This window comes from Cinclus cinclus, chromosome 1 (genome assembly GCF_963662255.1).
Source record: "Cinclus cinclus chromosome 1, bCinCin1.1, whole genome shotgun sequence".
Classification (NCBI taxonomy): Eukaryota; Metazoa; Chordata; class Aves; order Passeriformes; family Cinclidae; genus Cinclus; species Cinclus cinclus.
In genome coordinates, this window is record NC_085046.1 from 6,605,289 (window position 1) to 6,749,467 (window position 144,179).

The window sequence follows — 144,179 nt, forward strand, 5'->3', positions numbered from 1 at the left end:
TTAAGAAAAGCAGTTCTGAGTGTCATGTGGATGGAACTGGCTGACAGCACAAGTCATGGTGAGCTTAAGCCCTTACTTAAGTAGAGATAGTGAAAACATTCTAGAAATAAATGATGTGTCTCACATTCCACTTGTGTTTCAGTCTATTTTGATTTCCACCAAATAGGCCCAAGGCTAAAAAGAAGAAAACTTACTTATTCTTGGGAGATAACAGGAAAAAAACCCCAACCCCATTGTGATTAAAGGACTTGGAGGGACACAGTGACAGGCATGTGAAAAGATTGACCTAACATTTGATCAAACATTTCTAATATGTTAGAAAACGTATTCCTTCTGAACACTGATGCTGATATGCCCTTGGGACACATAGCAGGGATCAGACTTGAATATAAATGTGTGCTGGAAAGGTTGTTCAGGGGAAAGCTGTGCATGGTGAGTACCTCCCATGCAGATCATAGCAGCTGCTGGGGGCAATCTGCTGTAGATAATATTAATATATCCCCATACCACAGTCTTATATAGACCTATATCTCCACCAGTATTTTATATTCCTCCACTTACAAAGAGAAGGGGAAGAAGTGTTGGAGGACTGGGTGTTATCTTTGTCAGATACCAAGTGTTTGACCAGCTTCCAGTGGCTGGTTATGCTCCCAGTGGGTATTTTTTAAGCATAATTGATTCCCCCCATAGATAGAGCATGTCTGAGTATGAAGAAAGCCTTGAATATTGTTTAAATTATACAGGTAGAGCAGGATCAGTCTGAGCACTTGAGCTCTTCCTCCCAGAGAGAGGAACCATTTTATCTCACTTTGTTTCCTTTTTCAGTCAATTAACAGAAAGGAACAATTTAGAGGGTGATGTATGTGATTGCTTAGCCATCAGCTTTAGAGTGAGATAATTCATCATACAGATTCTCTTGACTGGGCATGGAGACAAAGGTTGAGTCATGTTTAAGTGAATGTGAGCCAGACCTTACAGAATAATTTCTGTCCCGACTCTTCTTCCTGCTATGCATTTTTTCTTGCCATCTCAAGGGCAGTAGTTAATGCAGTACAGAACAGTGTCAGACTAGGAAAACAAGCAGCAAACCCAGCAGTGCTAAGGCATTACCTTCAATAAAAAATTGGCAAGCAAGCCTGAGGAACAAGACTGTGTGAAAGATACCCATCATACTGAATTTTGGAGGCAGCACTGGAGCATAGCTGCCTTGGAAAAAATAAAATATATATACTTCAGATTTTAGATTTGGGTTGAAAAGTCAACATACGTATCTGCCTCGAAGTAGTGGCTTCAGTTTGCTATGTTCACCTCTGGAAAATTGTTGCTCATCCAACTGTGAATATGACAGAGAGCCAGGCTCCCCCAAGGGAAGCTCAGGAACAGGCAGTTTCAGTGGATAAAATATATAATTGGTACACACACACACACACACACACACACACACACACACACACACACACTGGGCAAAGGCATGCTGGGGACACCCACTCCTGAGTGATGGCAAGTAAATCAGAAATAATATCCTAGGCCAAGTGACTGCAGCTCTGGAGGTTGTTGTGATATGGTTATATGGACAGAAGGTGAAAGTGAATGGCCTCCAGATGCAAGGACATTTAGGGAGGTGCCTGGGGTCAATGAGATAACACCTGAAATGGAGAGGCAGCACTCCAAAGGCCCAGAGGGATACAAACAGCAGGTGGCACTAACAGGTACCATGGAGATGGGATCTGTGTGGTTGGAGGGGGATTAGACTAGGTTTTGTGGCTATTTGATGCTTTTGTGGCTGTTTCATGAGAAAGGTGTCTCTGACATGGAAGAAGCTAGAAGAGAATGGCCTATGCCCTGGTGAGACTGCAAACAGATCAAGTGGAGGATAACAGAGCTAAAAACCCACTTGCAGAAGGAACCCTGACTGGTTGCAGCAGCTGGACTGGGAGTGAGGTGTTACTGATGCAGAGGTGCCTGTGCTTGCCCAGGGAGAGCCACAAGAAGGCTCAAAAAGGAGAAGAGCACAAGTGGGAGGTGACTGAGTCTCAGGCTGACCCAGCTGCCTCGATGGCTACCCTTGGGGAGTGACAGTCTTTACTCATTTCCGTGGGACGTTTCCTTTCCTTCATTCTTATCTACTTTGGCTTGTCGCAGCAGGGAAGTCTGGAAAAGACAAGAGTATAAACCCAAAATCTAGAACTTAGTTTCCCATACTGATGAAATATTAGTCAAATGTTACTTGATCCGTCCCATCTAGTGTGGCTGTTGGAGAGCCACAGGGGTGGTACACTGCCCAGGGGCCCTCCCAGGACAAAGCAGAAATTGAATTAACCCTTTTCATATCCAGCCCTGACCACAACTCCAGCCAGCACATCCCAGCAGGGACATTATGTCCTATTCTGGTGGAGCCAATGAGTGAAGCCTCTCATCCCTTGCCAGTACTGTTGAGTCCATGTTAGACACCCCATGCTTCTCCAGGCTCTTTCACAGCAGAGGTCCAAGGAACCACAGCTGATGCCTTGCTTTTGTCACTCTCTGCGATACCTGAACAATCTAGAGAAAAAACAACAAAAATTACCTGCATGTGAGGTAAATTCCAAAGATCACTGTGTGCTGGGAAGCACCATAGAAGGGCCTGAAAGTGGAGGGGAGTAGGCTGCCTTCATACAGACTCATCAGGTTCACAGCAGACCCTTGTGCCCACAATGAGTTGTGTTCAGCACATAAAACCAGATATCAAATTCATGTGAATTCAATAGGCTAAGCTATAAAATTCTTAATATGATATTGAGGTGTTACTCTGATGTAATAGGCCATTTAGAAAAAAATGGATATAGATTTTCTGTCTTTTACCTGATCCATTTCCTTTCTCACAAAGGAGCAGCTAAGGAGAAAAGTGCTGTGCTCTTGTTTCATAACCATTCCCCTGATGCTTATGGTGATGCTTTAATGGAGATGCTTTGAATCATTTGCTTTATATTGCTGTTACCTGTTATTTTCATATCCGCTTTCCATTACAGTTAAGCCAAGTACCCATTTAGAATTCTTACCCAAGGCCACGAGCAAACAATAGCAAGATATTTAGTATTACTAAAAATCTTCAGGAACTTAGTGTGTCCATAAACTGCACAAATATTTCTGTGAACTAAATGAGTCTGCACACATGGCTGGGATTTGTGCTCAGAGCTGTAGTGTTGTAGTTGTGCAGGGTTCTTGGCATCTGTGCTCCAGGAGTGGGAAATTTGTTATAAAATGCTTCATTGCAAAAAGCTTGAGCACTTTTTTTACTCAAAAGATGGAGTGCATGTTGCATATCCTTTCCTGGCACCTTGTCTGCAGGGAGGTTGGGCTCACAGCAACCACAAGAAGAGGCAAATCCCTTGATGAAGCAGTACAACTCCTGGATTTGACTGTCAATCCCTAATACCAGCGTCACAGCAGAGGAGTGATGGGGCTGCTTCTAGAGTTAATTGCAATTTCCTAAATTAAGATAGTCTGTAAAACATTTTTGGGTTTACCCAAACATATATATATTAAAAGCAAGAACAATAGATATCTGTCATATTCAAAAACATTTTGCTTAAAGCAAATAAAATTCTCTAAACCTCTCTGTCTCTCCCTATCACACATGGTCTCCCCCTGCCAACCTAGAGTTTGAAGGCAGCAAAACATTTTGCATTTTCCGTTTTCTGAATACATCATCGTTCACTGTGAAGTCATCTCATACCTTAGAGTTTGCTAAGCCTTTGAAATATTACAAAAACCACAAACAGCAAACAAGAGCAGCTGCCAAGCAACACATACTTCACTGAAAGCTTTAAATAAAATTTGTTTTTTCCCATTTTGTCTTACAGATCCATTGAATTTATTTGTTCCTTTCTGGTTGCTGTGTAATTCAGGGGGTTTAGGATTTGGGAGAAGAAAGGGTTCCATTTGAGTCATTTAATTAAATCCTTATTTTTTCAGCTTCTGGTAGTGATGCCTACAATAATTTAATTCTTCAGACATGCCGTTGTGGGTATATGTGTAACACATTGTCACTTACCTGCCTCTTACAATCCAGGGGTGTCAGGAGTGGGGGCCTGGACAATAATGGGAAGCTATACAACATTATTTTGTCCAGAATATTGTACAAAACAAGGGACAAGTTTAATATCAGCCACTCTGAGGGCAGAATTTGTCCTCTGGGTGCTGTGGAAATGAATAGGTCGCATTCCCTGGTTTATCAGAATGCACCTCTTCACTTACCCTAAATTGGGTCCTGAATGCAGGCCTCTTCCCAAAGTTAGAGAAGAGAAAGTTGGACACAGCCAAATGCAACATGAGCAAGGCAAGGGAACTAATGATTTGTAAAATCTGTGTTTAGTAAATAACAATGAAAAATTAAGGGACTGTCAAAAAGATTTGGTTCTAAAGACTGGTAAAAAGAGTTGGTCCTAAAATATTTATATTTATATTTCCTTTATATTCTGCTAATTAATACCTAATCATGCTTAGTATTCATTATGCATCTTGTGGTTTTTCTACTACCTTAACTGTTACTTCAGTGAGACAAACCTAGTAGTTGACTGATTTTGTAGTGGTGTCATTAAAACATAAATCATACTGACCCGGTGTTTAACACTTTTTTGTTTTCAATCCCTTTTGAAAACCTTTTCTGAAGCATTGGGACATGACTTAGTAGAGATGAGGGATTAATCTCTCTTTATTGTTCTTGCTTTAATGAGATTGTATAAAAGGACAAATAAAAATAAAAAAATTGAAACACATTATAGTGCTAACATACATTCCACCCCTCATCCCCCAAATTAAAAAAAAAAAAATCCAAAAAAGAAAAGTTCAAAAGAAACTATTCTCATCATAATTGTTGGTGAAATTACAGTGGCCTGGAGCCACCCTGTTTCCTGTATAGTAGGAAAACTTCTGGGTTCATGAGATAAAAATCCTAGTTTCCTTAGCTGTGCCCAGTGAGGATCACAATGTACTTGCTCCCTAATCACTCCTAAAAAGATTTTTTCAGTTTTATCCTTCAGATATTCCTGAATGGCACAGCCTGGATTTCAGAGTATCCTCCAACAGTTTTGTTTCCACTAAAATTTCCCCTTGAATGGGGAAATGTGCCTTTCTCCTGAGCAGGCTGCAGATGGCTCCATATCTCAAACTGAGCACCAATTTATGCCATGTTGAGAACAGATCTTTCCTTGGAAGGGTTTGGAGCCAGTGGCAGCTCTGGATTCCCCTGGGACATCCTTGCTCCTCTGACCTGTGATGGAGAGTGTGCTTGGATGGGTCGTACTCCCTCTGACTGAATGCTTTCCTTGTTGCAACTCCTAAGGAGTTAAAAGTTAAAGGATTGTAAAAGAAGAGAGGGGGATAACATGCAAAGGAACCAGTCAAAGTACTCTTAAATTCTTTAAAAACTGAGGGTAAGCAAGACCATGAAACTGCAGGAGAGTAAATACTGATGTTTTAAAGGGCAAATAGTATGAGTAGGGTAATTACAGTTCTTTCAGTAGGACATTGATTCCAGAGAAGATAATGGAATAGTCAATGTGGGATTTGATTGATACAGGATTAAAAAACAATAATGTAATTAATGCTAATCTACCTAAGATTATTAGCAGTAGATCTTGCCAAACCAAAGTAGATACCTTGATAGCTTTACAAACTATGCTGATAAGGAGAATAATGTCCCTTTGATGGACTTAGGCTTTGCTAAAAATTTGTCCCACACAGAAAAGTAGAAAATCGACATGGATGCATTGAATTGATTAAAAGCTGCTAATGGGAAGAATTCAAAACATTCTTCTAAATTAGAGATCATTACTGGACAGGTGGCCTGCTAGTAAAAACTGCTATTTAACAGTTCTGTCAATGCTTTGAATAAAATCCTGTCTGATAAAGCAAGGTGATGACAGCAATATTGAGGGAGCAAGAAATAATGAGAGGAGACAGAGGAGGTGATGGAGATGGAATGATCTGCATTGATCAGCAAACTGAGCTTGGCCAAGCAATGTGCCTTTTGCAACAGGAAATACAAAGTTGTAAACTGAACAAAGAACAAAGGAATGGGTCCTGGACAGAGGCTGTTGGTTCCCTGGAAGGTCTGGCCAAGATGGATGGAGCTGACTCACTGCAGACTCCTTGACTGGGGCTCTCACCAGTGGAGAGGTTTCTTAGATTGTCAGCTAGGGGATCATTCAACCAGTTTTGTGAGGTTTGAACATTCTAAATTCAGCAGGCTGTTTTTGTTTTATCACGTGTCTATACATAACTAAAGTCTTCATTTAGCGACTTACCCAGGACCATTTCTTCCATTAAACATATGCTTAAATAGTGTGCTGAACTGGGGACCTTCGCCACAAGATACTCTTCCATTATCTTGTGGTAGTTTTTTTCCTTTGGTTTCATAAACTCATTTGGATGCAGTGGTTTTCTGTGGTTTAATTTACTTTCTCTGTGTTATTATTGTCTCCAAACTGTGTATATTTACAAAAGGAATTAAATGAGTACTATTCATTTTACAGCCTGTAATGGCCCTTTTGGAGGGAAGCCATTATGTAGATACTTAGAACATATATTTTTTCGCATTAGAGAGCTCTCATGACATAAATACAAGAAAACAAATATCAGGCTCAGTCCTGGGAACAGTTTATCACAAAACAGACTTTATTTCCAAGAACAGCTCTGTAAAAAAGCTGAACTCTTCATTCAGCTGGGAGCGTCTCCTGGTTTTTCCCAATTAAAGCACAAGTTTTGTTGTAGATGTCTGGGTAAAATTGTCATTACAAAAATTAATGATCTTATTTGTGAGTAATTGCATGCACAGAAATCACAACCAGTTTCAAGAGGGCTGTTCCTATTGCCCCAAGTTTCAGCTCAGTTAAATGAAGGAGACTTAAAAACCCTTTTATGTTGCATAGTCAGTACAAAAAACTTAAGGTGAAGCTGAATCTAGACCAGAGTAATGAATCTTGTATTAAAAAGGTGAAAGAGTATTTCTGGTAATAGGGGAAAGGAGAGGAGAGGAAGAGGGGCAGCCACAGGAAACAACAGAGGGTGAGAAATACATGAGCTTGCTAGTTGTGGGTGACTTTCTTCACTGCCTTGTGCCAGGGACAGTGGTGACTTCTTTCAAATTTTGTTTGGGGATGGTATTATCCCTCTTTTGTCCAAATGTGTCTGCTTCAGCCTGGATGAAATTGTTATTCAAAACATGACTGAACTAGAGAAGTTTTGTGGAATGAATATTGTATCTTCTGCCTACAGTCAGTTTTGAAAATAAATGGTGTGTACTTAAATGCAATTGGTCTACCACAGCTGAAGCCAAAGAGTCTTGTATTAAACATAAAAATTGTCTGAATGCATTGACCTTAACAGGGCAGCAATGATTTTTCCCAACTGAGAATCTCTCTCTGCATGTTTATTTATTTCCTTTGTTTTCCTTCTCTTCCTCACTGCTCCTATACTGTGATTCTCTTGTCCCTCCCTGTTCCTTCTGCATACAGAAAAACATATACATCTAGACTTGATTCTCATTCACTCTCTTTTTAAATTTTGCTATGAAGTTTGAGGCTGATTTCTGAACAGAGCCAGAAGTGCTTCAGTTTTTAAGCTTAAGAAATATTTTTCTCTCTACATGCTGATCAAATATAGCAATTTCAAAGGGATAAAGTCAGGTTGCGACTAGCCAGGCTCAAAGATTATTTATTGACAACATATTGATGCTTAAAATCTCAGTTGTTTTATTCTGGTCATTGTTGTTTTATGGACACAGGAAAATGGTTTTATTCTGCTTTGTATGTCCTAGACAATCAGCCCAATTTTCTTTGAAAGCATCTCTTGCCAGAATGCGTCCCTCTGATACAAAGCCTGGTGCTTTGATAATATGCTGAACTCATAGTTTGCTATGAAAGACCTTGAATAAATTGCTTCAGAATTTATATTCAACATCTTTATCAACTATGGAACTGATACTTCTTGGAGAACAAATTTAAAAATATTTATTTTTTACCTTTTCCAATTGAGAACAACTGAGAATGATTCAGTGGATAAAAATGTCACGTTAGCCATGGTAAATATTTCTTTGCAGTCATAGTGCTGGGAAGTTGTAGCCTTCTGTATTTTGAGCAAAAGACTGAAATCCACAACTAAAAGATTGTGGGTCAGATTTGTGCTTTTGCCCTTCTTCTGAAAAAACTGCCAGCACAAATACAAAGTAATAAAATTTGGAAAATCTTCATTTTGTACCTGTTTCTCATTACATTCAGAGGTCCAAGGCCATAAGCAGCAGAGAGTGGAGAGTGGAACAGGGATCAAGGGTGATGAAATAAAAGGGATAGGAGAGCCAAGGGGTCTGGACTGGGTGGGATCCAGTGGTGGGATAACTGAGATGATTATTTGTGAGGAAAAGCAGGCAGAACCTATTGCAGTGTGCTTGTCAGCTTGCAACCCATTTTGCAGAGAATCAATAATCTCAGAAAACAATTGCCAAATCTAATAGTGAAGTGGGCACCTTAACTGCATTTGATGCTGATTCCATATAGGTTCATAACTGTTGATTCAAGTAATGCAAAACTCTGACGAGGTCCGTTCACAGGCAAGATTTTAGCTGACGTCCAAATACATTGTTCTTAGCAAGCAGAAAGGTAAAAAGGTAGCCAGGAGACTGACGATTTCAGAAAACACAAATCAGGGAAACTCTTCGCTAAAACTGAAATAAAGATGTCATAGCAGAAAGCAGTAGAAAGAGTGAGTGAAAGGGAAGAGCCTTTCTGTCACAATGACAGGAGGCCAGAAGTCAGAGAGAAGCAGTAATATTTTAATCACTGCTCCTTATTCCAAGGCTAACAAGTATTTGATGATCATTGACAGACCTCTAAAGTTTCCACATGTTATGTGGACCCAGATTATTGCTAAATATTTCTTTCAATGGTGCCATTCATTCAAGACTTCTTTGCTTCATGCCCTTCCAGAATGGGGAAAGCAAGGAGATCCAAACTTTGCCAACCCAGGCTAGTCGCAGGCAAGCTGCCATCTTGGAGATGGGAAACAGACCAGAAAATCTAAAGTCTTAAGGGTTTTGTCTTCTTCTACCTGTTTCACCTTCACTTAAATACTTGTATAAAATAGATGTAGTCCCCCATGCTTGTAGCTGTTTCTGGGTTTCTCTTTGCAATTAGCACTGACACCTCCATTTCCTTCATGGCCAGACAGACCTGAATTTGGGTGATCAAATAAATAACAAATTCAACAAGTTAACAGGGGAAATGGTGTTTTTGCTGTCTCCTACAGCTTTCAAATAAAGACTGGGTGCTTTTGTGCATCTCCACAAACACTTAATTTCAGTAACTGTTGATCATCTGCCTGGGAAAGGCCTTCAAGCCTCCCAAATTCATCTCCTGCATATATTTCACTTAGCTTGGAAATGAAAGAAGGGATCCCTAAAATGCAGGGATTGGGCTGTGGATTTAACAGGCAAACACAAGGAATGGATAAACCTAAAGTGAAGGCTTGGCATGATCTTTGTTAAATTATCACCCTTTTTGTTTTGTTTGTGAAATCCATGCTTGGATTGTGGTTGCTCTATTGTGCTTTATAGGGTAAAAGGGTTCCTGGCATTTACAAATGCCTGATGGAAAATCAGTATTTACTGTTTATGTTCATGAGACTGGGATGTTGGAACCAACCTGCAGCCAGAAGCGTGCCCTCAGCTGAGGAATTTTGGAAAGCTTTGACAGAAAGAGTGGAGTACCTTTTATAACAACTTCTGGGGAAGCACCCAATCCCTGAGCAATAATAAGAAATGTTCTGCTGTTTTGTTTTTGTTTTCTTTAATGTATGCACTGCAAATTAGAACAGCCTTCAGAATTTTAGGGAAAACAGTAATTAAGAGGTAACCATCCCACATCTGTAGGATGGCTCACTGACAACATTTGCTCTAATTGACCCATTCAGGAGAGTTATGTTGGTCGTGTGAACATAATCGACCCACAGCAGATTATTATTTCTGTCACAGTGCTTCTCTGCAGATGTGATAGAAAGTAACTTAGGCAGGAGTTTACGGGCTTCAGAGAATCTCATCAGCCTTGAGCAGTACAAATACTTTTATGTTACTGAGATAAACATGAAATACAACATTCATAAATACCAGGCCCTTGGGCTCAGAACACCTAATGAATGTGGAATGTGTTTCTTATATTATAGTAGATGTGAGGGAATGCTACATAGTAGCTGAAAATAGAGTACTATTCATGAAATACCCTTCGTACAAATGTTTATTTATGTTTATCTTTAATTAATACATTGCAATAACATCTGTTTATATAAAATTAGGAAAATTATTGACTCAAATGCAAGTTATTTGAACAATCATAATTCTCTGACTGACAGCTTGCTGGAAACATTTGCATTTTATACCTGTATCATGACAAGTCTGGCAAATTGTATCTTACTATCCCATTAATATTTAGCAAAACATCAAATAATGTCCTTGCTGGAAGATATTTTTTATTTTTGTTGTCTATTATATAGAAACCAAACCCAAAATTAAGTGAGATGTCACTCAGTTTACCATGAAAACAGTTTACCTATAAAAAATGAGCTGTAAATGAAATGTACTGAGGAGATTAATTGAATAATATCTCTTAGTCTCTAATTAAGTCCTTTCTGAAATATTGGCATGCATATAATCCTGCATTTACGGTGGTGGTGGGGAAATACCTTCAGTGTTCCACTACTAACAGATTTTACAGAAGTGGTGATTGGGCAACAGTTCCTCAAATCCTGATTGTATTCTCTTCCTATCCACCATTAATACATTGCCTGGAGTTTTTTGTATTTAAATTAAAAATTAAAATGCATCATATGCAGACTGTAAAGTAAGCTGGTATATGAATAATTTAAACTGCATTATACACCACTGCAGAAACTGATTAAATTCATTTCTGAAAAGAAAATTATTTAAAAAATTGCACCCTTTTATCCATAGAGTTGTGGTTTCCTGTGTTTATTTCAAAGAGGTTGCCTGGTTTTGGTGACAAATACACTTTTTTACTCTTGTAGCCAGGACAACTGTGCAGCAAAAGGAAACAAACTGTGCATTTGATTCTTTGTGTGTGTTTGCATCAAAGCCTCTTTCTTTACTCCAAGAATTTGTTCCTGTGCAAAGACATTGAAGCCAATGTTTTCTGTTTTTATTTTATTTTTAAAAATGCTCCTGGGAGCAGTTAAGGCTGAAAAAACTTCTGTAATTTCTACAAAATTAGTTTAAGCTTTGACATCAGACCTTGCACACACCAAATAATCTACAAGATGGAATTTCATAGAAAATAATGTCTTTATGGAGGTGTCATGGATACACCTGATATTTTGCCACTGGCAAAAGGTTTAGGCACCAAATATTGATGTGAGATGTGAACTATGAAAAAATCCAAGGAGGAAAGGGTGAGGAAAAACAGGAAGGGAGAAAGGGAAGGGAGGTAGACTGAAGGCAAGGTACATCATTTTGAACAGGTGTACCTTTAGGCTTGGAAGGAAGAAACTGGCAGCCTTTGCATTTGCCTGCATATGAGATAAACACGACACTGCACATCCAGGCCTCCTGTCTCACCTTTTCTCAATCCTCCTCAGGCTCCAAGGAATCAACCAAACCCATCCTGGGCCATGTGTGTTGCAGGTGTTTTGGGATGAGGGATGTTTAGCTATGAGAAATGAGCTCTTGGCCAGAGTACAGGGCATGATGAAGAGCCTGGTCAGTGCCAGTCTTGCCCAGATGCAGCCCCTGGCACCCCTTGACCTGTGAAGGTCACCCAGACTGTGGTCAGGCACCATCACCTTCAGCCCCAAAATGCATCCTAAGAGAGCATGTGTGAACCTCCATGGGTGGCACCTCTGCACACCAACAGCTGGCTTAGCCAGATCTGTGATGAGCAGGCATGCAGCATGGAAAGACAAACAGAAACTCTGGGATGTTGGTCTTCAAAATCTCCAGCATTATTTTTGAAGGATTCAATTTCTCTCGGATCTTATTTGATTCCCTCACCAGACTGATACTTAAATTTATCTGGACTCCAGAATATCATACTCATTCTTGAGAGGACTGTTTTACTTCTGTGGAGATTGAGGCTTCTGCAGAAGGATCTGTTGAAGTGTAAAGACTTCATTTAAGTCTGCAGAATGGCCTGTGACTGCATCAACTACACACTTCACTGTATTTTGCTTTTCTTTTGTCTCCTTCAGGAGAATGCGCTTGACTGCAGTAGTCCCATGTGAAAATGACTCAGTTCCTGAGTCCATTTCATTTGGAAACCACTGAGAAGCATCAAACAGAGAATCTCACATTGGCATTAATGCAAAATCACTTTTAAGAGCAGAAGTTGACATTACCAGGTGCCGACTGATGCTGTGTAAGAACCACTGACAAGGGCTATTTGTGGAGACTGTTCAGCATATTAACAGTGTAGAGAGCAAGAAAAAGGGTTGACTTGTTTTTATTAAGTTATTTAGCATAAAAACATCACTTTTGCTTCTCAAATATGGACTTATTCCTCTTGTTGCTTCTTAACTGGAATGAATTAGGGCAAATTTATCTATGGTGCAATTTTGACTTGAATTAAGATAAAAGCCACTTTTAATCAGCTCTCTTTAGCTTCTCAGCCATTTCTTATCTCTTATTGAGCACAGAATCCACTCTGTCATTTTTGATTTTGTATCAACAATTGTGAAGACTGGTTGCCTCTCTCCTCCCTGACAGGCAGATATTTGATCAGAATAGATTTAGGATGGCCAGACTCTTTCAAAAGAAGAAAGCAAAGATTTAGAAATTTTTTTAGTGCTTAAACTGGTCCCTGGAGGGTCTTTTTGCATGTGAGCAGAGTTCTGTTTTTTAGACAAAATCCTAATTTTTCAGTACGTTTTCTATTTCCATGTGAGTTCAATGTCTTGGCTGATAAAGTGACAGAATTCTGGAAATGTTTCTCTAGAGACAGTTGAGAACATTCACAGTTCATCCTTCAGAACACCCAACAGAAGACCCATTTTTCAAGAATGAAACAGAGAAAGAATCAGTCCAGCCAACAGCTACTTTAAAAAAACAAGCAAACAAAAATCAAAACAAAATTAGGCAAAGAGAACTCACAAAAAAGGGGGGAAAAGCATCTTATCAGCTTCGAGCTGTTAGATATTCCATCTAGTTCTTAATAAATGGAACATTTCTGATTTTGATGTACAGTATTTCAACTCTGTGATCCCTAAGATGTTACTTTAGGAGCCTGTTTTGTTCTTGACAGGTTTTCAATGCATTTGGAACAGGCTCTGAAAGTTGGAGGACTTAATTTAGACAGAGAACTACAAAGAGCCTGGGCTGGAGATGTGCAGAAATAAGCACTGTCTGATTTTCAGTCTGTGGTCCCCTGGAGGGAAGATGAGGGGAGAAGGCTAAGAGGGAATCTGCTTACTTCTTAGGGACCCTGAAGGAGAAATAAGGAAAAAAAAACCATGTTCAAGCTAACTTACTATCCAGGGGTTCCTGCCTCTGTGGAAATGCCTGAAGGTCTGCTGGAACAGCACCGCATTTCCAGACCTTGCTATGAATTTGCTTGCTTCCAAGGGATGTTGAGTGAACAATGTGTAACAAATAATTTATTTGACCTGTTTGGGTTTTTTTCTTCTTTTAATCCCTCTATATATTAATCACAGTTTTTAAACTGTGCCTCTGGGTGTGTTTGTAAAATAAGGGCCCCAGTGCTCACCTACTACAGAAGGGTCTGAATGTAGCTGGGTGAATTCTTCTGTGTCTGATTGAGCAGCCCAATGCTGCAGGGTCTTGGAAAATTGAATGAACTTCAGTGTGGAAGAGGCCAAGTGGGATTTTCTTCAGAGCCTCACTCCAGGTCTGAAAGGCTTTTGAGAATGTTACAGTGAGCTCTGTGAGTGTAGATCCAGCTTGTACAGACTGAAGGCTCTATGCAAATATTTAGAGCAGCTCCATTTGCTGGGCTTTGTTCATTCATTGTTTGAAGTCCTTTTGAATGATTAAAGGTGTTACCAGAATGTGTGATGAATTAATAAGGAATGTACCTAATTTTAAGTGTTTTTAATACTCTGCACATGAACATCTTTATATAACACATCTTTATACAAAACAAAACAAAACAAAACAAAACAAAACAAAACAAAACAATACAACCAAACCCAAAACAATGAATCATGCTCTGTAGACAGGCACATGCATAAAGACTGCATATTATTGTCAAGTAATATGGAAAGTGTCCCAAGGTTTTCTTCTGTATCTCATATAAATAGGACTCCTGGGCTACTTGTCATGGGATAATAATTATCATGGCCCATGTATTGTCTGCTTCACTTATTGACAACTTGTGCATAAGTATATTTGAATAAGCAGAGCTCTTCCTGATGGGAAACCTATGGTAGGAGGCTTACATTCTAGATCCTAATGGTGGGTTAGTCAGGATAATCCCAGAGGTCTTTGATCTGGGATAGTTCATCACCCAATTAGGACGTCCTCCACTGTGCGTGAGTGCAGTGGTGAAGAACCACAGAACTGTTTGGGTTTGAAGGAACCTCTGGAGATCATCCAGTCCAACCCCCCTGCCAAGACAGTAACCTGCAACAGGTGGCACAGGAACTCAACCATGTGTGTTTGGAATGTCTCCAGAGAGACTCCATGACTTCCCTGGGCAGCTGTTCCAGTGCTCTGCTGCCCTCAACATGAGGAATTTCTTTGTATTGAGGTGGAATTTATTGTGTTGTATTTTGTGGCCATTGCTTCTCGTCTTGTTGCTGGGCACAGCGGAAAGGGGTCTGGCACCATTCTGTGACACCACCTTAGTGATATTTACGTGTATTGATGAGATCCCCTCTCAGTCTTGTCTTCTCTGTACTAGCCAGGCCCAGCTCCCGCAATGTTTCCTTATAACAGAGATGCTCCAGACCCTTTATCATCTTCGTGACCTTCTGCTGGACCCTGTCCAAGTACCCCTTTGTCTCTCTTGTGCTGAGGAGCCCAGAAATGGACAGAGCATTCCAGATGTGGTATCACCAGGGCAGAGTAGAGGGGCAGGATCATGTCCCTTGACCTGCTGACCACACTCTTCATGAAGACCCCAGGATACCATTGGCCCTCCAGACCATCACCAGCCTGTCGCTCACCAAGGCTCCCAGGTCCTTCTCAGAAGAGCAGCTCTCTAGCAGGTAGGAAGACACAGTCTCATAGCTAATGTTAGTTACCTTTCAAAGCCTTCCTTCTGGAATAAAACCATGAACAATAAATGTACAGTTTTCCACTTACAGCTAGTTTTATGCAAAAGAGACTTCCATAGCATCAGCCCTCAAAAAAACTATACCAGAAATTTCAGAGGTTTTTTCTGAGAGTTTTGATAAACTTTGGGCCTGACTAAACTGGCTACATCATGATAACAATCCCTCTGAGAGTACTTTTTATTTTAACCATAGACAAATCAAGGGCTATAATTTTAAAAAGCATGCAAGTACACATTGTTTTTGGGTCTGGCTTTATTCCTTCTGTTGGATATAGGCCTGTGTGCTTCTTGGCTCTTATCTGAGCTATTGACAGCTACCAGGCAAAGATTGCACTTGGCTGACGGATTGATTTATTAACAGAAATGACAGAGGTCTGCATTTAGTCTTATATGTCTCAAGTTTAACTTCTCTTGACAATCACTCAACTTTTTTTTTCCTCACTGTGTAAGTGAGCCAGTTCTAGTCATTATGTCTATCTCTTTGAGGGAAAATGTTGCAGATTGGTCTCTGTGAAGGAAATCCTGCTATTATTTTCACTGGGGGAAAAGAAGTCCTGCAAATATAACATGATTTATCTGGGAGAGATATGATGAGGATGCTATTTTTAATGATAGCTCAGCTAAAATATAATGTGCTCTCAGAGGTTAGCATTTGAGAATCAGAATCTCAGAAAGACAGAAAAAGGGCAACATGAAAAATTGATCACAGGAGTGCCTAATCTCCACAGAAGGCACCTTCAAAGGGGAACACCTATCATGCTTTCAAAGGGAGCCTTACCACCTGAAAAGGCATTTATCAGAGACAGGAAACAAGACGACTGTAAAACCTGCAGTCCAGAACTGGAAACTTCAGTAACAGGTTCCATGTTTTGTTGCAAACTTGCAGTTTTGGCTGTATTCACTGACAGCTCTGGGTAAATTTATACTATGAGTGAATCTGGGTTTGTTTCAGGTGTCACTGAAGACTAGACAGTGGCAGTAAGAGAATTTTCTTGATTTCTGGATCTTGAAATATTCTCCCCAATTCACAAATCTTTAGAGAAGTCCTGGTCTTAGCCCTGATGCTTGGAAGGGTCTTTGAGAGGGAAGTATTGCTCTTTCTCTTTCGTGGAATACTTGGAAGTACTAAAGTGGCTTACTTTTTACATGAAAACTATGCCCACTGAAATCCATAAAAGTAGAAAGCACTTCAGAACCTCAGAAAAAAAATAGTGTTCTGTTATTCACATATTATAAGTCTACTTTAATTTTACTGCAATAAAAATGTTAAATTAAAATATGGACTATACCTCAGATTTCATTCCAAAGCTAAAGTCACCCAAGTCTATGTGTCTCAAGTATTGCTAAATTCCACTGACCCAAGTTGTCCAAGTTTTTTGGTTCAAGCTTGAATGTTTAATCTTTAAAACTCACTTAGATTTTCCTCTCTGAGCACATCAGCAGTTGTGCCAGTCTGGGCCATAAAACTTCCTGGATTTTATAGCACTGCTGCTACATGTGCTGCGAGGTCTCCTGGAGATGTATCTGTGTGGGATTCTAAAGGCTGTTATCAATAATGTTCTGGAGCTTGCTGTGAGCACAGTTGGTTACTTACGCTTGTACACTCATTCTATTTTTTTTCTGTGTGTTTGGTTTGGACTGGTATAACAACATTTGCTGATTCTGGTGATTTTTTTGTGTCAGGCTGAAGATGCTGGAACTTGGGTGTATTTCATGAATATCTGAGACTCTTGTATTACAGAGAGATCAACACTACCTCAGCAAACACCCCAGGGATTCATATCTCTATGCAGAGGACAAGTGCTTTCTCGAGCCATGCTCACATTCTGACAACTAATAGAATTAATGTTTTTGCTTTGCACACCATTTCCAGCATAACTAATGCAGCACATGACAGTGACCTATAACTTGTTCATTTATCAAAACCTGAACTGCACAATTTTTTGGTGTTTTCTATATGGCTGGATAAATGCCTTGATCCAAACACCACTGGAGTCAGTGAGAAGATTGTGTTAATGTTGCTGGGATTTAGGCTGAACTCATAGATGTTAGGGATTTTTGGAGGGCAGATAATTTTGTATGGCCTTTTGAAATCCATCCTTTTAGAGAGATATCCTACATAGAGTGTGTGCTAGAGGATTAACAGTACAAATCATCACAACTCATTAGGACCATCATACAGAGATTCATAAACTTCTGTAGGATTTGCTCAGCAGACCTCATTATTTTATAGTTTTTAGATTCTTGTTGGCCAGTTTCTAACACCTGTACGGGACATTTAAAAATCCTGTGAAGCTAATGTATTCCATTCAGTCCCTGGCAGTCTGCATCCTGCTGAGAATACAAATGGTTTGCAGTTGTGCCTGTGCCTCTTCCTCACTGCCGTGTCAGGAAGTGAATGCAGATGGACTCATTTGTTGACAAGCAACAGCATGGTTTTAATAAAAATTGCAGCTATGACACCAATTTCCTTTTGTATAGCAATCCAAATTTGTTGAATATTTACAAAAGGCTGAATTCACCTCAAGGACAGTGCAGAACTAAATCTAGCACAGCTACAGAGAAAACAGGAGCAAGGATACACGACTCTTACCTTTTATTTTTTGGTGCGAAGCCTGCAGACCAATTCAGATCTTCATACAAGAGGCAGAATCTTTGAAATCCCAGAACTTCTCATTGTCAAAGTTGGTGCCTTTTTTTTTTGTGGTCCCATTCCATTTCTAGAGTTGTTTAGAGGGAAAACCCTCATTGTGAGTGACTGACTTCTCTAGCCAGTGTAGCACCCAAAAAGCCATAGAAACATGGAATGCTGTGAACCAAAGTCAGGAAAATCACTGAAGCTTCTCAAAATCAACCAGGCAGATGACCAAGGGGCTGGGGCGAGGTGACAGCAAACCAGGTCTCCAAATCTACAGGGCAGTCAACCCTCTAATACATCCAGGAAGAACTTTTTTATTCCAACAAATTGATAAGGTCAAATATCTATTTATTCATACATATGGCATTGATCTCTGACTGATTAGACACCGGTTTTCTTCTTCACCTGTGTCTCAGAGTAAGATCAGTTTTGGACCTCAGTCTAGTGTTAGACTCATCCTTCTGGGAGAGTAGTTTCAGACTGATGGAAATTTGTCTTATTTCATAGATTCTCAAAGGATTATATTTTTATTCCACCATTGCTTAACTATTTATTCTTCCAGCCTCCTTTACTGCATCTAATTTTTCAACTTTATGTGCTTCATTCTAATCTATAGTGACTTCCTCATGTGCATCACTTACAGCAAGAATGAAGTTTTATAATTTTAAACTGTAAGGAAATTAGAGAAAAACATAGTGAGAAGAAGAAAGAAGCGTCTGGCTCATCTCAGAAGACTCTAAAAAATCTGAGACAACCCTGGCTCATTTTTGAAAGTGAGTGGTTTACACATTTTGGAATTAGAGGACAGCAATGCCAGCAAACAGGAGCCACCTCTCCAGGCTTCCACCTGTAAATCCTAATGTGAAACCCTGTAATACCAAATTGGAGAGAAGAACGACCAGTCTTAATCCTTTCTAACAAGGTAGAGAAGAAAAATGTTTTGCACTTTAAATTTGTTGCTTTCAGCCTGTTAACTGAACAGAGAAATATAGGGTTATTTAAGCAGCATTTTCATTTTACAAATGACTAGACTATGTGTTCATTTCCCCAGAAAGAAAAATGAGATGCTTTCTTCTTTTTTTTAATCCTTTGGAGAAAAGATGTGTATGTATGTTGCAGGAAACTTGTTGCCTGTTATTGTAACAGAGGAGAAAGTAGAAATGAGAAGAAAGAATAGTTTCATCCAAAGGTCAGAATTGGAATGACACAAAATTGCTAGAAATTTTTCATTAATTAGTTCAGACTGGATTGCTCCAATCCACAAAACTATCTCTCAGGTAGCTGGGTAAGGGCAAAACAAGCTGTCAACTCTCGAAGCAGAGCTCAGTAGGCTGGCAAGACAAACTGCATGAGTGTGTGACTGCATTGGGAGCTCTGCAGCAGGGCCTGCAGCTGGTGGCATCTGCACAGATATTCCTGGGAAGGACCTTCTGCCTGGCAAGGGACAGCCTGCAGCAAGATGTGCCTGCTGACACAGATTGTTGAACTCCTTCCCCTGGTCACTTGTGGTACCAAGCTGCTGCTCCTGTCATTGCGACTGTGAAAGGTGGTGTGGAGGCCTGGCTTGTCTGCAAATTTCCTTTTCCTGCACACAGTACTCATCAAACACACCTGGGGCCAGCTGAGGTGTCCAAAGATCTCCCACCCAAACACTGTCACTGCAGGAGGCAAAACATCTATAGGTCCTGTGTCTTGTCTGCCAGATTCATGTCCCAGATGCTCAAGGGCATCTTGCAAGTACATTTAGAAAACTAATTATGGCCCCATACAGAGGTTTGTCTGAATAAATCTAGATATCTACAACACAGGCATCTCTATGAGCTACTCAATATGTCCATTTACTACAACATGACTAAATCAATTGATATTTAGTCAGTGTAAGTCACTGGTATCTATGGTGCAATTTAGCTCATTTTGAAGCAGACACCTAAAATTAGTCAAGTGGCTCTCACCCTAAAAGTGCCAGTTTCTCTCCATTGACTATAATGTGAGCCTGACATGAGATATTCTGATTTAACCCTTCATTTTTTCAGAGGTTAAAGATTAAGTGAGCTCAATTACTTTCCAGTTATATTGGTCATGAGCAAACCTTGATGAAGCCTCCCCAAATCCAAGAGTTTCTGGCTGGAAGGAGGAGAGGTAAAGCTTTAGTAACTTATGAAGCAGGGTTTTGTCTGAATGATAGAGTCAGCTCAACCAGCCCCAGAGATGGTTGGCATTTCAGTGACTCAGTGCTTAGCTTAGCTCAGGCCAACTGCAAATGTGAACCCCAAAACAGCCCCTGTCACTGTCCACTTAAACTACCATGGCTCAGGTGCCATTGTCCAGCTTAGAAATCAGAGTGAAGAGAATTATTTACTAAATTGTACAGGGCCATTATTTTGTGCCTTATTAACATTTGTGGTATTTGCAGTATTTAAACACTCTGCAATATTTTTCCCCTTAGGTTATCAGTGCTTGCTTGCAGCCCAGAGGAGAACAACTCTGTGGGCAGTGCTGTTGCATGTTTTCACCAGCTTATCTGAGGACAGAATTAACTGATACAAGCAATTATGAGACTTACAAGATTCATCATTGACCTCCTTTGACTATATGAGATAAATGGATATGATGTCACTAAACTGCCCTCTGATTATCCTTTAAGATCACAGACTCTCTTGCAGGTAACACTTGGGATGTCATGCAGGAATATAAATATAAAATTTATTGATGGCATATTGATTTCATACAGTGATTCAAAGCATTTGTCTTAGCTATACTTATTACTTATCATAACTGCAGGGACGGCAGCAGATTCGAATTCTTCTCACTAACAGAAAACATTGTTCAGGTTTCTCTGAAGAGAGATACAAATTGTTTGGTAATAGTATTTTGCATAATCACCTGTTTAAATAATTACCGACATACTCCTCCTGCTGATGTTCTATAATAAACCTAATGATTTCTGAAAACATTGTATAGCCTTCTCTAACTGGTGCAGACATGTCAAGGTTTTCTGCTCTAGCAGTCAGTAAGGGGAAGAAATTGTGCTTAGTATGTGTAGGACTTTTTGCTCCAGTGCCAAAGCCAAATGTTCTGCCAAACATCTTGCTCATGTGCAGTGTTTTCTGCACATATCCAGCTGTCACTGCCCTGTGTCACAGAGCATGTGGGTTGCTTCTTAGATTAGGAAGAGAGCAAAGAATTTTGACTTTGGGATAAGTTTAGTTGTTAATCTCCTAAGTTTTCTATTTTCCTTTTCTTTTTTTTTTCTCTTTTTTTCCCCCAGATAGAGTAAATATGGTTACTTGAATTTATGACACCTATGTAGCCTTTTCCTACTGGGAAATTGACTCCTCAATAGGGTTGAATGTATGCTTAAGTAAATAGCCATGTGAAATGCAAAGCGTGTTGTGATTTTATTTTGCCATTCCTTTCAAAATGAAAGAAAGTTTGCAAAATGCATTTCAGTTGAACACTTTTTTTTCCCCCTTTAAATATGGTAAATAGCATCAGGGTAAATAGCACCAGGGTATTTTACTCTGATGCAAGCCGGTAAGTTTTTACAATGCCATACTGAATGCTTATGGTAGACAAGGATGGTGGCAATGCCATCCCATGTGTCTTCAACAGCATCAAGCCATGGCTCCAGATATAACATCTTGTGGTGGCAGTGGCATTTCCCTCACTGGCTCTGCTTGCTTGTGCTCCCCTTTACTGGTACTTGCCCTTTAAACTGAACAAAGATAAGATAATTTAATTGTCTGTCTCAGTTTGGTGGAAGTGAGGTCATTATTTTAACTGTCTAATATTTTCCTGCGTCAGCATCATTATTTTTCCAATAATGTCCTTATCTTCTCCTGTCCTTTCAAATTCCTGAGGAGATCATGGGTCCTTTGTAGAGTGAACCTTTAAATATATTAAAATTAAAACCCACAGTTACAATGAGCCAGGATTCATACTTAAATCTCAAGGGCTTCCAAATGTCAGTGACAACATGGGAGTTGTGCATGGAACTGAGCTGAAAATTCTCATGAAATGTGCCTGTCAAAAAACACCGATTTTCACTTATTCCAGGCAGTTCACTTGAAATTCTCATTCCCTGAAATTAATATTTAAAAAGTTAGTCATTACTTCAGTTTCTGGGAGGATTTGTTACACCGCTGAGTGCAATTATCATTCCCAACCTGTTGTGAAACAAAGTACTTAATGCTAAAAGCAGCAGGGATGCTGGGCGTCAGGGGCTCTCTGTTAAAAGCATGTTGGTCTGTTCACACTGGAGTTAATGCAGCCTGCTTTCCTCCAGGTTATATCTTGTGGTTGGCTGTCTAGTGTCTAATGAAGTGTGTTCATGTTGCATCTTTTAGTACTTTACAAGCTCTCTTTGTCAGCCAATTTTCATGAAACATCTCTGTGATTTCTGCTTATGTTGAATTTGGTTCTGTTATAGCAGGGCTGTCACAGAGTTTTTCTGGTGTGCACACACACATACAGAAAAGAGCTGCTTAACACCCACAACCTTAGAAAAAGAGTTTAAGATGTCTTGGCTGCAAATAATGAGGCTAATTCTGAATTTGCTTGTGGGCTTTGCTTGTGAGGAAATCACTGTTGCAAGTTCTGCATTCACTGGTTGTTACACAAGTCTATGCCTCAGCCTTCCAGTGACCTTCCTGCAAAAGAAGCTTGACTTGGGATTGTTTGCATCAGCAACGTGTTATGGCCATGAATGCTATCAAAAAAGAATATACTGGTTTGGAGGATTTCTTTTGTCAAATGAATGCCAGTGGATAGCACTTTTTTAATTTGTTACCTAAATTGGTGATTGCAATGAAATTATAGCTAGTGGCAGAAACAGATGATGGTTGTGTCAGAATATTTGAGGTTTTAATGAGGCAGAATTTTGATACCTGACCCTACATCCAGTAGCTTGTCATCTAGTTGTGAGCAGAATAATTAGCAGTGATAAGGACTCGTTAAAAAGGTAATTCTCTTTCAACAGGAACTGCTGTCTGAAGCTCAGCCTTTGGGCTATCAAAGCTCTGAGTGGCACACGAGGGATGGCAAGGAGCTGGCAGTCAGTGTGCAGCTCAGGAGGCTGGGATGGAGCAGAATGCTTTGTAATGTCACCCTCTATTTACAAAAAAACCACATTGGATAGAAGTTAGAGGAATGCCCTTTTGTAAGAACTGCAATAGGACTTATGACTCCCAACCCTTTTAACAAAAGAAAATATGAGAAGATCCACAATATCTGATGAGATAGATGAGGACAGACCTCATAGCAGGGATAAAGGCAGCAAATTGGATCTAAAATGAATCAGAGAGGAAAAGCCTTTAGAACAACAATGACTCCAGGAACATCAGGGCTGAAGAGGATTTTGGAGATAGGAAGAAAAAGGAAATCCTTTGTGCCTTTTAAGGACAATGTCTTCACAACTTTTGTGCCCTTTGGGCTTGTGAAGGGGTGATTGGGCTGACTAGCAGAAGAGACAAGGCTGTGGAAGTTTGCTGGCTTCAGTGTGTCTGGGAGAAGGATCAACTTCACTTTTTGCCCTCCCATTGAGCTACTTGATGAGAGACTCACAGCTAAATGCCCTGAAATGCAGTTAAGACCAAGTATGGGAGTTTTTGAGGCTGGGAATTCATCTTCCTCCTTGGCTGGATGGGACTCCTTGGAGAGAGGAGACTGTCACTTGAAAAGAGGGCATGGTCTCTTCCCCACAGTAGCAAGTGGGTAACTCAGGACAAAGCTCATGGTCTCAATATGGCTGGTTACTGCAATTAGAATATTCATTTTGTGATTATTTGCATGCACTAATAAAAGCAGCCAGAGGGGTGGGTGTAGATAACAATTTGATATCTGTGAGATGTGTAATCAGCTTTCTCCTCTCCAGTGTGTATTAAAGTTGGTGAAAAGACAGCAGTTTCTTATCTTTGATATTCAGTTCAGTGCTCTGGAATCACTGCCCTCCTGCCTTTGCAGCATCCAGGCCTCAGAACATCGTAGAAGACATTGCCCAGCTCAGGTTTTGGGCATAGTTCTCTGACCTTGCTCAACTTGGTTTAGAGACTGTTAAAAATTATCTGTTGTGGGAGTTTTCTTCTGATCACTCTTTCCCTTTGTAAACCTCATTTAAGGACCTGCTTTTACTCTGCTTGCCACTATGTCCATAGAAAGCTTGGAGGTTTTATTGAGAAGATAATGGAGGAGAAGATTTGGAGTTTTTAGATACTTTTCTATTAAAAATATCAAATTTCTTAAACCCACATTCACAATAGGCATGGAGAAAGACCCCAAAATTATTATACTATTATTACAGTATGCATTTTTTGTATTCATGTAATTTTACTTTATTAGCAATTAAGAGAATGGCTTTTTAGTAATTCTCTAGGAAAATTCTCTTCTGAGCTCATGCAGTTATGTTATTTCCTTCTATCTTTATCTGGGAAGATTTTTGATGCAGCTCATTTAGGGAGGAAAAGGTTGGTGCACCCCTGCACTCTGCTTTGGGGGCTTTCCTGAACCTTGGAGTCACAGGGCCTCTTCTGCTCTGTTTACTGCTTTTACATCCCTTTTTATACCCTTCCAGGGCATGTGCAGCAAACTGGAGGTGCCCAGAAACAAGGAGGACAGAACTTAATTTAAATTTCCTTGTGTGCTGGATTATCCTACCTGAGACTGCTCAATGCATTTAATTTCTGTTGTTTTAACTATTTTGCAGTTAAGGTTGAGCAGTAAAGATGTAATCCCCCTCTCTGTCTACTCTTGTGGTACTGCAAAGCATATTTCAAGGCACTTTTTTGTGTTCTGCCTTAAGAATACAGCACTGTCCAGGGGTGAATGGTTCCTCTAGCTCTATTAATGTTAAATGAGGCTTTTCATAAATCATGACTAAGTTTTCTGTGTTACATTATGCCAGAAATTATTTTCTAAATGCTCAGTGAAACCAAAGTAGCACACAAGGATTGACATTTAAGTTGCATACCTACCTAAAACTATTTTACACACTCCATTAAAATGTTGAAGATAATTTAAACATAATAAATCATATTAATGCCATTAAGTAGAAAGGAAGAATATTTTCAGTGCTGAAAAATGTTTATATGTCAGCTTAATCAAATATTAGAGCAAACAGAAAAGTCTGAGGTCTAATTTTCAAATGTTGCTTGGTCACGTTTGAAAAGGGTAAATAACCCTGCATCTGTCTGCCTTTCTAAACAAAAAGGTTGTTAGCTACCAGGGATCAGTAGAAGATTTATATGTCTCTTTTTGTCTTTCATCTGCCTAAAGCAAATAAAATTCATGCTGCACCTATAATGATCGAAGTAATAAGGGAAATGGTAATCAAGCAGAATTAAACACTAAAATTGTCTAGCAATAAATTACTTTAAGTGAATGCTTAAACCGCATAATCATTTTACTGGAAGATTGGAAAATCTCATCAGGCACTGCAGATAGATGGAGAGCTAAGGATTGTTCTTTCCCATGAGTACAGTCCCTGCTGATGAAAATGTTCCTCCACTTGTTGCTGTGACTTGTACCCCTCATTCTGCAAGGCTCAATCCTTGTTTAAGTCTTTACACTTGAAGGCTCATCATGTTCATTCCACTTTGGGACTGATGTCTGCACAGCCTTTTCCTCTCAGTTCAATCACTGGGTTTAGAAAAATTGGTGTAACTGTCCTGGTTCCTCTGTGAAGGAAAGGCAGAACAGAGATGAGTGTTGGGGAGTTTACAGGTTTTATTTTCTTGGTCTCAATTGAAAAACCTCTCCAAGGGGCAAGGCTGGAGGGTACCTGTAAGGGTGAGTGAGTCAGAACCACTGGGTTGAATGGGGGAAAGCTGTGCCTTGGTTTTCCTTAGTTCTTTACAATCATTTGCACACTCATCAGTTACTATAGGAGGGCTCCACAGCTTTTCAGCAGGAGGTGCCGGAGAATCACAACTTGATGCCCTTTTGTGTCTTCAGACTGCAAATAGGACAGGAGTGAGTCGTAGTTAAACCTCTCTGGGTCATTTTGGCTTCTGCCAGTCTGGTGCAAGACAAGGCTTAGCACTGAGGTGTGAGATGAACAGAGAACTTCTGCAAAACTTGAGTGCCTCTGTCCTCCCTGCTGTGACTGCCACTGTAGGAGCTCATTTTAGTGAAGGAGAGCAGTGTGACCTCAGAAGAAAACCAGTCATTGGTAGTTGCTATCAGCAGAAGTGTTTTCAGTCCTGAGTGTTAATGTTCTCAGCTGACATGTGGCTGAAGCTTTTCTGCTCCCTGTTCTTTGTGTTGTCCTTTTCTGAAAGCACTGAAGAGCCATCCCTGACAGAAAACTGCTCAGGACCACACAGCTGATTTGGCCTGCCCTTTCCTCATGGTAGCTGAACGTCTCAGAGGGAAAGATGTTAATTGGCAATATCCAATTCCTGTTATATCCATGTGGATTCACTGGACAAAGCTTGCAGCAGAGGCAGGACTCCTCTGAATCCTAAATTATGGCTGACCCAGAAACCTGTTGTCATCTGAGACATCTCTGCTCATTTCAGCATTCACCTGCAGCTGCCAGACACTGAGGAAGCCAGAAGCAGGACCTCAGTGTGCCAGACAACAGCATCCACATGTGAACAGGCTCTAATAAAACATGGGACAAGGTTTTTTTCAAGAGCATTGGCTCCAAGAGGGAGGTTCATACGTATTCCAGAGTTTCCAGACTGTGACAATGCACCTGCTCCCATGGCACCATCCTTGGCTGTGCAGTTGGGAGTGTGCTTCTCTGTTTCCAAGGAGTCGATTACTGTTTGAAAAAGTTCCATGGCCTTATAAAGAAATGCTTCAATTGGGTGAAATCTCTCTGACCCTCTGTTATTTTTGTACGTGCCAGCTTTCCCTGTGTGAGTGAGTCCTTCCTCCCCTCATTCAGAGGCTTAACAAAAGTCATTAAAATTGCCACAAAGCTGTCTGTGAGAAATTCCTGTGTGTGAAAGAAAACAGACAGAAGAGTGTTGGAAGGATTGTTCAGTTTCTAAAAACTCTTTTCATTTTTCTGATCTCCTTGTCCTCTTCAATCATGTGCAGCAGAAATAAGCATTTAAATAATAAGACATTTTGTAAAATTACTTTTCCCTTGCCCTTGTTTTATATTACATGAATATATCCATTTCCCCTGCATAAACAAACAAGATTAATTATTCTTGGATGTTTGAGAATATTTCTGCCTCTTATCATCAAGCACACTCAAATGATTAAGAGGAATAATAAAAACAGCATTTCATGTTGAATAAAATGTCTTTTATTTGGTCATTAATGTACTGTGGTCCTTATGTACTAACACCCTAAGCAATTAAATTCTCATGAGGTAGATTAGCCTTTGAAAGCTAATCAGAAACCCAACAGAAGCACATTTGAAGGGGTTCATGTTTCAGGAACTGGCTGAAGGATGGATGTTCAGAGGTAGTTTTGAATGCTGGCTGCTCATAGCAGAAAATGGTTTGTGTCATCAGAAGTGAGTGTGAATCCATTTTCCTGTCTTATGAAAAATGTTGAAGCTTTAAGGAGTTCTTTGTGCCAAACCCATGTGCATTGGAGACCTATCAAAATGAGTGTGTTTGCTTATTTATCTTTCCTGAGAAATGAGGAAGGGGAGGTCGAGGAACAGAGCAGTCTTGGGAGAGCAAAGAGTTTGGCAGTCAAGTTGCTCTCCTGAACTCTCTGTGGGTGCTCTGCTTGTTAGGAGGGAAAGGGCTCTTTCCATCTCCCCTCACTGCCTATTACTACTCTGAGTAGCAGCTGCACACGAGCACATGTGGGAAGAGAGTGATTTGTGTCTCCCTCCTCTACTCAGATACAGATTGAAGATCTTGATTTCTCATCTTCTCCAACAAAAATGAACAGGTTTTGAGGGAAAAAAAAAAGACCAAAGTGTTTTGTTGATTCATCAGTTCTTTACAAGGAATATCTTGCTGAACATTTTCCAATCAATTAACTCTCCTGTTTTATGCACCCAGCTCAGCCCCTAAATTTTCTTCTCTCTGCCAGAAGAGATTGGCCTGCTGTGGAGCAAAGATAAAAGTACTTCTCTGCTTCTTGAGACAAAGTGAGGAGAGATTGAAGCACAAGGAGCAGCGCTTTGTTAAATTGGGATGAATCTTGAGCATGCACTTGGTGTGTTGAGAGAGTGACCACACAGGGAGGCAGAGGACAGAAGTTCAAGTCTTCTGGAGCTGGGACCAGTTAGCTTAGTCTTTATCAGCACCATTCCTGCCTATTCTGCTATACAAACAGGAGGACAACCACGCTGTCAGCAATGGCAGGAAATCAAGATAAGGTAGAATCTTCTCTCCCTCTCCAGACCACCCCCTGGCTCCACAGCTTGGAGTTTTGAGTCTTTGTTCAGAGGGTGAACTTTCTTGGCAGCAAAGTATCTTTTCTGAGTTGGATTAGCTGTGAGAGAAGGTGCAAGCAAGTTGACACATGGCTGAGCAATGAACTGCGCTGAAAAGGACCACAGTGACCATTTGGGAAGTGTAACATTAAATAGACAAATTTCTACTGTTGTGAGAAAGCTCAGTGGGTGTCCACATAGTTTGGGACCATCACCCCAGTCAGGCAGGGATGAAAACATGGTGGTTTTTTTTTATTTCTACACTTTTTTCTTTTGTCTTACCCTCCACATTCAGTATTTTAATGTTTCTGGAAACCTGAACTAAAGAACTCACCAGTGGATGCTGCTGACTGCAGTGTCCCAGTGGTACTCTACAGCTCACTTTGATACATTCAGAGCTCAAAACACCTTTGCACTTTGTCAAACTCCTACTGGACTTGGTCTAAGCAACAAAGTTGATGTCTTTCTCTTCTTTTAATTTAGTTCTGTCTCTCTCTTTTGGCTTATGGCTATGGGAAATGTTTTATTTGAGTTCATCTTCAATTCAACCCCCATTGATAAACACTACATATGTCATAAATTTACCAAAGAAAACTTATTCTGTCATCAAAAGCATTCACTCAAGTCAGACCTGCTTGGATAGGTGGATGAGGGGAGCATTACCTGACTTCAGAAGGGTTGTTCTGGCAAGTGTCACGGAATTGAATTTAAAATGTCAGATACTTGCTCCCGTTACAGCTCCTGCTGGGCACCAAAGCCTGTTGAAAAGCCCTAAAAGACAGCTGGAAAAGGGAGTATTGAGGCAAATGTCACTGTGTTTTAATTGACTGGTCTGAGCAAGGAAAGCCACAAAATACTGAGAGGCCAAGTCCTTGCCCTCGGGTAGTTGGCTTCAGGAGAACTTGCAGGTGCCTTCAAAGTGCACGTTGTGCATCCCTGTTGTCTGGGAGGATAAGAGCCTAATGCAGCTGGTGAAGTTCAGCTTTGAGTTTGAGAGGTGTAGATCTGTGCTGAGCTCCACAGGTCAGGGGTTCAAACCTTGCTAACGACTTTTGAAGAAGCAAATTTCACACGTCTATGTCAGAAAGCAGCCCCAGAAGTTTAACACCAGTGAGTTCTCAGTAATCTATTGAAAAGCAATGATATGAAGAAATGAAGCTCTTTGCCTTTGAAAATGCAATCTCCACACCCTGCTGTACCTGAAAATGTGCTTTAGCAGTGGTAAAATTGTCATGTTGCCACCAACATGCATTGGACAGATCTGCTCACAGCAGATAGGGCTCATTTGGCAAAATGCAGTAATGGTAGATATTCTCAGCATTCAAAAGACTTCAGCTGAGCTAGAGTTGAGACAACCCACCAGGGAAGGCTGCTCTTATTTTCTTAGGCATTGCTCTGCTCACACATGTTCATGATTTTCTCTTAAGAAAAGTAGAGAGTGTAGGGAGGTGACTTTCTTTGTGTGGGGAGGCGACTTTCTCCGCAGGGAGAAAACAGGGGAGTGAATACATATCTCAGGTGTGAGGATGTGTTCTTAGAGAGCTAAAGCCATAGCCATGGGCACGTAGAACAGGTCAAAACATATTAACTTGTCTTTCAATCAAAGAACTGTGAAAGCTTCTGGGAAAAAAATCCCTCAGGTATCACCTGAGCTAGTGTTACAATGGCTTTTATATATAACTAAGTAAGAATAAGGCCAGTGTGCAGTGATTTCTTATTGCTCTCATGTTGAGCTTTTGGTCAATTCCACATATAGGAAAAAAAAGTGCATTTGAGCTTTATTTCTAGTAATGATTTTGGGAAGGATTTTTTAATATCTTACAGGGCATCAATAGCTGCCAGAGGATGAGAAATATCAGCATAGATGCACCTTCCCAGGACCTGGGCCATGTGTAGCATGTTGTGATGTTTATTGGCAAAGACAGACAAAATGGGAAAGGGCAGCATCAGCCAAGGGAATTTGGCAGCAGATTGAAAGGTCTTTAGCAATTTAGAGAGAAGATATGAATACCTCTTCCTTGTGAGTGAGGAAATCCTACTCTACTGTAAATCCTCTGGCACGATGCTGAAAGAAGCAACTGCTGTACCTCAAGGCACAGTCCTTTAAAGAATGAAAAAATGGTCCTGGTCTGCTGAGATTTAGTTTAAATAAAGTTCCAGTTTGGGCTGGTGAAGGTTCCAGCCACTTTTCTCCTTTGCCCTGCTCCCACCTGTTTCTCACACTCCCAGGTGTGCATCTGCTTGTGACAACACTCAGGACAGGAAGAGAATAGCTCAGCTTTCATGTGGTGGCAGAGGATTAAAACAGAAACAAAACCTGAGTGGGTTGGTATATTTTTTTGTGTTGTGAGGCGCACCAGGCAACAAAAAGAAATGAAAGAAAAATCCATTTCTGTCCCTGGAGATTCAGCAGAATAAAGAGACAAGGTATGAGAGGAAAAGAATGCCTGGAGAGGTGAAAGATTGGCCCAAGGTCACAGAGCCAGGGCAGAGTTTGCTAAGGAGTCAAAGCTTTCCCAGATGCAGTCTATGGTTTGTCTGTTTGTTGGATGTTCTTAAGAGGTCATTTTCAAAGCTGAGTTAGCAGCTGTAATTGCACTCCAGTCATGTTTATTACTTTCTGATAGTTTATTCAGGCAGCTTCATAGGTACAGCACTTTATGGACAGGCAGGTGTCTGCTCTGAGGAGCTCAGTTTAGGCTGCACTTAGCACTGCATGGTAATGGCAGACAATAAAGCAAAGCAGACAGGTGGGAGGGCTGTAACACTGAATGTGCTGATATATCAAAGAAAGGTAATGAAATCTATGTGGGTAGATCATCCTTCATCTGTAAAACACGTTCTCAGTAAGAGGGAATTACATTTAAATGTAGCTTTGCCTTCCTAATGGTTTTTTGGACATTGCCCCTTCTCTCCTGTCTGTGTTGTTATGACCACTAGATTTTCCCTTGGATCTCAAGTTTAGTGTGGAAAAGAAAAGAAGAAGGTTTCAGTAATATTTAAGGATAAAAAAACAACCCATGAATTAAAAGATTTTTTTTTTTTTTTGCCTAGCATCAGCTTTCAAAAAGGTAGATAAGGCCGGACCTGGAAGAAAAGGAGTTCTGGGCAGTGAGAATATATGGATGGAAAATACAGTGCTAAACGTGAGGTTATAGTGAACAAAAGGACATTCATGTTCTTGGATGTTCTAGAGTATCACTGTCCTGCAATTAGAAAAGTCAGGAGGGGGAAATTGCATTCACAGCAGTAAGTCTATGAATGTGTGTTATGACTGTTGGAGAATAGTACTGTACTTGAGAGAAAAAAAAAACCTGCAGGAACAGTGATAAAGACAATTAAACATTAATAATCTGATTGTAATTGTACCAAAAGTCTTTGAATCGCTGTGAATGCAAGGAAAAATCAGAGACATGGAGGTGCAAACTAAAAAACAATGCAGGTTTATCAAAGGGACAGCATGTCACACTGCTTGATACCTTTCTCTTGTAAAGACATTTTATCCATAGGATTTATCTTGTACAAAAACAAAACAAAACAAAACCAAAACCAAACAAACACAAAATCCCCCCCAACAAAAAACCCAAAAAAACAAAAAAACCCAAAATTTGAGAAAGTTTCATGTGGGAAACTGCAAGTAAAAGCAGAAAACACGAGGACCAGTGCAAGAACTGTACAGTGAAAGAAAGGAATCTGTATTAGTTGGTAGGAGCTATGTCAATTGGGAAATTACCAACAGTTTTTTTCAATAATTCTTGCAAGATCACTTAATACACAAATAAAGGAGAAATGGTGAGGAAAGACAAATATCTTCCTTCATAAGGTGACTGGCAGCCACCATGGATATGAAAGATAAATACCTTGGTAAGTTGCCCTGGCTCAAGCACATCCAGTAGAGGTGGGTAAGAAATCACTGTGTAGGCATTGGTCAGGCATTAGGAATTGTAACATATTTCTATATAAAATGGAAATATGAAATTCTGGCCATCTATATTCAAGTGAGAGGAATAACAAGGAAGTAGAAAAGTAGAACGAGTAGGAACGAGAAGGTGTCCTTTGTGAAAAAAAGAAATCAAGAGTGAAAATTCTACAGCCTGGTAAAAGAAAGATAAGCAGGTGTATGGGAACCACCAATAAATAAATCTGTGATTGATGAGCAAATGTACAGGATGGAAACTCAGGAGAGAGAGAGAGAAAGAAGAGAAGAGAAGAGAAGAGAAGAGAAGAGAAGAGAAGAGAAGAGAAGAGAAGAGAAGAGAAGAGAAGAGAAGAGAAGAGAAGAGAAGAGAAGAGAAGAGAAGAGAAGAGAAGAGAAGAGAAGAGAGATTAATAGAGATGGAGGAACAGAAATACACAGACTAGCTGGGGATACTCTAGTTAGAAATTTCTAACCATCAGAGGAGCAAGGCTCTGGATGGGGTCAGGATACAAACCCAGATTATTTTGAAGATGGCACATACTTTGCCTGCAACAGACAGTGTGCAAACACAATGACCTGGGAAATCGCTTCTTGCCCTGCACTCCTCTGTGTTAAAGAGGAATGGGTGATGGAACTAATCTCCATATGAATTCTTATTCACTGTCCTCAGCTCAGAGGATTTTTTGGCTCTCGTGGCATATTTGAACACGGGCTGACTGAGTTTTGAAATAATCTGAAAATCTTTCTCCCCAGCCCTGAAAGCATGACATCCATCAGGGAGTACATCCCTGAGCATCCTAGCCTCCAAGGATATGTCCCAAAGAGCTGAGTGTCAGTGGGAGAAGACAATGAATCACTGAGACATGAAGGCAGGTATGTTGTTGTGAGACATGCTCTGGTTTATGTGCCTGCTGTGGGGGGGAGGAGGTGTTCAAAGTAGAGAAAATAATCTGTGGGACGAACACTGCTTTTATGATTACTAAAATCTTCACACTCCATCAATTCTAAGACCTGCGGTCTTTAATCGAATATCTGAGTCTTACAAACAACTTGCTACCATAACTCACTAAACCTTCATGACTTTGGGTCAGAAATGCAGCCCTGGTGATTAGAATTCAATAGATCTCCACCTCTTTACACCACACTTGGGTCTGGCCATGCAACCATCCTGGTGGCCTTTGGCTTGGACTGTGTATTAATTTAGGTATAGCATTTATGTCTGCAGTTCAGCAAAGTTATTGGTTATCTGAATAATGTCATATAAAAGGGAAATACAGTTTCATTTAGAGATCTACAGGGATAATTCAGTGTTCCAAAAAGCTCCTTGGCAGATATGTAAGTTAAAGGTTACTTTCTTCCTCAGCTTAATAACGGAGCTCTCCTTGATGCATCTGTCTTAGTAAGAAAATAAAAAATGTCAAAATCTAATTTAGCAACTGCCCACATAGTACCGGGATATTTATAAGCAAATGATATCTGAATTATTTCAGCCTTTAGTAAATCTATAACTGTCACTTACAGAAGTAGACACTGAGGCTTTTCCTTCTGTGAGCTGGTATCAGTGGGCCATTCAAATCCTCCTCCATCACCCCCTAACAACTGGGCTTCAGAGATCTCACTACATAGGGAACTACTAAGGATGGTCAAAGCCAGGTTCATGATTTTAATTTATATTTGTTTTATGCAGTGTTTCAGAGCATATTTACAGATGTATCCTAAGATTTTCCTAGTTAAAAAAAGATTATCATCTTGTGGAAACAGGTCTGTCCCTTCTGTGACATGCAAAAAGCTGCCAGGTCAGTCTGAACCCTATCCCACCTAGCTTAGACCTTAACTGGTCTTCTTGGATTGTCCCACAAGAAAAGCAAGAGTGAAGATTTACTTGTTTAAGGCAATGACTCTGAAGGTATCGAGACTAAATAAGCCAAGCCTTACTTTCAGTGATTGTCTTAAATTGTGCTGCCAGTAGTGTCACAACCTTCACTTGGAAGAATGCAAACAATACTTTCTGCTTACCTGGAAGTAACACCTAGGGAGGAGCAGTGCTTCAGAAGCAGAAGTAGCAGCCGCTGGAAGTGAGCAATTGTTTCTTATTCTGGCACTGAATACTTGTAAACTTTGTCCTTGTTTTGAATTCTGATATGAACAGTTTGTACAAAAAAAGAGCCATAGAATCATAGGAAGGCTTGAGTTGGAGGGGACCTTAACAACACCTCTCTGCCTTGAGCAGGGAGACCCTCCACTATCCCAGGTCATTCCAATCCCTATCCAACCTGTCCTTGGATACTTCCAGGGATGGGGCAGCTACAGCTTCTCCAGGCAACATGTTCCAGTGTCTCACCACACACTTTATTAAAGAATTTCCTCTTAATTTCTAATCAATATCTTGTCTCTTTTCATTTTAAACCTTTCCCCCTTGTCCTATCACTGTCTGCCCATGTAAAAAGTTGCTCTCCCTCTTTTTACCATCATCCGTATGAAAGTCTTAGAAGAGTTAGAGAGACATTTGGTAATTAACAGAATTTTTTACATGAAGATGGGAAAATATAAAAAGAAAAAAGACAGGACTTCTTTGCCACTGATAATCATTACCCAAGAAAAAAACATAACTTCTGGAATAATGAGTTCTATTTATTAGCATCTGGGCTTCTACACCACCATTTTTTGTCAGTATGCTTACCTTGCTAGCCAATGTGATGAGGTTGTTTTCCTCATCACTTTGGTGTCCAGGCAAAAAGCTCTAGTTTATCATCACTGCCATTCTACTGATAGAATTTATTTGAAGATTGAATAGTTGGAGGATAAGAGCTGAGACACAGATTCTTAAGGGACATCACTTGTCCTCACTCACAGTCTTACTGAGGACAATATCAGTTTGTCCATTTTCTGTGTTCAAGCATCAAAACCTTGAGGTAGGAGCCTACAGAGAATGTGAATCTCCTGATCACTTATCAGGGTTCTGCACTGTGTCCCTTCCCGTCATATCCATGTCTGCCCAGATCTCTGAAAATCACTTGCTTCAGTGGCTCTCTGGAGTCAGGTGTTTGATTTGTGCTGGTCTCTTGCCTCCTTTCTGGCCCAGTTTCAGGGACTGAAAGAAATGATAACAAAAACTACCCTATATCCTTAGCCTAAAAAAATCTTTAAAATAACCCAACCCACTGCTAGAGTCAGAATAAAAGGCAACAGAGATCTCCAGCTCAAATAAAAGTTTGTTCTTATTATAACTTAACCATTGTGCTTAAAAAATAATTTGTGACTTTAATTTGTAAGGCTGTCTACAATAAAAAAAAATATTACTCAATTTCCTCAATTTTCATATTAGTTGTTGTGACATAGTTGCATTTGTATGATTTAACTCACCATTGATAGAAAAAGGAATAATTTGCTCTTAGTTCAAAAGAATACTACGTGATACTACAGAACAAACCCCTAAAACTTCATTAGATGTTGCCCTTTTTTTTTTTTCCTTTAAAGCAGGTTTCTATGTTTCAGGCATAGTATATGTTTTTTTTAACCACTTTGCCTAAAAGTTGGGATTGGTTAGAGTGCCGCAAAACACAATTATTTAAAGATATTTTCATTATCCTAAATTAATAACATGCTAATTTATTATGGAGAACAGCTTTCTACTTTCAGGAAAATGAGGATGGAAACATAGTGCTCCTTCCTGCCTGTGGCATTTCCATCCCTTCCTGGGATGTGAATTCCTCTGGGTCGCTATAAAACTACATTTCTACAGTCTTTTGCTTCTCTGCTTAAAACTGAGTTTCAGACCAGATCCCAGGAAACTCTGAACATTTTATATTCCTGTTGAATAGGACATGCACAGTGAGAGTCTTAACACCTACTCAGGTCAGGTACCTCTTTGATTCTGCCACAAAAGAGGGAAGCTGTGAGCTTCAGTTCCCACAGAGTTATTCAGTGTTTATCTCCAAAGGGGTACGACATTTGGAGTGTAGTAACAAGCGTTTATCCTCATAAGCAGACAAAGCTAAATGCAAATTTCACGGCAATGAAAATAGAGAATTTCCATTTCATGCTTGGAAGAAGGAGCAGGCTTTGTATGACCTGATCCCAATTACAGACACTTCCTGAACTGATAGATTTGATCTGATCCAAACTAGCTGCTGCTGCCCTTGAGTGCCTGCAGACCTTGCTCTCTGTTTCTGTATTTCTTTCTTGAAATTTGATCTTCTGTCCATCCCTGTATCCCAGCACTGACTCCATTTTAGTGCTTAATGAAGTTCTTTCTTCCGTCCCATGTGGGTGCATTTAGAAGCCCTCATCACTAGTTTAAACTCCTACCTTTGACCACTCCAACCTCTCCAAATTCTCATATCTTCCAATCTACAGTATCAACCCCTCCATTGACCATCCCATGTCAAAGTACTTCCCATGGGGAACAGCCCTGCTGGCTGGTAGGCTGTAGAAAAGACAAAACTGATTGATATATTTTTTTGTTGGGACCATTTCACTGGGCTCAGCACAAGCTGCTCTCCTCACTGATGCAGCTGTTCTGTGACACCATCAGGGCTGATCTGTGCAGGGCCGGGGGAGGTTGTGGGTTTGCCCCTTTGGTTTTGGTGACTAATTTTTTCCCCAGATAAAATCTTATCTTCCCTTTTCCTTTCTGCCAGCAGGTACTCACATCCTGAATCTGTTGGCTGGGGCAGGTCCCAGATGGTACAGGGCAGATACCCAAGGGAATATAGGAAGTCTCTGATAGAGCAGGAAATCAACCCTCCATCAAAATGACAAGATTTTTTCTTATTCTTTAAACTCAGAGTCCAGGCAAAATGCCAGGCCCCATGACTGCTGCGGAGAGGAAAAGAAGGGACTCTTTGATGATTTCATATAGGTGTTACTGTCCTTAGGGCAGAGAGAAAGTCTGGGGCTGTCACACAGGGTTGGATACAAGTGACCCTCCAAATCTGCAGCTGTAAAGCCTTGGGGCCCCTCATCCTCTGACAAGGACAGAGAGTTGCTGTATGGAGCAGTGAGGAGCTTACTATCAATGATGTGCACCAAAGCGTGGGATTGAAGCTTTCCCAGCCCCGGATACCAGTCATGAAAATATGGCAAATCCAATCTCAGTTTTCTCACGTTTTCAGCAATGGGTGAGGTGTGGAAACTTCCTCCAAAACTGCACCAGATTCTCCTAACCATGGGTTTGGGATAAGGGGGAGTGGAGGAAGGGTCTGTCCTGCCCAGAGTGGCTCATGTAGAGCAGTGTGAAACTCTTCCCACACTCTCCTAAACCTCTGCCTCCCCTTCAGGCAGGACAATACCACAGCCTTCCATCAAACACGTCTCAAAGCAGCCAGGAGTGCAGCTGGGTCCTCTCACTGCAATGCATCTGTTCCCACTAAGTGTGAGGTGCTGTCTTGAAAACCATTCCTCTCTTAATAAATTATTGATGAAGCTTCTCCCTGACAGATTGCAAAGCCACGGAGCCTTGGGCAATTCTGCTCCTCCCCCAGAATGTTCTAACACTTGTATTTATCTGAAGAACATATGCTTGTTGTTCCTGATGATTTTGCAGCTTTTTGAGTTGCTGTCTTCTTCAGGAACACAAATACTTTGGCTTCCTGCAGACAGGAGGATCACCTTCCCGTCTTCTACACTCAACTTTTCAGTGTTTTTGGAATCTAATAGGAAAATATTCTACTGGGGATGTGACTGGACTGCTTACTGATGGATTATGAAGTTTTAACTTTGGACTGACTGTTGTTATTGGTATAAATGCTCAACAAAGAAGCAAGTTAGCACAAAACTCTATTTTGTATTTTGTGAGTTTCTGTACAGCTTCACATCTGAGGAGCCAAAGAACTTTGGATTGTTCATGTTTTATAAAAACAGGAGGCTCTCAGAACAGTAGGAAAACATTATTTCAATTGAGTTTTCAAAAATACAGACTCATATTGACCACCTCAGAGTCATCATGGCAGACATGAACTTCTTGTCAGTGTGCCTGGGAGGTCTTGTCTGCCCTGAGTCATCCTTGTGTACCTCAGACCACTAAAAACTTAAGGCAGAGCCATATCTGCTGGAAACTGAGTTCCCCAGGCATGCTCTGACTCCAGTAAGTTCCCTTGAGGGTATGTTAACAGCCAAAACCCGGCTTATCTCAGAGTAGCCTTTAAACAGCAACAGAAAATATATTTTACTGTGGGTAAAGCCACATGCAGTCATTGCTGTCCCAGCCACAAGCAAGGTTGAGCTGGGCTCAGGGTTCTCTTCACAGTGCTTGAGCTACATAGGTGAGCTTGGGGCAGGTAGGTCTGCTGGGGTCATGCCCATGCACAGGTCATTTTTAAATGCCCGTTTTTAAAGGGCTTTGCTGTGTGCTGGAAGTTGGATTGCAGCCTTTAGAAAGTGGGTTAGCCATCAAACTTCACTTTCTTCCCTACTTCCCTCAAGTCATCTTTCTAAAACTCGACACCCTTTTACTGCACCAAAAATATTTAAAAATATTCCCTTTTAAGTCAGCAGAATCTCCTGCTATTTCCATATTTAACTTCATCATTATTTTTATCTGCTCTGTTTTGTGCTTCTAGAATCCGGTAGAACTTTTTTCTTCTCTTTGAAAGCTGCAAATTCTGTCTGCTTTTGTGTTGGCTGCACTGGCTTAATAGAGAGGGGTCCTTTAAATTCCCCAAGGAAAGGGAGTATAGAAAGGAGGAGGGGTGGTAAAAAGCAGGTAGAGTTTGGAGGTTGGACAGCTCTTTTCAGCACTGTTTATGAGTGGTTATATATGTTCTCATTGGAAGCATTCAGATCTGTGTCTGTCAGTCCCTTCATGGTAAGAGCTTGAACTTATAGGGTTCTAATTTTTTAAATTTGACATTTCTTTAATTTCCTAAGCCATTAGTTATCATACCTTGATGACCTTGTTTCCATGTACCAGAGACAAATACAAGCTGATTTTCCTTCAGTACCTTTGTCCCAGTGTGCCAGTCCTTGGTTTAGGATATGAAGTACATGTAAGGCTGTTGTTTCCACTCTACTTTTCACTATTACTAGTACAGACTTTCAAGCAAAGGACATAAATACTAAAAAAAAAAAAAAAAAAAAAAAAAATTGGCTTCTTCTATCTGACTTGGTAGTCTGGTTAATTCTTGATCTGTGGGTAAAACTTAAGGGTACAAACTATTAACCTCATTTTGTTTTTACACATCTCTTGCTGCCTGAGACCTGCATTTAAAACATTCATCCATTGTGGAAAGCAGGTAAGAAAAGCATTGACTGCTGGCTAAAATGGATATTTCTAACCATCAGATAAAATGAATCTCCCTATGAGATTTCTACATCTTCATCAAAGCTATGTCCAGTTCACCCTCCTTAATCCTAAATTGCAACCATTTTCTAAACACTTGGGGAAGATGGATAATACTGTAAAGAAACTACCTGGAGTGTCCCAGGGTAACATCTGTGGCAGTAATTCACTTCCTGGTGAAATAATCCCACCTCTCATCTCTCAAAGGTTAGTTTTCAGTGACAGGATCTTTTAAAGCCTTCTGTCAAGGTTAGGAGTTTTTAGAGGTGTTACACTCTAGTTGAGATCTCTATATACAACTTTTTTACATCACCAGTGAATGTTTTTTAAGTCACTACTGAAATGATCATGTGAAGGGCAATGGCAGATTGGAACCACAGATGCCCCTGTTAGAGATAGAGCAAAACACTTTAACTAACCGTGAACACGGTTTCTGGGTCCTGATTTTGGCAACAAGAGGCTTATTTCTGAAACTTGTGTTGTAAGATTAATCTGAAGTAAATCTGCCATCCCAAGCATCTCAAAATAAGATATTTTCTCATTTATTAGACAGAGTATGGAGAAGAGTTTCCAAACTTTCTGGACCACAGGAAGGTGTCAGCCCCAGGTGTACCTCACTCATGGTGAAAGGTTTGCAGAGGCAGCAGGGACGTGGTGTCCAGGACCTGTGGGCCCTACAAACAATAACTGGGGAATCACTGTGGCTGGGCCTCATGGACATGAGCTGAACAAACTGAATACAAGAAAACATTGAATGACAGTCATGGCCAAGATTTTGCAGCTTGAAACACAGGTGTTTCATTCCAGGAACTTTTTCAAAACTGATAGAGTGATTTCACTGCTGGCTTTGTGCCTCAACATCCTGAAATTTGGTATGTTAAACTGTGGGATAGGATGGAAGACAAGGGGCAAGAGTGACCCATGCTGGCACGACACACAGCACAGGACAGCACTGGGGAGAGATGCCAGCTATGCTCTGGCAGCAGGAAAGCTGCTCAGGCTGAGGTTCAGCTGACCTATCTTATATTCCCACAAGAATTATTAACTCAGATCGTAACAGACCTGCACCATTTCTTATTTCTGCTACTACCTTGGTCAAGCTCAGGGCCTGAGGGGCCACTTGGTGGGCAGCACTTGAGGGGCTTTTGAGGATGATGCCCTTGAAGCTCATGCTCCTGTCTGGTGGGTATGAGTGTTATTTAGAAAGGATGAAATAAAGATTTCTAGAAACTTCTTAATTCACACAAAAACAGTACCACTGTGTGTTTAATTTACACACCGAGCTCTGGAACAACCAGTTACAAAAAAAAATTTGGTTGGTTCTGGGTCATCAAGTCCAGACACCTTTCACATTTTTCAACATTGTAAATCCTGTTCATAATCTGACAAACTCTATTTTGAGATAATCTAGAATGCCTTTCCTCCATTTCAGCAAGGCATTCAAAATCCTCACTCTTCTCACAGAAACTGCCATATGATTCTCAGCCCAAATTTACTGACAGCTAAGTCCTTGTTCCAGCATTTCTATTAATAGTCCTCCCTCTAGGGTTTATACCAAATCCATCACCTCACATCTTATTTTTTAAACCAAACAAGTTAAACATAAGATAAATGACTTTAGAGTGAGAGGAGATCAGACTTATTGTCTCATAGAATTGCACAGCAAGTCTTAAGCACCTCTTACAAATAATCTTTTTTGTTCTAGAGCGCAGAGGACTGAAGTTATGTAGTGAAGTATTAAAGACAAGGATTTGTTTATTCTTGTGGGAAAATACCTGCCATGCAGTGCCATTACTGGAAATATCACATCTGAAAAGTTCCTGGCTCACAGTGATTATTTTCATGCTGAATTCTCTCTTCCCCCCAGCCATGCTATTTTTACTGTGGGACTATTCCCAGCCCAGAAATCTTTTCATAGTTCCTGCTCTTGGGGTTGGATCTTATGTGCTGGGTTTTTTCCCCAGCATTCTGGGCTAGGTTTTTTTTCACTACCCTGGTTATACTGAGATCCCTGGGTATACTGAGATCCCCGGACCTGGCTTTTACCTGGGATGTGACTTTAATCTACCTGTGCTCTATTACTCCGATTACCTGGGCTTTACAAGCAATCCTGCCTCTTCTTATTAAAAGAAGAAACATAATGCTTATTTAATATTTTATTTAGAACTTTAATCCGCTCTTAATACATATTGGCTTTGTCCCTTTTCTTCTTCTTCCTTTTAGTATGTAGACACCTTTCACCAGAAATAATTCAGTTTGACTGCTGGGGTTTCTCATCCTGTTGACAGCATTACCAGGTTGAATGTTTTGCTGATGGTTCTGAGATTATGGTCCTAACATATTTTTCTTGTTCATGTTGGGTTACAGGAGTCATTGGCTAAAAAGTGAATAAACAAGAACTCTTTACCTGTAAGCAGAACTTAATTGGTAGTGGAATAATTTAGAGATAATATCACAGTGTCCTTCTGGCATGGAATGCACCATCACTTTCATGCTCATTGATCCTGTTTAATTCCTATGGCCTGCAGACTTCCACCAGACCTCTGGAGCCCACCATGCACAGGTCACGGTATCTGACACGTGCATTTCATTTAACATCCCTCACAAAGTGGCTGTTTCTCATTTCCCTGACTCCCACCTTCTGTAACACCAGGCACAATGTGGTGGGTGGACAGGATATATTAATCAGGTGTCTCAATTTTGTGAGCATTAAAACCGTTCAAAGTATTTTCATCTAACTCTAGCTAATACCTTTTTTCTTGGGTTTTTTTTTGGTGATTAATGAAAAGAAGTAGGGTGAAATTAAATACCTCTAAAATGTTTTGTCATTTCCCCCCCTATGTTCCAACTCTGCTTTGCACTGACTGACAAATGAGATACATATGAAATTAAAATCACCAATGAATAACGCATTTCTCCAAGAGAGCGTGTAAAGCCAGGAAGATTGTCTTTCCCATTTATGAATTTAAAGCATGAATAATTTAGCAATGTACTGGCACACTAAATATTTATTTGTGGTGCTGCTCTGAGCAGAAAAGATTTAAAAAGGCACAGAAGACAAACTTGACTTTGACCATGAAGATATAAATAGGAGATTTACATGCTGACTTAAGAGGTTTAGGAACATGTACCTCAGCTGCAATTGGATTTATGGTACTAAATCCACGTATTTCTTCCAGAAATGTCCTCTAACATCCTCTGTGGTTCGTAGATATTGCCTTGGTTTGTCAGGATGTGCCTTCTACTTCTGGCCCTTTTTGAACACAATATGTCCTAATACTCTGGAATCAGCACTTCAGCTGCACTGGTTTTAATTATAAATACACTTCATGCAATTAAAGATTAAATCCCCCGTCCCTGACTAGCTTTTCTGTAAGTGGGCTAACAATCAGAGCACTTGTTTTGCTGTGTGCAAGGCAAATGATGAAAATCATGATTGGCCCTCCCTGGAATCAGCCTCTGGAGGGAATGTGGGGGTGGAAAGAGAGGATAGCAGAGTCTGTTTGCTGTAAATAGAGAGGAAGGAATCTGGGGATGTGTTTTCTGCTGTCCAGTTTCCAAAGATGAAAAGCAAACAACACTTAAAACCCCTCAGGCAACTCAGTGTCTCTGTTCTCTCTCTCTGTTCTCAGCTGTCACCATTTGAAATGATTCTTAGGGTCCTACATCTCTGAGTTACTGTTCTGAATCAATTTACAGCAAGGCATGAAGGGACAGGATGGAGTGGACAAAATGTGCAGACACAGACCAGCTTTTAGGTACTTGGCTTTGTAGTTCATACACCATGATTTTAAGAAGGAAGCTGCATGTATTTTTAGCTGGACACAAACAGCACAGGTAAAGCTGTAAAGAGAGATGATATTTTAAATAGGGAAGCAGAAGATGACTGAGCATCCCAGTATTTGCATTTTGAGACATATTAGAAGTATCTTTTCAAAATCCCTTCTTCATATTTTTAATTTTTGCAGTTTCTTTTCTTTTCTTTTTTTTTTTTTTAATTTTTTTAACAAGCCAATCATACTGTTTTCCTCTGCAGAGTGGTAAGATGAACATTGCATTTTCAAGCTGGTAAATGAGCTGAAATGCTACATTTAAAACCGCTTACTGCCAAATCTCCCACATAGGAGAAATACCTTGTGAGCCTAATAGTCTGCCCAGAGCAGAGTCTGGGCAACTCAGGCTTCAAATGCAGCTCCTTCCCAGGAGAGGCACAAAAAATGTGAAGTGTCAATGAGATGGCTTTCTGAAAGAAGACTGCCAGCTAAATGTTGGGTTGTGCACGCAGAAGGCATTGTCTGAATTTCTCAGGTCTGTGGCGCAGCAGATGGTTGGAGTCAGACTGGATAATAACAGTGGTCTGTTGAGGTTGCATAAGCCATAAATGGCAAGAAGATAGGAATGCATGTTTGTGCTAACCTTGTAAAAACCTCTTTGAAAACATCAGTAGCACTACAAAATCAGGCAAACAGAGGCTAAGGAAAACCAGAATTTGGGGAAGACTACTAATTTATGCACAGCCACTGTGATTGCCTTTTAATGGGGTAATTAATGATACACATTTCTTTGTGATGTGAGGGTTCAGTGGGAAAAAGAACTCTCTTCTGGCCCGTCCTGACCAAGCCAGTGGGACACCTGAGTCACAGGACTGCTTGGAAACCCTGTCTTTGGGTTTGGGAACCTTGGGAGCACAGATTTGGGCATAGGGCTTCCCTGTCACAGTGGGGTACAGAGCAGAATCTCCACACCATCAGAGAGAACAGATTTAAGCTTTCTTCTTGAATTCCTGTTCCAGCTGGTAATACTCTGAGCTTCATCCCTGCAGACAGGCTTATGGTAACACTCAACCCTGCAGTGCCCCAGCCCATCAGTGGACCAGACCTCAATCCTCAGGTCCCAGCTGGAAAACAGAGGCAGGAGCATTTTCTTGTTGAACAGGAATTGCTGTGAGCCAGGGGAGGACATTACTGGCAGATTGCAACTTGCTCAGACAGCAGGTTAAATAAATGGAAAATGTCTCCTACTAGCCTGTCAGCTCCTCCACTGATTTTCTCCAGAGCAGAGACTGGTAATTATAGCACTGCACTTCAAATTAAATGGCGAGTTTGTCCAATAAAGCGTAAGTTAATTAATTTTTTCTTATTCTTACAAATAAGATTTGTACTGAACTTGTGTTCAAAGGCCTTAGTCTTAAGTGTTTTCTAGTCTCATTGTTTTGTTTTAGCTACAACTAAACCCACCTCACACTGAAACTTGTATCATCCACTGGCCAAATGTGTAAAAGCTGGATTTTTTTCCCCGCTTTGCCTATTTGTAGGTGGCCACATATCAGAAATAAGAACCATGGCCTGAGTTTACTATTCTGAGTATAAATTTTTCCTGCTTTAATTCCTGATTTATTCTTGACAAGACTTCAAGCCCATTAATTATTTGACACAATGAGTAATTTCTTCTTCACTCCATAACTCTGTATATTTTAATTTCTTTCCCCCTTTTTTTTAAAAAAGCAAACAGTCATTTGTTTTGACCATTTGGAGCAAGCAATCAGTCTCCTGGGAGCTTGAGACAGTGCTTATCCTTCACCTTTCATCTGTAGCTAAAAACAAGAGTCTGCCATGACCCGCTCAGCAGCACAGCAGAGTTCACAGTGGCACAGTTTTCCATCCTCCTGCCCTGAAGTCTTGTTACTTCCTGCACAGTCATCTCTTCAGCTGGATGAGCTAAAGGCACTTTCCTCAGCGTAACATTGCATTAGCTGGATGTTATTTATGGATTTCCTTGGCAAGGGATGCTGTGGCACACACCAGGGGTTTGAGCAGCCAGGCTTGTGGCAGCTCCTGGAGGGGTGGGGTTATGCAGGGTGACAGTGATCTTTTGGGGGAAGAAATATTGGCAACACCATCTCCCTAGGACCCACCTCCTCCCACTTCCAGCTGTGACTTTTCTCTGTCCCCTCTAATGGCAGCAATAGCCTGGCCCAAGTGATATCTGTAGGATTAAGATAGGAAATGCATCCAACTCTGTGTTTCCCCTTGTGTGCTCAGCCTGGCAGTTTCCTGTGCTATAGACAATGCTGAGAAGTCCAGCCCTTAGCTACTCCTGGTTTTACCTATTTATCTGTGCTTTCCAAACTCCAGGTCTCACAGGTAGGCTCAGGAATGTCCCTCTTGTAGGACATTCTATTTTGTCAGACTCTGGATCTGGTCTCCAATACGTGCCCAGTAAGGAAGGAGAATTGAGATGATTAATACCTAAATATACATGGAGAAGTCAGGCTTTACAATGCTCTGCTCCTGGTGAAAGATCATTTCCTTTGAGAAAAAGAATCACCTTTGTGCATTTTGTATATATCAGTCTTTCTTAAGGGCAAGCTGGATGACTATAAACATATGGAAAATTAATATATGCAGTGTTGGGTGAAGATTCAGTCAGAGTGAATTCAAATGTGAATGTAAACAACAGAAGATCAATTCCTGAGCCACTTAGACAAAATATGGAACTACTCCTGCCCACATAGATAAATGTATTTTTCCCTTATTTTACACTGATAAAACTGTATTGCAAATGATTTATCTACATCAGACACATAACTTTTTTTTTTCCTGTGGAGGGAGAGAAGTGGTTAATATGCAGCTTTTTATGGCTTCCTGGGATTAAAAATGAGGAGAATGCTCTAAACTTGTTAGTGAAAGATGAACAAGTGACAAAGATGTAAGAGAAACCCACAGCCTACAAGTGCTTTTCATCAAATACTGCCCAATCAATAAAATGCTAAACAAATTTAGACAGCTGGGGTAAAAATAACACATACAAGATCGCTTTGGAAATTGAATTAAAAATAAAGATTAAGATTTATTTTGGGATTAAATGGTTTAATCCTTCTTCGTGTTGGATTTTTTTTAATTGCAGGCGGTTTATGAGTTATTAATTGCAGATGGTTTGTGGTCGTCTGTGGAAGTGACATGTTAAAAAAAGTGTTAATAGCAGGGTCCCACAGAGGGACAAAGAAATCCCAGCACTGCAACTCTCCCTAAACTTCTTCCAGCAAACCTTGTTTAAGGCAACAGGATCATGCTTTTGGAAAGAGCTGGAGACCTGAGTATTTCAGATCTGATATGTTTTACATGTGTTGTAAAAGCTATAACTTTTCAGAGGTGTCCAGAAAGCAAAAATTAATCTGGTGATTTAATCACAAGCTAAAGCAGTAGCTGGGGAAGGTTGGTGGGAACAAGGGAGCGGATAAACTTGGCTCACTACTTCCTTGTCCATGAACATGGAGGTTGTGTCCTGCTGGATTAGCTCAACAGAAGGAGTTAGAGTAGTAAAAGTGCACTGGTTCTGGCCCTTCCCAGTCACCCCTGTTTTGTTGCATCCCAAAATGGATGCATTAGTTAAATTTGATTCTCTTGAAGTCCTAAGAGTTGCAATGGATTGGCTGCTTTAAAGAGAGCAGATTTTGATCCTCTGTTGTGGCTCACTTACCCTTCGGTGGGTAAACGCTAAAGAAAGTAAACTCTTTTCCAAAAGATTTACGTCTTTCCAACCCACATCCACTAATTGAGTGCTCTCTATAAATTGCTGTAGTGTTTGTGATAGTTCTACTATCTGCTGAGGTTTCTGATTCACTGCTTTATTTGAAGTGGCACTTTCTATTTCAAGGCACTCTGATTCAAGCACTTCTGAGCTCATATTTAAAAGCTTATTTTGATCATCACTGCCTTCATGCAAGTCACAATGCTGAGAAGATGCTGCACAGGTTGTGTTTGTGCTGCTGCTTTTATGACCTGGACCATATTCAAACATTCCTACTTAGCAAATGTCTCAGAAGTTCAGAGCATCCAAATGTCTTCATGTTCCCTGCAGCTTCTGGAAGAAAAGTTATCTTTGTTTACATGGAGATGGAGGGAGGCTCTCAGCAGCTTCTGGCTTCTGCCTTTAGAATGGGGTGGAGGCCCTTGTCTGGAAAATACAAAGTGTTCTCTATGGGCAGTGGAGGATAATGGGCCAGCTGGAGGAGAAATGACATTGCTCTGGTGAAAAGTAGGTACTGGGCAAGCTGAGAATATACACTGAAAAATATAAGAAAGACAGAGAGGAGGTTTCTCTCTGATGGGGAGAAAAGTGATTGGAAAATGTATTGAGTGAAAAGAAAAACAAATGGTGGGCAAAATATATTGTCAAGATTTTTGGGGATTATGACTGGGAAAAATTATATTTTCCAAGACCAGAGGAAAAGATATTGGAAGGACCATGTGGTGAGAAGCGATATCTGTCACTCCCCTGTAGGAGCTCCTTAGTTCTGATCACTTTTTCAGTAATCTTACAACCAAATGTTTCTTGCAGCTGAAGTCTTCCTTCTCTTCTGATAGACAGAAGAGTTGTGGCATAGTTACAAACTCTGGTGTTACTGAGGAGAAAAAGAGGAGGTGAATTGTTATCAAAATGGCATTAGGGTGGTGCTAAGGTTTCTCAGCAGTGGTTGTGTTCACTTGCACTGTGTGAATTGTGTGCTGCAGTTTTACTGTGTCCACAGAGTGAAAGGAAGATAGATGTGTTACAATTTTCTGCAAGGAAATTGAGTGGAAAGTTCTGTCCTAAACTCCCAGGAGGAATCACTGAAAGAAGTCATTTGATTTCTCAAATTCATAGAATTGTGGTATTGGAAAAGACCTGCAAAGGTCAGCCAGTACATTCACTGCCCAAGGCAGGACCACCTTTATCAATGTTATTCATGTCAAACTTGCTCTTAAAGATGTCCAGTGCTAAGCACTCATTCACTCCCCAGACATCCCATTCTCGTGCTTATAAAGCATCTAGAAACCCTTTTTTTCCTGGTTTATACTTTGTTGGCTACTAGTAAAATATTTCAGTTGCCTGTTTTGAAAGTCACTTTGTAGACTGGATGAGATGACTTCTCCTCAGGACTGCAAGGCACAGCTCTAACTCCTGTTAAAACACATTGCAACAGGAGCTCTGCTGGTTTAAGGGCCAGGGTTTAGCAGATGTGCCCATGGTGGAGTCCAACAGCTGCATCTGGCATCATGCTGTTGTTTTACTGCAATCTGGGACCTCAGCAACAAAATCTGTCCCCCAGCTCGCATACAAAGATCTGGGATTTTGAATTTTTTTTCCCTGAGAAAAACAAAGCTTGAGGTTCTGCCCCTACTTTTTTAATGCAGAAAATAGGGATTCAAATGTGATTTTACCTGGGCTGCTGTTGGGTTCCCTGAACCTGCTGCATTCCTTAAATAGTCACGAAGAAAAAATCTGGAAGAAAGTTCTGTAACTTGAGTCACCTGAACTGTGAGAATAGTTGTTTCAAATTTCTATACTATATATTTGTGAGAGGAGAATTGATCCAGTCCTCATGCTTCTTTCTTTTTATTTTATCAGCACTACTGTAAGATTTCTTAAATCTTTCTTTATTTTGTTTTTCATTAATAAACAAGACATTAAGTTCAATAGATTCAATAGATCCTGTTGCCCCAAAAGAGCATCTTCAGCATGGAAATAAATTGGAGAAATAATCCTTTCAGATTTGTGCAGTTATAGGAAGAAGTTACTTGTATGCTTCAGGAAAAAGGGAAAATATTGTAGGGGACGAATACTGATCTTAAATTTTCATGTAAGATGTGAGCTCCTTGCATCAAGAACTCTGATTAACTGCTTGTCTCTACAGACATGCTCTCATGCAGAGCAGTGGTGCTGTAAATGTATTGTCCTGACTATCACATTAATAATGTCTAATAGGAACCATAAAATTAGTTTTGTATTTTTTCTCCATGATCCAGTTCAGACTCATGAAAGGCAAAATACCACAGCTATATACATATTTAATAGACAGCCACTGCTTGTAACCACTGAAAGGTCCTTCAAAAGCATGAAGAACTTAATGAGTGTTTCAAACACAACTGGTCCTTACACACTGGCCTTGAAAATTCAACCTCAGTGGAAAAGCTGAAATAGTAAGAACTCCAGGACTGCTCTTTGGGTGAATTTTGAATCAAGACCCAGGGTACAGGGACCCAAGGTAACAGGATTAGTATGGCCTATATTATGTCCACGGAAAAGTGTTGTCACACCTCATTTTATCCAAAAATAAACAGAAATATTAATGCTTCCCTTTCTTTTGGCAAACTGTGTTATTTGCTGATGAAAGTACATAATATTAGTCCTTGTGGTTGTTATCAATGTTATTATTAAAGATTTCACATGCATTTTAGGGAGCAGGAAAATAAATACATACCCATCAAAAATCCCAAAGCCTGTGTTTAGGAGGTGGATAGCTGTGAGCAGGAGGATGGGGACCTATCTGAATCTGGCTGAATGGAGCTGTGCTGCCCTCAGGGAGAAGACTTCTCTCTGCTGCCTGTGGCTGGGACAGAATTCTTCTTTCAAATGGACACTGAGCACTACCAGGATATTTCAGAAGTGTATTGAGACAGTTCATCCTGGAAAATGTGATTTCACAGCCAGTAAAACATTAGACATGGTAATAAAAAGGCTTAATATGTGTTGTTTGTTTTGCTGGCAACAGTGATTTTTATTTATTTATTTATTTATTTTTATTGAGCTTTTGAAGCTGAGCAGAATGAAGCCTCTACAGGATTTTTAGAGCAATTTGGTTCGAATTTTCATCTGGAGGATTATTGTTTCCTTGCAGACAATAAATAAAAAAAAAAATCCCACAAAAATAACTGCTTTTCTGGGTTTTTGATAACTACAAGCACAAGCCCCAGACACTCCAGTCCTGGGAAAACCGCCTCTTCAGGCAAAAAGTGGTGCCTTGGTGCTGGCCTGTAAAACTACGAGATAAAGACTGTAGTTTAATTGCTGGTTTTAGACAGCCCAAACCTGCACTGCTTTCTGCCTCAGCTGCCTGCCATGCCCCAAAAGGAGAGCCAGAGGACCTCGATGCAGCCAGATAAATGAGGCTCCTTGCAGAACAGCTCTCATGGATTGCACAGCCCAGGGCAGTGGGAGGGATGGAACCAGCATTCTCCACAGTGATATCAAACTACATCAGCGTGCTTTCAGGCTTGCAGGCAATTAATTCAGGACTGCTGAAATCCAGAGCATTAATATAAACTGTAGCTGGTGGTGATTCACATTAATCTGGGGGCTGTCATTGCAGCAGTTCAGGGGTAGCTCTAAGCTCAGTTTGGATATCTCTGCGAGGAGAGAGACAGAGAGCCTAAACATCAGCCACCCTTAAATGGACTGTGAAATGTGAGTCAGAGCCTTGATTTAATTCTTTATTACGGTGGAGAGGTTCAAAGTAAAGCATTACATTTTACCTTGGAGCTCTCAGCAGTGAAGGCAGCAGGTTGGCTACAGCAAAAGCCAAAGCATGGGTCAGTGGCATGAGAATGCATGACTCAAGTTAAAATTAAACATTTTGCTCACCTGCAGAGGGCCAGTTATCTTCTGTGATGCTTCCTATGTTCTCCAGTGTCTTGTTATTTTCCCTGAAAATAGGGGTCCAAAGCTAAGGAGAGTTTTATGCATTGAAACTCAGATCTGTGTCTGTGTGGAGGCAGCACTGGGTCAGGGGAAGAGACTGCAAGCACAAGGGGCTCTCAGGAGCTGCATATCCCCTTGTTTTAATGTGTAACATTTGGGATCCAATCAACGTCATCTGAAATGGGGTGGGCAAAAAAAAAAAAAAAGACAACAAACAAACAAAAAAAAAAAAAAAACAACCAAAAACAGCAAGCGAGGAATGAAGTGGCCAAAGAAGCAAAACTGGACTCATAACCTGCTTCTTTTTTAAAAGCATCTCTGAAACAGCTGGACGCCCTTCATGCAGCTCCAAGAGCATCCAGAAAATGAGGAGGGAGCAAATCTCTTCAGATCCGGTGGGAACTAAAAATGTCAGAGAAAAATACCCCAAAGACTCCTTGATCAAGGACATCAAAGACAGAAGGAATGTCTGAAGGAATGGGAGCAGATGTGTGACTGCAATCCATCACCAAGAAGATGCTGTGAGCTGTGACTCTTGGAAATGCCATCATCTGGGAGCAAACTGAAGTCTCACTTGTCCAGCAAATTTTACAAAAAAAAAGCAAGAGGCTCTGGAATCATAAATTATTTAATCTTTTAATCTTAAACATATTTTAACCTTTGTGTTTAATAGCTGCCAGTAGACCTGCCACCCATTAATACGGCTTATGACTAATTTGTTTTTTAATCCATTTATCCCCCTGGCTTCTATGATATATCAAAGCAATGAGTTACAAAATTGAAGTGTGGTGAGGTGTTTGGCAGACTGCTTATTCTTGTGGCCTATTTGTCATACTGTGAGAAATAGTCAACAGCTCACTCTCTAAGTGCAATAAGCCTTCCTATCTCTTCTTTTACTTGTCACCTCAGGGCTAAGAGAGCTTCTGTAGGGTAGGAATTGTGGGAAAGTTGGGATCTTTCACCTGTATTTTCTGTTCCTTTGAGTTTTTTTTTCTGTCCTTCACTGCACTTTCATTTCTTTTGCTGCTATGCACAGCCTTCAGAATACAATAAATCACATTTCATTTATGTTTCTAGCTGGCTTAAACACATTTCAATACTTCAGACTCTCCTTTAGAGTTTTGGTTTTGTTCTCCTCTTGTTCATCAGCATTTCCAGGCACATAGGCTCACAAAATAAATCCAGGTTGATCATTTTTTAACAGGCTCTGTGTAAGCAGCTCCAGCTGGCTCAGCACACGGTCCCTGAAAAGTCCCAAAGTCAGATACAGTTTTTATGTGGACACAAAAAATGTGAATGTTTTCACTATTTACCTGCTTGTAACTTATCTGCTTCAGGTAACTTGCCAATATATAACTTAGCCACTTCATTGATCTTTCCCAGCTACTGCATATAGAGGTTTCTCTTCGTGCTATCCAGCAGAAGATCTTTACCTGCACCTTTGCAGAAAATGTCTTTCTCTGGCATCTCCTTCTTTAAACCAAAGCAAATGAGAATATTATTGATTCTCATGAGAAACATGTCAGCAACATACATTAGGTGGGTGGACCTGCTGGAGTGAGCCCAGAGGAGACCATGAAGGTGCTCAGAGGGCTGGAGCATCTCTGCTATGGAGACAGGAAAGGAAAGGCTGGGTTTGATCATCTTGGAGAAGAGAAGGCTCTGGGGAGACCTTGTAGCACCTTGTAGTACCTAAAGTGGCTACAAGAAAGCTAGAGAGGGATTTTTGACAAATGCATGTAGTGATGGGACAAGAGGAAATGGCTTTAAACTGAAAGAGGGGAGATGTAAATTCAGACAATATCTGGCTGAAGGTATCAGCTATGGACACAACAGAGTGTGTCCATACTTTTTCTCTGAGTGATGGAAAAGTCCCTCATTATGGAGTGATAGAAAAGTTGAGAGATTATTTAGAAAGTGTACAATGAAAGAGTATGTGGCTGTATGCTGGTCAAGGCTCAGGCCTATTGTTTTATGACATTTAGAAAAATTGAAATGTTACTTGCTGTTCAGAATAATGCCTCCGAACAAGCAGTACTGTAAATTCTAAGAAAAGGTACTTCTCCTTATCAGATATACTCCTCATGTCTACACTTCTTTCATAGCTTATGCTTCTTAAAAACTTATTTACACTCCCTCTAGCCATCAAAGAAAATGCATTAACTTTGAGCTGAAAAGAGCTGAGTTATTATTTCTTGTGCCCTTACTTGTGAAGGCCAAACAGGAAGGGATGGAAGGCAAATCAGAACTATGTAGTTTCTTGAACTTGTGCCCTCATTGCATGCACAGAGGCAGATCTCTGACGGTGCTGCTGTGTGAACCATAGTGGTAGCTAGCAGTACAAACTAAAGTAGCAGATCTGAATATATATTCCTTTAACTGACAGGTCTATCCTAAATAAACTCTTTCTTAACAGGGAAGTGGGGAAACTGAACCAGGTTAACATTTTTATGAAGACATCTTGGCTCAGCCTCCATTGAAATAAATAGAAACTTAATGCCTTAACTGGTTTTTTAGTTGCTACCGTGTAACAATGGAAACCTGAGATCAGTTGTTCAATCCAAATGTGTCCTGTAGTCTTGCAGAATTTTCAGTCCTAGTATCAAGCAGGAGTTAAAGAATACCTCCCAACAGAAATTCAGTCTTTGTGAAAATGGTGATGATATTGCATGCTTAGAACACTGTCCTGGGAAATTGCTTTAAGTTATTGCAGGGAAAAATAGTTTAGTCTGGCCCACTGGTGCATTATTTACAGTGTGATAGCTCTGATGTGCCTGTCCTTCCAAATGCTTAGCAATGGAAAGGTTTGGCCATGTGAATGCTTCACTGGGAGCACTAAATCATTCTGTGGCAGCTTCATGACCATTACCCAGGTACAGGCACTCCTCTAAGGGGGTCTGACCCTTAGCAAATGTGTGGGACCTGGGGCTAACATGCTTTTAAACTTCCTTTCATTAAGGCCTAAAAGCATAAACACAGGTCAGTTGCTGTGAAGTAACAGTAAAGTGTTCATTTGTTAAACTAAGAAAATTATAAATGTTTCTATATTGGTGTTTGTAAAATTATTTTCTAAAAATTAGGGTCTCTGAGAGCAACAGTACTCTGAAGTATATAGTAATGAACATCTCAATTTTATGAAATAGACTTTTTTTTCCTTAATGACCAAAACATGCATGATTTTGTCCCTGCTGAACTTTCAGAAGGAGAATTGTTACTCTTTGCCTCTAAGTGTTTATGGGTCTGCTCTGTGGCTGGATTTATGGCTACCATGTCAAAGGTATTTGGTGACTGCTATTTTGATACCCAGCTATAAAAGCTTCACAGGCTCATCATCTGCATAGTTTCTTGAAAAACAGGCCCGTGAAAAAATTTGGGGCAGTTTGTCAAAGCTTTTAGAAAATGGTCTCTGTAGTGGGCATAATTTCACAAAGTTGGCAATACAAGAGTGGAAATGTCAGGGGAGACTGTGACTAATTTAGACACCGAGCTGCCAGGTGTTTAGATGCCAATTTCTTGTCAGAATCAAGCGGATGTCAGAGCAGATGTTTTACACCCAGAATGCAACTGAGGTGTGCATCCACCTCATGTCAGTCCTGGCTGGCTGGGGAATTGACCATTGGTGGGGAAAAGGAGAAGGCAGCCCTATTGAGATAGCTCCTGCTGTCCAAGCCCTGCTAGAAGGAGGTGTCTCAGGGGAAATGGTAGCTAAATCGGGTTTGTTCTGGGAATGGCAGGCAGTTAGTCAGGTCTTTGCTTACTAAATGTCTTCACTGGGATTTCCAATAGAGAAGTGAAGGCTTTTAGTAGCTCTCTGTGCAAAGTGCTCATTTCTGCTGCAGGATAAGGAAGGCACCAGTTGGAGAAGTTTGTTCCTCTTTCTTTGCTCCATGTCACACCTGCCCTCTGTTTCCTCAAAACTCCTTTTCCACCACTGGCCTTTTGCTGCCTTTCATCATGCCCAGCCTGATACCTCTTTGGTTTACTTCCCAGCATAATAGAAGGCTTAAATTTGAAAACCTCTAAGTAATAAAAAGTCACAAGCTGGTTGCTAGATATGACTGATTTGCCTATGCTGTTCTGTGTTGCTTTTCTTCTTAGTACCTCAAGGCTGAAATGTTTACATTAAGGGCATATTATCTTCTCTGTTTTGATAGGATAGGGATAGGACAAGGAGTAATGGATACAAATTGAAAGAGGGGAAATGTAGATTAAATATTAGGAGGATTTTTTTTCAAACTAATTAGCAACAAATGCAGTTCAGGACATAGATAATGAGTGTTAATCCAAAGATCACATGGAAAATCCACCTCTTCTCTCTTTTTCTCCCTTTTTCTCTCTTTTTCTCTCTTTTTCTTAACTATACTGCAAAAGCAACAAGGAAAATGCAAGGCAGATATGTTGAAATGGGATGAGACTAAGAATGTGTTGAAACTATTCCCCTTGGAAATATGAATTCAGAGCATGGAAGGGGTTGAGCCCCTCTGACCAGCTCAAATGCTCCAGACACCCAGAAACATTTCCTTGGCTGCTTGTGAGAGATGTCTTTTAAAAATATTGCCCCATTTAGAGTTTCTGAGCTCCAAGAGTTTCTGAGCATTGAACTCAGTGGAAATGAAGACAAAACATCCCACAGCTCAGTGCCTACCAGCAAACAAACTTCCAAGCAGATCCCATTGCCAGATGCTGCCTACTTTGCTTCTTTTATCAGCCATCACCTGCTTTTATACACTCAGTGATTAATGTAGGCCATCCCCAATCCTCAGGCAGAAGTTGTTGCAAATAGATTAATATTAAATACTTTTGGCTTATTAAAATAATAATTTTCCTTTTGCATAATTAAGACCTTTAAAGTATTATCTATATTTTTTCCTCTCCATGTGGCAGTCCTAAGAACTAAATAGTTATTGATCACAACGAATCCTAATGGAACCACAAGAGTTTGTAATACAGCTATGATCTGTCTCTGCATTGCTAATGAAGGCACTTTAAGCAAATGAGATTAGCTTCAGCTTTATGTAGCTCATATAGAAGCTTTGAAATATACAAAATAAAAGTCCTCCTGATAATTTTGACATTACTAGAGATAAAAGTCTTATCATGATCTGAGGTATCATCCCAATTTTTTCTTTGAAAGCAGCAAGTGTGTAAACCTCTGTCTCTCTTGCAAGACAGCACTCCAGGTTTGTTGTTTTCTGCAGCAAGGAGAGATCAGCATGAGATAAAGGACCAGGATAGCACCACAGCCTCAGGCTATGGGGCAGTGGAAATAACAGCTAATGATGATCACAGAATCATAGAATATTAAGGAGTTGGAATGGACCTTAAATATAATTTAGTCCCAACTCCCCTGCTGTGGGCAGGGACACCTTCCACTAGACCAGGCTGCTCAGAACTTCATCCAGCCTGGCTTTGGTTACTGCCAGGGTTGAGGCATCCACCCCTTTCCTGGGCAACCATTTCTGGTGCCCTACCCTCTTCACAGGAAAAACAAATTCTTCCTCATATCCAGCCTAAATTTCTCCTCTTTCAATTTGTATTCATTACTCCTTGTCCCATCCCTACGCTAAGAAAACATCTGTGTCAAACTCAGTCCTAGAACATTCTGAATTGTGTGTTCCATTTCTTCCTTTGGGAAATAAAGCACTGTTCACTTCAAAAGTGGATTTTTACTCAGAAAGGTAATACACTTTGTTCTGCTTCTGAGTGGAGGGGAAGATTGGAAATAATGGCTGGACATCTACTAACAGAAAAGGAACGAAGGAAAAGGGGGGTTTGCACTTCAGGAGATTCTCTGGAGTGGTAGGTACTCAAAAGGAGCCTTTAATTACATTTCCTATTTGGCTGTGGTGAGATCAAGCCCAACTTCTCTGCAGAGAGGGTCTGGGAGGCCAAACAAACAAAGTTTGTCAGTAGAAGGTGCAACAAGACTTCTTGGGATTGACTCCTCTGGCAGCTGAACCAAACTCCTCAGGCCCCAGATTGGAAAATTGATGTTGGATAAACATTTCTGACAATGAGGGCTGAGTGAAGACCTCTAGTATGGTGGCATTCAGAATCCTCTTGATATTGCACATGATCTCAGAGCCTGTGCTAAGAGCTTGAACAGTCCACACAATTTCTTCAACCTTCACTGACTCAAGTCTTTATTTTTCACTACTACATCTCTAGGGTGATAAAAGGCTAAAAAAAATCCTTAATGGTTATCTGATATTTGGATATAGTGGTAATAGAGCTATACTAGTCACCAGAGAATCTGTCAGTATTTGGCTGAGGTGATGCAGTAGGAATCGGACAATAACTCATTTTAAGGTAAGATGTTTTTATCCATTTTAGCAACATTTCACGCTAGTTCTCTCAACTCTGAAACTCTAACAAGGACCATTTCAGAAATTAAAAATGTATGGCATGAGGCTATTTGATGCTACCATTAAGGCACTTCACTGCTGTATTCCTGGATCATCAGGGGAGGAGAAGGAGGGGTGCCCTTCAAATTAGCAGGAGCTGCACATTGCACAGCTGCATGGAGGGAGCCTGAGTGCATTTTGCTCAGGGAAAAGAGACAGTGGTGGCCAGCAAGTATTGTCTTACGTAATAGAAATGGCAAACAGCCTTGGGGTGGACAGTCAAGAGGGAGAGAAGTCTCTGGATATGACATGTCAAAACACTTAGGAGATTTTGCCACTGGATCCCAGTCATTCGGAGAGCCCAGTGGCAGTAAAGACATCCCACCACATAAATTTAATTTTCTTTACATGTTTATCCATTCTTTGACTTTTCCTTTTCATTCACATCAGTTTGTCTGTGTCCTGGTACTGTACAACCTCTAACTGCCTGAGCAGTTAGCTTTTCTCTGACTTTTCTGCCATACATGAAGAATAGTCTTGGAAAAGACAAGGGCTAGGCTAATAATACACTGCTGTTGTGTAAGTGTGCTCAGCACTTTGGATTCCTTTGGACTGGTTAAAGAGTTCAAAGCCAGCTGGCTGGAACAAAGGTTATTAACCCTGCCTTTGAACACCTAAATGCAAATGGCCTGACTTCTGAGAAATGGTGGACACCCAAAGAAATTTTCTATCTTTCTCTGGACACATTTGGGGAATTCTTGTTAAAAAGCTACAGTACTAATTCCCACATCTTCCAGCTGGCTAACCCTGAAGGCTTGGCTAATTCCAAAGGACTGAGCTCTGTGACCCTTCTGCTGCATACAGTGTTTATCATAGTGAGCTGGAGCAAAGAGCAAGAGGGCAGCAGGACAAAATTCATGCGTTAAAATCACAAACAGAACTGGGAAGAGAACACAGCTGTAATAATTTTGTTTCTTGCTCTAACTCTTCTTGTGGTAAAGCAAGGCTGATTATGGGTTTTTGGTGCTCCTTATTGCCATTATTTTCCTCTGCTTCTGCAAAAACTGCCACATTCATTCTTAGAGTGGCTGTCTAAAGGAAGAGAGCTCAGATACCCAGTGTAAGACAAGGTAAATAACTCTTGTCTGCACGTGCTGGAGCACCTTCTGAAGGAATGTGCAGCTCCGGGTGTCCCAATGTCCCACCTGATGGCAGTGGACTGGCTTCTCCCAGGGTTTTGTAAATGTTCCTCAAAACTGCACTCATGAAAATTAAGCTTCTGCAAGTACTACTTGCTGTTAAAATCACACTCTGTTATCAGAGACCATTCCCAAATCAGTATCCTGGGTTCTGACTGAAATGTTCTGAATGGCTTGGCCATTTCCAATAATAGATTTAGATGAAAGAAGAGGATATTTGTCATGTTAAAGAAAGACAAGACAAATATCTAGCCTGTAGACTTCAGGATGAAGATTCTGATTTCTAGACGATAAACAAAATATTTCACATATTAAGAACTGACTTCAATCCGTGTTTAAAGTGAGGGATAGCTCACAAAGACATGACACAAAGATCATCTCTTCCCAACTCAGTGTTGCCATGTGATGCTTCATGCAAAGCTCCTTAAAGACTCACAGTGATATCACCTGGTGTGCACATTTGCACCCCAGGCTTGAGCTGGCTTAAGTCCACAAGAAACTTTTCTCATGTTTGAATTTTTCCCTGAGATTTGAAGCTGAAACAGGTTTAGTTCTTTCGCTCTGCAATGAACAATGAACACAGAAGCTGCATTTACTACGAAGCTTGTGATAGGGTGCTTCTTAGTCCAGAGAATCCTAGAATGGTTTGGGTTGGAAGGGAACTTAAAGATCTCGTTCCAAACCCCTGAAACACCTTCCACTATATCAGGGTGTTCAGAGCCCCATCCAACCTGGCCTTGAACACTTCCAGGGATGAGGCATCCACAGCTTCTCTGGGAAACCTGTTCCAGTGCTTCACCACCCTCACAGGAAAGGATTTCCTTATAATACCTAATTTAAGCCTGGCCTCTTTCAGTTTGAAGACATTGCCCTTTGTTCTAGCACCATGTACCCTTGCAAAAAAAGTGCCATGAAGCCCTGAAGGATGGGAAGGCAGCAAGGGTTGTGCTGTGACTGCAGAGCTGTTAGCACTGCTGAGACAAGCAGGTCATACTTAGTTAAGCAACCCGTTCATTTTCACTCTGCCTGAACAAGAGCTCAAGTGAAGTTCGGTGTAATTAACAGTAGAGAGATACAGGGGATGAAAAGTATGAGGCAGTGTTTATTTAAAGAGCTATAAAACTGGTGAAATAAAAAAAAAAATCCTACCAGAGAAGGAGCTATTTGAATCAGCTTTCATTGGGAATATTTCTGTAATAAAGAGTTGCAACTCCATAAAAGGTTGTAAACCTGTCTGAATAAAACCCAAGGAAAAGATTTCTGAAGCTCAGGAGCCACAGGGGGTTGGAGCATCAAGCTTTGTTCACAGCTCCCTTACCTTGAGCTCATGCACGTGTGGGAAGCTGCATTCCCACAAATGCTCATTTCATAATGATCCAGTATTGCCCAGTGGCTGAAATGGGAATTTAGGAGTCCCAGTGGGGAGCTGCTGCTCCTGCAGGGCTTACGTGCGAAATGCTGGAGGGCTTTTACAGCTCCTGGAATACCTCAGCACACTGCCCTTCATCACTTTGCTCTGGTTGCAGCTGTAGCCCATGGTAATAATGTTAATAACTGTAATGCCATAGCTGAAAATGGTCTTTGGCGTGGGTTTGGCTGATAATAGTCCTTGACATGAGTTTCCCAAGATTCAGATGTTTTTTTTATACAATGAGGCTGTCCTGTGCTATGGGCTGCTCCTTCCCTCCTCTCATGGAGCAGTCTGGCAGGAGAGGAAGGAGAAAGATCAGAGCCACAGAGCTCAGAACAGCAGGGCTGGGCCAGCACTGAAACCAAAATGGTCCTAAGGGGGGATGCACAGAAACTCAGGGCTTGTGGGGGTACTGCCAGTGCTTCCCTCTGCATCTGTCAAATAGATCAACAAGTGCATGAGAAGGACAGCACCTAAAATATCTTTCCTACTTTAAAGCACCAGAAACTAAAGATAGTAATTTAAAAAAAAGCTGAACTGAAATTATGATTGGAGTAATGTGATAAGTTTGCATGACAATGTTTTGATAGCAGGGGGACTACAGGGATGATTTCTGTAAGAAGCTGCCAGAAGCTCCCCCTATGTCTGATAGAGCCAGGGTCAACTCTCTCAGTCTGTGAAGAACTGCAGCCCATGGAAAAGACCCATGCTGGAGAAGTTCAGAGATGACTGTGTGCCATGGGAGTAATCCCACACTGGAGCAGGGAAAGAGGTGAGAATTTGCCCACAGAGAGGAAGAAGCAGAAGAGACAGAGTGATGAACAATCCTCCTTCCCTGTCCCCCTGTGTAGCTGTGGGGAGGAGGCAGAGAAAATTGGGAGTGAAGTGCAGAGGTGGGAAGAAGGAGGTAATTATTTGTAAAAAGTTATTGGTATTAAGTTATTGCCAATCAAATGAGAATAGGATAATGAGAAATAAAAACTAAAGCCACTCCTGTAGCTCTTCCACAACCAAAACCTTGCCATGCAAACATAACACAAGTAATCATATTTCAAACATAACATAGGCTGAGAAATGATCCTCCAACACGTAAAGGTGGACATTAACTACTATCCATGGATCAAAGGTTCTTTCTAGTTAAATAACTTGTCCTGCCTTTGCTCCTTTGAAAGTGCTTACCACATTTTTTTTTTCTGTAAAAATAATAATTATAACCATCCCAATTGAAGGTCACCAAAATGTAGGAAGTAAAAGTTTTATCTGAAAAAGGACATTTAAAGCTGTAGGTTTTGGCTCACTGTCAAGAAACATTTTCTATTTCACATAATTATATGAGCTTTTGGATTCGCAAGGAGAGTACAGATTCTGAAATAAAATTCTTTCTCTCTAAATGCTTAGATTTCACACACTGTTCTTTATCATTATTGCTCAGTGAGATAAATTTCTATTTAAAATTTACACAGCATTTTATATACCTCATCAGATATTTTCTACGTCCCAAAGTCCCCTGATCATACTGATCTAAGGAAAAAATCTTGTAGTTCAGAGAACATAGGAACCTTGTCACCTGAAAACAGACCTGAAACCCACCTTGTGTAGAATCCTGCACCTGACACCAACACAGAGCCAGTGCTTCAGAGGGAAGCCACGGGACCTGGCAGGGTGCAGGTGGATTTGCTTCCACACACCAGCCTATAATCACAGGTGGCTGTTTTAAGTCCTCATGGGTGAGATTCTAAAATCCTTGAAGCTTCCTCAGGATGGAGGAGATAGATGGAAGGGTAGGCTTGAAGCCCACAGGAGTTCTGCATAGGGGAAGAATCCCCCATTTAAGGAAGCTGGTGGGGAGGTGGATGAGGTGCAGACACGACAAGATTTTCCACTGATTACACACAGACGCTGCAGGAAAAACATACATTTATAATGTCAGGTAGCACTGTGATTCTTCTGTAAACCTAGATCAGACCTTCTGGGGACCACTCCATACCTCCTCCATACAGGACATTAATTTCACCCCAGACATGAAACCAACTGGAAATCTTGCACTTGGTCCTGCTCTCAGAATCATTTCACCCTGAGCCTCAGCTGGGGAATGTAATTACTGACACGTTTGAAGTAATGAGAATGCTTATGTGCTTTGGCAGATGAGAGTGCCAGTGCTCAGCACTGGCCAGAATTGAATGCTTGCATGAGCTTACCTTTGTGGCAGGGATTTGTTAAGATCAAAACCCAAAGTTCTCTCAGAGACAGATAATTACATATTTTTACCTTGTGGATACATTTACACAGGTTTACCGTGGGGAGTCATAGTGTCCTGGGTTTTGTGTTTCTTGTACCCTCTTAAAAAGAAACAGAGTTTGACTTTGAAAACAACATTTCAGAATGTTCACATCAAATTCTCCTTCCTTTGAGGTGCTGCATGAATGGTTGTCAGGTAGGGGTGCAAAGGCTTTAACACAGGTGTGTAAAGTAGAAATGTCAAGTACACTTTTTTTGGAGGAAAAAAATTTCCTGTATTATTTTCTGCTGGGTTTTATCCTGGAAAGCAATGACAAGAACAGAGTTCACATTTCCATTTGTAATTGCAAGATCAGAAGAAGATGGAACAGAAAAGTTTTAATCCAGAACCATACAGAGAAGAGAATTTCTATACTAATGTATGTGTTAATTTTTCAATATTTGCTTGCACATCAGAATGAAACAAGCTTGTGTTTTAAAATTTCAGAAGTCCTGAAAAAAGCTGATTCAAAAATTCTGGAAAGGAACTTTTTGTCATGTTTTCTGTGAAAATAATCATGCTCTTTGTAAACATCAATATTGCAAAATATTGATTAATGAGGAAGTACCTACTTTTCAAAGTCTCCACCAGAAAATACGAATTATTCTTATATTCCCTACAAAGAACTCTCCTCTGTTGGTTCCTCTGCCAGCCTTCCCCATTCTTCTTTCTTCATGGTGCAATTGGAGGAATAAAGTTAATTGAAAATTAGTGGTCAGCTCCACTTAATACTGATCACACACCAAATCACTGTACCTCCAGTGAGCAGAGGGCCTGGGGGATGTGTCCTTCTCAGGTGCTTCTGGACTCCACAGACAGCTTCCATCCCATACTGCTGATAGAATTTCATGGGTGATAAGTGTTTTAAACTTGAGCTCTTCTTTACCTTTTATTTTGTCTCCAATGAGTCAGTGGGAGTTTTAGAATGGATGTGAATGTGAGTACCTCCCACTTAACTGGAATTATATTACAGCAGCTCATTATTTCATTCTAAAATATATAAAAGGACGTTCACTCCGCAATTAGGCTATTGTGTGATCCTCTGAATAGGCAGTAGCTTCTGTGACTGTGTTTATGAATAGAATAATTGATATTTATGTAGTTCTCAGCAGACTGTGCATTGCTCCTCTGTGGTATAAATGACTTTATATTGGTCATTATAAAGCACACTGGATTTGTGCTTTCTCTAGGAGTCATAACTGTTGTGGAACATCTGAATCACTGTTGCAGAGGGTGTATCACTGGTGACAACTGGATGATTGATCCAAAACTAGTTCATTAAAAATTAATTTGATTTCTTTCGTAATGCTGGCTCCAGTACTGCTTTCTCTGAAGTCCTGCTTCCTTTGAAGCTTTGTCACTGTCTTCTTCAATATCAAGATCAAACACTTCTTCTGCATAAGTGTTACCATTCAGGGCAGCTCTGTGTGTGACCTGCTTCCTTGATCACGATTTTCTGGTGACCTATGCAACCAATCTGTGTCTGTTGTGCTACTGAACATCCAGAGCTCAGCCACACAGCCTGGAACACTTTCATGGGTTTTGGTGTAGTTTTTTTGGGTGTTTTTTTTTCCCATTTTGAGGGATTGGCACTTTTTATTATTTTTTTCTTTTTTTTCTTTTTTTTTTTTCCACATCCTGATATGGTTAGAGAAGTTAGAGTTATAAACTGAATGCAGTTAGAATGGATTGTATGCTTTACATACTTTATTCTTACACTGTGGCATCATGATCTCCCAAGAAAATCCCCAAGTGTCTTGATTGCAGTTGACAAAATACACATCACTTTTATTTCTCCTTGGATTACAAAAGCAATAAGAATTAGCCATCTGATTTTCTTCATAGCCTCTTCTCCTTGTCACAGAGATCAGGTTCACCTTTATCAGACTCCCTCCAAGTCATCAGTGTTGCTCTGCTGTTTTGCAATTTCACCAATTTATGACAGAACACTTACATTAGTGTAATTGTTTCTTCAAATTTTCCATTCTCTGAAAGTATTCCTCTTTAGGATACTTATTATTACTGTTGTTATTCTGCACATCTCTGTTTGATCCTCTTCTCTGATGAGGGTAGCTCATCATCAGTAGATATGAAAAATACAGCAGATAGAGCTCTAGGTGGTAGTAGGAATAAGGAGAATAAATGTGGCAACACTTTGAGTTATGCAAGTTCTACGAATTCACATTCTCTAATTTTTGTTGAAGCAATTTTGAAGAAAAAATCATAGATTTAAGGACTTTGAGGATTTGAGTGTTGGAAATTTTCATCCTAGGCACTTTGCCCAAGGTCACATGTAAAGAGCTTGTGTAAGAGCTGGAACCAAATATTTTAAGACCTGATTAGCTGCAGGATTATGAGCATTTTGTTTATTCCCTCTCCTGTGGTCACTGTGGCATCACACTCTCCCCTCAGTCACATTCAGCTAATGGAAAAGTTGTCATCTAATATGCTGAGGATATTGCTTTGTCTCTTATATTTCAAACATCCCAAACTACAAAGCTAAAGAGAAAGATGTCTTCAGCTCCTCATTTATCATTTCTACTCTCACAGGATCTGCTGCTGCAGAATTTGTTTCCAAAGTAAGTTAAGGGAAAAATCTCCTCCTAATTGCTGTTTTTTCTCTTATTAGTTGCAATTAAACACATGAATTACTTAGATGTCTGAATTCATAGAAGATTATCATAAAGTGTATTTTTAAAACACTTCAAATTTAGTGACATTTTCCCCCTTTCTGGAATATTATGATGACAACATGGGAGGAACTTGCCAAAATGCTTTCTGGGTGGGGTAATAAATCAATGTAGCTCACATCAGCTCAAGTGATATTGAAGGCCAAAGGCTCTATGGAGTTTTGCCATAGATAGGTGTGTTCTCATGGATCCTTTGTTTCTACAGCTCTCATATTTCACTGCCAGCACTTTATAAACTGAATCATTTTGAGACAATAAAACCAAGAGTCGTAGTCAGTGCCCCCAAATACTTCACAAATTACTCAATCCATTTTGCCATTTCCTTGGAAATCAATTCCATTTCTCTATTTCAGCTCTGATGAGCTCAAAGACCACTGTTTGGAAAAGTGCTGGTGTGCCAGGATAATCTATGGCCAAGTGGGATCAGCACCTGCCAAAATCACAGTGTCTTTCCTGTCTTAAGCTTTATCTATGAGCATACCTAGCAAGGAAATGCAAGTATTTCTTGGTCTCTGGGGCAAAAGATGTGATGAAAACAAAATGTGATTACTAGTTTGCAGATCTATGGTTAAAACAGACACTAAGAAATGTATCTTCAAGTTTTTTTTTGTTGTTGTTGTTTTTGTTATTGTTGTTTTTGTTGTTGCTGTTTTAATTTTTTTTTTAATAGCAAGAAATAGTTCCCTCTGGGTTAGCACATTGTGACTCATGGCAGTTCCTGAAGCAATGGCACACAATAATTTTGACAACTAGCACTTGACATTTCTTGTCACCTGAAGAACCAGGTTACAGATTGCAAGGTTTGCCTAGATAGTCTTCTCACAATTCTTTACAAATTTGCACACTCATACTTTTTTAGCATCTACCATGCACTGTAATTATTTGTCATAGGTACAAGGCAAATAAAGAAGCTAAAGGGAATTTTGAAAAATGCTTTTTGCATCCTTGGGGTCCCCTACAAATGTTAGGCAAGTGTTAAAGCTGTACACAACACGTTAAGTATTAACTCCTCCTCATTAGGCTTGGGCATCTCCTGTGCTTTCCCACTGAAAACCTTCTCTGTCCAAGTACAGATTCTGCCAGAAATTTCAGCTGAAGGAGGTAATTTTATTCTCAACCAACTAAACTCTCTTATCAGCTTCCTTTCTATTTAAATAAAGGAGTTAGACCCACATACCAGCAGGAATACTCCAGCAAACAACAACCAGTGACCCTCTTCTCCATACCTTGGGGTGCAGACAGAACTCAAAACAGAGAGCTGTGACCCCCAGTTAAATTCCAGCCACAACAGTAAAAATATTTGCATTGTGGATTTAGGGTTGCAAAAGTGAAATATTTGGGCAGAGGACTTAGAGTTTACCATCAGGCTGTCTACACTTGTGTCCAGGAGAGGACAGCAGCTCCCAGTGCTGCAGAACACCTGGCTGTGTTGAGCAGCGTGCAACAAGATCATGGGCACAGGCAGAGATTTAACAGAGCAGAAAGTGGAGATGGGAAAGTGGAAATAGAAGATGGACCATCTTCAGGTCCACCCTCATGGCTCCATTGTCCTGGGCATCCCCATCACACAGTGAAGGCTGTCAGGCTTTTCAAACCTTTTTCTCCTTTCTTTTTGTTGTGATGGAGTCTGGTTTTGCGGGCATCTATTTGCACTGTAATCAAAATACTTGTTTAGAAATATTTGGTTTCATTTGGCTGGGCTGTTAAAGCCTCCTGTTTTTCCTCTTCTTCTGAATGGAAAATGAGGCTTCAAAGTGATAAACTCAAGAGCTTCATTTTGGAAGCCATTAAATTTAAACGTTCCATCATCTTAGAAAGCATTTATTTGTGAAACTTGAAAACAAAACTCCAATATTTCTAAAATCCTAAAGGTTTTTTTTTGGTTTGGTTTTTTTTTTTTTCAGCAGAAGAAATCTGCAACCCAACAAAAACCCCCAAACTTACAACAATTTTGTTCTGGAAATTAGCTATGAATCTACTGGATGTTTCACTTGCATAAAGCTGCACACTTCATTCCCACTGAAACTCCTTTCTTCATTCAATTTCGTGGTTAAATGAAAAAATAAAATAGCCCTCCCCTTGTTGAGGGAGACAATCAGAAGGGAATGAGAGCAGTGTCCCTTCCAGGCTGGGCCAGGGACTTAGGAAGTGCCAACACCATCAGTCTTTTTTCCATTTCTCACAGGACTTTACTAATGGGATTTTAGCCAGTGGGTTGAGTTGTCGTTGAAATAAAAGCAGCCTAATTTTCAAAAATACCCAATGCCTGTATTTTACTGGCTGCAGGAGAACTTCACTAAACTGAAAGAATGGACGTTAGTGTAGGTGTTTAACCAGCTGACACTCAGGTTACTTTATTTATTTATTTATTTATTACACAGTATTTCCCCTATAAACAGTGATGCAGGTGTATTTTGGAAAAGTGGGCAGTCTCTCAGAAAAGAATATTATATTTTTGCATATGCTAAAAAAATATTATTACTGTGTGTGTGCAGATCCTGTTGGACTCAGTACTATCCAAGCAAATCCTTGTAGAAACTTGTCACTGAGGCAGTTGTGTTATAATGTTCTTTTTACAGCCAGATTTAACAGTTATCTCTTGTTTTCCTTAATTTATATTAGTTAATTGTTTTTCAAATCAAAATGAAGACAGGCAGGACTCCTGTGAGATTCTGGGATTGTGCTGGGAGCATGTTGTGTTACATCTGCTCACTTCACTTTGAATTACATCGGATTTTGGATTGTAACAGACTGTTAATGGGTGCTGTCACACACATTTTGATGCAATCATATATTTACATTCTGAATTTTCAGCCCTAAACTTGAGAAGAGTTTTAGTTCCCTGTAGGGGTTTCTTTTAAATCTATGCCAATGTATTTTGAAAGAGTTCTCTCAGAAGTCACTGGACAAAACTTTTTTGTCAGCATCATAGGCTTGTCCCAAAGATGCCAAAGTCAGTGGTATATGAATCCATTTATTTGCAATTGCAGATCCCTGAGTGCTGGTGAAAGACCCGGTTTGCATCCCTGAATTCAAAGACAGTATCATTAACAAACAACATAATCATGTATGTGATCACAGTGTGTAGTGACAGCCCAAAGACTTAACGAGATATAAGAGGCTTTAGAAGAAATCTCATGAAGGGAAAGGGTTAGAACAGTGAGTGTGGAGTAAAACAGAGGGAGAAACTGGAAAAAAATGGGCACGTAGGACTGGAGTGAATGTGACAAGTGACATGAGGTGAAGTTCAGTCTGTTCCACAGGAAAAGAGAGAAAGCAGATGGCTCCCAGCTATTGCAGCTACTTCAGCTGTTCCTGCAAGGGGGAGAGACATTGGCAAAGTTGCCTCCGAGGTCTTGGGTGAGGAGCAATGGAATGGGAGGAAGATGGCAGGAAAGGATCACAGGATTCTTTAGTTCCTCAGGTGGGGAAAGGTCTCCTCTGCCTTTAAAGCTGTTAGTTGTAGTAAGGCTGCAAGAATACTGCACCCATTTGCAGTGCCCTGAGAAATCTTTGTTCTCTGAAGGTGTGCATGGATACAAGAGAATACAAGCTGAAAACTGAAACACTAAATTGCATTTAAAAAGTGAATTATCTACTTTAGGGAAGTGAAAGATATCCCTGGATCAATCCATTCTGGAGAACATTGACCTAGATGTGTAGATCTCCAGGGTGAGATATTTGCTTTCAGCAGAGAGATGTTCATTCACCCCAAGAGTCCTGCTGGAGATTTGCAAAGTATTAAACGTGCATCTGGTACTTATGCAGTGAATCAAATTCTTGCCTTCAGCAGGATTTCATACTGGAGTTAGCCAGAGGAGTTGCTCAGAACTCCAGCTAATGGAAATTGAGAGGCACATCTAATCTAGAATCTCGTGTGGAAACCAGCAATATAGATTGAGACATTATTTAGAAATATTTCATAGTCAATACTGTGACTTCAAAGCTCAATGTGATCTCAAGTCTTCTTGCATGGATACTTGACATTTATTAATAGAGGTGCCGAAGGACTGGCATTCAGTTGATGTCATCAGACAAATTACTTCTCCATTACCTATTGATTACTCTTCTGCCTGGCAAAAAGTACGTGCTTAATTCTCATACCAATGGGAAAGAGAAAAATTCAATAGCTGACCACTTTAGGTAATTATCCAGTTCTTGAAATGCTTTAACAATGGACAAATAGAAGCTGTGGCTTTTCCAGCATCCAGGAATCTGTTTTCGCAGAAGAATATATAATATTCCTTTTGGGTTACTCACAATTCTCTGATTCTTTTCCAGTAGATGATAGGTTTAATTCATGCTCCAGTCCTTATTATTCACAACTGGGACACAGTTAGTCAAAGATGACTTTACAATATCTGTTTCAAAAGAGGGAATCATTAGTAGGGTTTATGAAAAAGTTTGGATCCAACAGGTTTCCACAAAAAAAAAAAAAAAATCAGTGTTATTTAAATAGAAATGTGTGTAAGAATGTGTCAGTTTTCACAAAATAGAATGGGAGAAAATCCAAATGATTTTTGTCTCATTTTATTTTGATAGGAATAAAATGCTTTCTTCTGGCTCGGCTGTCCAGACTCATTTTGTCTAGACTTCTCCGTCCCATGCCAATATGTATTTTTACAAAATTGCAAAGGCATCACATAAATTGATATATTATTTCCTTATCTCTGCAAAACATTTTGGCATGGCTGAAATGAAATAGTTCTGTAGCCTCAAAATAAAAAAGCAGATTCCTTTGTGTGTGTATGAAAAGACTTTTGGTTTCATTTTGTTTTCCCTCTTTTTCATGAAACTACCTAATATGACCACAGGAGATATGATGTGTTCTGGTGACAGAACAGTAAACTATATTATAGTTTAAAATATAGTATAGTCTAAACTATATTATAACAAACTGTGACTACTTCCTAATCACAGTTGAGATTATGGTTAGAAGATCCAGGTTGGTTTGTGTTCTCAAAGAGCTGATTCTTTCAGAAAAAACCCCACAAGTCTCCTTCCTGTGAAATAAACCTGATATTGTTTTGTTGCACCTCTGCAGAGGTGTTGTGGAGGTGACTCTTTATAGACCTTCTAATAGCATTTGAGATGGGATAGACACAGCACTGAGACTGGGGAGCTCAGGGGGAATTCATCAAGATGGGAATGTGATGGATAAGTTTTCAAAGTGAAGCCCATGGAAGAAAGGATGGAAAACAGCCAAGTGCCCTTAGAATGGTGATGAAGGAAATGTTTCTCTACTAGCACCAAGTCAAAAAGGGATTTGTCTTGTTCAGGTCTCCTAACTCACTGCTAAACAATCAAGAAAACTCACCAGGCAATTTTGACTAAACTCAGACATTCCAATCCTGCTGTGAACCACAAGGAGGGTGATTTGGGATCAGCACTTGCATTGGGGTGGCAAAACAGAATTCATGTGAAATGTGAGCACAGATAGCCTCTTGGTGGCAAATTTCAGTGCAGAAGACCATTATCATTAGCATTTTAGTCCTTCTAATTATCTCTTTAAGAGTAAGGAAGTGAAGTGTCATTGCTGTTGGAGCTAAGGAACAGCTCCCCAGGAAAACACAGAAACTCCCCTGTACCTCAGCAGTAGTGCCACCACCCCAAGGCGTGCTCTACAGCTGAGTAAGAGCAGGCAAGCTGTTCTTTTAAGATCCCTAAAAATTGCATGGAAAAGACTTTGACAAACTGTGCCCTGATTTACATCCCTCACAACTTCGAAGTTTCAGCCAGCTTCCACAGAGAGTAAATCAGAAAAGGGTTTGTCTCACCGACCGTTTGATCTGTCTGTGGCTGTTTACCAGATCACTAGATTGGTGCAGCATGGCTAGGGAACTTCAGGAGCTCTTGTGACTTCTTGCAAAACATGAAGTAATTAATAAAATGTCTTTTTTTTCATCTACATTCTCAAAGGCAAAACGTTTACCTGCTGGAAAAATGGTGAGTGGGATGGATTTCATAGTTAATTAAAAAAAAAAAAAAAAGAGAAAAGAAAAGAAAAAAGACAAATGCAACGCCCACAGGCTTTGTTTTCTAGATTTCTTGTAACTACAGCTTGGAGAAGGTTGAAACTTTGCACTAGGACATTTCAAAAAAATAAATAAATAAATAAATAAATAAATAAATAAATAAATAAATAAAAAATATTAAAAACCCAGGTACTCAAATCTATTGTTAACATTTACTTCTTGGAGAGGATCTGTGTCTCTGCTTGTCCTACGGCATTCCCCTTTCTCAGACAATAGTGCATCCATGTCCAGCTCCTGTTTTGGTGTTTCCCAAAGCAAAGACAGGAAATACCACACCAGCGTGCAGGGAACATCTTGGTTATTTTGCAGCCTCTGCTATTAAATCTTCACATGGATGTGGGAATGCTGTCAGTATTTGTCAGGATTACGAATGGGAAAACAGGACCAGCCATAAAAACTGGAATGAACCTGTGTGAGAAAAGGGTGAACGGGCAATTGCAGAGTTACAACCTTTTGTAACAACCTTTTGTATGTTTGACAGGGTTGTGCTTTCTCCATTTGTGAGTAGGACCAGGATGTTCTTGCTCTGCTGCCTCCAGCCCTTTTGAATATGGTGACTTTTTCTCAGCTCAAAGGACTCAAGTCTTGGCCCGTTCTCATTTGCACAGTGAGCTCTAAATGCCCCTACTGCAATCATGTGCAATTGTCAGTAATAAGGAATAATATATGTATTTATCTGTGCCTGTGCTGGAGTTACTCCTACCTCCCAGTGCTGAGTGAGGTAGCACTCCATCCATCTTTCAGAAGATAAATAAATGAACAGACATTTGTTTTTTATTACTTCTATGATATATGTAAGTGCTTTTTGGTAAGTGACTGCTTCAGTTTTAACAGCTGGAAGTTAAGCAACCTTGAAAGAGAGTGCAATTTTACGTCCACTGAGGCAGAAAGGATAACTTTTCTGGCATGATGGAGGTTTTTGATAGTTATTACATGCCCTGTGAGCAAGTGGGGTTTTAAGATTACAGTTCCAGAACTGAAACCTATTGAGTGATACATCAGGGACTTGAGAATGAAGCATAAGCCATGGCTAGGTCTGTTATCAAGGACGAGGAGTGTATGGCACTCAGTGGTAATCAGTGTCCAAAACTGGGAGGGAGCATAGGTGGGACAGGTGACTTGAACAGTACTCCATACCATAGAATGCATGTCCAGGATATAAACTGGGGAAATTACATGGAAGCAGAGACTTATATAGGCTCAGGAAGGGGGATCTGGCATCAGTCAGTGGGTGATGAGCAAATGTATTGTTACATCCCTTTTTTTTTTCTGTAGGTTGTTTTCTTTCCCTTTTTATTATCATCATTACTATTATTATGTACAATAGTTTTTGTATTTTACTTTGTTTTCAGTTATTAGCGTGTTCTTATCTCAACCTAGAATTTGTACTTTTGTTTCTCTCCTGCTTTCCACAGGGGCAGGGAGGTAGGAGAGGAGGGTTGAGCAAGTGCCTTCATGGTGCCTAATTTCTCTAATTCCAGCTGGGTTTAAGCCACAGTACTGGTCCATGACTTCCCATTGCTGTTGGCTTTGTCAGTGTGATGACACCCACAGGCTGATGATTCCCAGTTTTTACTGTTCCTCTTTGGATAGGGTACATTGCACAGACATTCCCACTCTTGTTTAATAGCACTTTTTGCAGATGGCTTCCTTGGATTAACATCTTGCCTTTGTTCAGCTGTCAAAAATAATTCGTGCAACAGTGCAAAACATATTTGAGGCAAATAATAGCACAATAAAGAATATAAACCATGAAGCAGCGCAATGCAGATGAAACAAATAGGGAAGGAGATGAAAGAATTAATAACCACAACCACTGGAAATAGATTCTCCTTTTAAAGGTAAACACAGAGAGATAAACATCAACCTAAAAAGCTGTGTGTGCAGCCTGGAAACAAGGTGTAGACAAGCAGAACACAGCCTCCCCTTAAAGCAGCAGAAAAATAATCAGAAAATGTCTGGCAAGAGAAACTAAGTAATCTCTAAAGACTGCCAAAAAATAATACATAATGCATTTGACTGCCTGCTTTCCTTTTTGCATACCCAGAGCTTTTGGTTGTGTTGGAGGGAGATCTGGCAAAGTCAAAGAGGTGAAGCCCTGAACAGGAATCCAACATATATTTTACTTCCCTTACATCCTTCCCTGCCTTACATAAGCTTTTATGATTTCATCCCATTGTAAATTATCCCATTATCATCTCTGTAACACTTGAAAGCAGATCTCAAACGAACTGATCTGCATAATGTTACATCTGAGCTTATTTATTTGGACCAGCGCTGCAAGCTTCGTTGATTTGGAGAGATTTTTTTGGAGTTTGTTTGCTTTATTTTTAAAACATAAATACAAAATATATATTTAGTGTTCACTTTGCAAAAGAGAAAAGCTGAAGATTTGTGAAACTCCATGAAAAAGAATTTCACAAGATGAAGACCTGACTTGAGCACATTTATTCAAGTCCTTAAATCCCTCACTTTTTAAATCATCACTTAAGTTTGTGCTCAATGCAAAGGATGTTCTTCCAGCCCATTGACCTCAAGGTCTAGTAAATATGTTTACCTAGGAATTTTTCCCAGTGGTACAAAAGTACATTTTATTATGCAAGGTTTCTACTTTAAATAATACTTTTTTTCTTTCTTTTTTTTTTTTTTTTCTGAATAAAAAGTTAATGCAAGTCAGGAGGAGGAATAAAGGTGGGAACTTCAGAATTCATGCAAGGGAGGGATGCCCCAGGTTGTCATGATCCAGCACAATGATATGCCTTTGTCCACATCCATCAGGGAAAGAAGGGGGATTCTCAGACCCTGTTTAATTTCATTGGTGGTGATGGTGAGGGCAAGCATGACAAGGGTAAATCCCATCAGGGTGTGAAAAACAAAAACTTTTTTCCATAAAAGTTTAAGTAGCACAGTAGTTTTAAGAGGTGGTCCATTTTGCTCACAGAGCATTTTTAAATTGTTGTATTTTAAAAGAATGAAGTAGTTTTGATCCAAGAACTCCCTTAGAAAAGAAAGAAAAACAAAGCAAAATCCCATTATTTTTTTGCTGTCTGTGGACATAATGTTTATGCCATATTGACCCCTTGATTTGGGACTCCTGGCTATCTCAGGGAACAGGAAAGATTAATTTCCCCTGTTTTTAAGCCAAACTTTGGCTGCTAGGAGGGGGAATGATGGAGAATTTCAGTGTTAGAGATGTCATAAGGAAGATGTACTGGGTGTTTGTGGCATCAGGCTTTTTAACCCCTGTTATTGTGATTTTTCTGCCTGAAGGTTCCAGAAGGGATTTTTCTTTTAGGTTTGTCTGGATCAGTTTTCTCTTCAGCATGCACTGCATTTCCTTTCCTATGGTACACAGAACAAAATATATAGCAAAGGAGAAAAGGTACTTCCCAAATCCTCTGCTAGAGGAGATACCTAAAGCAGGGAGGCAGTGGCCACACTCCGCTGTGCATTTCTGAGTGAGGTGGCACAAAACTTGTTTGGGTTTCCCACTCCATGTCCTTGGTCAGCAAAGGATGGGAGGAAGGTCTGCAGGTTGAGGACAAATATTTGTTGAGCCAGCTAAGAAAAAAAAACCAAAAAATCAGAGTGTGTTGTATAAAAAAACTGGTTTGCCTCGTTTTTTTCCCCCCACATGTTGCCTTTTGTAAAATTGAGCCTGAATCCACAGATTTGGGTGGGGAAAGTGTTGTCCTGTAGTTCATTTCTGTCCTCCTGACCCACAGAACTGTTCAGAAACAAGTTCTGGCTCTTTTTAGAAGCAGGTGAAAGTAATTTTCCACTAAAGCATGCCTTTCTCATTTAAAATAATGATGTATATTTTGTCTCTGTCTAAAACAATAGGCAGGCTAGATATTAAAAAACATTTTATCATGTTGGCATTGAATAGGCTTTGTAAAGTACCTTGATGACTATCTTTCATTTCAGTGCATGCCAGGTGATTCAGAAAATTCTGATAACTCTGTCACTTACCTTTCTATAAATATCTTTAAAATCTCTGACCTGCATGACCCAGATAAAAGCAGACAACACAGCAGCAATTTTGATGCTTTGTGGATGGTAAATGATCCACATGGATTGTCTGGCTCCTCTCCACCCCAGAGTGTCTCCTTCTATTGTGGCCCTGAGAAGGACACAACTTTCTAAAGTAAATTGAAGTTATAGGCATGACTAAGGAAGTGGAACTGTTCAAAGGGAGAGGACAGACTTGTCCGACGAGCAGGAGGAGCCTCCTAATATTGTAGAGGTAACTTTGGGAAAGAATCACACAGGGAACAGTTCTTGACATCTTCTGGGTCACTTAAACCACAACTGGAAATAGGTAGGACCAACTAAGCTTTTCTGGAAGAGAAAATTGTTCTATTTTTTATCCACATGTCCTGTTCTTGTCCACTGCTAAAATTCAGGCCAGATATTTATTTGCATATGGATTTGCCAAGGTGTCAAACAGTTTCCAACACATCATTTAAGGATGCTCAGATAATCTAGAGGCTGTCACCATGATGGGATCACATCCTGCTGCAGAGGGAAAGACTTTGCATGCTTCTCCCAGTTCTGTTCTACTTTTTGAGACTATCTTAGAAAATAAAGTTTTGGGAGTTCTTGGACTTCGGGGAATTCTGGAATTTGGGAACTCAGATTATAAAATCCTCCTTGAATTCCTTAATCCTGGGGGATTATTTCCTTTGCTATTAGATGTTTTTGGCAAGAGTGATAGGAAATACCCTTTGCTCTATCAAAATATAGGTCATATCCAGAGGAGAACTGAAAGGGAAGTCATATAAAGAAAATTTTTTGAGAGACATCTCCAGCGAAGATGTTTTATTTAAAAAGGCTTGAAAAAAAAATTCTTTCAAACTCTTGCTCCTTTTTAACCAAAAAAATTACATTTGGGCACTGCCAACTAAATTAGAAAGTTGCTGTCAGGAGTTATTAACATTTACATGCTTTTGGATATTTCAGGGAGTTTTCCTTGGTATTGTGTTGGGGTTTTTTTCTTGTTTGATGTCCTACCTTGTAAAACTGCTGAGAGCATCCTGGAAGAGGGTGAATGGTTCACTTTCTTTTTAATTCCCATTGTCATCGGAAGCCATATTGTTGCAAGCCAAATGCCTCAGAACAAAAGTAGAGCTATGTTGCTTCTTCGTGCTCTTTTTTTTTATTCTACACTGACAGCTCATGACTTGGTCTCTGATAATTGTTCCCTTCAGCACAACTTTTTACAGATCCTCTTGAGATTAAAACTTTTCAAAGAGTACCACTAAACTTTCACTGAACATGCACCAAACTGTACATCAATAAAAAATTGTTCCTACAACTCTAGCTGTTTTGGAGAGAAAAAGAAAATGAGGAAAACAGGATAAGGAAACTAAAATTTAAAAAGTAAAACAAAAAGGAAGAAAAAGATTGTCCATAATTCCTGACAAATCTTTCAGAGATCTGACTTTCTGTCCTTAGACATTCTTATGTCCATGTAATGAGTATTAATTGTGACTCTAGGAAGAGCGAAACAAAATGGAGGTAAATGAGAGAATTAAAGAGGCTGAGTGGAAAAATATACCATAAGTATGACTCAGGATGTCAGAAGTGTTCTAGAAATTTTTTATGAGATGGACAATAGGAAAATAAGACTGATTCAACAGGTATAGATGTGCTCCACAAGCCAGTTTTAACCCCAGCTATTGAACAGCTGGCCCTCCCCACCAGATTACCCCCACAGCATCCTGTTTGCATTAATAAACCTCAGTAGATTCTCTGCTGAGGTACAGTGGCTGGAGAAGATAGTGGGCAACAGTGATGCTTTGAGCCCCGAGTAACTCAATAAGGTTTGTCATTCTCCTGGAGCAGAAGGAAATGGGTCCAAGAGACTGTAGAGCATTAGGAGCACCTCTCAGCAAGTTAATTCTTACTTGGAATTCTCTATACAGCCCTACAAAGTATAGACTTTCATAGGCTTGAAGGGTGGGTAGAAAAGCCATCAAGGAACATCTTACTGTTTCACACAGGAGAAGATCAGTTCTGCAAGCGACATCATGGATGAGTCTGCATTGGCTTGTGGAAGAGTGGGAGAGTACAGCAGGGCTTTTATTTTGGTGCTGCAATCAAATATCTACAATAAACTCTTAGTTATCAGTGCTCTATTTCCATCAGAAATACTCAACATACTTGACTTCAAAAGATAAGATTCTTTAACAGGTGGACTAGATCAGTTATGTCTTGCCAGTATATAGCACATCTATTATCACATCTATTTTTTCTGAAGTTAAAATGATTATTTTAATGCATTATTAGGTGTTAATTTTCACCGGAATGTGTCACATTAAAATAAAACATTTTGCATCCAAACAAGGATGTGGAGAAACACAATTTCACCTGCAAATATCAGAAGAACAGAACAGGGCCAGGCACTTGCTGATTGCCTCACAGGCAGTGTCACTGCAAAGGGCAACATCCTGTCCTTGGTGCCACCAGTGGAAGTTGCAAAAGCAGCACTGTCTATGAACATTTCCATTATGTTCTGGTTATAAAGTAGAACAGTGAATAAGATATCCTGGGAAAAATTACCATGTGCTTGAGTACAGGAAACCAGTTTATGGAACAGAATGAATTGATGAGAAATGTGGATGGCAAAAGTAAATGTGGTTTCTCAGCTGGCTTAAACAAAGGCTGCCATGGAGAGGGAGCATCCCTTCCCTCTCTGCTGCCCTCATCTGCATGGTTCTTCTCCTCTTCACACTTCAATAATTTCACTGAGTGAATGAAATTTCCAACCAGCTCAGTGGAGATGGCTTGTGACACTTAATTTGACATTACCAACCCAGCGGAACTAGGAGACATCTTCCAGGTCTACATAGCTAGATCTGTGTGCCAGAAGGGGCCACAACACGCTATGGTAGATCCTCATCTGGACATCAGGGCTGCAGAACCCTGAGGGCATGGTCAAGGCCCTTACGCCTCAGTCAGATGCACAGAAAATGAATGCCTGGGTTTGTAAAATGTGATATACAAATCCTACAGCACAGCTGGAGGTAATACTCTTAAATACCAGTTGATATCAGTCACAGGGTCTTGAGATGTCTTTAGCTATTACCCCTGACCTGAACTCTGTCTGAAACAGGCAGGGTTGATGTGGCTGTGATGACTTCTATGCCAGTGAGCCAGCTTAGCCAGAGATCAAACTGGCCAAGAGAATACCATGGGTGCTGAGTTATGGTTTCCAGACGTCAATGTCTTTTAACATTCCTACCACAAGATTGATATTGGGATGTGTTTTCTATTATCTAATTGGGTGAAGTCCATCCTTATTTAACATTATTTCAAAGTTTAATATAGTTTGTCTTCTTTTATAGGTCACAGGACCCACAGATCAATATGTATTGAGTTAAACAACCACAATGAGATTGTTAATTCTCATCTACCATGCTTTGAGCACTACCTGCATCAACTAGAGAAGGCAGAACTGCCTCCTTACACTGAAAAGCAGGGAAAAAACCCACTAATGACATTTCTAAGTACTAACCCTAAGTTATTTAAGTTTGAATTTCTGCTGAATTAAACTATCAGTTCTTCCACACTGAATAGTGACTTTGCCAAGCAAACTCATAGGTATGCATTTGATGCACTGTATGTTTTATACTCTATGGCCAATTTCAAACACATGAAAGGTAAAAATGCCACATTCTGACTTAAACTGACAGCCAGGTTCTTTCTCTGATGTATAAATCACTTTTTTTTTTTTTGTAATTTTTGCATTTCAGTAGGAAGCCTCTATATAAAACCTCGTGCCTCCAGTGCAAGTAAATTTACTGCAGGGTATTTGGCAAATAGACTCCCATCCTTGCAGCTTATTTTTACACATAGACTTTAGCATCTGGTGGCACATGGTTATCCTACCTGTAACAGTGTGAAAGGGTTTAGCTGTATAAAACACTGTCAATGCCATTTTTTTTTCACAAAGCTCAAAATACTTAGCATTTTTCTTCAAACCTGGTGTTTAAGTCTCTGTGATCACGCACAGCTCTTCTCCATGTCTGATTAAGTGTAAACACATTAATGGCTTTATGATTAATGAGAAAAATCTGGAAATGTCATTTTTCACAACTTAGAGCTCAGAAGATAAACAGTAATAATCCCACAGCAATTGTCTTAAAATTAGTAGAGTTATATGTAAATAATTACAAGTTAAAAAAAAAAAAAGAAAACAAACAGGAGGAAATTTTATACTGGAAGTTATGAATGGCCTGGAAAGACAATTTTATGGTTCACTAAGAGGGTGAGGGAATGTATTTTTCTCAGGCCAACCACGACAGGATCCTGAACCCAGGTGATGATTTCTTAAGATTGCTACAATACACAGAGATAATAATTTTTTCTAAGAGCAGTGTTCATAGCCTTAGCATTGTTTAGCAATGCTGAACACCAGATGATGCCTCAGGGAGCTTCCAGTCTCTTGGGGATTAAATGGACTATTGCCCAAAACCCTATGAAATCATTTCTTTCAGGATACCTACCAGGCAGTGAGAGACTAGGAATTAATCCTGGCCAACCTTGGTGTAAGCTCCTGTGAACCCCAGGCAGGGCAGTGCCAAGGTGTGACTTGTTTAGCAGTGAAGACATCCAAACTATGGCATGGTCACTGCTGACCTGGGACAGGTACAGGACCTGCTTTTCCTGCTTTTGGAACCTGCTCCCATGACCAGCACTGATGGAGACATCTGACAAAAGAAGCGTGTGGGCTTTTGTTTCAACTATCTTTAAAGTTCCACTCCTTCAGTAATTCTTTGCAACCCTTTTGATCCAAATTTTCTGTGTTCAGTTTTGTACTAAGTAGTCCTGCTCTTTCAGAAGGCAGAGATGAGGAATTACCTCAGCCAGCTTCTGTTGAGACATCTCAGTATTTTCAAGTAACTGCCTTTGCAATCTGCCTTTGTAGCCTCTTAAAAAAAAAAATTGAATCAACAACCAGGCAAATGCCATGTGCAAAAAGAAATGAAGGTTCCTTACATTTGCTAGTTTTCCAGTGCTAAATATGTAGTGGTGGGGTATTTCCTGCCTGTCTTTAAGTTTATGAACAAAAAATCAGTGAAAATCATGTTTCTGTGACAAGAGACTTCATAATATTCCTGGGAAACAGCATTTGTAATGGAATCAACCCAAAACTATTTCTAGATTTTTTTTTCCTCGTAAGAATGCTCAGTCAAGGAAGAGTGTAATCTTGCTGCTAATTTTTCCCAACATCCCCATATGTCACTATCTTTCTTTCTCTATTATTATAGTAATTCCAAATGAATTCTGTGTGTCTCAAATATTACTGTAGAACAGTTTTCTGGGAAAAAAACCCAACCCTTTCTCCCTAGTATTAAACTCTCTGAAGAAGAAGATGCTAGACTCACGTCTATTCAACCACCTCCCTAGACAGACAAGCAGCAAATAAAATTGTTCTAACTCTCTAAATAAATTTATTTAAGGCAGGAAGTTATAAGCAACCTATTGATGTTAGTAGTTAGGTTACAGTGACATCATTAGCACCGTGTGGCTATGCCCATGTATTATATAATTTTAGTTACTTTTTGTGTAGCAAACAAAAGGTGTGCAAAGACCTCTACCAGCCTTACCTCTCATTGAATATTCTCAGTACACTACTTTATATGAACTGTCAATACCTGCAGAGAGACCTTTTCAAACAGAAGCTTCTGAGCTGATCAAGGCTATTCTAAATGTTTGCTCCCTTCCCTCAGATCTGGTACCTCACTTAATACCCAGGTGTTGTGGGTTGGGGTTTGTTTGCTTATTTGCTGTTTTTCTTGTTTCTCTTTCTGTGTTTGTTTTGCTGTTTGTTTTTTTTTTTAAAGCTACAGTTAAATATAATTTAAAAGAACAAATGAAATCAAAGTCTTAATGTTTTGTGCATGTGTCTTTTCCTGAATGCATTTGCCTCCCTCTCATAATCTGTTTATAATTTTGTAATTAAATCTGCAAAGTTTAAAGGTATGTCTTGCATTTCTTCTACTTTCAACAGAAAGTTGTGCTCTTAAATGCATCTGTTTCTTGTTTTTGTTGCAGAGAAGGTTGTGTATTTTCCTTAAAAGTGCTGAAGACTCTTGCAGTGCTTTTTATCATTCTGCACCTTCAAATTTTTGACGGGAATAAAATCTTTGCTGGTGGCTCTCTTTTATTATGAACTGTTCTCTTTGGTGTCAAATATGACTATACCCTTCAGGGAGACTTAAAAAGGGATGGCCCACTCATTGTCCTAGTTCATAAAGAGCAACTGAAGTGGAAGAAAAATTATCATTAAAGAATTTTCTTGGAGATCTTCCAGGGAAAGCTTCAAGACTGAGCAAATGAGAAAGGCAATCTCCATCAGTTACACCTGATTGTTCAGGGAATCAAGTTTGTTATAGAAATCATAACAAATGCATTTTCTGTCACTGGGAGGTTTGCTGGCAAGGCTAGAGCTGGGGGAAGAACTTTGGGCTGCACCAAAATTATTAAATTTAGTGATGTTACAGTTCATACCTGCTGCAGCCTATTTTGAGCTGCCATTGATGTTTCTTTTCTGGTGCTGGCACTCTTCTCCACCCACAGAAACAGGGAGTGCTGTTTCCAGGGTCCAGGCTGCTTCAAGCCCACCCAGCAGCTCTGATTATGTCACTGATCTACTAAACAAGGCAAACCAAGACCTGCCTAAAGGGGACAAAAGCCATTTAGAGACAGACTTGTCCCACTGTGGAGAAGAGAAGGGCAGGTGTGTTGTGCAAGGGACTATAAACAGAGGGAGAAAAGTAGAGTTGTACCTGAATAGCACATGATGATTGCAACCTCTAGTGCTGCTGTAATACAGCTGAACCACAAAAGTATCCGAGCATAGCTGATTTTAACCTTCATGGTTATTATATCTGGTTTGGTAAACAACCATAACCAAAGACAGAGAGCAGCTTTTCATTCCTGTGTGCTGAGGCTGGATAAATCCTGCTGTATTTTGAATCCACATACAGTTGCAGATACTGCAGCTGCATTCTGGGATCAGCTGGCAGGACTATGGTGCACCACAGGGTCGCACTGACCCAGGACTGGAGAGATGCAGGGACAGGTTCACACTGTGGCCTGAAATAACCAGAGTTTCCTCTGATAAAGCCCTAACTCTGGATGTTAGGGATGGCAGAGGAAGCCAAAAGAAGGGAGATTGACACTTAGTAGAACTTCAGATCTTGCTACCACTTCTACAGGCAAATCATTCAGACTACAAATGGATGAAATCAGGAACAGGAGCACCAGAGACAAAATTTTCTCTCTCTCTTTTTTTTTTTTTGGTTTTGTTTTGTTTTGTTTTGTTTTCCACCAGTCTCTGCAATACTGTTTATGCTTTCTCTCTCCCTGCTATGTGGGTCACAGACAGACTTGTCTGCTCCTAAAAAGTCATCATGTTCTTTTATCTGCCATCAGGACCAGTCAGGCTGCTGCAGATCTACCTGCCCCATACCTTGCTGTGGTTCATGACTGTGAATTCTTCCAGCTCATATGATGCACCAGAAATCCCATTTTCCTACAAAGCAGCACTGTTATAACAGGTATAAAATAACTAGAGGGTAGGCAGTGGAAACTGCACATGGAAGGGCAGAAGGAGGCTGTATCTCATTTTTCCATCTCAGTAATTGCTCTGTTTTCCCTAAAGGCAGCTCTTCTAAGCCTGCCTCCCTCTCTGCCTGGAGCAGGGCTGGGCTCACCTCTCTTAGGCAGCACCAGCCCAGGTCTAGTCCTCTGCTGTGCTCCCACTGGGAATACTGGTTACTGGGTTTGTTTCCTAATCATCTACTAGAAAGGCAGAGACAGTATGGGAGCTGCATTTTTCAGGGGATGGACACAGCAAAATGTGTGCATTGGTGCTTCCAAAGGGTGTGCAGATTACTGTAAGGACCAAGGCTGCTAGAGATGCCTGCAATTTTGCTTATTCAATTATTAAATCAGTGCTCTTCACTTTTTAAAATACTTAATGTGCTTGGAGGAGAAAGATGCTTAATTTGCACATTAGCTAGAGCAAAAGCTTTTGTTCTGAGTTGATTAAATGTGTTGCAATTGCTCCCACATCTCTCTCCAGGCAAGCAACCCAGAATATATCTGTACTGAAACACATCAGCGCTGGTGATGACTGTACACCAGAAGATGGGGATAGAGAGGATTTTGCTGCCTGTCTGGTTCTTTTGCAAAAGCTGATTCCTGTCTTCAGTCTGCTTTCCTTCAAGAAGTGGAGAACACTGGTTGAAGATTTGGGCATTGACCTCCAGCTGGTCCAGATCAGAACCCAGAGGAATTTGCTGAGGATGAGAGGAAATTACATTGCAGCCTTTCAAAAGCCTGTCCCTCCAGGGCTGGTGCAAATGTGTGAGAAGTCATTCTGGCATGTCACTAACAAACAGGCATCCAGTCAGTCATGTCGCATTTGGGGTCCTTGGTCTAGACAGGGAGAAAAAGCTGAGAGAAAATGAGCAGTCAGCAGAACTCATCCCAGTGTGCCAGCTCAGCCATTCCTTGGTGCAGCAGTGGTCAGTCCTGTCTGCTGGAGGACAGAGCTGCAAATATTTACACTTGGCATGACCTGTCACATCAGGCAGCTACAACCCTCGTCACCAGTAACTACTAGAAGCTAACAGCTATACAAACCATGGATTTGGCAGTGATAGTCAAGGTGAGAGAAGAAAAGTCTTGGCTGGTCCCTTCTGTGTCCAAAAATCTTCATGGCAATGTGGGTTTAATATCTTCAGTGGCAACAACACGCTTTGCAAAATTCTCCTTGCTCCTCTTTTTACTCCAGATGTCTTTTGAACTAAACCTGTCAACAGCCTCTGGAACTGTTCAGAACCTTTTCTGTTGGATTTCAGACTACTTTTTATAGTGCTGTTCACTTCTTCCAGTTTGCACAGAGGCGGTAGACACATCTGAACCCTCAGGATATTTTTGGGAAATTAAAAAGAAAAATATTGTGTTTATTTCAAGAAAACAAAGAAGGCGGCCCACTTTTTGAACCAGGCCAAGGTGGTTTTTTAAAATATTGATGGTGTTACAAAAGGCCTGGTGACAGAATGGTAGTTCAGCTTTGTCATTGTTTGTCTTTCTCTTTGTTCTCTCATGAGACAAGCCTGTTTATTTGTGCTGGGGGCAGCTTGCATGGTGCAGATGAAGGCAGTGAGAATGAGCAATGAACTCTGGACAGGAGAGGAGCTCTCAGCCGCCCTCCTCAACCTGAGACTATTGACTTTAATTCAGGATGGTGCATGGGGATCACAACTGCTCAGGGTGGGAGGGAAGAGCTGGCTCTTGAGCCTTGCCATGCTCAGCTGCTTGTGTTTAATAAATCAGCTGGATTTATTCTCACACAGCTTTAGACATCTCTGTTATCATCCTGGCCTTCCTTTACACTCAGTAAGAGGAATGGGCACCTACAGCAGTGTTACAGATGCTTGTTTCCAGAGGAGCTGCATCCACCAGATTCTGCTCACTCTCTTGCTGAATATCCACTAATTCTGGTGGGATCAGTGTGGGTGAGAATATTTAAATGTAGGGAGCTACATTTAACCATCTGAATGTATCTTTAGTGGGAAAAAGAAGCTTTCTGTACTTTAAATGTATGTATTCTGACTTTTTATCTGCAACCACTCCCTGGTGGGAGGATGCATATGTAGCAAGTTTAAATCTACTGAAAAGAAGCTTGTTTTTCTTATTTACCTTTCTTTGACTCTGTAGGAATTGTCCTCTCATTTGCCAGGCTCCATGGGTGACAGAGTATAAACCACCAAGTTTTAAGAAGTGTGTTGTGAATAAAGCTATGAGAGTAACCTTAGTGGCACTGCTGGTAGTTTATGAACAAGTGAGGTACCTCCAGAGAAGAAAATAGCAAATTATGGAGGAATAAGGAATAAAATTCTGCTCTCCCTGCACCGATAGAAAGTGGCAAGTACTTACCTGGCAGCTCTCATGGTGAGTTTTATCAAAGCAGTTGCTGCTGGCCTAATTCTCCTGCCGAGTAAGCCAGGTTTTGACCTTTGTGACAGCAGAGTTAGGGCAGCTTTAATGTGTGCAACTGTTCCCCATCACTCAGATGAGTGTCTCTGGCACCAGAAGTGTTGCAGGAGTCCTAGTCCTCGTGAACAGTTTTGCTGCCCTTAGACACAGTTCCACTCTACTGGGGAATTATGTTATCTCCAGGTGCAGCCTCTCATGGTGGAAAAGAGACAGCACAGGTGTTTTTCCTCGTGTTTGGTACCTGTAATATAAAGAAATACTTCCTTGACTGAATAGTCCATATTTTTTCTGGGATACTCTGAAATCTCTGCATGGCCTGCTGGAGATGAGGAGCAGCTGCCCATGTGTTTTGCAAAGACAGAAGCATTCTGTTGTTGCTCTGTTAAAATAATGACTCAAATAAAGGAAAGGTTTTGAAAAATCAAGCAGGAGGAGAGAGAGTGCATGTGACTGTGTGTGCATGATGCATAAAAGTCTGAGTGAGGATTAATCTTATATTTGAAATTTAACAACTCTGAATCACTGCAGTTTTCATTTAATGTTTTACCAAATGCCTGTAACCTTAAAAACCTAATACATGATAGATACACTTAATTACCTCACTGTAAGGAAAATAATCATCAGGACTGTGAAGTAGGAGTAATGAAACATGACTAAGATGGCACTTGTTACTGTGCCTAGTTTTAGACTTTTCCAAGCCATTTGATGGCAAGGCAAGTCTGTAAGCAGTGGCTGGTTACTAATGCCTTTTCATGGTCAAAGTAACACTTTGTGTGCCACTCTCCATGCTGGGCTTCAGGTGGCCTGGGTTCTCCCCAGGATGCTCTGACAGAGGAAGGGGAGGACTGGGATGAATAAAGGGGGGGTAGAGCCTGAGAGTTCCAATCTGTCTTCACCACTGACACTACTGGGACGGGGGGAAATCATCTCCTCCAAGCAAAGGTCCAGTATGAGGTGAACAAGAAATTAATAACTTTGTGAGCTTTAAACTAAATAGAGTGATTGCTAATTAAAAATTATTTATTATGGCAAAATGCAATAGCCACTGCCTGGTTCAATATTCCAGTTTCATGAATAAACAGAACATTTAGTGAAGCAGACTTAGCTGAGGGCATAATATGGAGTGAACCACCAGAAGGGAGAGATGATTTTTGACATAAATTGAGTTAATCTTTATCTGTTGAGAGTAGTTTAATTTTTTTAAAAAACCAAACCAACCAAACCTGATATTAATTGTACATCCAGCCATAGTCTTCAAAAAATATACCTTGTGAATGTCCTTGGGCATCAGTAGATAAAGCTTCTGACTGGAGCACCTTTTAAGGTAGTATTTTTTCTTCTCCTTCTTCTTTCTTCAAATTTTTATTCATCACAAATTCAAAAACTGTTGAGCTGAAAAATGATCACGTTTAAATTTCTTTTATGTTAAACATGTCAGTGAAGCAGCAAAGTGCTTTTTGTATTTCTCCATTGCTAGAGGCATTTCTTAAAGCCTTTTCTCATTATCTTCTTCTACCCAAATGCCTGGGAAAATAAAAAAATTCTTCTGAATGAATTGATTTATGAACACAGTTATTGGTTTATGACACATTTTTCATTTTTTTTCTGTCTTTCTCTCCTGGATGAAAGATGTTTAGTCTATGAATATTATTGGTTCTAAAAAATCTTTCTCGTATGTCTCATACAATCAGATTAGAGAGACAGAGACTTTTTTGGTCTTTTAATTCATCCCCTTACTATTGCAGGACTGTCATCTAAAGTATATCCAGTACTTTGTATTTTTCCAATTCAAAATAATTTGGTAGATTTGGGCTTTGAAAATGCCCAGAAAAGAATTCCAGTGTCTCATCATTCCTGTGCAGATCTGGATCAGCCGAGACAGCCCAGCTGGACCAGCAGTGTCACAGTACAGTTGTTTTTGGGAACAATCTCAATGACCCACTGGTGCATCTGCCACATGTGGCTGCTTCCCCAGCCCATCCATTCCTGCGTGGCTCAGGTTGGGCCAGCTTCTGGAGAGAGTCTACGGCAATGCTCACACTTGTGTCTTCCACCCTTCTATCTCTTGGGGACGGGAGAGAGGGTTGTAAAATTTTCCTGTCCTAATTTCCAAGGGCTCTCTGCATACCAGCTCCTTCCAACTTTGGTGCTTAAAAATTTCAGATATGCCTTTCTGGGGTTTTTTTTTAGGTATGCAGGTCCTCTAATGAGAGTTTCTGGAGACCTGCACCTTTGAATGCCATGGAGCAGAGAGTGGCAGTGGCTTGTTTGTAATAGATGGAGGATGCACACCAGGTTATACACACTCTGTGTCTCAGGGACTTTGCCTCAGTTTCTTGCTTTTGCTCAGAACGTCCTAGATTAAAACTGCTCTTTCTTTTCTATCCTGATTGCAACTGAGTATTAGCATCTTTCAGCCCATGAGCTGGTTTGCAGGGCAGCTGGGATCCAAGTTGGAGCATGTAATTGCTCTATTTTGTGTGAGTGCCTTTGACATAATCATTTTTTTTTTAAATCAAGAGTGTTTAACATCTTGCAAAGGCCAGGTAGGCAATTTCTATTTGGTCATGACCAATTTTACTTATTTCTTAGCAGAAAACATTCCATCACCAAGCAACATAATGCAAGCCAAGGTCATTATCTTGAAATTTAAATCATTGTTATGGTTTCCCAATAGCAAAAAAAATCAAAGATGAGCTTTGAATGTCCTATGTTCTTGAAGGGACTGAAGCCAGATCCATTTGCTAGGTCTGTCACTGGACTGTTTCCCATGGTCCATAGGGCTGGGGTGCAGCTCCTCTGCAGAACTGCCATGGTTGTGTTTGAGCTGACAAGAGGGTTCTTTTTCTACAAGGTGTGGCACCGTGTAGTGATTAGAGACCTTGCACCAACTCAGGCTACTTGTTCAAATACCAATTAATTTTTAACTTTGGAAGTACTCACAGAATCATTTGGATTGGAAAAGACCTCCAAGATCATCGAGTCCAATCTTGGACTGACCTGCACCTTGCCAACTACACCGCAACACCGAGTGCCATATCCAACAGTTTCTTGAACACTTCCAGCGATGGTGAATCCACCACCTCTCTGGGCAGTCCATTCCAACTTTAAAAACTCTTTCTGTGAAGAAATTCTTCCTGATGTCTGAACTGAACCTCCTCTGGTGCAGCTTGAGACCATGTGCTTTTGTCCTGTTGCTGGTTACCTGAGAGGAGAGACCAATCCCCACCTGGCTGCACCCTCCTTTCAGGTGGTTGTAGGGAGTGATGAGGTCCATCCTGAGCCTCCTCTTCTCCAGGCTAAATTCCTCCAGCTCTCTCAGCTGCTCCTCACAGGACTTGTGCTCCAGACCCTGAACCAACTCCATTGTCTTTCTCAGGACACTCTCCAGCCCCTCAATGTCCTTCTTGTAGTGAGGGCCCAGAACTGGACACAGCACTCAGGGTATGGCCTCACCAGTGCCCAGTACAGGGGGACAATCCCTGTCCTGATCCTGCTGGCCACACTATTCCTGATCCAAGCCAGAATGCCTTTGGCTTTCTTGGCCACCTGAACACTCCTGGCTCATGTTCAGGTGGCTGTGGACCCAGATCCAAGATCAGTGGTTGAAGAAAAACAGTAGGAGCAAAGTCTTTCTGACAAGAGGTCCTTCAGGCAATGCTGTGTTGAGGGTAATGAGTAGAGTGCTCAGATTTTCCTACTTCTCTGTTTCTGCTTTTTCTGCTTGCTTGTTTGTCACTAGGAAACCAAAGTGCAGCTTCCACATAGCTCAGGCAAATCCAGAGGATGTTTTAAAGCAGAAAGTACTCACTGCTTTTTTTTCATGCAGATGCCTTTTGCATCCTTTAGTGCTTATTGCAGTAATCAATTAAGGGACTATGGTGAGAATTTTTTTAACTAAAACTCCCAAACACATATCTGGGAACCAAAGTATGTGCCAGATTTCTATGTGCCAATGCCCAGGAGATCATATGGGCACAAGGTCCTTGATAAAAAAGGAAAAAAAAAAAGTGAAAAGGAGGAAGAAAAGGAAATGAGAAAGGGAAAACAGAGAAAAAAGGAGAAGGAAATTTCTACTTTATATACTTGATTAATTTCATGCAGTTTGTTTTGGAAAAATTGTGACCTAGGGACATCAATATTTACTTATCTGTACTCAGGCAGACTTTTAAAGCTAGACACACCTGTAGCACTGAGCTGTGTGTATTGGGGATGTGCCATCCATTGTGGGGACAGCCAAGTCTCAGAAAAGCTTCTCCCCAAAGGCACATCCACCTGAAAGTGATGCTTCTTCAAATCTGTTTTTCACCAAGGTGTCACTGAACCCTGACCCAAACTCTCCATGGTTGTGTAGCAGCAACTCCAATTTTTATTATTGTCAGTTAATGGCTCCTCACTGCCCTTGCTGCTCCCTCTGTTGAAATTTTGGGGATATGTCCACACTACTTATTTGATTTTTGGCCTAGGAGACAGAGGGTGAAGGTAGGTCCCAGCACAAACATTTAGTGGCTGTCTGTGTTTTTGCCAAGTGTTACTAAAGGGACAACTGCTGGATCCAGACCTTGCTGGATAAAGATATGATTTGCTTTAATTTTTAAAGAACAGCCTGCAAGGTGCAACACCCACTCATCTTCGTTCTGCAAATCATGCCTGCTTAGAGATAAGAAAATATCTGGAAACAAATTAATTGAAATCTACATTTCTTTCTGGCTTAATGTTTGCACTGCTCTGCTACCTGTAAGCTGAAGTCATAAATCCAGCCCTCCATGTGCTAAATGCTACAGCAGGAAAAGGAATTTTGGGGAGTTGCTACTGTTTGCTTGGGTCTGCAGAGTCCCACATCCCTGTTCACCCACCTTTTGGATAATTTTATTGGATAATTTTAGCACTTTCCCAAGGAATTGCTGCTAGTTCTTTGGAGGATAGCCTTGACTGCAACTCACTTTTGCTGTTTTAGATTCTAAATTAAAATATCATTATTAGTCTATCTAGGTCTATCAGCGAGTAGATCCCTTGCCCTAAATTTACTGTGTTCTTTGGCCAGCCCTCTCTAAATGAGGGTAGAACAGAAGATCACCAAGTAGGAAATCAAAGGCAAAATCAGCAGTAAGCAAGATTAACTAAAAGGATGAACTGAATAACAACTAAGCAGCATAAAGCTGATCTCCTGTTCAAGGAAGATATTCAATAGAGGTTTTTCTAGTAATCTTCATTATTTCCTATGACTTTCCAAAAGAGGCTAAGGAAGAAATATTGGAAAAGTAATGTTTTCAATCCTGCTTCAGGGACAACTCAAAATTCTATTCCCTCATGCAGCTGGTCACCAGTAAATCACAGAACTCCAAAACTATTTTTGTAATTCAGCCTTTTCAACTTGATTCCAAGCAGGGCTCTGACAGTATCTGGGTAATTGCAGACTACTTGGAGATATTCCCTTGTTACCAGTTTAAGGTCTCTCTCAGAAACAGAAACAACAATACAATTGCATAGATTGTTACTACAGAAACAGTCAAAAAATCACTGGTCTGCTTTCCATGATGTTCCCTTGAAGTAATTTTTGTGGGGAATCACAGTGAAAGCAAACAATAAGTGTTGTGGCACACATCTGTAGTGGCAAAGTTTTGAAGGGAGGTATGGGATGTGGGTAGGAAAGAGAGAGAGAGAGAGAGAGAGAGAGAGAGAGAGAGAGAATAGTGCTTTCTGTAGCTCTTTGTTGCTGTTGTGAATAGCATCACAATATGTCTTAATGAAGCAGATGTTCAGATAAAGAGTTTCAGGCTACAGGCACCAAAAAATAGAAGTTTCCACACAGCTTGAGTTCCAGCTCTGTTTTCCTCGTTAACCAGTTGTCATGCTCTGCCTTGCAAACCATAAACTCAAAGGCATCTGTTTGATGGAAAATATATCAAAAATATTTCCATTAGAGTTTCTTATCACATCTTTCATCATGTTAGATGGAACCTTTTCAGACTTGTGATCCCAATTGCTATTACTCACTTCATTCTCATGTGGGGCACCATGGCCTAATGCACTGCTGTTGTAAAATGGGAAATAAGTTTACATAAAACAGAGGAGTTTTGATTTCATTGCTTTTTACTCTAATTACATGTTAGTACTTGCTAACTGGAACTGTGTCAAACAATCTCCAAAGTCTCACGAGAAAATTGTTATGTTGACATCCATGTTTGTTAATGCTCTAACACCTTTGGGATTCTTGCTTATTTTTGGCTGTATAAATGAGAAAATTGCAAGGGGAATGGAAGAAGATGTTTTGGAGAAGAAGTCTGGTTTGTATATCAGGTATGGGGTAAGAAAGTCACACCTCACTTTGGAGAAACCTGGATCACTAGTGGGTATCACCATTCCCAGAGTGAAAGAGATTTAGAGACTACTTTCAAGGACAAAGTAGCTGCTAAAAAGGCTTGGACAAGCTAGAATTAGGTGTAGAGCAAAGATAATTAGACTGCTGGGTCAAAACCAGTATTTGCACTGGGGACATCTGCTCTGCATTTGTGTCCAGCTTCTCATGACCTCCTGCAAGCCAGAGGCTGGTGAGTGTCTACTGGGGAACATCAACCAGAGGCAGGAACAAATCCAGCATGTGTACACGGCTTAACAGGATGTACTTGTTTTTTAGCTACCATGGTTGATGTTGAATTGGCCTGTTTGGCTTGTTAACAAGGACAGATTTGGCAAGCGGAAGCATAAAGCTGGCTAATGGGAAAGGTGAATCTCTGCATAAACAATAGCTGTCTCTGTGCAATCTGGAGGCAAAGCCAAAACCATCATGAACAAAATGAACAAAATGGAAAGGAAAATAGGACCATACAGGGCAACAGCAGTGACTACAGTGCAGTCGTGTTGCTGATGGCCTCCCACAGCCCACGTTAGACAGCACAGATGCTGTAACCACTCCTCTCATGCTTTTGACTGGGAGACAAGTACTGTCCTTGTGCTGTGGAAGAGCTGTGTTATGTGGTGATGAAAACCATTTGCCAGGACCTGTGGAACTGCCTCCATCCAGCACACAGGGGAAGAGTGCCTGTCTGTGCTGTGAAAGTGATACAGAAGGACACAGGTCCCCTGGCCACTGCAACTCAACTCAGATTATGGAATAATGGAGTCTTGAGTTACAAAGCCCTGCAGTGAAACCTCAGTGGAGGCAGCTGGAAACAGAGTAAGCCTACAATAACAACAACAATAACAATGAGTGGGAGTTCAAGTTAAAGCTCCTGAATGCAGCAGCATTTGTGCAAACTGTATGAACACACCTGTGCTCAACTCATCCTGACCCCAACTCTGCAACTGAGTGGGGGTTTGTGTCCATGGTATGAATCCTGAGGTGTGGGAATGGCCTACAGGACATGGAGTGGGAAATGGTGAGGCAAACAAAGCTCAATTTATCACTCTACGAGACAGAAAGGAACCTGAATGTGCCAGGTGGTGTAGAGGGTAGAAATCACCTGGGTTATGCCAAAGTTTGAAGAGCTGGTGTAAGGTTTTCACGTTTGGTAAGACATACAGATGGTCCCATGAAGAGAGGCTGATCCTATTGTGTTATGGACAGGTTTCTTTCTTCAGTCTCAAGGACAGAGCTGTCTGGAATTCCTGAATTCAGGAAAGGGGATTATCTGGCCAGAAACTATTTTTTTCCCTTTGGCTTCTGCATCTTCAGACCTTTTCTTCTAAAGATCACAGGCTAATCCTGGAATATGCAAAGATGTCTCAAGGGAGAAGCTTTCCTATGGGAGTCTCTATCAAGGGCTGCAGCACCATATTTCCTTTGTTTATTTTAGTTAGTGGCTTGAAATCACTCCAGAAAAAAAGAGGGATGTGAGTGAAAAGGAATTTGTCAGAGCTAAGCATGGTTACAGAGGAATCAAAATAGCTTTACCCCTTCAGATTTATCATGAAGATCTGCCTCCATGGGACTCTTTGCTGCCAATGGAGATAAAAAAGTAGTTTAAGAGGGCAGGTCATCTGACCTGTTTCAGATGTCTCTGGCAGTGCAATGGTTTTCCCCCACCTCTGTCCCTCTTCATGGGACCTCCACTGATTTTAAAGGCAGCCTGCAGTGACTGGCTCAGCTACAGTCACCTCCATTTAGTCAGCTAAATCCACAAGCTGATACACAGAATCTGGGTCAGAGATGTCAAGTGTAAAACCAGGAAAGCAATGAACAGACACATTCATCAAACTCTTCTATTGGATGAAAAGCTGGTGCAATAGCAGCAGTTCATAGCTATTTCTTCTCTTTCATTAAAATGTGCTTAACTTGGATTGCTATTCACTTAAAGGTTCTCCTTCACATTTCACCTTTTCCCTTAGAATTAGCCTTGGAACTCACAGCATTTTCTTTGAATTTCACAGCCTCAATCTCCAGGGTTAGCTATTTTTGGCAAAATTTCTCTTGCCTAAGCAATTCTGTATACTAACCAGAATTATGTCAAAATATTAATTCACTTTCCTAATTATTTGGTAAGGGGAGGGCATTTGGGATATTTAAATAATGTTGTGAATCTAATCAAGGAAATCTAAAAGACTCTGAGTTTTCTCAATTGACATTATTTCCTGCATTTCTTCCACTGACGCTGATGTTCCTCCCAGTCACCTCTGGATTCATCAGGAAATGTCAGGATTTGCAGAACAAGCTGTTTACACAGGAAAATTAAAAGTACTCAGTGCCATGCCACTCTTCTGATTGATAATATGCCCAAAGCAGAGTATATGGGTTTCTTTCTCTTCTGAGGCTGGGTTCTGTGTGCCAAGAACTGTCTGAAGTCTGCAGTGATTTATCTGTGCACCTCTCTGCAGTTGCAGGGGGGATGGAAGAGTGTTGCCACAATCTGAGTTGGAAGTGCAATAGCAAACTGCTGTGTTACTGTCAGACCAGGCTCTGTCTGGAAATGCATGTTAAGACCTCTTCCAGTAATTTATGAGATGAATGAGGAGCCAGCAATGTGGAGGAGGCTGCCAGGGAAAATTCTTAATAGCATGAAATGCAGTCCTAAGACAACATGGAGCCCTGGAACAATGTGACATGACTTCTGTTCTTCATTTTTGTCAAAGTACTGCAATTTCTTGAAGGCCATGAACAGCTTGAGAAGCCATGTGAACCACAGCAGTCCAGGGTCAGCTAACTGTCCAGAACATAGAATGCCACAATGGAACATTTATTTTCTCTTCAGTGACACTTTCAAGACAGTCAGTGCTGACTTCCCTCCAGATTTACCAAACTATTGCTACTTCTGCTTATCAGCTCAGGTTCCTACTGACAGGTCACAAACCATAAAGTTGCCCTGAATATTTGTACAGTGCAAAAGACAGATGGAGCTGTGACCCATGGTTGAGGTCATTAAGCTCCTATAAAGCCAGCAGCAATAACAATAATAACAAGAAGTTTGAAGAAGTCTGTGCCTTCCTAGAGGCTCTGGGAAAGACATTTGCTGTAAGCAGTTTGTTCATACAAGATGCAAAGAAACACTGTGCAAACCATTCTTGTGATTCGTCACTGATTTCTGTGCCATTGTTACCCTTTCCTTAACCCAAGTATTTGCATCTTCAGTTGTTCCCATATTGATAATCCTTTCATTGTCATTTGTTGTTTTCATGGATACAATTTCTCCTCGTGACTTTTCATTGGTGCAAGCATTGTTTCATTGCTGTATTGCGTTGTACAGCTGTTATTTTTCCTAGAATTGCATTGTTTGCCTGTAATTTCCTGCTTAGTACTTAGCACAAAGGCCTGTTGTCCTTTCTTGTAATTTTTGCTTTTCCCCCTCCCTAGTTCAGTTTTGCTGCTGTCTGTGATTCAGCCTGCACAGATTTTTTCATGAAGTGTCCTTTTCCCTCCCTATAATTTGCATCTTTTGCAATATTGTGCACTCCTTTCTGGTTTCAAAGGAAACTCGCAGCACTGCTTTTCAGATTCTCTTTTCCTGTGTGCTGTTCTGCTTCAGGTTCAGCAGTCCTTTCTTTTTCCTCTCATTTTCCACTATCATATTAATATAGTGAATTTCCACCACCTTCCAGAGCAGCTTGTTCCAGTGTTTGAGCACCCTTTCAGTGGTGAAATGTTCCCCAGTATCCAATCTAAACCTCCCTTTCCTTTCTCACAGGACTCTGATGATTGAATGCTGCTTCTCAACTACCCCTTATTCCCTCCTCCATCCTTCTAGTCTTTCCCTTCCCCACCTTTCCCTTGTTGTTCTCTCATTGAGCTACAATGTCTACTTAAGCACTCTGAATAGTAGGATGTAAATAATTATTTTGCTGTCAAATATTTAATTTTTGTTTCCTTCTCTGGACTATAATTCCTTCACGAGTGGTCACTACATAGTTAATCTCAGTTACATGGCTGTCAGAAATCCAAGCCATAGCTTGATATACTCAATTAGTGCCCTTGGCTTCTGTGCAGTAATGTGCAGTGGGCTTTATATTAAATTGTTATTGTTTGTTAACAGTTTATGCACATTCCAGTGCAGTCCTTGCACGGCCTTGTGTTGTTTGGATGGAGAAACAGCTGCTCCTGAGTGTGACTGGAAATAGAACAGCAGCAGTGGCAGAACCAGGACTGGTGGCAGGAGTCCACTGCCAGGGAGTTGTCTCATATGATGTGGCCAGGCAGGGCTCAGGGGTCTTGGTCCAGCCAAAGCAGATGACACTGCTTCGAAAAGTCATGGAAATACTTAGTAAGCTTTGAAGCTTTTTGAGTTGAGGCTGTAAGTGAAGCAGGTTTTCTGGAGAGAGGTAAAACAGATTTCTGGATTGATTTTCATCCCTGGCTAAAACAGGGAAACTATTAGATAAATAATTTTTTCCAGGCCAAAGTAAAATCTCTCACCTTCAAAGCTAAATTAACTTGATGGTGCAACTCCAGCTACCTTGCTGCTATTGCTTTAGTGATGAAGGATGTACACTGGTATTTCACCCTTGGGGGCAGCACAGCCTGTGCTGGTGCCTACAGCCTGCACTGAGGACTTGTCAGAACAAGACCAATCTGTAGGCCAGCCTAAATACACTGCCAGCCCAAATACACTGCCAAGTTCATCTTGTTACAGCCCTTGCCAACACAGTTCCTCCTGACTCTATGAACAGGGGGGCACCAAGGTGTCTCCACACCACAACAGCTTCATGGAGCTATGCTGAAGAGAATTATAACCCCAAAATTTGAAGTCAATTTTAGTCAGCATTTTACCTGAGAAACACAGATGGTATCATTGTTGTCTGGGCTGAAATTTTAGAATTTCAGAATTTTAGAATTTTTAAACCTCACTGGTTTCTAAGAAAAATTTGAGACACTTCACTCTACCATCAAACTATCCCTTGAATTTTCTTCTAGAAGTAATGAAGTCCAGCAAATCATGGTTAGCATAGGAATTGTATCAAAAAACTGCTAAAAGTCAAACCCCAGTGAACACAAACCCAGAAGTCATCCAAAACCTACTAAAAAAGAGACAGTAGGCTGTCAGGTTTTGAACACCATCAAATCTGTTCTAAGGGGACTCATACCCACCTTGACAGACTGAAGAAGCTGCTTGGAAAGTAAATATTTTCCACACAAAATCTTCTTTTCTATTTTCACAGAAAGTTACTTCAAACCCCTTAAGCTGCACCAGAAACCATCAAACTCATCATTAAAAGGAAAATACCAAAGATGAGTACATACCAAATGGAATAATATAATTTCTTGAATAATATGTAGGAAAATTGTCAATATGTTCCCAGCCTTAAAAATATTCTTGAATCCTTTGCCTAGGGCTCCTCCCAAAGCATAATATACTTCACCTACTACACAACATCCTCATGGAAGTTTTTTGGATGCAACAACTTCCTTGAGACAGAAAAAAACCCAAAAAACATGCACAGGTAAAGCATAATGAAAAAAGCACACATTTATTAGTAGACTAAAAACTTTTTCCACACAGACACTCAATATCCTCTATCTCAGTCTCTGTCCTCCAGGGGAATCTACAGAACGCTTCCCAAAGGTGGAAATCAAAAGACATTACTCTTGATAAGGAAAAGTCGCAGCATCAACAGAGACAAACATTCATGGCACGTTCTAATTCTCCCCTTTCAGCACTCCAAACTGCTTCCCAGTGAAACTGCCCATGTGCCACGAGCTGTAATTCCTCACTCTCTCCTTCCTCTCTGTGTGTCTCTTTCCAGTGGTAAGTACTCTCATGGCACCTTTCCCTTTGCAATACCCTTTCTTCTCTACTGCAGCTACCAAACCTTTTCCCTTATGTTCCCCCCACAACTGATTAAGAGAACATAATTAAATTCCATCCTTTGTTCTCAGCTCATGCTCACTTTTGAATTTTGGCCCACCTATTCCTGGCTCAGCAAAGAGCTTTTAAGCCTGGTATCTATCTGTTGTTTCAAAGTAAATCAGTTAATGTAACAATAGATGCTCTCCATACAAACTTTGCCTGGCTTAATACATAACTTAGATCAATGCTTAGAAAAACAACACCTCCAAATCTATTTTGTAAATATTATACAGACTTGATTTCCATGTCTCAAAATGAAATTTTAAGGTTTTTTTTTTTTTTTTTTTTTACAGTGTGGGTGTGAGTTCTAGTGGTCTACTACTGTCTTAATGGGAATTATATGAACTGATTTAAAGTTTTAAAAGTGTGTGTAGATCTATGCAAATAAATTTATGTCTGAATCATCCAGGATAGTTTGCTGCAGCAACTCAGCTTGTCTTTCTCCTTTTGTAATTCACATTTAACTGCCTCAGCACCTCCCTGTGAAATAGCTGGCTTTTAGAGCTCCATGTGTGTTGAGCTGTAAGGTGTGTGCTTGTGCATCACCTGCTGCAAGGAGATTCTGATGCATAGCTTGGTCCCTGAGGCTTTACTGCCCAGGCAGCTCCACCCAAGGCTTAACCCTGCCATTCCTGTGGAGCACTGCCTTGAACTTAAAATTGAAGTGTACACAATGTACAGTGTGGGAATGCAGGCAGGGCTAAGGATCCTTCTGAAGCACGAGTTCGTGGATCAGAGCAGCACTGGGGTCCCCACTGTAGCTGATCACAGAGGGCAAGCCCCCAGGTGATTTACATAGACTGGCACTTCATGGTGAGCAATATCTTCGAAATTGGGAAGGTTTTGCCCTTTCTCCCCTTGAGCACAGCACGCGACATATGTGCAGAAACACTCCTGCTGCTGTTTAAGGAAGTGTTTTGTTAGTAAAACAGCCAACAGACATGAATACTTGAATTTGGGTACCACATTTATACTGCCTTTTGAAATTAAAACATTAAAACGGGAGAAGTAACTCCATATGAATCTATGATTGTATTTTACCTATTTTTTTTGTTTTAACTTGTTTTCTTTCTGTCTATAAAAGCCCATCAGAGACCATTCTGTACTCCTTGTGTCCCTAATAATGACAAATTATCTCTTAATCTCTGTCCACAGGAATCCACTAGGGAAACTCTCAGAGGCTGAAATTCCAGGGAAGTATTTCTTTAGGTGAAGTGAAAAAGTTGAGATGGCAGATTTTACTGAAGCATTTACCACAAGTGACTTTTCAGTTTGGGATAATATGAGAGCGAGGCCTCTCTCTGGGGTTACGTGCAAGAAATCTGTATTGCAAACCTGCCTAGTAACACATTCAGTCTTTCTCTCTTCAGTTTTAAATTAGTCCAACAAAGCCTTTTTTTGTATGACCCTGTGGCAGAGTCAGTCACCTGCATGTTCCCAAACTGCTGGAAACACAAGGGAAATTTAAATTCTCAAAAACTGATGGTGCTTTGATGTTGGTAAATCTTTTAATGTCATTTTGGCATATACTAGCAACAAAAGAAGAAAAATCATAAAAGCTGTGAATGCATCTTTGTCTGTTGTTTATGGTGGAACTTGTTCCTGTAAAAGCTGCAGAGGGAATGCTGTTTGGGATTACGTATTTATAAAAATAGACTAGATCCAGTAGCTCAGGAAAGGCAAGAACCTGGTTCCAGTTTGGTGGAGTTGATTGACTACACAAAATCACTGGCTAAGGAGTGTTGGGGTAGGTTGTGGTGCTGCAGAAAAGACTTTGGATGTATGTGCAAGTGCTATGCTAAATGGGTCAGTGGGGTCATGAAGTTAGGCATGGGATGCTTAGAAATGGAACCTTCCATTCCCTGCAGGAAAAATACAGATTCAGCTCAACCACAGCAATCAGTCTAGAGCACACCAGTAATAATGCAGACCAGCTGTGAGAATTTGGAGGAGTTAACTGGAGTTGTTCAGTAAAAAATGAGGGACAGTAACAGCCTTCAGAGATGCAAAAAAAATCTTATTAACATCAAGGAATAAACTGCTCAGTCTTTTCCTTGTGGGTAGGAGAGAAAGAACCAGCATTAGACAGCAGCAATGGAGAGTTTTGTTAGGCATTAGGAAAAACCTTTTTAGGTTGCTGAAGCGCCAGGACAGCCCAGAATTTCCACCTATGTGGGTTGTTAGGAAGAAGCTGTGCAGGCACCTGTCAGCAATGATATGTTAACAATTCTGAGCAGAGCTGACCTCTGAAGGTCTCATTCCTATGAATGGGAAGACAGTGTTTTGTGTAGATCCCATACATAATTTAGGAAGCCCACAGCTGCTGCCTGTAGGCTTCCAAAAAACAGTAATGTTCAAAAGTCCTTGGCAGAAGATGCTGTCTTTCTCACTGGTACCCAGGGGTATTTGTGGAGGTAACTTCTTTTTTCTGCCTGAGCATCAGAGTCTTTCATTTACTTCTCCTTGGCAAACCTTGTGTGATCATTAGTGAGGTAAAAGGCAATAGGTACATTTTAGGAAGTTACATCACCTTGTTTTGCTTCAAACACCGGCTTGGAAAAACTTCATGTTTTCTTCAAACATGGCCAAACTTTGTCTTTTTCCTCGTCACCCTAGCCATTCTAGCTTTTTTTTTTTGGTTTTTTTTTGGTTTTTTTTGCTACCTCAAGTTCTGTGTTTCAAAATAAAGTACTTAAAGAAATATATATATATATAATTGTATCATGTCATTTTTCCCATTGATCCACATGAGCTTTAGAAGCTGACTAGAAGGAGACAAGTCCAAATATTCCACTTCATTTACTTTAAGGTGCAAACCAACATCTGAAAATCCCATGCAGAGCCTTTTCTGCAAGCTAGTATCTTACAATGCTCGTTTCTCATTGATTTTCCTATGCAGAAAGCAATTAGGGAACCAGGGTGCTCAGGCCTGCATCACTCTTCCTATAAAGAAATGACTAGATTTAGATTTGATTAGAGAAATGCTTTATTCTGTTTTGCTGCTGATTCAAGCACTCTTATAACATCTTAACCATCTCTAACTTGACCAACTTTAACCACCAGTTTGATGAGCTTGACCATACTTGGCAGAAGAAAGCAGCACTACAGGACAAAGAATGTGTCAGTTTTCTGTCTGATAGAGGGCTATGAAATAAACTGCTAAAAGGCACCTCTAACAAAACTTATTTCTAGAGCCAGCAGTGCTACCTAAAGAGCAGGGTGCCCTTGAAAAATTACATGTTCCTTCCTTAGCCCAGTATCTGCAACATTTGCAAGCTCATTGAGTAGTTGCTAAATAATGCATTCAGTTCCTAATTATTCTTGCAGATGAGAACAGCTATAGCACAGCCATCACATAGCCCAGCTATGCTTTTCTTATGAGCATTGATGTTTGCCTAGCAGGTGTGCCAACTGTGTGTTCTTGTTTTGCTTGCAATGAGCATGAAACAGGAAGATCTTATGATCCTTTTGCAAACCATGAGTTTCTCTGTATCCTGACTCATTTCTGGAGTGAGCAGGAGGATGGAGCACCTCACAGGGTCAGACTTGAGCACAAACAGAATAATTTAGCATGAAAAACGCTGTTGCATTCAGCAAAATATTTCCCTCTAGGATTAGTGAGTGTAAGAGGAAAGCAAAGGAAGTTAATGTTTGCCGGAAGGGAAATAAGATCTCTCCCCCAGTATGGGGCTCAGCTGAGCAATCAGTCTTGAACACGCAGCCCAGCATGCCCAGAGACAAACACCCTACTCCTTCTCCCCTGCAGAAATGAATTAGTTCGAGAAACTTTCCACAACTTGCTCTCTGTACTCTATTTTCATAGCTTACAAGTGCTCCTGGAGGGCAGGAAACCCAAAAGTGTGTTTTGAGTAATTATTGCATTGCTCCTCAAGAGCAGCAAGGGAGAAGCCACAGACATTCCATTCTCCAGCCAGGGTGGTTGATATACCATACTATTTTTTTCAGCTGAAGAGGAATGCAGCACACATTTGGTGGGGGTGCCACCTCTAGCTCTCAGTCTGGTATGCCCTCAGTTTGGAGTTTCCCCCAGGGGCAATGCTGAGTGTTGTGAAGGGTTTTTGAGCTACACACAAGGAGAGCCTGAACCAGCCCTGCTGTTTTAGACCCATTCTCCCTCATCCCCCTGGATCTATTGCAGGCCACATAGGAAATATCTTAATCTTCCAGTACAGCACAGCAGACATAGGAATTGTTGATAATTGTATTCACTATTTTCTTTTCACTTGTGAGCAACGGAATGGTGAACAGGAGACTGAGGGAAAGCCTCACTGCAGCTGAGGTGGAGAGAAGGGGCAGACACTGATCTCTGCTCTTCAATGGCCGGTGAACAGAACCTGAGGGAATGGCCTGAAGTTATGTCAGGGGAGGCTTAGGGTGTCAGGAAAAGGCTCTTTACTCAGACGAGGTTGTGCACTGGAACAGGCTCTTCAAGTCATAGCACCAGCCTAACAGAGCTCAAGAAGTGTTTGGACAATCCTCTCAGGCACACACTGGGATTCTTGGGGTTTGCCTATGCACAGCCAGGAGCTGGACTTTGATGATCCTTGTGGGTCCCTTCCAACTCAGGCTATTCTGTGATTCTGCTGGTTATCTCTGTCTTTGCTGATGAGATGGCAGCTGATGAGATTTGCATCCACCTCACTGACTGCCTTGGTCTCTGGGGTAGGATCACCTTGCTTGCCTTGTGATGTCTGCAGTGAAAGTCTGAACCCGTCACTCTCATGGTCAGCATGGGTGGGTAGGCACAGGGAAGATGTAACTCAGCCCAGGTCAGACCTCTAGTTTAGGTCACTCACTCGAAAAACATGTATTTCATCAATGTCTGCAATGGATGCCAGGGTCTCTCCATGACTGCAGGCCCCTGCATTTGGTCAGAAGCAGCCCCACCTGTCGACTTGTGCCACTTGTTGAAGATCTCTGGGAACAGGACACTGTTTCTGCCTGTTATGTAATGCCTAGCCCTGTGAGGAACTGTATTCCTTACCAGGACCACCAGTTCTGACATAAAAGCTCAATAATTAACATGCTGTTGCTATACACTTGTGGTCAATAATAAAGATGTTATTTCTATCTTGTTTTCCATTTGTTTTCCAAAGAACTATTCCCAAGGCAGTAGCAAATTGACCAGAGGTAAGGTTAGAGACATTGTTGACATCCACTTGCAGGTGTCAACACTAAATCTTAACTAGCCATTACAGATGAGACCATGAAATTGTTTCTAACAACTATTGTTTGATTTGAATGATGCTGTCATTTTAAAATCTCATTTGCAATGAGTGTTCTCATCCTGATATATCTTTATTTTGTGGAGTTGGTTAAAAATTTTGAAGAATATTTTGCAGGAAGGGATTGCTTTGATGATATACTTTACACATAATACTTGAACAATCCCCATGTGAAAGCTGTGTTGTTAAGATATCATTTTACTCCTAGTGGAAGCAGGGAAGTGCTGATGGATTGTGTATAAGATGCATGAGCAGAGGAGGCAGATTAAACAGCAGGGTCTGAAGGAATAATTATTCTGTGTGCTTATCAGAGGAAATTGATTATCAGACATTCCTGATCAATTAATTTGCTTTTTCATCAGCTTTTTCAAAAGAATGAATACATTTCACTTTATTAAAATTTCATGTTCTAACGGAGCTTTTAATACCATAAACCAATACTGCCAATAATCTGTTAGTACAAAACAGTCCAACCTAGCAGCAATGTGCAAAAACTTCAAATATGGAAGCAAAACATTTGGGAAAAAAAGCAAAACCAGGAACAGCTAAGTGAAATGAAAGAAATGTGTAGTGAATGGTAAAATTATCTTTTGTCTATTCCTCTCTGTGTTACTCCATCATTAGAGTTTTCTGTCTGTATCTCTGTCTGGAGCTCTCTCTTTTCTCTAAAATATAATGCACACATAAGGTGAAGAAATAATCTAGAATGTCACAATATTATTTTTGAGACTGGTTTTTGCAAAATTAATGAAATCTCCCAGTGCTCTTACCAAAATCTGGGCTTTGAAATGTATACCTCAGTGTTTGGAGCCCGCAGAAAGCAGCAATACAGGGCAAGAATTACGTAGGGAGGGCAGGGGACACACATCTTGTGCTGTTCAGTGCACTCAGGAGCCCTGAGTTCCTCCATCCACCCACATGCTGTGGTTTTCTCCATCTGGAGTGGTGACACAGCTCTGCATGAGCCTGCAGGATTGACTTACCCTCTTATATTCTTCCTGACCCTTCTTGCTCTTTTGTCAGGACCTAAAATTTTCTTGCTTGGTCAGGGTGTCCCCAGCTGCACAGGTGGAACAGATCGGTGGCTGAAGTTCAAGCAGTGGACCAACAAAGCTGAAACAAAGGGACTGACTTCACCTCTTGCCACCTTTCATACAAAACATTTAATTATTCTGTGTAACTCTTTAAGTGGGAAATTTAACTGTCCTGAAGACTTCTCGTGTGCTGTACCTAGAAAAATCTTTATGCTTCACAGCAATTTTTTTTCATTTTGGTTTGTTGATTAATACCCGGTTTAGAGAATCTGAAGTCTCTCAGGTAGTTCTCACTGCAAAACCAATCCAATTGTATACAGACAACAAAAATTAAAAGAAAATTCTCTTGCAGATACAAAAATGCTCTAAAATGACAGATTTTTTTTAGTTTGTTTTGTTGTACTCTTTTATTAAGATGGTGAATGTTTATCTATGGTTTAAGGCAACTGTGAACTATGGATTGTGCACTTGCCATTCATGTAGGAGCTGGATATCTGAACAGCACTTTGGGGATTATCATGTAACCCAGGTGAATCTCCAGATGGAGATGCTCTTGCACGGCTGCTTGCAAGTCAGGCTCTGGGCACCATGCAGGCAGCAACCAGACACTGTTCACAAGCTTTGTTTCCTCATGGAAACATTAGATTTTGCAAAAATGTCATTTTTTGTCAAATATTCTGTTGATGCAGTAGTTAAGTGATGGAAGGTAAGTGAGACTTTCCTATCTGAACAGAGAAAACTAATTTCTACTATAGTAAATCACCCAATCAATAAGAAAGATATGTCATAGTATTTAGGAAAATGTATCAGGAGATTGCAAGACACAGTGCTTTGCTGCTGAAAAACCCCTCTGTCAGCTCAGAGTGCTGCTTGTAATATTATTTCCTCCTCTAGGAAACACTTTCTGCATCCATCTCAAAAGTAGAAATGTTTTCTTCATGAGCTGCAGACCAGCTGGTCAAGAGGGAATAGCAGCAGGGACGAAGGCAATGTCCTTGAATCTTTCATACAAATAATTTAGTTTCAATCTGTTTACAGAGGTTACATGCCAGTATGTAATTCAGATCCCATTAGACTAGAACATCAGGGGTGAGATGATGTTTAGATGGATCCTACCAACACAAATCTCCTTTTTCTTAATCCAGTTAACCTAACACAACCCACCTTATAATGCAAAATAAGCACTCTGAAGGAGCAGAAAAAAAGGTGTAATTTAAAGTAAAATCACAGGTTCTTTATTAATTTTGGAAACTAGATTGCTGTTTGCATCATTACAATCACATTGCATGCTTACAGTGGTCAGGAGACATCTGGATTTCCAGGTTAAAATCACAACAATAAAATAAAAGTAAATTCTCTCCACCATGGACTACAAAGGACAGAAAGGCAATCAAAAGGCTTAATTTGAAAATCCTTGTTGGCTAGAATATTGACTCACCGTGAACATTACCGTGGAATTAATCTAACAGAATTTAGACACATAAAATGCAGACTCCGGTGTAGGAGTTGCTAGTTATCCTGGGCTCCCCGTGTGGCCATTGGAAACTCAGCCAGGGAATTTTCAGAGAAGTTAAGATGCATTTTATCTCATCCTAAAGATATTTACAGCCCTGACATTAAAATGTTTCTCTCCATAGACTGAAGAAAGCACCTTGGCAGGCTCATAGACTGTAGGAGTGCAATGTCATCTTAGGTGCAGCTTACACTGCCCATTTATAAAGAAGCCACAGAAGCACTTGAAAATCCTGGTTGAATCTATGAATGCTAAACTGGCTGCTCTCTTGTTGGCCTGGTTCTGAAGAGAGGGGTCATGGCACCATGAATCCATGAAATTCCCAAAGAAACCCTTAGGAATGAGAGCAAGAACATATCCCTGTCTCAGGCAACTCTTACAAAACCTTGGTCTTGCCTCACAGTGTAGGACTGTGGGGAGGGGAAATGTCATGCTCATTTTCAGGTTGTTAGATACAGCAGAGCTGTAAAATGTTGTAGGAGAAATTGGAAAACCTCTGAATCTTTGTTAACCAGTGGAAGCCAGGGAGCAGCCTGACCTTCTGGAAATGGTTCCTTTTGAGAACTGATGAGCTGTACCCATTTTTATGACAGACCTTGTTCAGCAAGTCCCTTTAGCTCAGTTGTAATTTCTGCTGGAGTAAGTAACTAGATTACAGTGTTATAGTGTACATATGGTCCTTACAGCCGGTGAATTAAAACTTCCCTGATTCTCCCCAGTCACTACTGCTGCCAAAACAAAGGTATTTTGCATTAAACATGAAATCTATGCTTTAAATCTGCCTTGCTCCAACAGCCAGGCTCACTTAAAAAACAGTGGTTCAGCCAATGACCAGCCTGTTAATTTGCTGAGGAGGTTATTGAATCTTGCCAAAATGCAAAAAGAAAAAGAAGAGCTGGGCTTTTCCATCATTGCTGATAAAAAAAGTGAAAGTGATGAGGCAAACTGTGTGTACAGGAAATTAAATCTCTGGGACAAAACAACCTGGTTAGCTAGAAAGGGAGCCAAGAAGCCAGGAGACAGTAACACTGCAATCATAAAATATCCACATTTTTGGCTGCCAGGCTCTTAATAAACACCCTTTTTCCTTCAGTATTTTGCTCTCTGCCTTCTGTCTATTAATTTTCTTACCCTTCAATAATGCTTTACACTACAGTTCTGCTTTGTAATTCTGAATTCCATCTTTCTCAGAATTAATCTGTATTGTGCTGTGCTGTCTGTAGGTGCCAAAGTCTCCCACTAAACTACTGCACAAATTTAGGAATGGCAACAACTTCCTCTACCAAGTGAGGAATCCAGGAATCAGAACAAAGGTCCGTGGTAGAACTCTTAGGTCTTGCAGCAGACAAGTCCTGTCTCTTCTCAAACCCAGACTAATTTGCTGTAAGGTCTTGACTCTTAACAGAGTAAGAATTTTCAAAGTTGGTAGATAAGATTAAAAATGTGGAAACAAACTACCACTAATGAGAAAAAGGCATCTTAATCAGGAGGACAGAGTTAAATTTAATTTTTTTGGCTCAGTACTTGCTCTCGCTCCTTGAAGATCACCTTTGGAAAGAAGAGGAGCCCTTGAAGCTTAATTTCATGAAGTCTGGATTAACACTGGCAAGCAGAGATCTGAGAAACCCTTCCAAAGCAGGTTGGTGTAGGAATCCTCCAGCCAACATGATTTCTGGGAAACGTGCAGTACACAACATGCATGTATGTAATCATGAACCAAAACCTTCCGGGATCACTGCACAGTGACAAACATCATCTTCTGAGCATCCAGCTAGCATAGCAAGGCCTGTGGCTTTCACAACTTATGGCTTCTAAAACTCACACATTCACAAATAGTTTGAAGACTGGTCACTGCTGAATGCTCATTGTTACATTATTTTTAATTATAGGGTTTGTCATGGTGAAATGTTTGCGAGGCTCCCAGCTTTCACTGCCTGTCAAAGGGAACTTAGTCCCTTCACACCACTGGAGAAACTGGCACAGTATAAACCCATCAAGTGGAAACAAAGAATTAAATGTCAGTGGGTTGCCAGAGCTTTGATGACAGCCTTCTCCTCCCCTCTTTTCATTGCCACGTGAACAGCTGAGAGATACACAAGAAAAGGCAAAAAGAAAAGAAGCCTTTCAACAGGAGACAAAAATGAATCACTTTAGAATAAACACAATTCCTCAGCCATGAAGGGCAATTAAACTTATTTTACTAGTGAAAAGGAGAGCTTAATAAAGTTATGAGTGTTTTAAAACTCATAAAAGCAATTTTTACATTCCCCCTTCACGGATGAGCTCTCAGAAGTCACAAGTTTGTGAGCTCATTATCAGCTGCCATTCAGGGAGCTGCAGGCTGTTAAAGTGCTTTGTCAATTCTCTCCATCTCCAAACTTCACCATTAATTCAAGACTGGGTTTTTTCCTTCCATCCAAGGAATTAGAACCCAATAACAATTTTGATTAGAACAAGATAAACAATACACTCTGTTGCCCACCTCTTTGTGCCAGCTTTGTAAAATGATCAGCCAAATAATTGGTAGAGTTTCTGGATTTTGTTTCTCCCCAAACAGCTGTTGAAAACGGATAGGTGAAAATATAAGCACATGATGGGAGGAGCAAAGCAAGGTGTTGTGGTGGAGCAAAACCTGAAACATAGGAGTGATAAGCAAATAACCAAGTTTAAGGAAGGTATTTGAAAGCCTGGACAATTTAACTCTGGTTCATCCATGATTGTAATTGTCCCCTTCTGGGTGGATCCATATCACTTTGAATGTTTACATCCTCTCTGGGGTTTTCCTGCATTATTTGGATTTTTCCTCCCCTACTCTGGATAAACTTCACTTGCCATAGATTGACTTATTTGAGTGATTCTGGCTTAAAATTTATTTGAATTTACAGACCGAAATTGCCCTCTCTTTCAGTGCTTATACAGTCACACATACAACAGGGGAGAGGGGTGAACTGGAAGGATCCTTGATTTGCTTCTGGCTCCTAAGGGCTCACATACCATAAAAATGAACCTTGGTTGTGATCTGCTGCATTGAAAATTCCTCTATCTGCAAATGTTTCAGGAAGTCAAAGCAATTCCTAAAATAATAGTGGGTGAAAGCTGTTTGCAAAACTCTTGTCTTTTAACAGCAGCTACTTTGTGCTAAGCAAAATAAAATAAATAGTGAATGAAATCTAGAGCTTCATTTACATTCTCCCATTCTGTGGTAAACCAACCAAAATATGCCACCTCAGATGAAATTTCAGACACTTAATAGCACAAAGAAGTCACACCCCAGGTGGTGTTTTCAGAGGGGTTACCATATGAGCAGATACAAGGAGTCTGCCCAAAACTCACCTTTCACTCAGGCACCTCTGTAAGTGGCCACCTCTTAAAAGTCAGCTGCTTTGTTTCTGTGCGCAAGATATTGAAAATGTTGAAAAATTCAGATGTTATTTATTAAGGCAACAACAGGGCAGGAAAATCACACTCCCTACAAAGCTCTTGACCTTTTGTTTAATCCCACTCTCCTGCACATTTTAATGCATGATTTTAAATGCTCTGCAATGAAAGGGAAATTAAGCTGCTGTGATAGTAGTGGTGCAGTTATTTACAGTTGTTCCTGGAGGCTGATTCAAAAATGTTTTTGCTGGATCATGCACCATCAAGTTTCTCTGAATATCCTCCTCAGAGCTCCCCAGGATCTGGGGATGTGTGATGCATGCACATATATATTTTAGGAAGCCACTCCTCTTTGAACCTTCTGGTGTCAGGATTATGAGTAAAATATTTGTTCTCTGGATCAATCACACCATGTGCTTCCTAACATAGGAAACAGTTTTTGAAAAAAGCTGAATAAAAAAGGAAAAAAAAAATCCATCAATTATATATTTTTACAACCTTAGCTCTGCTGCAAGAATAAAACTCTATCTAGACCTACCCACACCAGTATTCTCTGCAACTGTTGGCCAGGGCATATAGTGGTAGGACAAGGGGGAATGACTATAAACTGACAGAGGGCAGGTTTAGATTAGATAATGTGAAGAAATTCTTTACTATGATGATGGCAAGGTGTTGAAACAAGTTACCCAGAGAAGCTGTGAATGCCTCATCCCTGAAAGTGTTCAAAGTGTTCAAGCCCAGGTTGGTTGGGGCTTTGAGCAACCTTCTATGGAATGCGTCCCCTGCTGTGACAGGGGGTAGGAACTGGATGATCTTTAAGTTCCCTCCAATAGAAACCATTCCAGGATTCTATAATTCTAAGATTCATGGACCAAAGAGGAAACATGTCTGAATATTCAGCCCTCTTAAATGGTCATTGCTGAGTAATTTATGGATCAGGATCACTTATAGCAGCAAAGTCAGAGAAGTTACTCGTGAACCAGATGTGTGCTAACAGAGCAAACTTCTGAAAATAATAGACACTTTTGCAACTTGCAATGCTCAGGTTTTCAACAAATTTCTCATTCAGACACAAGTTTAATAAGCCCTTGGTAGTCTGTGGTGTCCAAATATAATATCATTATGTGATACAAACCATTTTAGTCTTTTCTAATGTAACAACTCTCCAGTGTGAAATACTGTTAATGACCAGCATAAAATAGCGATCATTTCAGCACAGGTTGTAAATCAAAATTTATTTTGTACCTGGCCTGCCATGAGGGTATGATTAACTTTTATAAAATGGGCAGGATTTGGGGAGCCATTTGATTGGTCAATATTAGTTCTAAGCCACAGGTATAAATCTTTATGACTAAGCAGGTCGAAATTCATTAGTCCCATGCCCCTCCTTCATTTCACATTGCTGTAAAGTATCAAGGAAAAAGCACCAGTGGAAAAAAGTGTATTTTGTTCATTCACTGGTCTATTTTATCCCAGCAGAATGAAAATAAGCTGTGGGCTTTGGTGCAACCTTGCTGCATGATGATCTCTCTCAGTTACAGCCACAAGCTGGCATCTGTGGACAGCTCTGTGGAGGTTGCACAGCTTGGAGGGGCTTACAAGAGCCAAAATCCTGCAAAAGGTGCTCACCCCTCTCAGCCAAGTCCTGGAGCCATCCCTTATCCCTTCCTGTGTCCAAGGCCAATGCTGAGAAGCAGGAAGCCACCTGGTGCTGCTTGGAGAGCCAAAATGAGGAGGAAAACATGACATGGATTAAACAGAAGTCCCTGATGTTATGGATTCTCAGCTACGTCATCGCCTCCTCTGTAGCCTGGAACAACCCTTTGTGCAGATTCTATTTAAATGGAGACATTTAATTTCACACTGCTTGTTCATTTTCTTTTTCCTTTCCTCCCAAGGGCACAGATATCAAATTCCACAGGAAACAGGATTTCAGGACTACAGCGCTCTCCCACAGGGGCTGCTTCCCACAGCCATCACCCCAGCATAGCTGTGCTGGAAGGGAAGAAGAGCCTGCTTCTTGATTAATTTGTTCTTTTCCACCTCCCTGCCCAGGCAGGTGTGGGTGCTGAGCCACCTGGTGCACAGGGATGAAAGAGCCCTGTGAACAGCTCAGCCCATCACTGGGGTGGTGAGGCACATGGCAGTGCCAGCCACTGCATTTCTCAGAGGTTCTCACGGAGCTGGAAAATATTTCACTTGTATGCCTTCCTCTGGGTAGGCATAGGGAAATATCTCCATGCCTTGATGGAGACATTTGATTTCCTGCATTTAAAAAATAAGGAAGATATCAGAAGCCTTCAGGTATGGGCACCTGCTGGAGTGGAGTTCTGCTGGAGATCTGCTTTGCAGCTGGGGAACTGTCTCCCAGTTATCCATCAAACTGGTGAGGGGGCCACAGGAGGAGCAGCACCACGGGAATGTGTCCCCAAGAAACAAATGCCCACACCTGCAGTGGTGTCCACTGGTTCAGACCTGGGGGCACCTGATGCCTCAGCACCCACACGGAGCTCATGGCTAAATGCAGGTGACAAGGACACACAGAGAGGCTGTGCCACAGCAGGAGCCCAGCCAGGACCTTTGTTACCCCTCTGCACCACCTCTCTGGCAATCAATCTATGAAAATTGTCTCCAGACAGTTAATGATGTGTTTATGTACCAGAGTTTCTAACACTTTATAAGCGATTCTTATCATCCCCTTAATCATCTTCCTTCAGCCATTTTAAACTGCTGTTCCCATGAGATCTATAAATGAATATTATTAATCAGTGAACAATGTTAGTCAAGGAATCCAAACAGAATCTGGTGCTTTATATGTGGGAATTAGGCGGCTTTATTATGAAAACTCTTCTGCAATTTTAATTACAGTGGCTGTTATTTTTGACTGGGCATATTAAAAAAAAAATTTCTCTCTGATAAATATTAAAATAGTGGCTCCAAAAATGACACCAAGAAAACAATAGAAAATATGTGGTGAAATATTTGTTAATTTGTGTTCTTAAAACAGTCAGGGCAAAGCAAGATCAGGAAAATAGTAAAACTGATATTAGATGGGAAGGAGCTTTCTTTGCTTAAAGGAAACCTAAACAGATTTCCTCACTCTTAACAACAAATTTAAAAGAAATCTTGATCAAAACTGGAAGGACTGTGCACGCAAAACTTATTAAGCAAGGAGGACTCATTTCCCATCTGAATAGTCAGAGATTTATCGAGTCTGTGAAACAAATATCCTCTGCAGCAGATTTTAGCACCCTCCTGACCTGGTGGCCAAAAAGCACAGCCAAGCAGGCAAAAACTGGCTCTTCTCTTTCCAAATGCTTACTGCTTCTTGTTTAGATAAGAAATGAGTCATCTGCAATCTTAGCAGGAGGCACTGTTGGCCTCATTGTATAGATTTTTTTTTTACATCAGAGGGTACTTCCCTGTCTCAGAATGTTCCTTCCAAGGCAGGATGCACTGGCCTATGTCTGGAACAGCATCAGGCATGGCACAGCACTTCGGGTGCATCCAGGGTTCTTCAGAGCGATTTAGCCTGGCTTGATTTGGTTGTTGTTAAAAGAAAACAAACAGGTTAACATTTATGGTGAAATAAAAAGAGTTCCCCTTACAGAGGAGTATTCTGGGGACAGAAGAGGCTCCTCTTTCTGAGGATGGGACACATTTAGCTTCTGAGATCCAAGGGGCTTTTTCTTAACTGGGGCTTATAAAACCACGCCAGTAAAAATTGCTTAATCCCCAGTACTACTTCCAAGTGGTGTGTCTGCTCCTCTTAATCTGATGGCTGACTGCAGGCTGGGCAGACCTTTAAATGCTCTTATTTGACTTGTGCCCTCCTCATCCAGGGTTGATTCACAGTATTTAGTGCCTTGGTGCAGCCATCTGTTCCCCTGGCCAGCTGCCCAAGGACAAGCTGCTCCTACCCTTCCCTGGACATATGGTGCCAGTGCTGGGCGAGGGCAGCCTGCGCCGCGGGGAAACTCAGGGAAATTCTCCTCTCTGTTTAACCCCCACTCAGCCTCTGCTCTGATGGACAAAAAAAAAGGGGCAAAACCAGGCTGATAAAATATAGATAAGGAGCCTGAGTGTCTCCTGAGCTTCTCTGGTTGCTTGTGCTGCTCCCAGAAGTCCCAAAAATCCCAGAGCCAGGCTGAGGGGAGGCAAAGTAGGTGACCACCTTGGAGCAGTTTACCCTGAGGTTTCTTGATAATCTGCAGAGCTTTTTGCATTGCCAGCCATCTGACTTGCTCCAGGCTGTGTTCAGATGAACACACCAGCTCCAAAGGGATCTGGGGAGGGCTGGTTCCCATTAGACACCCTGCCTGCAGACACCTACCTGCAGGTGAGTAAAGCCCCTGCTTCCTCCAGGCTTCACAGCTCCCACAGGATGCTGCAGGGAAAGACATTCTTGGGAGGAGCAGAGTCCCAGGGCAGCCACCCTTTAAGGCTGGAGTTGCATTTGGCACAGATGGGCGAATGTCATTTTTAAGGTCTGGATACCACAGCATCAAAAACACATCTGCAGCTCTCCTGGGTGCAATTTGTGGAAAGCTGCAATCATCAACAACTACAACAACAAAATAAAACCACAACAAAAACAAAACAAAGCAAAGCAAAAAAATCCCACAAAAAGCCCCAAATCCAGCCTGACTTTAACAGCAATGGGCAAAAAAATCTGACTGAGAGTTCCACTACTTGTGTGCAGGCTGGCAGAAAGTGGCAGGTCACTCTCACCACAGGATATCATCACTGGGATAATGAGCTTTCATCCTTAGGGATAATGAGAGCCATAGAGCTCTCTCAAGGGAGGAGTTATCTGTAGGGGAATAGGAGACAGCAGGTCTAAACTGACAGGGCATTAAGTCAGCACTCCTTGCAGAAGATACTCAATTTGCCATGATTTGTCACGTATGTGTAATTCAAAAATTAATGTGCAGTTCTGCTCCTTCAATAGTGCCTTCTAATGAGTTTTGGAAGGATTTATTTTCTACGGCTTGTTGTGATATTTTATTAATTTTATTTCAACATTTTATTACAGAAAACAAAAGATGAGAAAATACTTTGAAATATTGCAACCTCTTATTATATTCATAAACTACCCTCCACTAGAGAGGGAAGTACTTGCTATTTTATAAAGGAGTGAAATGAAATTCTTGCTTCATGGTTCACTACAGGTTTGGAAGACTCCTACACCCAAACCCTGCTTTACTGCTGCAGAGTTGGAAAATGTGGCTTGAAATGCACCTGCAGTGCTAATTGTAAAGAGAGATGGTATTAACTCAAGCGTTCAAATGATATTCAAATATGAGACTGAGGAACCACTAAGTATTGCTACACTGAGCCTCCCCATGTGAGCAATGCGGGACAATAAATACAATCTCAGTGAAAAATATATTATCCTTAAAAAAAGCTTTAGGAGTGGCATAAGAACCCAAAGATTAGTGATTCTGTCTTTCACACCACAAAAAAAAAAAAAAAAAACAACCAAAAAGGTGTAAAATGCAATAAAAAAAGACTTAGAAAACACGGATATGAAACCCTGATATATTGTAAAGAATTAACAGGATTTTAATTGAAAAAAGAAAATTAAATCTTTCACATATCTCAGGATTATTTGCAAGGAGCCAATGAACATGAAGATAATGGTTTTGCCATTGCAAAGAAGCTGAAGTTTAAAAAACTTAAATATCTCACCAAAGACTGTTAAGGAAACTAAGTTCTGGAGGGATAAGAAGGAAACTCCTACTCCAGATTAATTACTGAAAACAATTAACCAGAAATTGTTTAATTAATTAGATAGGAAAAAGAGTTTGTTCTCACGCTGGAGAGCGAGGTCCTACATTAAGGATCTCTGGTAAGGTTGGTGTTGTCTGTGTGTTCAGAAATGACCCAGGAATAGGGGAAGACACTTAACCAAGTCAACCCCTGGCTGGTGAGCTGTGCCAGTCTTGTGCTATTCTGCATTTTCAAGATAAGAAGATGTGTTTAAATAATTTCAGACCTCCATCCCAGCTCTCACCTGCAGGTATGTCCCGTGGAAAACTCAGGCATCTTCTATCAGCAGTACCAGGGAGGTCTGATGTCTGAGATGTCTTTCCTGAAGGAGTACTACGTGGCATGTGGGTGTCTTCTGAAGCCATAGGAGATATGTCTTTGGAAAACCCTGTGCTTTGACCCCAGGCCTCTGGCCAGTGTGTGATGTGTCTGCAAATGATGTAGTGCAGTTTCCTCACATGACCTGTGTCACAGTGATGCCAGAGGCAATGGGAAAGGGGAGTAGAGGAAAACACTTGGGTTTATGACTAAGCCTCCCACATGCATCCCACGTCAGTAGTAAAATAAGTCAAGTGATGGAAAAAGCAATGTCACTGCGGTGAAAGTGAAGCTCAATAAACCAGGATAGAAGTGATAAGCATATATCAGAAAGAATATTTGTGAAAGTTGGTAGTGTAGGTCCTTTGAAATCTATCCCAGTTCTTGGTAAAATGGAAACCTGCCCTTTTTGTGGCTCACTGTCTTAGTGCCGCGCATGAATCCTCCTGGGTAAGAATTTTTCTTGGCTTTTTTTCCCTTTTCCTTTACTGTGTAACAAAAATATGTGACTCCCTGAGCTCAATTTGTAAACAAATTTGTAGTGTTCAGATTATGAGCTGAAAATTAGACTACTTGACAGCACACACCATATAAAGCCCAAACAGAGGAACTTTCACCCAGAGAAAGGGGAGGAGGAGGAGGCATCTTCAGTCCTTCACTGCCTCATGTTGGATCAATTTTTCCTCAATGCTGAACCAGTTCCTTTTACTGTTTCCTGTCTTTCCCTTATGCAGGGCAAATCAGTCCCATCCAGTATTTATAGCAGTCCTTATTTCATATTGATTATTTTTAGCTCTTGGTATTCAGCAGCAGCAGAATTCTCTATTGAAGTTCAATGTAAAATCTAACTACAGCAGCACTCTTGCAATAATTATTTTATGAATTAATTAAAGGTAAGTGCCTGTACATAAGGGCAATTGTAATTATCTGTATCACACAGTGAGCTGCAAACAGTCACACTTTTGAGCTTGAATACTTTTTCTCTGCCTTTTAAGAATAAGCCCATTGAGTCTAAAATAACTCCTTGCACCAGAATTTGGCTGACAGGCTGTGTTGATTGAATGTAATAATTCTGTCTTAGGTTTGTGGGTTTCCCCCCTGAAGAATCTATTAACAACTTGTTTTTTTCTATATCCTTGTTTAGTTGTTGTGTGATGTGAGTTCTGAGGTAAGGCAATATCACTGTGGGCCTTCATCCCAACACCCATTATTTGGGCAGAAATCTCATAAAAATGAATCAGGAAAGAGTGTGAAATGTTTAACATCCTCACTTTTTGGGGGTGGATTTGGTTGAGCCCTAATTAGTTATGTGGCATCTCATGCCTGCTGCTTCACTCCATCCTCTGAATCCTTCTAAGAAGTGTACTAAGACTGAAGCCAAACAATCATGAAATAATACAGGTAATAAATTCAAGGTTTACCTGTACCTCTCCTCACACATGCTCACTCACAGCAGCATGCCTCAGAAACCTTTATTGTTTGCAAAGGTCAAGAGCAGATAAGCTGGGTGTTGCTGGTCCATGACAGCAGAGAGAGGCTCCTTCCCCATATCTCCTTAGGGCCAGAGCTAGAACTCAACTGGGATAATCTACAGGAAGCTTCCCTGGCAGGACCTGAGCTGAAGGTGCCTCCGGTCCAACCTCCTCTTCCTGTGGTCTCACACCAAGCCTGGACATTGTTTACAGCTATTTCTCATTCCCATGCATACTCAGCACCCCTGACCATCCATCTTTGCTCCCCACATCCCTTGTCCTTTATCCATTATTCTTTTGAGCAGGACTCCAAATACACAGGGTCATTTAAGCACTTAATTCCAGTGTAGAGCACAGAGATACAGCTAACACTGCAGATTTTGGGTGAAGAAAACTCCTTACCCCTGCTGTGAAGTTCTGTAGGAAAGACATCAGGCTTCTGTGAGTCAATTGTGGGTATTCAGAAAACATCAATACCTTGCACAACTTGTCTGGAGTGTGTGCATGGGTGCAGAAAGATTTCAGGGTACTACCACAGCACTTGGGAGGTGGACAAAAACACTGCTCTGAGGGCTTAAGGGTCCCTTTGCTTTCTCCTTCTCTCATGGGGATGTCTGCACACATTCTGTGTAGCCCACTAGGATCAGCACTGGTAGGAAAATATGTTTGAAATCAAAGAAGGTCCTTTGTGTGGGAAGAAGAAAAGATCAAAGATTAATTAAGTCAGTTCTTAGGAAACGAACCATGGCTCAAGCAAGAAGGAAACTAGCAAGATAAGAGAGATCTCAGGCTGCAGAATTCAGATCTGGAGAGCTGTGGTACCCTGCCCAGTCTGCAGTGAAACCAACAGGTCTGGAAGCATTTCAGTAACGAAGGTGAGACACAGTTAGAATAGAAACACTTTTCTACAAAACTGTTTATGAAACAGTCAGGGAAAGCTAGCAAAATCATAACCTCTGCTAAATGCTCTCTCAAATGAGAATTTTTTTTCCTCAATGTCAAAATATAAAATATGAGGAATAGAAGCCATTGCCTCAAAAAGCAACTTTGAGAACACTTGGTAACCCTGCTGGAAGGCACCACATATTAATTTCTCTTCAGCCCTTATTCAAGAAGCTCTGAACACCTTCAGAAGGCAGTAGATCTGTAGCATCTAAAAGGCTCCATTTTTTCATGTTTCCTATTTCTGTCCCCTGTAAAGCATTTCCACAAAATTTCTGAACTTCCAGCTCAGAACTTCCATTTAGTTCACTTATCTTTACCAAGGAAAACCAGTTTGTTGGACTTTCTCCCCAAATTCCCCTAGCTGAGCTAAATAAGAGATTTCCTACTAGTAAAATGCACAAGAAAGGGTTAAAAATTAAGCATGGTCTGAAACCTGGCCCTGTTGAATCATATTTAAAAATTCTGTCAACTTCCATGGGGCAGAAAAACACATCTGCTTTGGAGAGGATGAGTTTAATTTTATTATAACATTAATATAGCTCCTTTGAAGGAGGCTCACTCAGCCCTAAATGCTTCCAACTTTCTGACAGTTTTGCAGCCCTAATCTTTGATGTTGAAGTGGCTCAGAGGGTCAGAAGTCCAGCTGTAGTTCAGATCCCAGCCTTGCTGAGGAGATGAACTGTCAATTTTAAGAGAAAAATTAGGAGCTGGATTTGCCAGGATGAGGAGTCTCTGAGGACAGAGCCTTTCCCATCCTTTTTGGAAGAAGTGTTTCAATGGATGTCCCTGTCTGGATGTATCTACTGAGGGGAAAGTGTCCTGGAAATACCAAGGTGACATTTTGCATGAGCTCTCAGATCTCATGGTCTTGACAAGTCAAAGGGTTTGAGAAAGTTATGCCACGAATAGGCTAAACAGCATGAGTTTCCAAACACCTCAACAAGCCTCTGACATTCTAAAAAAAATTGGGTTTAGCTTTTCTGAAAATCAGGCAGTGAGGCTAAAATTCATGTGCTGTGTAGACATCCGTATCTGAGCAAGGTGATTGAGGCTACACAGGGTAGGGAACAACTGAGCAGTCAGTCTGAGATTGTGAATACAGGTGATAAATTATGTCCCCAAAGTGCCTATGGTCTCCCGGTGACCCTGAAGGGTGGCTACCTTGGTTCTTAAGGTAGGTGAGATGAATCACAGCACTAGTTAGCTAGAAAAAGGTGCAATGACTTTGCTGAGTTGGTCCTCAATAAAAATATAATTTCACAGTTTGTCTCCTGTAATTGATGTAGATTCAGAACAACTACTGAGTCCAGTATGGAGGTAGTTCTGCCCTCACCCTCTAAAGACCTGAGCTACTCTAAAAGCACCACTGAATAGTGGTTTCCTGAAGAACTTCAGACAGAAAATAAGGGGCCATATCACTTGCCAGTGCCATAAGGAAATGTTGCAACAGTCAGGGACTGAACTGTAGTTGCCCTTGCTCTTCATTTCTGTCTCATGTTTGCTCATGAAACCATTCTTCCTACTGCCCAAAACAAGGCAGGATGCAGACTCCAGAAATGTATTTCAGACTACTTGCTGATGATAAATCACCTTTTATTGTGAAAGGTGGAGGATTGACATTCTGGTGTGCAGGCTTCTTAACTACATCCTTTTCCAAGAAAATTGCTTCCAAATATTTTGAAATGTATGTTTAAATACTGGAAACAAGTGTCTGTGTTGTGGTTAAAGGGTGACAGGGACACTTGCACAGGTCCTCTCAGTGGGATGGGAGAGACAATTGGAAGAGCAAAAATGAAAAAACTTGTAGGTTGGGACAAAAACAGTTGAAAGGGTAAAGCAAAAGCCACACACAAAAGCAAACTAAAACAAGGAATTATCTCCTGGCTTCCCATGGACAGGCAGGTGTTCAGCCATCCCCAGGAAAGCAGGGAGCAAAGGTGACTTGAGAACACAAAAGTCATCACTCTGAACATCTTCCTTCTCCTTCCCCCAGCTCTGTGTACTGGGAATGATGCCATATTATGTGGAATATCTCTGTGGTCAGTCAGGGTCAGCTGTCCTGGCTGTGTCCCCTCAGAACACCCTGTGCACCCTCAGCCTCCTGTCTGGAGGTGTCAGGTGAAGAGAAATGGCCTTGGCTCTGTGTAAGACCTGCCCAGCAATAACTAAAACATCCCTGTGTTATCAGTGCTGTTTTCAACACATATCCAAAGCACTGCTTCGTGCAAGCTACTGCACAAAAAATTAACTCCATCCTTGCTAAAACCAGCTCTATAAAAAATTTATTTACAAGGAAATAAATTCCACTTTTGTCTCTAGACAAGCCCATAATCTTGTACCGTACTGTGGTTGAAGCAAAGTTCAAAAGTGATGTGTGGCTGAAGACAGGTTTATGATTATTTCCTTAGATCACCTATTTTTTATGAGCTAGATTAGCCTGGTTTAAGCAATATATTTGGCAGCCTCAGTTCTTTTGTCAGGAATATAAGATACCATGAGTATTTGAGAAGTTGATTCCTATTAATTCCCAACCCTTCCAAAATTCAGTTTTACTGTAGTCCTTTCAGGTCTTCCTCTCTAAGACTGGGTGCTGACTACATCAGGTGAATTTTCTACATCAAAAATGTTCTGTGAATCACCCTGGGAGAAAGCACTATTAATAATCAGACCATCTCAGATGCTTGGAGATAGACAAAATAGCATCTCTTCTACCTCCTTGCACTCCTGGGTTTGAGTGGCTCCCATATCTCAGCTTAGGTCACCTCTTTACTCAGGATAGGATGAAGAGTTCTGGTTGGTGTCCTCACATGATCTTGGGAAAGCCATCTGGTCGTTTATGTCTGTAAAACATACTGCAAAACTGAATTCTGCAGGGACTAAGCAGTATGAGCTGGGGTATCAGCTGAGGCAGAATGTATCAGAAATGTGGGTCTTTCACCTTCCCTTTTCCGTATTTTACACACTCTTGTTAGCAAATCATTGTTTGCACCAGAGGTTCTTTACAGAGTTTTAAACTGAAATGTTGTTCCAAGTTGCCAATTTCTGCTCTGCTATTTCACCTTTTCCTCCACACAGGTGAACACTAAAGAATCAATTCTCATCTTCAAAGATACTAAAGCAGTTAATGAGATTGATAGGGTTACCTTCTTCTCCAGATAAAACTGTTCAACTTTTACTCATTTCTCTCTTTGTCAAAGATTTTTACTCCTCCTTTGGAAGAAGAATGTGCAAAATTCATTTTTGACCCATATCCTATAAACATTTGCAATCACAAGGAAAGGACTGATGACAGAACTAATTTTTCATTGTTTTAAGACTTTTATGAAAAGGGCACCCAGAGTTATAACTTTTTGAGGGATTTAAGGCTTCCATGTCTGTCAGTTACAAGATGTGTTTATAGCAGGGGTCAGTCACTGCTCCCAGCACAGACTGGCACTGAAGAACAGGGCATGTGGCTGGCCAGAGGTTTTCATGCTTTTCCATCAGTGGTGGAAGAGTCTAATGAGAGTCTGAACCTCTTTTCCATCCACCATGCTCAGAGGTTTTTCCGCCCACCTCACAGCACCAGTGCTCCAGGTGTCCCTCCCTTCCCTTCTTGACTGTTTGGTCCCAGTTTTATTTCACTTTCCTTGGCCTCTCTTCTACCTCCCAGTCCTCATCTCTTCATCCAAGATTTTTTTCTAACTTCCTTCCCTTATCTCTAATTTAATTACCTTTTTAACCACACTCTCTCTCTAGCCCTGTAAGCCCCTTCTTTACCATCATACTAGCAGTAAAGAAGAAAAAGCTGTGGGAAGCACAGGACAGACAGAAACTGGCCACCCCTGATATTGAGGAGCTGAAATGTATTACAAGAACATCTGGGTCTGCCCTGGACCTGTGAAGAGCAAATTCAGCCACTGTCTCCATGCAAGCAGAGCTCAGGATGAGTAAGAGCTGAAAGGCAGGAGGAATTCCAGTGAAAACCCAAGCCTGGAAGATGTTTGCTGTCAAGCTTTCAGAAGTCTCTACTGATCCAGGAAAAATGTTGACTTCCAGAAACAACAGCTCAGTACATTTTCTAGGCATTGGCACAGTTATCCTTGGAATAAAGGTAACTTTCCTGCCATAGTTTTACCTGGGGCAAGGGGTACTAAAGCTCCTGAGAAAAGTCTCAAGTGGTGCCTGGCACAAGCAGTGCAGTGGTTGAGATGCCTTGACAGAGACCCTGAATCAAAAAGTCATGGAAAAGTCAAAGCACACAAACCCCACCTTGCTCTACAGGTATTAAAGCTGGCTGAATGGGAATTGCTTCAAGGATCAATTCAGGCAAGCATCCTGCCACAGCCAAGATACACCAGCCCTAGCTGATGGGATTCAGAAAACAGAGAGTAGGAAAGTGGTGGAACAGGCTCCTCTTACAAACATTCATTTGTTAGAAAAGCAGTGCCAGCAAGCAGCCATGGGGGGATAAAAAAGAAAAAAGAAAAAGGAAAAAAGAAAAAAGAAAAAAGAAAAAAGAAAAAAGAAAACAGAAAAAAGAAAAAAGAAAAAAGAAAAAAGAAAAAAGAAAAAAGGCAGTAGTTGCAGCCATTGTCAGAATTTTCATACTCTGCTCAGGCTGCACATTTGATTCGTCACAAAACCCCCAAAGCCACCTGAATGGTGTCCTGTCTTCTGTGAACAAATATGGTTTAAAGGAGGAATCTGTTTTAAAGGACACAAAATGTGATACAGGCTCTTCTTTGGAAAGCCCACATGATTTCATGAAAAAAAAAAAAAAGGGTTATGCTTCACTGACTTGTTAGAACATGAGTTTTGCTGTCAGTGTAGAGACTTCTGTAATGAAACCAATCACTACATTGGGAAGGAAATTTATAAAGCTTTTAACCCAGTTCTTTGGTTCCTAATTAAAATAACATCTAAGAAGCAGAGTTATAGAGGCATGAGATATTAACACAGTGCTTAAAATTAGGTTAATTCTAGAAAACATCTCTTTTAAAAGAAACTTTAATAGCCATGAGAGACTCTGCAAAAGCCAGCTGTGGGATGTGAGATTTGTTATTGTTTATAATAACACTAAGTATAATGACACCAAAATCAAGGTTTTCTGGTTTTTAAATTGTGCTAAAGACCCACAAATGATAATGGGCTTTGAAATTGGACTCTGAAGTAATATCAAATAGTGAATGTGATTAAATATAGATAAACAGAGCACAATCAATCATGCAAAAAGAAACCAAAAAAGCAGTTGTGAAAATGGAAATACAGTGCTGCAAACTGCCAAGAAAAGAGATTTGTCAAAGAAACAGAAAATGGTTCAGAAAATGTCCTGAATTTAGGCAGCAACTGTGCTAATGAATGCAAACAGGACTTTGGACTCTGGGGTATCTAATGATTTCTAAATCAAAAGGAGAGGTAGTACAGAGTTTCTGTACAGTGTACTAGTTAAAGACCATCTAGAGTAACTGTCACTGTGCTTCTGAAACAACCTAATTTCTCTTAACTGGGAAAAAGAGAGATGAAAGCTAATATTGCATCTCAAGGATTTGAGGTATGAAGGAATTTAATAAAAAATTAGACTTTTCCTCCAGTGCTTGATAAAAAGACTTTTTTGGTAAACATTCTCACATCAGATTGGTAACATTGCTCCTAAGAAAAAACACACATGGAGAGGTGCAAGAGAGAAAAAATATTGCCACTTCCAGCAGTATTTATCCAAATTTCCTCCACCCCATGCTGTGCCCCTGCCATGCAATGATGCACTCAGGAGGCACCTACTGAGGAGGGTTCTCCTCTCTGAGGGGCCCTTGGTGCAGCTGTGGAGGTGACAGAGATGTCCTGGAGACCCAACGACTCCCGTTTCATTCCATTTACCAGGGGATGTGTCCTGATCTAGAGAGCTTTCAATGCCCACAGAGGAAACACAATTGGGGAAAAAAGAGAGGTTTGTCATAATTTAAGTGGTAGGAGTAGAAATAGCATCCCCACATCCCACAGTTCTGTGGGTTTAGAAATACACCGCTGTGTGTCTGAGGTGTAGAATATACTTGCAGTGAAGATTAATTCTGTTCAAGGTTGTTTATTTTTTTTATTTCTGACCCTCAGTTTCCAGACCTGTCACGTGCCCCTTTCTGTTGATGCTGCTGTAAACCTGAGTTCTCTAATGCAGTTCCTACATCCGCCCTGTGCAGCACAAGCTGTTGTCAGGAACTGAAATAGTTCATGCCTCAACAGCTGTTCAGCATGAATATATTGCTCCTTGCTTGCCTCTCGTGTGTTCCCATGACACTGCTGTCGACAGGTTTTGAACACGTCACAGACACAGGGGAGGGGAACAAGAAATGAATCAAGCTAAAATCCCAGGCAATGAGATTTTTTCCTTCTAAAACCTTGTTTTCTCCTGTGTCTGATAAGAAAGTTCATTTATTACCTTGTTTTTAAGTGAGTTTCTTATTCTACCTTCAGGATCCTAATTGCTTTTCAGATTGTGTATATCATTAATACTGTATATCTTCATTTACTAGCCTAGGTAATAATTGAGCATTCAGTCATTGTTATACTCACCATTCTGCCAAAATTTATTAAAATGAAGCAATTAACTATTGTCTTAAATGGAGTTTAGAAGTAAAGCTCATTAATTTTTTTAGACCAAATACAATTAAGTGGGATGATAAATGTAAACTTTTTTTTATCACAGTTTTGTACAGAAACGTTTTCTTATTATGCAGTGTCAGTTTTCCCTTGGTGCTGCACATTTTTTAGGGTTTTTTTTGCCTCATTTTATGAAGACACAACTCATTACTGCATTTGACATTGGAATTGATCTGAATCACACCCAGAGTAACACTCTTTGCACCCCCATGGCTGGTGGACAGAAGGCAGCACCCTCCTGGACAAGACCTTCAGATGCAGAACTCCACAGCTAAGGGCTGTCACACAGAGTGACTTGATTTCAAAAGCTGATTTCCCTGAGCTAGCTATGAACCTTTCAGATGAAGTCCTTCTCTAATTAAGGTCCTTAATGCAGATGAACCTAATGATGTAGCTACATGTTCATGATCAAGGTCAGAGAGATGAGGACTCCTGATGAAGTCCAGAAGGAGGACTCAGGAGCATAATGTCAAGGCACATGATTAAGTGCCTTGCTGAATGAAAGCCTCAAGATGTAAATATACCCAACCAGGCTCCCCAGAGGCCCCACAGCACATCAACTCAGACCCAAAGATGATACAAAGGCTTCATTCTTTAACACACAACTTCCAGGGAAGTATTATCCATATTCCTCAGTTTGGCTTATTCTTTCTCTTCTGAAACGTGGGGAAGAAATACGAATAATAGACAAGGTAGGAGAGTCTGAGGGGGAAAAAAGTCATAGCTATAAACTCTGCCATTTGGTCACAGTTCTGAACAGCAAAGCTTTGCTGTACCTCAGTCTAGCAGCTGGACAGAGCACTTAGAAGGTGTTTTCAATTCCTAGAGACTGGGTGTTCTTGTCCAGATACCCAAGTATAATCACCTTGCAGGACATGTCTTCCATTGCAGCTTTTGTGTCATTTGAGATGTAAATTACATCACCTCTTTGTTTATATTTATTTTAGAAGAGTGAGGAAAGCCATCAGAATAGAAAAGGACCTGGATTTGGCTGTCTCCACACATCACTAACTTCCTCCCCTATCACCACAGTGAGATAAAAGGGGGATAGTTGGTAAATGGCTCTTTGGAACCTGCCAGGCTTTCCTTTTGGTTCAAGCTTTGAGAATCCCTGGGCTGGCTGTAAAAATGCTGCTTTTGTAACCTTCACTCTGGTCTGCTCCTAGGGGTAAAGGTAGAGTGCTAAAATCAAGAGGAGTTTGGCTTCTACCTGCAGGGAAGTTGTGATCAAACACCAAAGCAATGCCTAAGATCATCTATTCCAAATCCCTGGCAATGAGCAGCAACGTCTTCAATTAGATCAGGTTTCTCAAAACTCCATCCAATTTAAAATAACAAAATGAAATCCAACAATTTCTGAGTAAACAGAATTACTTGATCTTATCAAGAGTAAGATATTCCAGTAAGGACAAGTACCTTACTTGAAACTATTTTTTGCTAAGGGAAGAAAAATTTACCACAAATAAACAACACTGAGTTTGTGTTTTCACTGTGGTACCAGATCAAATTCCAAATCTGAGAATGTTTCTTGGGTCACAAATTTTGGTTTTCACCTTGTTCTTATTTCCTGGGAGAGTTAGTGAGGCTGCAAAGGAGACTCCAGAGAAGTCACAAATGTGTCAAGACCTGTGAGTAATGTTTCAGGAAAGGTCCTTTGTGATTTTGTCTGGGTGATAGCACTTCAATGCAACCAACAAGAAGAATCTGTGCCTTTCTGGGGATCTTTCACAGAATCAGTTGCAGACATTCTTCGGTGTCAAATCCTCAGGAGGCAGTGGATTCATACTTTCAGCAAACAAATAAGATCAACAGTGAATTATTTGCTTCAGCAATAACTTTCCAGGTAGAAAGCCTCATTTCTCTAGTTTGGAAAGGGAATGTAAATTAATAAAATTCAAAGCATCCAGTTTAGAGTACCACCCGCAAAAGGCCCATAACTCAATTCCCATCTTACCAGAGAGTTTCTACTCATGATACACCCACTCTAGATTTATAAATCTGGTTGCTGCAGTGTGGGAACCCCAGGTCACCCCCAGGTTATGGCTTGTGTTTACCCAGGGAACAATGGCAGCAGAGGCACTGATTTACCAGATTAAACATGACCCCACTTCCTGAGCTGCACAGAAGAGCCTGCCTGTGATTAGGAGCTATCTGTGAAATATTCAAAGTGAATTGAGATTTAGCAGCCTCATCTGACTCCCTAAAGGTCTATAATCCCTCTGCATGGGGGTTCAGATGAGTTGATGTGACATAATGTGTAATTAGGCAGCTTGAATAGCAGAGAGCCTTTAGCCAGCTGGGTAAAGACTGCTTTCTCCAGGGAATGTGTTCTACACAGTGAAAGAGGAAAAAATGCAGCAAGACAAACACACATCTTTAAGTAAAGCCAAGAAATAGCCACTCATGCTGCCCACGGCTTCTTTGCTTTCTCCTACAACCAACCTCTCTCCTGTGAGGTTCCTTGTGCTGGCTTGTTTCCAGAAACAGTGGCTGTTGCCCATATTGGTGATGTGAATATCCCAGTTGTGTCCCTAAAGAAATGGAAAGCAACACTACAGTTATTCAGAACCTCATTTCATGACTATTTAGATCAACACTGACTTTAGTAACCCTGAAAGAATTCTGTTCCTGTCTGTGGCAGATTTAATGGTTGGGTGTCACTATTTTCGACACTAATACCATGTTTTATTTCTATAAATAGAAGACCCAGGTGTTTTCTCAGGATTAAAAGGGCTGGTTTCTTGACTTCATTACCTTTAATTTCCTGCTTCAATTCAGAGAGAGCTGGATTCTACAGAGCTCCTGATTCTAAATCCTTGCTAGAGTACAAAGAGTCTGTGTCAGGGGTCCTGGCAAGGGCAGTTTCATATTGCAAGTTCATTTTAAGTCACTCTATTGCATTTTCACTATTCAGCCTCCAATCCAAGATTATCTTTGCCCATCTGTTATTTATCCTACTGGCTACATGACCTGTGGATTACCCAGCTTTTCTTTTAAAATCTCATTCTGCTTATGTCCATTCATTACTTGCTGCTTATTTGTCAAAAAAGTTGCCAGCCTGCAGTTTTACCTGAGACTGTGGTGGCATGTATAATGTACAGCTGAAGGGTTTGTGCACACATATGTAGCTGTCTGTAACAGGGATGGCAGAATTTGGGAGAAGCACACAAGTATCCACTGCACCCCCTGAGGAAATCCAGATGGCCACGAGGGGAGATTTTGCCTGAGTGATACTCCTTGAGAAAACATGTACCCATCAGTGTGAGCTGAACACTGTCATTCATTATTTCCACTGATTGTTTTTTTCACTGACCTCTGTAATTTTCACTCACAATCACTGAGTGCTGCCTGTGCATGAGCACAGCCTTGCAGAAGTAATCTTTGGCCACCAGCTGACTTAGGGAGCAGTTTTGCCATCATTCCTGAATTGCTGTACTTCTGCCTTTTTGGGTTCCAGAAGGGTTTTGACAATGCCTATTCTTGCTTAGACATAATATGGATGTTCTAGCACTAAGGATGCAACTTTCGACCAAAAATAAATCCCTCTTTCCCCCAAAACAGTTCTAATCCAACTACAGCTACTGCACCCGAATCATGAATTAATACATGTACCCTGGACTCATGCTGCACAGAGGTCTAAGCAGAACAAGTTGCATACATTAAGCCCCTTCTGATTTAAAAGGCATTCTTCCTGTCTTTTTTCATAACAAATAATTTTTCAAGAGAAAGACTGAGAATGTGTAATTGCTGCTACGGCTGGTATGTACTTTGCATCATCCTGCATCTTTAAAGTTTTACTCAGGGCTGTGTCCTGTTATGCTGGGAGATGGAAAAGCAGAGGCAAAGTCACTGCTCACCTTAGGGAAATCAGCTTTAAATTAATAGCATAAAACAAATAGCTGTGAAAACTTGGAGCTGGCAAGGCCTGGGAGCATGTTGTACAAATAGAGGGGAGAGACTAATGGGAATAGTTCAGACAGGAGGGGAATATATAGGAAGTTAAAGCTTGATTTTTTTTTTCCCATTCTAATGCCTCTCCACTGCTATCCCGTGGTGTGAAAGCAGAATTAGTCTCAGCTGTTTTGTTGCTATTTTCATGTAAAATATATACAAATTATCAGGTATAAAATGATTTGAATTCTTTAAATTGTCTGTACTTGAAAAGTTGTTGATATTACCTGGTGTTAGAGCAATTCTCTTGGTCACGGTGTGGATGCACAAACTAGTGACACTGTTTGCAGTGGAGTTGGAACAAAGTCTCCTACACCCAAACTCAGCATGGTTCACACCAGTTGTATTTCCTGTTGCTCTCATATTTGTGAGCAAATTTTTGCTACCTAAAGGACAAGTAATAACAACCCTAAAGAAAACACAGAGGTGCCTGGCAGCATCTTTGCCTTTGAGTGGCAAAGGAGAGATGTACAAGGGGGAAAAAGCTAGGAAATGGTGCAGTGAGTTGTCACTGATGCTACGAGTGGGCTCTGACTGCTGAGCTCATGGGCACATCTTTCTCTACTGCACATGAGGCCAGTTATGCTCTCTTAGGCTTGGGAAGGAAGAAGGAGGCCAGGACAGGATGCTGTCTTTTCTCCAGGCATGGTTTCCTCCGTGCAAATGAAAAAATTTGCCTGAAATGGCTGAAAACTCATAGACTGTCTAGGTTTTATTAGGCCACCCCTGGAAAAGAAAGTTGAGCTAGCTCTACCTGTTACATGGCGTAAAGAGAATGGAGATACTTTTTAAGCTGAGAAACCTTAGGATACTACTGACTGAAAACAAGGAGCTGTGATTTCAGTCTCACAGCCAGAGGAGGACCCAGAAAAAGTGACTGCCCTTATGTTCCCTAAACCCTCATTTTCAGGGATGTGTTTTAAAATGCTGATTATTGCTTGTGGAAAGCAAAGGGAGCTCCCATGTTCCCTTGCCGCAGTATTGCCCACATTCTGGTAGCCAGGTGCAAAAACTTCTGAATGGAAGTAAAATAGATTTTCCACAATGCCAAACTAAAGGAGACTATTTTTTTCCTCCCTAAATAGAATTTACAAGCCATTACCCATCACATCCAGAATATTACCAGAGCTGTCAAGAGAAAGAAATCAGTGTGGAAACAGCATACCACTGGGAAACATGAAATGGCAACAAGTTGGTCCCTCTGCAATATGTCCAACACTTAATATAAAATGATGTACAGCTAATCTGCAATGAGTACTTCATGGAAACTCTCTTCTGGGATGCTGGCTTGTGATTTACTTGCTTGCTCAGAAAAATAACTCCTCAAAAAAAATTATAATTGTTTCCCTTATTTATTTTTCCCAGCTCAGACTAATGAAGAAGCTCAGTGATTCAGCTGCTAATGTGATCATGAGGGGGATGTGTTTCAGCATTTTTGATGATTCTGTGGTGATTATAGCTCTCTCAGTTACTTTCCATGCCGTGCTCTTTTCAATATGAGTGGCTTCAGGCACTTCTGTGGAGGATTATCTCAGTGATGAAGTCTTCTCCTCTCTTATCTGCTCTCTGGCCTTAATGCTTTATGTAGTTCTCTTCCATTTGCTTTCCCCTCACATGTTCAAACTCTCCCCCAGAACTTAATTTTGCATTCCAGCTTTGATTAACCTGTGCCAGTATATGGTTAATGGGCCTGGTGAGGGCTCAGGGACACTGGAGGAATTTCCTGCATGCATTTGGCCTGTGCTGTCTCAGTCATGATTTCAGCTCCCAGATAGAATCCCTAGACTAACAAACTGTGACAAAGTGGCTCAAAGCTGCATCCCCCTCCATCTTTCTTTCCTCATGATCTTGTCTTTCCTTCCTTCATTCCCTTGTTTTTGTCAGTCTAATGTCTCTGCTTGCTCTTTATTTCTAGTTCTTTCCTCCATTAATCAATCCTGTATTCTCAGCTATTAGCTGCCTTTATTTCTTTCACAGCTTCCTTTCCTGAAGTGGTCCACTCCTTCAAAATGAAACACTTGTGAGAGAAAAAGCACTACCTAAGCTGATTTTACAAGTCATTACCCATCACACCCAGCACCTTGCCAGGACTTTACTCACCTTCTTCCTGTTAATCTTCTCACCTCCCTGGTTTCCTTCTCCTCTCAACTAACTGGAAATGCTGATGAAAACCAGTTCCCTCCATATGCTCCTTGATGCTTAGGTTTCTTCTCAGCCCCAAAACTGAGATGGCTCAATGATGCAAGGTTTGGCTTACAGTCCCCTAAAGTAACAACTCTCTTCTAACTCTTGCGTCCATGTTTTTTTTTTCTGCTTCTTTTTTTACAGAACTTCCTCTTATTGTTTCTGTTCTGTAAGTGGTGCCAACCCCATTCCTCTGTTCCCAGTCCCAGCACTCACCCACATTTAGCCCTGCAATCAGTTTTCTCTGTTACCACTCTATTGTGTTTCTTGTCATTCCAGACGAATCATGGTTGCCCTCAATCTTCATACCAAAAAATCAAGGATGATTGCTGAGGAGCATCTTTCCATGGGAGTGCCTTGGTGTTGAGCAGATTTCTGTGCATTTTGCGCTTCGATGTAAATTCAGATGAGTTATGTGTAAATAAATATTGCCCCAAAGGCATTTTATGGGCTATCCAAGCATTTGTAAAAGCTGGGTCATAGGCAAGCACATCTTTGTACTCTGGCAGGAGTTTTACATGAGGAATATTCCAGGGCTTCTTAGACACTATGTCCTATTAAGATGATCTGTTGTAACTGCTGTTCCTCCCTTAGGACACAGCAAAGAATCATTCCTTATATATTATTTACACAGAGCTCTAGCCTAGGTAAATACATATGGTAATGCTGACTGTGTTGTTTTGCACCTCTCTGTATTCATGCACTTTTTCTTGCTGTGGTAATACGCTTGTTTGCAGCAGCTGTTATCCTTCAGCAGGGCTAGTAGTGTCTCTTAGGCTGTGGTGCATGCATTTGCTGAGGGATATAAAGAAAATTGAAATAGAAGAGATTATTTTTTAAACCCCAAGATGTTTGTCACTGAGGCTGTAAATCAGCTGTGCATTATACAGACGCATTTCTGCTTTTTAAAGTGCTTGTATTTGAAAATCCACTGTGGTGGAAGCTGCAAATTCCCTCTGGACTTTCTGCCGTTCGATTATTTTAATTATGCAGCAAGTTCATTCTCATTTCAATACAAAAGGCCTGATTTTTGTTATGTTAAAAACACCCAGGCACTTTTTAGCCAGAGCAAAGGCGTGTGAGCAGGAGCATCTCAGACCTTTCGTGTACACGTGCTCCCACCAAGCTGCCAGTTTCCACATGGCTGGGGAGAAGGGCACAGTTCTGGTGACCAAACATCCCCAGTGACAGTGCCGGGCCAGAGGCTGCACTTCAGTGAGGCTGCAGATGGAAGGAGTGGCTGGCAGCTGCTGGGAGCACAGCCCTGAGGAGGGGCTCGCACTCCTCAAGGAGGGAGCTCTGCTGTGGGCACCTCTCAGGGCTCAGAGAGCCAGGTGGGCTGGGATGTGGGCTTGTCCACGCAGGAGAAGGTGGCAGGGGCTGAGCCTCTGCTCTGGTTTCACTGAGATGTGCAAGTTGTCTTTTTACTGAGCTTTCTCAACAAAACCCTCTCCGTGGCCGAGACGGTAACTGTACAACCTTCCTCCATTTTGGGGTGCTATGAAGAAAAAGTTGTGCCTCAGGCAATGCCTTTTGTCCTCCCCAAGACATGCAGAAAAATGAATTTGATGCCATTTTTGACTGCTGCACTCACGCAAGTAGAGAGGAGCATGTGAACAGGCAGCTGCAGCCACCCAGCCTTCCCCTATGCCTGCTCCAGAGACCCCTGGGACTTGGCTGACTCCTTTGTCCAGCAACCCCTTTTCTTCCCTGAACTTGTACAGTAATTTCTTTAAGTCTGGGCAAACTTTTAGCATTTCCAACACCTGAAAGTCTGACAAAACTACCACAGCTTAAATATTCATTGTGCAAAAAAATTACCCACCCTTTCAGTTGGTTTTGTTTTAAACTTTCCACCTCACATCATTACTTGATGACCTCTAATTCCTATATTATGAGGATGAAGTGCTGTCGCACCTTGCCTCCTCCGCTGTGACATTCACAACTTGTATCTTTGCTGGTGGTTCTATTCAGTCTAGTGGATTATATGGAAATAATTTTGTACCTCTGTTCACCTTTGCAACTTCCTCTGAGTACTATTCAATTGTCTGTATCCTTTTCAAGAGGAAGGATAAAAATTGCATGCATTACTTCAAACGTGGGATTATTTAATGGGTTCATATAATGGCATAATGATGTTTTCTGTTCTATTCTCTATTCTTTTGCTTTTTATTTTTTTCATTTTTTGATTGTCAGTGAGTATCCAGCTAATAGATGCATGAAAGTGGCTTTTCTAACCTCAAGATGTTTTTCTTGAGTAGTAATAACTAGCTCACAGCCCATAATCATGCATGCAAAGTTAAGATTGGGTTTTTTTGGCATTTTTTAAATGACGTTCATTACTTCACACTTTGGTGTTAAATTTCATCTGCCATTTAATCGTGAAGTCACATAGTACTGCAATTCTTCCACAATTCTTTTCAGTTCACTTGCCTTTTACTAATCTGAATAATAAACTATCAGCAAGCCTCTTCACTGACAAGGCTCTTCTCCACGTCTTTTGTGTATAATTTGAAAAGTGCAAGTGCTGGAACCCTCTGTCTTGTGGCATGGGGAACAACCCTCCACATTCCTGCCCTTTTATTCCCACCTTCCAGACATCTGCTCATCTGTGCAGATTTTTCACAATCATATTCCTAAAAAGATAAGTTGAATTTCTATCTTGAAACTAACTAACTAAGAATTTCTGGTAAAAAAAAAAAATTCTCAAAAAGCTTCAGGAAATGTGAGGAAATACAATATCAGGCTACAGTTTTTTGTGCACAGAAAAATTTCCTGCAAAGTACTCCAACAGACTTGAGCAACATTATCTTTTTTTCCTACAAAAGTCTCAGCTTTTCCTAATATATCCCAGATTTTGGTCAATGTGTCTGTTAGTTTTTGATATACTACAGCTTCTATGCATTTGCCCAGAGTGACAGCCATCCTGTTCCAAGGCTTCAATTCCCTTATTGCTCTGCCACCATCCTTTAAACCAGCATCATAAGGACATCTACTCCTTGGTATTGAGATAACTTTAAACAAAAGGCTAGATACTAACTCTAGATCATTTATTTTATACTTCAGTGTGTACAAATGTGTATTCACCTATTTTTTGTTGAATACCATCTACTCTATGCCTTTTGTTATACTTCACCTTTTCAGCTGTCTCATCTGGCCTTACTCTTTCTCTGAGCTTTTTTTATGCCTTGATCATCTTCTGGTGTTCAAGCTTTTTGCAGATGGGGCACCTGGAAAGGATATTCAGAGATTTGAAAAATACAGGCCTTGATTTACATTCTGCTTGTGCATTTAGTCTGATAGGAAAAGGGATCCTTTTTTCTTTCATGCATAATCTCAGCTACCAAAGAACTTTTTTTTTAAACAAAAAACCACAAAAACATGCATTTTATCTGTGTATGTTATTTTTTATCAGTTTAAGCATTCTCTATGTTTGCCAGCCTTTTACCTTTTCAGATGAAACTAAAAGCTAAGGGAATAAAATGCTGTAAGTAGACTGAGGATTGAGTATTCAGACAGGGTATAGATTAGCTAATTTTGAAAATACTAATTTTCTAGGTGACTTTACAAGGACTCTATGATCTAGACAGGTTATATATACAGCTTAACAGAATGTACTAAATTTTCAACTAAATTTAAAGATCTCTGAGAGAAACTTTTCATCAGTATGAAATTGTTGAGTGGTCCACCCCTCTGCCTTTAAAGCCTCTGCTCAAATCTTTGTTCCATCCCAGCCATTTCATACAAAAGGTGATTGATTGTAGCATATAAAAATTCTGCTGAAGTGAAATAGCAAAGAGGATCCCTTCTCTCCCATATGTGGCCAGAAAAACAGGTTTTACTCTATGAAAAATAACATTGGTTATAGATTCACATATGTGAGAATCCACAAATGTAAGACCTACAACTTGATTAGAAAGAGCAAGAAAGTAGCAGAAGAACAGGTAAAGCCAAATGATGGTTCAGGTAATAGGCAATTTGTCCTTCAGGTTGACCCAGCTGGAACTTCTAAAACACTCGAAGAAAATCCTGCAGCTTGAGTGCCAGAGGGCTTTAAAACAGGGGAGCAAAGAGCAGAAATAGAGGTGAGGAGGTTGAGGGTGTACCTGTTTTCTGTGGAGCAGATTCTCTCTCTTCAGGACTGGAGGCAGCAATGGATTCCCTAACACCTTGTGATTCCTCCTATTGCCATTCAGCTGATTAACTGATTAACCAATAATTAAACTTCTTAAATTGAATGGAGATCAGGGAGATGAAGGTGTGTATGAAATAATTATGTTGCTTTTACATTTGCAGCTTTCCTTATCTGCAAACCTTGTTTCCAATCTTAATTCTAAATCCATGGACTATATGCTTCTTCTCTCTAAAAGTTAATGAAACAAGCTATGCAGTTTGACAGGGCCTGCTCCAGCAGATGGATTCTATCTGCCCTCACCAGCATTGCACAACTAAGTCATTGTCTCTTTTTTTTTCTTCATAGAAAGTCTCCTTGATATCTCTAGAAGTGATGATTTGGGAGAACTAGGCAAGTAATACTGCTATTCTGTGTTCTCAGAACTTCCACCAGTTTGCTGGTCCGTTTAGTAATTTTTCTTTTTACTGCAAAATCCTTGTATTGAAGATGAAGGGTACAGCTAAACACAGCTGAACCTCAAAATTCCTGAATGTCTCCTAAAATATCATGCTCCACGAAGATTAAAAGTTAAGTGTTTCCTTACAAGTAAACTATCATCTGAAAAATATAACCTTAATTTAGTTAGCCTTCTGGAGGTGTGGAAGCTCTGTAAGCAACAGCTCAGATAAATTAAGGAGCAACAGGAAAACTTTGCTGCCTAGTCTCATTGCATAAACATTGGGTGCTTAGCAGGACATGTGAAATTAACTTTTGTAATAAGGGCTACATCTGAAGGTCTCCACTGGTGCAGAGTCACACTGTGCTGAGGACTCTGATATAAAATCTGTGTAACAATGGAGCAGAAGGAATTAGTAAGATTATAAACTCAGTTATGAAGTACTTACCTTAAACCTTCTTTGAAGTCAGAAGGATTTTAAATGCAGCAGTTCCTGGACTTGAAATTCAATCCTTTCAACCCTAGTTGCTTGCTTCTTAAAGTTGCTGCAGACTATTGGGTCAGGCAGTGTTCATACATGTTGGAGACGAAAGGCTTTGATTTAGGTGTTCACACAGAGTCCATGCGGGAGCCTAAATTGTAGATAATCCTTAAGCACCTATGCAGGAGAAGTGTGTTTCTCTTCTGATGCCATTGCTAAAGTTCTTCGGAATAAAGCACTTGGGGGCAATAAACTTGCACCATCAAGTTTCATTCTCTTCCTTCTCAGTCAGCTCAGTACAAGTCTTCTTACATCAAAGAACCTGAGGGAATAAACTTTGAATTCCCAGAAAGTTAGGATTAAAAATAGTGAGTTTGACTTCTTTAGAGTAGCAAGAACGACTTTGATAATCTGACCTGTAAAGGGATGAGCCATGTTGACACACAAGCATGGCCATGTAGATTGCAGACACATCTACATCTGCTGAATTGCAGAGGGCTGAGGTGGCCCCAGCCAAAATGTAGAATCAGGGCTTCAGCTGCAGCTGAGGGCCCATATTTCCATCCAGGTGATGCTGGGCAAATGCACAGCTTGTTTCTGGTGCAGTAGATGCAATATGCCAAACACACACCAGAGCTTCTGTACCTGTGCTGCAGCACAGCTGATCTCTTACACTCTTAGAAAATACCAAAATATTTTGAAAAAAATGTGATTTTTTTTTCAACTAAAGCAATTATTTCCTGAAGGGGAAAAGAAAGTAAAAAGATGATAATAGATCCCAAGTCAGAAAGCAAATTCTCCATCTACTGAATTTGTTCCTCGTAGCTCTTAGTCCATTTTTCACACTGCATTAATTTTAAAAGGCTTGCAAGTGAAAGGTACAATTTTTTTTTTTAGCATTAGAAAACGATGTCCTAAACTGGGATGCTTTGGTTCACCCATCCAGATAATGGAAGAGAGTAGAATCCGCTTGGATGGCTGTTGTGGGAGTACTGATGTACAGGAAATGTCCTGCTTCTGAGAGGGCTCCTTAGCATAAAAAAAGATAACAAGAACCAGTGTCTGGAAGTGAAGACAAATCTAAATTTGAAAAAAGGACATGTCTTGTATTAGCATGACGATGCAACTGCTGAAAAAATTCCTAAAGGAAATGATAGATTTTCTACTTGCTTGTCCTTAAAGCTAGCATAACTTTCTGAAAGAAATGTTGTGATCAAACACAAGTTTCTGGGCTAAACAACAATATCTGTTTATGAATTGGAATAATGAAGGACACCAAGGAGGACAAAATATGGGATCAAATGTTTCATTTAGCATTTAAAGCTCCAGGTTTCTGAAGCTGCTCTTTTACCTGGTCTGAGTAGGGCTGTAGGGATACAAAATTCACTCCAATATATTATTTATTGTTACTGTATGTCATTATTATTTATTTGTAATTAGAAACATGACCATTTTCACTTTAGTATTCAGCAGCATATTGCGTTTTTAGGGAACAGGGCATTACCTTGAAGGGACAATATATTCTCAGTGCAGTCATGTCTGACCTGGTAATGACATGACCCAAACAGGGGCTTCAGCTTAAGCTTCCTAAAGAAAAAGGTATCAGAGAAGAATTTCACTCTGGTTTGAACTGAGATTACTCAGGTCAACTTCCAATATGATTTCTTTCTCTTTCTGAAGAACATAGATCCTCTAACATTAGGGCTGTTTTCTGCATTAGGAGTCGGGGTACTGTCAACACAACTTTGCCAAGACTTTCACTTCATCTCCATTTACTTTAACAAGATGCCATGCTGAAATGAGATGCATCCTGGTGGTGTAGGATTTTGCTATCTAACCCTTTGAATATTCTCCCTTCCTCAAAAAGCATCCTCTTATTTTCTGAAAGGAAAAGGCATTTCTCCTAGAATTCAATAAACTATAGAGGAGATAAAAAAACACCATTGACTTTTTCTTTTTACAATTTAAATCCTATGAGAAAGCCAAATTATTATGATCTGTACTTAGGTTCTCTAAAGTTTGTTAACAAAAATGTTCTCTAGCTTCTTTCCACTGGGTAGTAGTAGAATAAAAAAATCACAATCTAGTATCAAGAGGGAAAATTTGCCCTAATCCAGCACTGTATAAACAAGTGCTTATGATACATTTGCTGAAAAATTATATATATGCTTAAATGTGTAGCTGCATCAGGACTTTTCCATGTCCTGTTATAATTACATTCAGCCTTTTTTTGTCAAGCATAACTAGAGTTTGAATCAAGGAGATGTTTCAGCTCATATTTAACCCTCTCTTACATTCAAAATAATTAACTTAGATGCCTACCACTGGTGGAAGCACCTCTTTGCTCTTGGCATAGGCAGCACAGGGGTACAAATGTCCCCAGACTGCCCCCATCCCACTGTCCCCAGGCCCCTGGGAGTGTAACCAGCTGTGTGCCAGCACTGGCAGAGAGGCATGAACCCCACTGGGATCAGCCCCCCAAACCCCAGTGATCCACAAACACCAGCAAACATCCAGTGCTGCTGATCCAAGGGAGGCTGGGAAGAGCTGCTGCTCCTCCTGGTGCTCTTTGCCAAGCCAGCACTGCAAACCCTGCCTCTTCCCAAAGGAGTCCTTGGAAACCACCTATCCCTGCCCCTTCCATCATCATCCTGTCTTATTAAGGAAGTTGCTATTTTGCCTGTCTTTTGTAAGGATATGTGGTGCTAAAACTAAGGTTTCTGTGTTCTTATCTCTCCATCTATCTCCACTAGAATAACAAAGATACAAAAGCTTAATTCTGGGAGATGAAAATTATGAAAATGAATGGCGACCAAACCCTCTCCATCTGATTTTATCTCATGCTTTCCCCTTCTCTTTTCCCTGCTTACTCTTGAGAATGCAGTTCTGTCAATTATCAGGCATCAACCAAATCAGAAAGCAACCATTGAGATATGTCTATCTGCAGCTTTCCTTGTATTTTTTTATCTCTCTGTTCTCTGTGCAAACCACTGGTAATTATTTTTTTTCTACTCTTTTTGTCACTGTCTATTCCTTGTTCACCAGTTTCACAATTAATGCATCTGAAAGTCATGCAGGATGCTTCAGGTACCACACACAGAGCACTGAGCTCTCAAAAGTGAGGGTAGCAAATACACAGCACAGGAAAAAATTACAAAATATGATTTCTTCAGTGGCAAGCTCTGCTTACACTGTGAAATGAGTGAACTCTTTTCTTCATTTTAGATAAAATATTTTATGTTTTGAACTTCCCCACAGCACTTGTCTGCCTGGTTCAGAATTTAGCTTATGACCATTTCATTTCTGTGACATGTAGCTCCATTTACAGCACATCACTTCCCCTTTTTAATTGTATTTTGAGTTGGCCACAGTGGGGCTGCAACTCTGGTGTTCACTCCATGAGACCTGGTGAAGGGATGAGACACATACAAGTGACATATTGCCCAGGTATCCATCATTTCAGAGACCAAGAATGAACTTCCCATGGGAATTAAATGGAATAATTCATCTACTTCCCCTTTTATTATCATCAGATTCACAGGAGTGGGGAGAAGGATTGACATCCTTTCCCCTTCTTTGAGTTATCCTCCCATTAAGGTTTTTTTGCTTCTGAAAAAAATAATTTTTCTTTTTCTTTTTCTTTTTTTTTCCCTTTAAGGGCACTCTCACTATTACTTTAAGATCTATGTGAGGGACAGTGCCTAAGAAACATTCCTTTAGCTTCCTCCTCTAACCTATACATGATAAGGGGAATAAAGTGTGAATAAAGACCAAGCTCTATGTGGGAGTATGGAGTAAATACATTTCCTTTGAGTAAGAAAGTCTGAGAGTGGATATGTTCTGAAGAAGCTTGGCTAATATTGCTGCTATAACATGTAGAAGTAGATGGGTCATAAATCAACTTCATCATAGCCGTAGGAAACTGCCTGGAAAAACAATCTAATGCAACCTCACAATGGCAAAATTGCACGAAAAACCTCAGGCAGCCTGGCTGTAACTTCATAAGAAAATTAGATGTCTGTGTTCCCCAGACCTGGCCTTTTGTCCAAACTAAAAGTTACTGTTCAAATTGTTCCTTCAATATGACTTGCAAACATAAAAGTGGATACACACATTTTGATATTTCTTCAACAAGGAAGATTTACTTCTGTGCTGCTTGTATGCAGATGAAGATTTAATATTGAACTGTTTTTAGTAGAAAATTAATTGATACAATGTTTTTGCAATGAACTTGGCTTTGTGAGGCACCTTACTGTACTTACATGGTGCTAGAAAAAATTATTTAGAAAAATGCAGTAGGCAAAAAGTCCACTGCAAATTTACATTTTGATACTCTTAAATGTACTCCTTTTCCTAAAAAAAAAAAAAAAAAAAAAAAATTGATCTAGAAGGTAGGAAGAGTAAAATGGATGGTATGTTTATCAGAAAAAGCACATTTCTAATCTGGCAGCAGATTTACGTGTAGTCTACTACAGTAGCATCTAGCTATGTGAATTACTAAATGTGAGGCTCAAGCAGCATCTATTTATTCTATTATAATTAGCAGTGGAGATTCGTGTGGTTACAACCATTACACCTCATTAACTAGAGGGTCACTATGGCACCACAGTCACCACTCCATCACCCAGGGTGTTGGCACATTGCAATACTCTGTGATAGAGCAAATCCCTGGCAGCACCCTGGCATGGATGGTGTCGTTGGAGTTTATGTGATGTTCCCTGCTGCCCCCAGGACATGGCAGGCTGCTGTGTAGGCACTGGCATTGTGTTCTCCGTGCTTTGTATTCCTGAAGGAATCAATTCCAAGCTCTCAAGAGTGGTTCAGCTCTGCACACCTACAACTGACACCGACGTCGTGGTGCAAACATTTGCATATGGGTGGTGGGATTATGTTTGTGATCATCTGAGATTCTGTAAGGGGAAGCTGGCTGCTTTTCTCAGAGGAAATAGAATAGTGCACAAGTCAGCTACTCTAACAAAAATGTTCAGCCTCATATCATAAGAGGAAAAATAAAATCACTAGAAAATAGTTAGTCAAACCCATGTTTCCAGTACAGAAATGTTGACTCTTAAACAGAAGGTATAAAATATTTACCTCTGTTTGGAGCAGCCCATACCCCAATGGTCCAAGCTTCTTTGCAGTCAGAGAAGAAACCATGTGGGAATGGTACATTGACCCAAATGGGAAAGTGGGTCACCAATATTCCAGGATTTGAATTATTCTGAGCTTTCTCAGTTGAATTTTCTTATGTAGGATTATAATTAAAAAAAAAAACAAACAAACTTCTGATCCTGAACAAAACCTTTAAATCCTCATTTTGTGTGTGTAAAGTGCTTTTTTTTTTTTTTTCTGGCAAGGCTGTCAGTTCCTTTGAGGAGCAGAAAGAGGGAACCCACACAGCATATGGTGATAGTTTCCTGCATTGCTGTTTCCAAAGAAAGCTGTCTGGCTGTCCTACAAAAAAGAGACAAAACATGTGAGATGAAAAGCTGCAGATTAGCACCAAGGATTACCTCAGACACCACAAGTATTTTCTCAGAATATGTTATAAAGACTTAACGGGACAAGATATTTAAACATATACTTAAAATAGTGAATATTCCTGTGTGAATCAAGGAAATTACTCAATCTAGGAACCTCTCAGATTCTATATGCTAAATAATGCAGTTATAGTTGAGATGCTGGTACATTCAATATTCCCAAGATACCTGGGCACCTGAGCCACAGCTCTCAGTCTGAGTCCTGACCTGGTTAATGTTCATGACACCACCCTGAGCAGTGTCTCAACTACCCCTAAAACCTTTTGCCTCTTTAGGATCGTCATCATATTTATATGCAGTGCCAATGTACTTGAACAGGACTGCCCTGACCAATCTCCTTTAGGTGTGCTCCTTCAAAGGCTGCGCTGAGCTGTGTTGGTTATGAATGATCCCTGCCAAGAGTATCTGCCAGCAGCACTTGTTTCCAACCTTGCTGGTGGTCAAATTCCTGACAGGATACCAAGAAACCAAAAGCTCTGCAGCTTTAAATCAAATGCTGTTGGAAATTATCAGCAGCCTCCTTACCCCTGGTTATCAAAAGGCCTTGGGAATGAATAGCTTAGAGACAGATAACAAGAGCTGTCAGAAGAGCCTCATTCCCTGCCCTTGCTCTTTGCAATGACTCACCTGGTGACCACTGATCCTCTTCTGATTTAAGTGTGGGCTTTGTTAACAATTAGTGCAAGAGCTTAGAGCAGGGCAATGTCTCTGCCTGACAAGCATGGGTAGGGTACTTGAGATTTTTACTTAGCATTTAAGTGGATTTCCTTTGTGCCTAACTTTCTTGGTTCTCAGGCAACCTTAACTGCAAGTGTAGATTTAGATAATTGTGGGGAACTACAAATTTTCAGAGATGATTCATCTGATATATTTTAGATGCCTGTTCTACAGTGAGATTATCATGTCTTAGAGTCCATTGAGTGACAGATGAGTTCTGCACTGACAAGAAAGTGAGCCTTTAGTGTAACTCACAGGGAGCTAATTCCTGGCTACCTCCTGCTAGGCAGACGAGTCCCATGCTAAATAGCTGTCCCAGAAAAGCACTCAGTCTGAGTCCCAGGATTTTTGACTCAAGCCACGTGTGAAAGGTGAATATGCCTTAAACCAACATTTTGGGATTCTTCTGCTTGCATTTAAGTAGTATTGCTGTCAAAAGAAAGAGGGTTGCTTCATTTTATTTCATTAAACAATTGAGTAGCTGTTCTGCAGCTCTACACTGGGGGAGAAAAGCAGTTGGGTATCCATGCACTATAAATCTGTTTAATCACTCTACTTATCTTGGTATATGGAGTGGCTACAACAAAGAATTTGGCTGATCATCTTTCTTCAGCTGTCAGCTGCTCTGAAGCAGTAGAAGGTTTCTATTCTTTACAAAGAGCTCTGCAGCTGCCAAACGTCTAAAGCAATTCAGGAACCTGTCATAGGCTTTCCTGTGGCAGCCATGAGTGAAGTCTCACTGCAGAGGGGAAGGAAATGAACTTGCCTTGCTCTTTTAGTATGGATGTAATCAGCATCATTACCCAAGGGAATTGAGCTGTAAATCTAATGTCAACTTCAAGGTTAGTATCATCCAGAGGGCTTCCTAGGGAGAGACGGGCTCTCTGTGATGAAGTATTTTGACTTACTACTGTTGTGTTGCTTTTGACTGTACAGCCCTGCAGCTACACAGTGGACATTTCCTGCCTGTTGTCCCTTAAGAAGGTGATTTGGAAGACTAGAACTGTGTGCACTGGAAATCCACATGTCAGAGGAGGGGCTGAAGTGCAGTGTTGAGGACAGAGTGTTCAACTGCAGTTCTCCTTGGCCTTCATGGTCTCAAATCTGAATAAGAATGTGTCTTCATGACACAGCAATTTCAGGATGAAACTTGAGGTGGCCCCTTCCACACCTGCAATACCACTTCTACTCTCCAGCCCAGCCTGTGCACAGCAGTGAGCCTGCTTTTCACGTGTCCTTGTAATGACAATTAACCTGCAGTGTCCAGAATGGTGAGCAATGCCAGGGTAATCTGAGCCAGTGAATTCCTTCATTCTTTCTCCTTAGCTTTGCCAGTTCTTTTGAAGAATAACCTCCTTCTTTTGGGTCTTCTTCAAGTTTCTTCAGGAAATCTGACGTCAGATGTACTTTCCTCCCATCTCTAGATGCCTGTCTGGGAGGGTGTGTCTTTCCCTCTGCTTTTCCTTTTCTGTTCCTGCAGTCCTTCAGGGACAGCTGTGGTCCCTTAGCAGCCCTAGGGCTACAGAAGTCTGTCAACATCACCATGGTCAAGTAGGGTTCACCAAAAGACCTCACTCCTTTTGGGTACAATCTTTCCCAATTGGAGAGTCTTCAGCACTTCAGCCCTCTCTATCTGCTGCCTGCCAGAACAGTGGCCTGATGACAGATATCTTGAGCTGACTCTTCCTCAAACCATCCTCAGGGTGGGCTCGTACACAGCTCACAAGAAGGTTCAACTTTTGTCATAACCTTTAAGCACAAGCTTAATGGTGGCAGACAGATAGGGGTTCAAACACCTGTTAAAATTAAGTGCATCTTGCTATTCCTTGTTATGTGATGACTGGTTATGGATTCTACTGGAATGGTGGTATTTCTGAAAGAAACCAGAAGAAACTCCCAAAAGCTGCATTCATTTTCTTACTCCCTTTCTTATGAACCCGAAACCACATCTTTCAAAATGCCTTTCTGGTGAAGGTAGGAGTTTCAGCACTCAAATTTTATGGGTAGTGGTCTCATATTTATCTTAACAAACACTGAGGCACTCCACTGAGCACAGCCTGTGAGTGGCTACAAACGCAGAGAACATAGGACATGGTGACACTCTCTGCGGAACGTGGTTTTACATCACAGATCAAAACACAAGACTTAACAATATAATCACAGCATAACCAAAGGTGCTGTTAAGCAGCAAAACCTCATGAAAAACACATGAGTGGGTTTTGTTTCCTTTCCCAAGACTGCTGAGTGTGTTTCACCTTTAAGTATGAAATCTGGTTTATTTTACTAAAAAATCTCAATCCCAAACTGGCAGAAAGGCTTCAGATGTTCTTTCCCCTATCCCATGCACATTCCCTTTCCTTTCTTTTCTTTCCTCTCTGAATAACTTGAAAGTAAATACTTGTGTTTAAACATGTGATTTAATATTTTCTGTCTAACTCAAATGAATATATTCTCAGTGCATTATTTTATAGCCTGTTTTCAAATCTGTATACTTGTTGATGTTGAGTGGACATTACAGAATCTTCTGTTGGATTTTTGGCTCATTTTCTAAATTCTCAGAATAAATTATCACAGTAATTTCTTGTAATAATAATTATAATAAATTCCAAGAGGACAAATTTTGCCCTTGTTTTATACCTGTGTAAACCTATGGGCAAAATTTCAGTCACAATACTACAAAGCAAGATCTGGATAACAAATTTTCAATTTTGCAGAGCTCGCAGGACCAGACTTCTGTAATCTGAAGCCGGGCCCTAAAACATATTTATGCACATGGAGGTTCATCCTTATACAGTCAAGCAATGTAAACTTCCATTTATAAATGATAGGATTTACACACGCAATATAGCCCTTTATAGTTGTTCTTGTAAATAAAGAGCTTGTGAAGGCACTTGCAGTTATCTACAGGAATAGTGAGTCTCTTTTCTGGTTTGCTGGCTTTTTCTACCATATTTAGGTGGGAAATAGATTTCAGCATGACTTTTGTATAACCCTTTTTATCATAACTGCATGACTCTTTCCACTGTCTTCAGCAGAGATGCTGACTGTGCACCTTGAGATCTTGAACTATTAGCTCTTCTCTCTCTCTAAAAGAAGTTTAACATCCTACAGTTAGGCTGAAAAATGGGTAGAATGCATGTTTCACTGTACCCTCCTAAGTTCAATTTCGACAATATAAGTTCAATTTCTACTACATAATGCAAACCAATAAGACTAGAAACTGCTTTTGTAGAAAACCAGATAATAGCTTCTCCCTAGAT